Source organism: Salvia miltiorrhiza, chromosome 5 (assembly GCF_028751815.1).
Source record: "Salvia miltiorrhiza cultivar Shanhuang (shh) chromosome 5, IMPLAD_Smil_shh, whole genome shotgun sequence".
Taxonomy (NCBI): Eukaryota; Viridiplantae; Streptophyta; class Magnoliopsida; order Lamiales; family Lamiaceae; genus Salvia; species Salvia miltiorrhiza.
In genome coordinates, this window is record NC_080391.1 from 47,695,454 (window position 1) to 47,839,632 (window position 144,179).

Below are 144,179 nucleotides of genomic sequence, written 5' to 3' on the forward strand. Positions count from 1 at the left end.
TCACTAAAAATTTCGGCATGACCTATTCATACATAATGTCAGCCACGAGATTTCAACGCGTGAATCTCACTACGTGAACTCGTCTCTCGACTTAAAACTTAACATCTTGACAGCTCATCAACGTAAACCAACAATTCAAAAATCAACAAAGACTCTTTATCAGTCATCTATCATTTATACTCGAAACCAATTGTTCGAGTGTCAGATACCAACATTTATGTGCGTTAATCATAACTCTCACACTCACTCCATTTAGACACATAATCGATATCAAACTCTAATAATATATTATATCTTAGCAATTTATCATGCTCATAATTCTCAATTAAATCTTCAACTTAGTAATTAAATACTAAATTCCAACTTTAATTAATTAACATACTTCTCTAATTTATTTCTCATTGAAACACAATATATCTAATTCATGCTATCTTCTCATACTTGGTCATTTTATATGCATTTCTCATGCAACTCAAAAAGCTCAATAACTTACTAATCATGCTCATCTCATAAATACTCAAATAATTCATATAGTCTTACTAACACAGCATTAACTCATATGCAGTGCTAGTTCACTTACATGACTTCACATACTCCACATATCTCAACTTAATAAATCATCGAATAATTAGAAATTTGTATTTAATGGAAACAAATTCCCAAAATTTAAATACAAATATTTTTAATTATTCTAAACACATTGGCATGCTCAAATTAACTCAATTAAAATCGAGCATCGCTCGTCTCTGGCTTTATGACTCGCGGCCTTCATCAAATTTGAACCTCGGTATTCAAATTAATCTAAGTAAATTATACGTGCAATATTTAATAAATATAAACACATATATAAACTCAAATGATTCAAATAAAAATGAAATATTCACATCCGGGCATCAAACCATTCGGTCCTCATGCTTCTCGTTTCTAACATTTCTCGAAAATTCCCAAATTAATCTAGCATGCTCATGTGATATCGTAGAACACATATACGCAATAATATTCATTATGCAACGTCCCAAACTTCACAGATTTAAATAATCATGCTCTAAAAACTCATACAATTTTTTTGCTTGGAAAAATACGAATTTAATATATAACGATCCTAGCATACCCTTAAACACAAATATCAAGTCAAAACGATCAAACAAAAATCGAAAGACGAGCTAACGGACGAAATGACGGGCTGACCTTGTGGGTTTCATAGCTACGGTTCATTCTGTTCTTACTCTCTTCATTAAACATGCTCAACTATATGCTAGGAACAATATATTAAAAATTCACGACGATCCGACATCGTTTCAAAATAAAGTTGAGAAATCGACGTTTTTCGACGTCGACTAAACTCAAAAATCTAACCATCAAAATGAAGGTAGTGATGTCACCTACCTAGATACGTGTTCGAAAAGATGATCGGGGCTCGTCTCGGCACTCAAATCGGAGCTTAAAAGCTCCAACACCAATGAAAGGGTGTTAACGTGAAGTGTGTGTGTGTTTCTAATGTGTTTTAGTGTGTGTGCAGCACAAATTAGTGTGTGTGTGTTGTGTGCAGCATGAGTTAAAGAGAGATAGAGGGATAGTGGGCGGTTGAGGGGTGGTTAGGGGTAGGGTAGGTTTAGATATTTTAGGATATTAACCCGTTAGTCGTTAAATATCTCGTCTCGTCTCGTTTTAACGACTAACAACCCATACTTTTCGTTACTTGCCCTCTCAACTCCTACTCACTTTCATTACACTCGTAATTCTATATAAATATAGAAAACGCAAGCTCGTTCTCGAAATTCTGATAAACGAGCTTGGTTCGTTTATCGAGAAATCTCGGTTTACTATTCACTCATCGTCCAAAAATAAAAACTTTCGTCAGTGGACTCGTATCGAAAAACTAAGAATATTTCTCGACGACGTGCACGTAAGATTTTGAAAGTCGACAAAAAGACGAAATACCAGTATTTTAGTATTCATCGTCAAAAAAATCAAAAATTTCAAAAATGTTTTAACGGACTCAGATCTCACTTCCGAGTTCATCGTTCTTATTCAACTAATTATCTCGAATTATTCAAATACTCAAACTCAATTACGGATATAAAATCCCACATCATCCTCACATCATCAAAAGAACATCTCAACATCTTTAAAATATAACAAGAAAACTTCATATAACTCATCATCACTATACAAAGTAATCAAACAAGGGATCTATACCCTAATTACTCAAACTCAAGCAATTACATGCAGCCAGAACAGAGCTAAGCTCGCGCCAGAGCAGAGCTGAATCCCGCGACAGACAAGAGGTAAGCTCGCGCCAGAGCAGAGCTAAATCCCGCGCCAGACCAGAGCCAAGCTCGCTAGAGCTGAAGTCGTTGTGCCAGAGCAGAGGAGGTCTTCAGAGCAGAGCAAACGTTCCAGAGCAGAGCAGAACAAGATTCCAGTACAGAGCTGGCTGAAGTCCAGAGCAGAGCTAAGTCCAGAGCTGGAGTTTAGCGGAGCTGGAGTTTTTCAGAGCTGGAGTTTTTCAGAGCTGGAGTTTTCCAGAGCTGGCGTTTTCCAGAGCGGGCGTTTCCAGAGCGGGCGTTTTCCAGAGAGGGCGTTTTCCAGAGCTGGCGTTTCCAGAGCTAGCGTTTCTCAGAGAAGGCGTTTTCCAGAGCTGGCGTTTCCAGAGCGGGCGTTTTTCAGAGAAGGCATTTTCCAGAGCTGGCGTTCTCGCCAGCCTTGTCTAAACTTGCTGAACAAGTTTTTCTTTTGTTTCCTTGTTTTTAAGTTTCCTTGTTTATACGTTGTTTCCTTCATTAGATTAGGGTTTAGTTTTGCCTATATATATGGCTGTTTTTGTTGGACGAATTTTTTTGAACCTACTTTGATATATGAAAATTGTGAGTATTCTCTCTTGAGTTTATCGAATTCTTCTTGATTGTGCCAAGAACGAATTCATTTATCGACGTAACGGCGAGTTCACCATCCCTCGTCGCGTGTCATTCATCGTCCCCGAGTGGCTGCATCAACTACACGTTGGGGTTTAGGGATTCGTTCGCCTAGATCATTTCGTGGGTTAGGTTCAGATATTTTGGGATATTCCATCCTTTTACCTATCCTTTTATTTTAATTCTCATTTCAAGTCTTCCGTGCAGCGTGGTTCTTGAACAGTCCGGCTGAGTTTAGCTCTGCACCGGCGAAGTTCATATCATCTGGTATCATTTGTCCGGGTAGACGTTTTCTAGGGTTTTCTGTTGGGTTCTATTCATAATTTCAGTCCGTTCTTGAGACTGTATCTGGGCAGCACGTTTTTGGAGTTTGGAGTCAGTTTTGATTGGAATGTTCTGTCCTACTAATCAGTTTTTTTTCTCGTGTTTTAGGGTTTTGTCTTTTCTGTTTGGGTCATTACGTTCTTGAGATAGTATGAGTGTGAGTTCAGCAAATCACGGCCATCCGGAAGTTTTTGATGGTTGCAATCGAGATACGAAGTGTCGTACATGTCAGGGATTCGGATCCAATGAGAGCGAGCAGTGGGAGAATCTGTTTCACACGAGATTTCTTGTCCAAGACAAGTTGTGCAGTGTGATCATTGATGGCGAAAGTTGCACGTATGTGGCAAGTAGGTACATGGTGACGAGATTGGGGCTGACCGAGGTGCAACACCCCAAGCCGTATCATTTGCAATGGCTGAATGAGACCAGCGTCGTCGAGGTTACCAAGCAAGTGAAAGTGCCTTTTCGCTTTAGGAGGTATGACGACGAGGTTTTGTGCGATGTTATTCCCATGCAGGCGACCCATATTTTGTTGGGTAGACCATGGCAGTTTGATAGACGAGCTACTCATAATGCAATCACCAACAAGTACTACTTTGAGTATCAGCAAAAGAAGGTGGCACTTGTTCCCCTTAGCCCTGAACAAGTTTACGAGGATCACGTGTAACTGCAGCAACTGCAAAAGGAGACGGATGAGGTGAAGTCTAGGGAGCAGCCGGTAGAGAAAAAGGAGATGCAGGTTGAGGTGGAAATTGATAGAGAGGTTGTTGCTATCAAAGATGATGAGACCGATCCCGAAATGCCAAAATTGGAGGAGACCGATGAAGAAGTGGCAGTTGTGGTGGAAGTCGATAGAGAGGTTGTTGCTGTCCAAGATGAGGAGTCTAATCTTACGTTGCTGAAATTGAAGGATTCACGTGATGCAGTGCGTGAGGACTCTACTCCATCCACGTTGGTGAAAGAATATTAAATTGAATTAACGATCCGCTTTGCCCGACGATCGTTTCTTGGTTATTATTAATTTATCATACAACGATTAATCCTAACATGCTCCTATGAATTTAATAGCTGCACATAGGTGTTAGGAATTACTTACTTGTAAAGCAGATGCAGAGGCTGTTGATGATCGTGTCGAAAGACTCCAGTTCTGATCTTCTGAACTGTATCCCGCTCAACTTTCACCGTTGGATGGACAACGAGCTGTGAAAGTTCCCAAGCTAGAAATTAATCCCTACACGTTTCCTGCGCCTCCTCAGCTCTCAAAAACTCTAATAATTATCAGTGTGTGTTTCCTGAGAGCTGACAGCTGTATTTAAAGAGAAATACAGAGAGGGGGCGCCAACTCTGGTGTGTGGGGCGATTTCTAGCCCTTTCTGGGCTAGGAGACAGTGGGCCAGTCCAGGGACCAGATACAAGGAATAAAGATGGGCCTCAAATAAATTAATTTATCTATGGTCAGCCCAGACCATAATTAATTTATAAATATTAGTTCATTCCACTAGAGAACCGATATTGACTTACCCCTTTATTGCCGGCATTTGAGTCGGGGCTTGTATTTAGACTTATTAAATCCTCGTATTTAAAATATCTGACATCCATTAATTAATTAGAGCTCTGACAGTCTTAATTAATTAATTTCTTGTAATCCTTAAGCAGTACCACTCAAACCTTATTATTGCGCCTGAACTTAATCAACCTGCAGGGTTTAACGCAATAAACATTATTGAGCTCCTTAAGGGGATGTCATTATCCTATACCGGATACGAGTACTAATACAGATAATCAAATATCATATATTAACCGCTATCACCCAAGATACAGAGTACTCAAGTTACTATATAACTCTCGCTCATAGTAAATCAAAGTGATAAACGAATCAACATATATATCTGAAATCTTATTAGTATTAAGATCTTATAAGTCACCGAGATCTTGATTCTTCACTTAAGTCAGATAGAAGAATACATCTCACTGTGGTCCTATCAATACGTAATGACGTACCAGTATAGATAAGTAGTCAAGACAAACTACTTCCATCTATACCGCAACCTAAACCAATAACTTGTCCTAGAGTTATTTCGGCTGTGATTATATTATATCTCTTAAGGTTATTCCAATTATACGGTCTTCTGTGATCTACAACACACCATATAATCTACTTTTATAGAGATAAAGAACATACATATGCAATCATGAACACAATCAAATAGGAGATAAAACAGTGAACACATGAATCATTGTATACAAGCATAAAACGTTCTTGCTTTCAGTATACAAATCCAACAATCTCCCACTTATACTAAAGCAAAACTTTTAGTATACAATGTATCTAAATACTAGCTATTACAACAAACACCTTCACTTCTTCTCCCACTTATACTGAAAGTTTTTCTCTAAGTGGGTGGCATCAACCGCAATCCCATCCCTCGAGCATGCTTCTCGTAGGCCTTTTGCGGCAAGCTCTTTGTGAAAGGGTCAGCTAAGTTCTCCAATGTATCAATCTTCTCAACTAGCACATCTCCTCTGCTTACGATTTCTCGTATGATGTGGTACTTTCTCTCTATGTGTTTGGTCGCCTTGTGGCTCCTGGGTTCCTTAGAATTTGCCACTGCATCCGAGTTATCACAATAAATTGTGATACTCTTAGGCAAATTAGGGACCACTCCTAGATCCAAGAGGTAGTTCCGAAACCATACAGCCTCTTTAGCAGCTTCAGAAGCAGCTACATACTCGGCTTCCATGGTGGAGTCCGCAATGCACTTCTGCTTTGCACTCCGCCATGATACGGCTCCACCTCCCAAGGTAAACACATAACCAGAGGTAGATCTCTTCTCATCCTGGTCAGCCTGGAAATCCGAATCGGTGTAACCCAAAGGAATTAGACTGTCTGACTGGTAAACTAGCCTATAATCTCGAGTCCTTTTCAGGTACTTGAGAATGTGCTTTACCGTAGTCCAGTGTCCTGGTCCAGGGTTCGACTGATATCTAGCAACCATGCCAACGACATAGCAAATATCAGGTCTCGTGCAAAGCATTGCATACATGAGGCTACCTACAGCGGAAGCATAGGGTATCTTCCTCATTTCCTCAACCTCACTAGGCGTCTTAGGACACATGTCCTTAGACAGATGAATGCCATGTCTGAAAGGTAGCAAGCCTTTCTTGGCAGTTTGCATGCTAAAACGAGCAATCACAGTATCAATGTAGGACGCTTGAGATAAGCTCAACATCCTTTTCTGGAGATCACGAACAACCTTGATCCCCAGGATATACGCTGCATCTCCTAAGTCCTTCATTTGAAACTGTTCGGATAACCACTTCTTTATGTCCGATAATAGCTCGACATTGTTGCCAATGAGGAGGATATCATCTACATAAAGTGCAAGGAAAACCACGTCACCATCGGCATCTAAACGGTACACGCAACTTTCGTTTTCACAACGAGTAAATCCATAGGATTTAATGACCTCATCAAAACGCTTGTTCCATGACCTCGAAGCTTGCTTAAGTCCATAAATGGACTTCTTCAGCTTCCACACAAGTTGCTCTTCGCCCTTCTTCACAAACCCTTCGGGTTGCTGCATATAGATGTCCCTCCCTTCTTCAAGGAAACCGTTTAGAAAAGCGGTTTTGACATCCATTTGCCAAACCTCAAGGTTCATGTGAGCTGCTATGGCAAGGAGTATTCGGATAGATGGCAACCGGCGAAAAGGTCTCATCATAATCTATACCCTGTTCCTGGGTATAACCTTTCGCCACCAGTCTAGCTTTAAAAGCTGTGACTTCGCCATCCGAATCTCGCTTTCTCTTGTATACCCATCTACTACCTATAGCTAAGAAGCCATCTGGTAGTTCGGTTTTCTCGTATACATCCATAGCAGTCATGGATTCTATTTCAGAAACCATGGCGTCGTACCAAGAATCTGCATCTACATCTTTCATCGCTTGTCTAAAGTTATCAGGGTCGATATCCTTTTGTTCATCACCAGGGAGAAGATCCGAAGATTCTCCCAAGAACATAAATCGATCGGGTTGAACGATAACCCTCCCACTACGACGAAGCGATGGTGGTACAGCTGTGACAATGGTTTGTGCAGTGTCCTGTGGTGCATTCACTTGCACACTTGGCTGGGTTGATGGAATCGCCTGTCCATTGCCTTCGATTTCTTGAAGGACAATCTCGGACTTTGACTTGTGTTTATTTATATAATCCTGTTCCAAGAATCGTGCGTTGGTGCTAACAACCACTTTCTGATCCTTAGGATTATAAAAATAACCACCTTTCGTTTCCTTTGGATAGCCGACAAACAGCATTACTTCACATCTAGGCTCCAATTTCTTTGCCTCTTTGTCAAGCACGTATGCAGGACAACCCCATACCTTTATATGATGCAAGCTGGGCTTCCGCCCTGTCCATAACTCGGTAGGCATCTTAGGCACAGACTTGGATGGTACTAGATTTAGCAAGTAAGCTGCTGTTTCCAAGGCATATCCCCATAACGAAATAGGCAACGATGCATAACTCATCATTGATCGTACCATTTCCAAAAGAGTCCTATTTCTTCTCTCCGCTACACCATTCTGTTGGGGCGTACCTGGTGCAGTCAATTGGGATGTAATCCCGGAATCTGACAAGTATTGCTTAAACTCGTTTCCAAGGTATTCGCCACCGCGATCAGACCGCAATGACTTGATAGATTTACCCAATCTCTTCTCCACAACCGCCTTGAATTCTTTGAATTTCTCAAAGCATTCAGACTTGTGTTGAAGTAAGTAAATATACCCATATCTTGAGTAATCGTCAATGAAAGTGACGAAATACTCATATCCTCCACGAGCTTTTGTGGACATCGGTCCACACAAGTCAGAATGAATCAATTCTAACACATGCGAGGCCCTATTCCCCTTTGCCTTAAAAGGCCTTGCCGTCATCTTTCCCTCTATACAGGATTCACAGGTTCTAAATGGAATAGCTTGAAAGTCATTCAAGATTCCATTCGTCACGAGCCTTTGGATCCTATTTAGATTGATGTGGCCTGCCCTTAGATGCCAAACATGTGTATATTGTTCATGAGAGAAGTATTTCCTTTTATTTGGATTTAGACAGATTTGTGATGTAGATGCAACATGGACAGAGTTATTAATAGGACATGTAATAGTATAGAGAGAATTGTTCAAAATTCCGGAACAAATAATCTTGTTATTTTTCATGATAGAGACACCTCTATCAAAAGTAACAAAAAATCCATCCATAAACAATTTTGAAACAGAATTAATGTTCCGCTGAAACTCCGGCACATATAAAACATCTCTCAAAACTAAAATGTCATCACCAAAACATAAAGATAACTCTCCAATAGCAACAGCTGTGACCTTCGACGCATTGCCCATGGAGATGGTGATCTCATCACTTCCCAGCTCCCTTGTCGGCTTGAAGCCCTGCAAGGTGTAACAAAGATGATCAGTTGCCCCCGTATCCACTACCCACGAATGAGTAGAAAACGAAGCTAAACATGTCTCAATTACTAGAACTTATGACGTACCTTGTCCCTTTGCCTTGAGCATCGGATAATCTTTCTTCCAATGCCCAGTCTTGTTACACTTGAAGCACTTTCCCTTTGCCGTTGGCTTCTTCACGCCTCCGGTAGGGCCGTTCACTTTGGCTTTGCCACTCCCACTAGCTTCGTTGTCATTCTTGCCCTTTAGACCTTTCCACTTCTTTTTCCCGCATTTCGACGAAGAAGTAGATCCCTTGGCAGCGACAAGAATCTCTTTCCCTTTCCGCGTGCCCATGACTCCCTCCGCCGTAACTAGAGCATATAACAACTCATTAAGAGTATAGTTAGCCTTGCTCATAACGACATTGAGACGGAAGTTCTCATAAGATTTGGGGAGAGTGTTGAGGATGATATCGACTTTGGCTTCGCCTTCGATACCCCCTCCTAGCAGATCAAGCATGTCAAACAAATTTATCATATGCATGACATGATCGTGCACAAAACTGCCGTCGCTCATCTTACATGCCAAGATTTCTCTCATCATGTTAAAGCGGGCAGATCTTTCGGACTCCCCATAAACCTCAGAGAGATTTAACATGATCGTAGTCGCATCGTCCATGCCCTGATGCTGGAGTTGCAAAGTTTGCGACATAGTCATCATAATTTAGCACTTGGCCATATTATTCGACTTGTGCCACCTCCTATGCGCCTCACGTTCCGCATCAGTTGACTGATCAGTTAAGGCCGCGGGACGTGGAGTGGTAAGCACGAAACTGTGCTCATCAGCATCAAGAATATACATTATGTGGCGTTTCCATTCGGTATAGTTAGGACCGGTGAGAGGATTGTTGGCTAGAATATTAATTATCGGAGACATAGACATATCTGAAAGTAAACAATTAAACACGTAAGAACATGAAGCACATAATTCGTAACAATAATATTGTAACATTTTGATAAAACAATATTAATGAAACCTCCAACTGCCCAAGGAATCTCACGGGTAAGCCACGATCGTGTGGACGTTTACACATGAACCCCTCAACCAGACTATTTACCTAGTCGTTTAATTTCCATCCATGTCAACTTAACCTTTTGACAAAGGAAATTAATAGTTGGACCTTAACTAGACCATATCATATTTAAGAAGGGACTCCGATGGGGAGTTGTACATTGTACTTGAAATGATATCTAAGCAGCGACCACAATTTAACCTCGATAGTTAAATTCTCGAAATTAGCATACTCACGAGGACCATACCGCTTTCAATTTAACCTCTTGGTTATCTTATTTAAAGTCCATCCTCTAAAGTACTTATGAAAATCATGCGAGTAAGCCACGATCGTGTGGACGTTTACCGCATAACTCTCACTACTTAAATGGATTTAAGTACTTTTAATAGAAACCTCAACTTAACAAACTTGTGAAATTGAATATGAAGTAAGCCACGATCGTGTGGACGTTTACTCACATCCTCAATCACTTTGTCTTGAGGCCGCATGTGGAGGTCTATATAAAATTAAGAATAAATTTTTTTAAACAATTACCACAAACTAACTTTGAAATTAAATTCTCGAATCTTGACATACACACGAGGACCATGTCGCATTCAATTTAATTTCTTAGTTATCTTATTTAATTCCATTTTCTAAAGTACTTGTGAAAAATTATACGAGTAAGCCACGATCGTGTGGACGTTTACCGCATAACTCCCACTACTTCAATGGATTTAGAAATCTCAACTCAACAAACTTGTGAAATCGAATGTGAAGTAAGCCACGATCGTGTGGACGTTTACTCACATCTCAATCACTTTGTCTTGAGATCGTTTGTGGTGGTCTAAATAATTTTTAATCATCTATAAAATTATGAAAAAGCTTAGTCTTTTTCTTTCAAAAGGTTTGAACATGCTCAACACATAATCCTAAACATGCTCATCTAGAACGCAACATGTAAAACATGCTTACAGAATTCTAAAACATGCTTAAGAAAACGATAAACCTACTATCATGCTTGTCTAAGCGCAGTTAATAAAGCATATTAACAAGCAGAGACGAACAAAAGCAGGTAAAGAGCATAAGGGATAAACACCACGACATGCAAAGAACATAATAAAAGAATTAAATTCTTCGTGACCCATTCGTGGAATCCCAAAAACTAATCTATTACATTTAAAATAGAAAAGAAAACACAAAAACTGAACTCGGCCCGTCGTTGGAATTAGGGTTTGGGCCCCCTAGGGTTTGAGACACGCAGCTAGGGTTTGGAAACCCTAGCCGCCGCCACCACCTCACAAGGGCAGCACGCACGGCGCCATTGCAGCAGCCCAGCAGCGGTCCGGCGCGCGCACCAGCTCAGCGCGGCATCCTCCAGCGCGAGCAGCACCAGCAGCACTTCTCGGCGCCTCCAGCAGCAGCGGTGCTCGGCGACAGCAGGCGACAACAACAGCGGCAGCGCGCAGGCGCGGCCCCGGGCGCGCACCGCCCCTGCCAGCTGCTTCCCCGTCGCTCGCCCAGCCCTTGCCCGCCTCGCCTCGCCACCAGCGCACGTCCAGAACCGAGAGCAGCAGTGGCCGCGCGGCGCCTGCCTGGGCGCGCTGCGCACGGCGTGCTAGCACTCGCGCGCGCGCAGCTTCATGTGCCCGGTCCCGTACGCCGTCCGCACGTCTCCTCCTTTCACCGTTCATCGTTGTTGATTCGTCGTCGTTCTTGTCCCGTTCTCAGTTTTACAGATTACACAGGAAAAAACAAATACAATTGAAATCCTAATCTAACCACGGATTTTCTCGTGGTGAAAAACGATTACAACGTCAAACGACGTATCCCACGAATCAACAAGCCACGAAGAACAACAACAGTAAAAATAACGCACATTATTAATCGTACATAAATTAATAATAGAGCCAAGAAATTGATCCTGGGCTCTGATACCAATTGAAGGAATATTAAATTGAATTAACGTTCCGCTTTGCCCGACGATCGTTTCTTGGTTATTATTAATTTATCATACAACGATTAATCCTAACATGCTCCTATGAATTTAATAGCTGCACATAGGTGTTAGGAATTACTTACTTGTAAAGCGGATGCAGAGGCTGTTGATGATCGTGTTGAAAGACTCCAGTTCTGATCTTCTGAACTGTATCCCGCTTAGCTTTCACCGTTGGATGGACAACGAGCTGTGAAAGTTCCCAAGCTAGAAATCCCTACACGTTTCCTGCACCTCCTCAGCTCTCAAAAACCCTAATAATTGTCAGTGTGTGTTTCCTGAGAGCTGACAGCTGTATTTAAAGAGAAATACAGAGAGGGGGCGCCAACTCTGGTGTGTGGGGCGATTTCTAGCCCTTTCTGGGCTAGGAGACAGTGGGCCAGTCCAGGGACCAGATACAAGGAATAAAGACGGGCCTCAAATAAATTAATTTATCTATGGTCAGCCCAGACCATAATTAATTTATAAATATCAGTTCATTCCACTAGAGAACTGATATTGACTTACCCCTTTATTGCCGGCATTTAAGTCGGGGCTTGTATTTAGACTTATTAAATCCTCGTATTTAAAATATCCGACATCCATTAATTAATTAGAGCTCTGACAGCCTTAATTAATTAATTTCTTGTAATCCTTAAGCAGTACCACTCAAACCTTATTATTGCGCCTGAACTTAATCAACCTACAGGGTTTAACGCAATAAACATTATTGAGCTCCTTAAAGGGATGTCATTATCCTATACCGGATACGAGTACTAATACAGATAATCAAATATCATATATTAACCGCTATCACCCAAGATAAAGAGTACTCAAGTTACTATATAACTCTCGCTCATAGTAAATCAAAGTGATAAACGAATCAACATATATATCTGAAATCTTATTAGTATTAAGATCTTATAAGTCACCGAGATCTTGATTCTTCACTTAAGTCAGATAGAAGAATACATCTCACTGTGGTCCTATCAATACATAATGACGTACCAGTATAGATAAGTAGTCAAGACAAACTACTTCCATCTATACCGCAACCTAAACCAATAACTTGTCCTAGAGTTATTTCGGCTGTGATTATATTATATCTCTTAAGGTTATTCCAATTATACGGTCTTCTGTGATCTACAACACACCATATAATCTACTTTTATAGAGATAAAGAACATACATATGCAATCATGAACACAATCAGATAGGAGATAAAACAGTGAACACATGAATCATTGTATACAAGCATAAAACGTTCTTGCTTTCAGTATAAAAATCCAACAGTTGGAAGCAAAGGCTTTGACGCATGGTAAGGGTGTTAAAAAGGAGCAGCGCTGTGATGTTGTAAATAAGTTCGAACTGACCTTGTTCCAACAACCTACGCTGCCATGGAAGAATGATATTGGAGATACCAAGTTGATGAAGTTGGTGAAGGTTCCGTTCCACATCGACAAGTATGAATGGGAAATCTTACGTGTTGAAGCGCCGATGCAAGTTACATGGCTGTTCGGAATAGAAGGGAAGCATGACGATATTTTCAACGACAATTTCTTCATGTTCAAGGTTTAAGAAAAATCAGAGTTAGAACCGAAGCATCTGGTTTTTGATCCCGGCAAGACGAATGATGGACAAGAGAGAAAAGCTATGGTTCAACTATCGTTGCTTGCAACAAACGAAGATTTAATTTTTAATCCAGGCATTTACATTAACGACTTGGATTTGAGGACAAATCCTCTTCAAGAAGAGGGGAATGATGCAGCCAGAACAGAGCTAAGCTCGCGCCAGAGCAGAGATGAATCCCGCGCCAGACCAGAGCTAAGCTCGCGCCAGAGCAGAGCTGAATCCTGCACCAGACCAGAGCAAAGCTTGCCAGAGCTAAAGTCGTTGTGCCAGAGCAGAGGAGGTCTTCAGAGCAGAGCAAACGTTCCAGAGTAGAGCAGAACAAGCTTCCAGTACAGAGCTGGCTAAAGTCCAGAGCAGAGCTAAGTCCAGAGCTGGAGTTTAGCGGAGCTGGAGTTTTTCGGAGCTGGAGTTTTCCAGAGCTGGAGTTTTTCAGAGCTGGAGTTTTCCAGAGCTGGAGTTTTCAAGAACTGGCATTTTCCAGAGCTGGCGTTTTCCAGAGCGGGCGTTTCCAGAGAGGGCGTTTTTTAGATAAGGCATTTTCCAGAGCTGGCGTTTTCCAGAGCTGGCGTTTCCAGAGCAGGCATTTTTCAGAGAAGGCATTTTCCAGAGTTGGCGTTCTCGTCAGCCTTGTCTAAACTTGCTGAACAAGTTTTTCTTTTGTTTCCTTGTTTTTAAGTTTCCTTGTTTTTACGTTATTTCCTTCATTATATTATGGTTTAGTTATGCCTATATATATGGCTGTTTTTGTTGGACGAATTTTTTGAACCTACTTTGATATATGAAAATTGTGAGTATTCTATCTTGAGTTTATCGAATTCTTCTTGATTGTGCCAAGAACAAATTCATTTATAGACGTAACGACGAGTTTACCATCCCTCGTCGCGTGTCATTCATCTTCCCCGAGTGGCTGCATCAACTACACATTGGGGTTTAGGGATTCGTTCGCCTAGATCATTTCGTGGGTTAGGTTCAGATATTTTGAGATATTCCATCCTTTTACCTATCCTTTTATTTTAGTTCTCATTTTAAGTCTTCTGTGCAGCGTGGTTCTTGAACAGTCCGGTCGAGTTTAGCTCTGCACCGGCGAAGTTCATATCAACTCCAGCTCCGGAGCTTAGCTCCGCCCTGGACTAGAGTCAGCTCTGGAGCGCAGCTCTGCTCTGGACTTCAGTCAGTTCTGGAGTTGAGCTCTGCTCTGGAGGCGTATTCTGCTCTGCTCTGTATGTAACAAGATTCACCACTCTTGAACTCTGCTCGCTCACTTCACTATCTCCAATCGGCTTTCTCAACTCTTGTCTCCAGATCTCTTCCACGAAGACCATTAAGTTAGCCTTGAACGTCTTGGTTCTAGCTCTCCTTACCGGACCAACGGGAACATGCACCGGATCTCTGCTCTGGGCTGCATCCGGAGCTCTGTTCTGGGCTGCATTCGGAGCTCTGCTCTGGGCTGCATGATTCCCCTCCTCTTGAAGAGGATTTGTCCTCAAATCCACCGCATCGCCTACATCAAAAGGGCTCAAATCAGTCACATTAAAGGTAGCACTCACATTATACTCACCTGGTAAGTCCAACTTGTAGGCATTGTCATTGATGCGTTCCAAAACTTGAAATGGCCCATCTCCCCTAGGAAGTAACTTGGAATGCCACTGCTCTGGAAACCGTTCCTTGCGCATGTGCAGCTAGACCCAATCTCCGGGCTCAAACACCACCTTGCGACGACCCTTGTTAGCCTGCTCCGTGTACTGTTTGGTGCGGCGCTCAATGTTACCTCTGGCCCTCTCATGGATCTGTCGTACGAACTCAGCTCTGTGCTGGCCATCAAGATTAGTATGCTCGCTCACGGGTAAAGGTGATAAATCCAATGGTGTCAATGGGTTAAAGCCATACACAATCTCAAAAGGCGAAAACTTAGTAGCAGAATGAACAGAACGATTGTAAGCAAACTCGACATGAGGTAGACACTCTTCCCAAGACTTAATATTTTTCTTGATAATAGCTCTAAGCAACGTAGACAAAGTCCTATTCACTACCTCGGTTTGACCATCAGTTTGTGGATGATAAGTGATAGAAAACAAAAGTTTTGTACCTAACTTACCCCACATAGTCTTCCAAAAGTAGCTCAAGAACTTCGCATCCCTATTTGAAACAATAGTCCTAGGCATGCCATGCAATCTAACAACTTTTCTAAAGAACAAATCAACTACATGTGATGCATCATCAGATTTATGACATGGGATGAAATGTGCCATCTTAGAGAAACGATCAACCACAACAAAAATAGAATCTCGACCATGCTTAGTCCTAGGCAGACCTAACACGAAATCCATGGAGAGATCAATCCAAGGTGTAGTAGGGATAGGCAAAGGCGTGTACAAACCATGAGAACTCACCCTAGACTTTGCTTGCTTACATGTAATGCATCTACCACATATGCGTTCCACATCTCGTTTCATGTGAGGCCAAAAAAAATGCTCATGTAAAACAACTAAGGTCTTAGCAATGCCAAAGTGTCCCATTAAACCCCCACCATGAGACTCAAGCAATAACAGATCACGTAGAGAACACTTAGGAACACACAACTTATTCTTCCTAAAAAGATAGTCATCATGTCTAAAGTACTCTCCACTAGCAAATCGTTCACAAGCTCTATAAATCTCGCCAAAATCCTCATCATGCGCATATACAATCTTGATGCACTCGAACCCAAGCAACTTAGCATCTAAGGTAGAGATCAAGGCATACCTCCGAGAGAGTGCGTCGGCCACCACATTCTCCTTACCTTGCTTGTATTTGATGACGTATGGAAATGTCTCGATGAACTCCATCCACCTTGCATGTCGCTCGTTCAGCTTGTGTTGTCCCTTTAAGTGCTTCAACGACTCATGATCGGTGTGAATTACGAACTCGTTGGGCCACAAGTAGTTCTGCCACGTCTGTAGAGCTCGCACCAAAGCATAGAGCTCCTTATCGTACGTAGGATAGCTCAACATCGCTCCGCTTAGCTTCTCGCTGAAGTATGCGATGGGTCGTCGCTCTTGCATCAACACTGCACCAATCCCAACACCGGAAACATCACATTCAATCTCAAAAGTTTTTGAGAAGTTAGGAAGAGATAGTACCGGGGCATGGGTCAGCTTGTACTTCAACAGCGTAAAGGCCTCTTCTTACGCCTTGCCCCACTTGAACTCCATGTTCTTTTTGATAACCTCGGTGAGCAGCGCTGCCACGCTGCTAAAGTGAGGTACGAACCACCTGTAGAAGCTAGCAAGGCCGTGAAAACTTCGAACCTCGCCAAGGCTCTTGGGTGTCGGCCACTCTTGAATAGCTCGGATCTTCTCCTCATCAACCTGTACACCCTGCGCACTAACAACAAATCCAAGAAACACAAGCCTGTCCGTACAGAACATGCACTTCTTAAGATTAGCAAACAACTTCTCTTTTCTAAGTACCTCCATAACAGACTTCAAGTGTTCTATATGGTCATCATGATGCTTGCTATAAATAAGGAAATCATCAAAATAGACTACGACAAATCTGCCAATAAAAGCACGCAAAACATGATTCATAAGACGCATAAACGTACTAGGAGCATTAGTTAAACCAAATGGCATAACTAACCACTCATACAAACCAAGTTTTGCTTTAAAAGCAGTCTTCCATACATCGCCTTCCTTAATCCTTATTTGATGGTACCCACTACGCAAATCAATTTTAGAAAACACACAAGCACCATGCAATTCATCAAGCATATCATCTAAATGAGGGATGGGATGTCGATACTTTACCGTGATGTTATTAATGGCTCGGCAATCGCAGCACATCCTCATTGTCGAGTCCTTCTTGGGTATGAAAAGAACAGGTACCGCACAAGGGCTCAAGCTCTCCCTTACATGCCCCTCAGCTAAAAGCTCACCGATTTGCCTTTCCAACTCTTTCGTCTCTTCCGAATTGGTTCGGTAGGCTGGTCGGTTCGGTAGTGTAGCTCCGGGCACAAAGTCAATTTGATGTTCAATCCCTCGAATTGGTGGTAAACCATGCGGTGTTTCATCGGGAAAGACATCAACGAAGTCCTGCAAAACCGATTGAATAGAGTGGGGTAGAGAAGAGAGATCGTTAGTAATAACCAAATTCTCTCAAAACCGCAGTAGGACTATCGGCCTTTCCTCCCTCATGCACCACTTCACATAACACGGTCTAGCAAGAAATGACTTATGTGTCACTCCAATCGCCTTTGACCCCACCGGCTGCTACTTGCTTTTTACCTTCTCCGCCTCCTTTTGTAATTTCACTTGATCTTCAGAAACTTGTTTAGGGCTAAGAGGAACAAGTGACACTCTCTTTTGCTTAAACTCAAAGGAGTACTTGTTGGTAAATCCATTATGAGTAACCCGTCTGTCAAATTGACATGGTCTACCCAACAAGATGTGGCACGCCTGCATAGGAATAACGTCACAAAAAACCTCGTCCTCATACCTGCCAAGGCGAATGGGCACGCTGACCTGCTTTGTAACCTTGACGACGCCGGTTTCATTCAGCCATTGTAAGCGATACGGTCTTGGGTGTTTCACCTCGGTCAGCCCCAATTTTTTGACCATGTTACTTGCCACATTCGTGCAACTCCCTCCGTCGATGATCACACTGCACAACTTGTCGTGGACAAGGCACCTCGTGTGAAAGAGGTTCTCCTGCTGCTCTAGCTCATCTAGTTATGGTTGCACACTCAAAGCTCGCTGGGCTACTAAAAAGTTTCCCGTGAATGCGTCGATCTCTTCCAGCGCTGCCTCGTCGGGGTCTTCTAATTCAGGCATCTATGGATCTGTTTTTTCCCCGTCAGTGATGACATCACCGTCGTCTTGGATGAGCATGATTCGTCTGTTTGGGCACTCGTTCATGATGTGGCCAAACCCTTGACACTTGAAACACTTCCTGTCTCAGTTTCTTCCCTCGAAAACGACGGCAGTACCCTGATTGGCGGCCTTCGGTCCTCCGTTGCGCTCGCTCTATCGCTGGCTGTTGCCAGAGCTGAACGAGCTCTAACCCTGGCTCTGGTTGCCGCCAGAGCTGAACGAGCTCTGTCTCTGGTTCTGGCTGCCGCTAGCGCTGGGAGTACTCTGACTCTGTCTCTGAGTGCTGCCAGGGCTGAAAATGCCCCACTGGTTGCCGCCATAAGCTTTTCAATGACCGATTGTAAAGCCTCCATTGTGAAGTTCATGTTTGGAGTTATGGCAGCTGGATTCTCTCCATGCGAACCCTGTTCAACTTTTTTTGACATTGTGACACTGAAACAAGAAAAGGTTAGTAGCAATAATAAAAGAAAACCTCACCGCCTCACAGCACTCGTGTATAACACACAAATATGAATCGCTCAACACTCGTGTACCACACAAATCGCGGCTTTTTCCCTCTAATGATCTCACCACTCTAGCCTTTTTCCTCTCAATTTCTCTATCAAGAAAATCAAACTCCCTCAATCTACCACTTGAATTCAAAGTACCAACTGCACAAATGAGAACACAAGCGCACTCAACGAGAGCACTCAATGAAACGCCCCACAAAGAACTACAGCAAACACACAGATTGTATAAAACTCAACAAAAACGAAAGACTCACTAGACGCAGATTGGAACCCAAAACTAGTGCCGCGCAGAAAATAAGTCACAACTCTCTATACTACCCAACGAAACAACGGAACAAAGAAATATGGCTAAGGAACAAAAAATTTCAAAAATTTCGATACTTGGTGATTTCTTCTTTGTTTTTTTTTTAACTTATGTAATACGTACTTCTGATGAATTTAACGATGGTAATGATAAACAGATGGAAATATGTAGTATGAACTGGTGGAATATGGAATAGATGTGAATGATGTAAATATGGATTATGGAAACGGAGTATATGTAGAGCAAAAACCCTAGCCAACGTTTACCCTTGACGAAACCTGGATGATGATACCAAATGATGTGAACTTCATCGGTGCAGAGCTGAACTCGACCGAACAGTTTAAAACCCACGCTGTGCGGAAAACTTGAGATACGCAGATAAGTAAAGACTGGAACGATAGAGATGGAATATCCCAAAATATTTGAAACTAACCACGAAATGATCTAGGCGAACGAATCCCTAAACCCCAACGTGTAGTTGATGCAGCCACTCGGGGACGCTGAATGACACGCGACGAGGGATGGTGAACTCACCGTTACGTCGATAAATGAATTCGTTCTTGGCACAATCAAGAAGAATTCGATGAACTCAAGAGAGAATAACTCACAATTATCATATATAAAAAATTAGGTAAACCCTCGTACAACAAGTAGTAGCCATATTTATAGGCAAAACTAAACCTAATCTAAAGAAGAAAACAAACGTAAACACAAGGAAAATTAAAACAAGGAAACAACGAAAACTTGTTCAGCAAGTTTAGACAAAAGCTAGCGCGAAAGCCAACTCCGAAAAATGCCAGGTCTGGAAAACGCCAGCTCTGGAAACACCAGCTCTGGAAACGCCAGGTCTGGAAACTCCAGCTCTGAAAAACTCCAGCTCTGGAAAACTCCAGCTCTGGAGCTTAACACTGCCCTAGACTAGAGTCAGCTCTGGAGCCCAGCTCTGCTCTGGACTTCAGTCAGTTCTGGAGTTGAGCTCTACTATGCTCTGTACGTAACAAGATTCACCACTCTTGAACTCTGCTCGCTCACTCCACTATCTCCAATCGGCTTTCTCAACTCTTGTCTCCAGATCTCTTCCACCAAGACCATTAAGTTAGCCTTGAACATCTTGGTTCTAGCTCTCGTTACCGGACCAACAGGAACATGCACCGGATCTCTGCTCTGGGCTGCATCTGGAGCTCTGCTCTGGGCTGCATTCGAAGCTCTACTCTAGGCTGCATCACGAAACCCCCAGCGATCCGGGCTAGCCAGAAAAGTCATAATCTTAAATACAATAAAAAGTTTTAGTCTAGCCCAATGGCATAGACCTAAACTATGGGAATCTAAGAGTGCACATACACCCGAGGCAAAAAAGAAAATAATCTTAAGGCACGAATGTCTGATTACACATCAAATATCAAGGGCACATACGCCCAACCGAATCAGAAATAAGGAAAGTGACAACATCAATCGTCGCTCTCAACGTTGGCCACCCCGGAAAGTTTGTCCTGATATGCTTTCCACTATCGAATGTTCTCAGCATTGTCCCAAGTCTTGTAAGACCCATCCAAGACTTGCTGACTCATATCAGCCCGGGACTTGAGCACAACCTCATGGCAAGCATCGAAAAGCTCTAGCTCCCGATTCACCTCCATCTCCGCCAGTTCAGCCTTCAGAGGGCTGATTTCCTCATCTTTCGAAACTAACTGAGCCTGAAGGGATACTTCCAAAGACTCCAGGTCCGCCTGGCCCTGCTTGACCAACTTCTGAGCTTCCACAAGCTCATTCTCTATCCTAGCCTTAGCTGCACGAACATCCTGCAATTGCCGTTTGTGCTCAAGCCTAGCCTGCTTCATAAAGATAGCATGCTGATAGTGCTACAAGAAGAAATTAAAGTACCACAAGTTAGTCAATAAGAATAACATGTCAAAGGAAAAATGAAAGCGGAAGACAAGTTTTATTACCGCGAAGGCCGAAGAGGCGAACACATCATAGGCTTCATCTCCCCCATAGTTGTTCAAAACAGCTCGGTCCTCCTCAAGTAATAACTTCTCGAGCTGCCCCGATAATGCGTTATACTCGGTATGAGCCGAGGCGCCAGCGGGCAGAACCACACAAACAGAACCATCGGATAAGCAATCATCCTCAGGCATGGGAGTCCGTTTCCGTGAGGAGCGACCGGAAGGAACGTCAGGTCGCGGAGCGTCAGTCGGGATAGGCTACTCTATAGGCACACTCGAGCTTGATGCCTGTTTCTTCTTCTTTCTCTTCAGTTGTCTTTCAACGAAGGCGTCAGTATCAACCTTATTCGGATTATAGTGGAATTTCAATTCAGCCATCCAATCATCTGCATATACTCGTTGCTCCGGGGTCAGTTCAGTCAAATTTTTATAATCTTGTTTCACTCGCAAAATTTCCAAAGAACGGAGACCTACCACGACACTAGTTTCAGCAAGAGTTTTAGGGATGAATGTACCTTCCGGAGGAGCAGGGACTTGAGCCCAAATCGACGACTGCTTAATGTTCAGATCGTGAAGAATAACCCTCCAACTCCGATATGGAGAAGGGTATTGAAGAAACCGGTTGTTCCTTTCTACCAAATTCAACACCACATGAATAGTTTTCAAACAACCTGCACACAAAGATAATCAAAGTGTTAGAAAAAATAGTGGAAAGAAGAGAATGAGAAGCATGAAAGACTACATCAATTCTAACACTCACTAGGATTAGACCAAACAGAAGGAACTCTCTTCCTTTCTGGAATACACAAAGTACTGTATTCAACGAAAAACTATTTACTTTTCCAAACCCTTTCACTATCATCCATGTCCGTAATCAAAGGCTCACAACCTTTCTTCCTACATAACTTGTAACAACCTTTGTCCTTTGGAACATTTAGAAGATCATAAGTGATCTTTACATTGGCGATGGAGATGTCGAAGCTATGTAACTCACTGAACACCTGTAAACTTAATAACAACCGCCAAGAATTTGGCGTAAGTTGCCCGGGTGATAAACAATGATAATGGCAAAAATCAACAACCAAGCGGGGTAGAGGAAGCCGCATTCCCTGTTCAAACGGTGCTTGATACAAGCACACCTATCCTGGAGCATGAAAATTTGCTCGCATTTGCCTACCCGGAGCATGAAGAGCGATATGATTCAGAATGTTGTAGGACTTCCGAAGGATGTGTAGTTGCCGCGTGTCTTTGAAAAATAACTCGGGATTACCATTAGTAAGGAACGCTATCATAGGCACCGCCCCCGTGATAAGCCCTTCACTATGAACTCCAAAACCACCACCATCACCATAACTATCGTGATTGCCTTGCCAAACTTCTATCTCTTAATCCGTGATGTCCGCGTGTTCATCAACACAATAATCTATATCATCAGACAGATACTGAATCCTACTCGATGAACCAACTGAACCTCCCCGATTACCCAACATAGCATGTGGATATCCTAGAAAAGGATAAATTCTAAAAGTTCAAATAAACGTATTACCCCGATCACCCGACGACATAGTTGCAAAAAAAATCAATAATATAAAATTCAACAGGCCGACTCACCCGATCACGAGTTACCCATTTAGCTCTATGCATATTGAAACAATTTACGACGCCCATAACACCACGAAGATACGAAGGAATTACATAAACACTCCAAGGAACATCATCTACGCACTAAGTGTTCAACCGTATCAACCCGGAGCACCCACATAAGCAAGCTCTACACTATCAATTATACTTAGAAAAATTTTCTACACGAGTCTACAAACATCAAAAATGCGTGTAAAATTGCTTGCATGGATCAAACACTATTTCTACAAACGAATAATCGAAGTCATTCAAAAGCACAATACGACAAAAATTATAAGTATCCATGCTTAGAATAAGTAAAGAACATTCGAAGAAGGTAGAGAGAAAAGAACCAACCTCTAAAGCTCTCCAAATATCTTCTCTCTACTTCCTTTTTTCCAAAGACTCCAAAATTCCAATGCTCCCAAAGCTCTAAACTATTTGGTGTAGGAGAATGGGGGACAAGCTTCCCACTATATAGGAGAGTAAAAATCTGAAGGTAGGGTGGATCTCAAGATGGGGCGGACTTCAAACTTTCGCTACACTATAGATAATAAAAAACACATGTCCACAAAAGTACAAAAATCGTCACTCTTCATAATGGTTCACCATAAAAGCTGTAGGGGATGAATCCGACAAATAAGGAAGCGACGTTAGTCACGTCTGGATCGACGGGCACTAGCAACTTGAGAGCACAAGCAACGTTAGAGCCCTCCGAAGAGCACCGGTGGGGGTGTCGAAGGAAGGGCCTCCGACGCTCAAGTCAGTGAACTGATATATGTTTTAAACGTAAGATCGTAATGAAAATAAATAGATGATAAAGAAAAAACAGTAGTAAATGGAGTATCCAGAAGATCGGGGTGTCCCGGAAGTTGAATCAAAGCTGATGAGCGATGTGGAATAAGGGGCGACGAACGTCCGGGCTAGCGGGGCTAGTCGAGCAATCGGAACCCTTCAGAGTTGTGAGCGTGGAAGCGGAACGGAAGAGTGGGGAGAGCGGGAGAATGATAGATCGTGTGTGATTGCAAGAGTGAATGCCCGTGACTGCGGATGCCCCGATTGCGTTGGTGAATTAGTATATATAGGTTACGGGCCTGTAGGGAGGTGGCTAGGGTTAGGTTTTGCTGGAATGCTCCTTGAAGCCCTAGCGGTTCCAACTTCTTAGGAAACCATCTCCGTGACTTTCGCTTGACCTAGTCAGTCATTCACTTGTTGAGTTTAGGGTTTTACTTAGTGGGTTCACGTATTACGCACATGGGCCTACATTGGACCTTATATTACAAATGTGGTATGGATCGCTTTATCGGGCTGGTTTCGACTTATACACATTTCACCCATTAGAATGGCAGGATGCGACAGTCGAGCGCTGCCGGGCAGAGCTGCCCTAGTCAGTTGAGCGCTGCATTGTAGAGCTAAACTGGGCAATCGAGCGCTGCCAGGCAGGGCTGCGCTGGTCAGTCGAGCGCTGCATTGCAGGGCTGATCTAACAAGTCGAGCACTGCCGGGCAAAGCTAAGCTGGGCAGTCGAGCACTGCCAGGCAGGGCTGCACTGGTCAGTCGAGCACTGCAGGGCAGAGCTAAGTGGTCAGTTGAGCGCTGCCGGGCAGGGCTGCGCTGGATAGTCGAGCGCTGCCAGGCAGGGCTGCGCTGGTCAGTCGAGCACTATCGGCAGAGCTGAGTTGGTTAGTCGAGCGCTGCCGGGCAGAGCTGAGCTGGGCTGGCTCGTTGGGCCGTATAGTTTCGGCTTTATACGAATTTTATCCACTACAGTTTTTCCCCCACTCTTTAGTTATAATGTATGTATATTTTTTCAGTATAACTAAAGAGTTGTTGTTCAGGAGAGTTACAGGGTGCTCGGGGCGTTCGGTGCCTTTGTGCTTTGCGATCCTTCATTATCTTTTTGTGGGGGCCACTGAAATAGGATGATGTAGGTGTGCCGCATAATTGGCTGGGGTGCAGGGAATGCATAGCAAGTATAGCGGGCATGGCGTACGTGGCGTAAAAAAATGCGACTGGGGCCACCCCAAGAAGGATGATGTAGGTGTGCCGCATGATTGGTTGGAGTGTAGGGTGTGCATAGTGAGCATAGCGTAGGAGGATGCGGTCCTTCTTACTTTTTCACCAACTGTATGTAGATATATCTATGACTTAAGGAGCAATGCTCCCGCTTGTGAATGGTGTGCAGGGCATTGCTGTTTTCTTTCAAAAAAAGAGAGAAGCTGGTGGGTTCTAATGGTGCAGGGTGTGCGGGGCCGCGCTGTTTTCTTTCAACAAAGAGAGACATTGTTGGGTCCGATGGTCAGGGTGTGCAGGGCTGCACTGTTTTCTTTCAACAAAGAGAGACATTGTGGGTCCGATGGTGCAGGGTGTGCAGGGCTGCGCTGTTTTCTTTCAACAAAGAAGACATTGGTGGGTCCGATGGTGCAGGGTGTGCAGGGTTGCGCTGCTTTGCTTGTACGAAATATAAGAAGTGAGTCTCTCATATCAAATTGTGGCGGATGTGAGGTTTTCTTATTGCGTTGTACCTCAACATATATTGTCTTTTGGAGTCCGTCCCCTTCTTCTATAAAATGGGGAGCTTGTCTCCTCATTCCCTACACAAAAAATTCGGAGCATTTGGAGCATTTGGAGCTTGGAGAGGGAGTAGAGAGAAGATTTTGGGAGAGCTTTAGAGGTTGGTTTTTTCTCTCCACTTTCTTCGAAGGTTCTTCAAGTGTTCTTCGAATATCCTAAGCATGACTAGTTGTAGTTTTGTCGTATTGTGCTCTTGTATAACTTTGATTCTTTGTTTGTAGAAGTACTGTTTGATCCGTGATTACTTTAGTTTGAGAATTTTATTTGTTTGTAGAAGTATGTAGAGATTTTTTCTAAGTCTAAATGATGGTGTAGAGCTGGCTCATGCGGGTGCTTCGGGGTGATACGGTTGAATGTTTAGTAGACGATATTCCCTTGAATATTTACGCAATTCATTCGTGTCTTCGTGGTGTTACGGGTGTTGCTCTTTGCCTATATTGCTCCAATATATACATAACTAAATGGGTAACTTGCGATTGGGGTATCAACATGTTGAATTCATGTCTTTCTTCCTATCTTGTGATCATGAGGTTGGGTGATCGGGGTGACTCGTTTGATTGAACTTAGTATTTTTCTTGACTTAGGTGATTTTCTCATTATGTCGGGCAACCAGGGTGGTTCAATCAGTTCGTCAAGTAAGTCTATGTGCTTACGTGATGAGAATGAAGATAGTTGTGTCGATGATCTTACGGGTGTAACGGGGTACGAAATAAAAATGCGACAAGGGAGTGACGATTGCCCCGATTGTCCTGAGGGTTTTGGGGTTCATAGCTTTGGTTCGCTTCAGGGGGCTATGCCTATACCGGGGATGCTTACGAACAAACCTAATCCCAAGTCTACTCTCGTAGATCCGAGACAAATGTGGGGTATTCGGAAGAAGTATAACATACCTAGTCAATTTGCTCTTCACGCTCTGGGGGGTCACTTGAGGGCCAATTTTTATGCCCCGGGCTGGGTATGCATGTATCAAGCTCCTTTTGATCAGGGGCTACGACTTCCGTTGCCACATTTGATCGTGGATTTTTGCCATTATCATGGTATTTCTACTGAGTCTGCAGGTCTTTAGCGAATTCTATAATTTTGATGTTTCTATTGCTGATATCAAAAGCAATTATGACTTGTTTAGTGTTCCGAAGGATGAGGGTCGCTACATGCTCCTCAGGAAGAGGGATGTAGAACCTTTAGTTACCAATATAGGAGATGGTGAGAGAAAATGGAAGGATAAATTCTTTTTCATAGAGTACGCTGCTCTGGGTGTTCCGGATGGGAAACACGTTCCTTCTGCTTGGTGTAACGCTTGTGAGTGTTGGGATATGATTACTCTTTTGTCATTCATTTCTTATATTTATACTTTCTAACACGTATGTTGTACAGGTCGTTTGAAAACTATTCCAGTGCAGTTGGATCTTGCTGGGAGGAACAACAGGTTCTTGAGTATTCCTCCTGGGTATCGCACTACTACAAAAATGCACATACATAACACCTCATACATAACGGTTTTTTTAAAAAACCATTATGTATGAGCGCATTTTAGGAAAAGATAACGGTTTTGACAAAAAACCGTTATCTATGTAGTGTTGTCCATAAGCTTAGATAACGGTTTGAGTTAATCCGTTATGTTTGTGTGTTATCTATTAGTTACATACATAACGGTATTACAAAACTGTTAAGCCGACCGTTATCTATGAACATCTTTTTATAACGGTTGTTTTAACCGTTATATATGAGCGTCTCAAAACTGTTATGTATTATTTTTTATATTTATTTTTAAATTTAATAATATTATAAAAAATCAAAACCCTTAACCCCCACAAAATTTTCCCCAAATCGGACCTAGCCTCTTTCTATCTTCTCCATCACGCTCAACACCACAATCCTCTCTCTGTCCGCCTTCCCACCGGCTCCGGCGAGGCCGTGTCTGGCCGAGGGCGCCGCTCCTTGACTACTTCTTCCCATCATCCATTCTTCTCTCTCAGAAATCACGGATGAAGACAAAAGGGGAGCCCTAATTTCCTCCCCAAATCAGGAATCGCCGCCGCCTGAGCCGAAATCCGACAACGCAGCGCCCTTCTCTCCGGCGTTGTCGATTCCTCCACGCCAGAGGCTTTCTTCTCCCCTTTCCTTTCCGATTTTTAACCCTAGCTTTCATAGAAAGAAATGTCGTTGCCGCTGCAATTGGAAGACTAGTGAATGGTCGGGCGAGTGGTTGTCACCTCCGCTCTCTCGTTACCTCTCTCACTCACTCTCAAGAACAGATCTCCCTCACACACAAAGAGAATAGAAACCGAGTCCTAGCTCTCTCTCGACTCTTTCCCTATCTCTCGCTGCTGTTACATTTCTCCGCCGAGCAGGTGAAGGCCTGCAGGCTGCCGCCTCCGTCGATCCTCCGGAGCTGTCGTGCGTCGAAAGTTCGTCGTCGTGCCGCTCTCCTTGGTTACAAAGTAGGGTAGCCGCAATTCTCCCCTTTCGAAGCTAAGTTTCCTGTCCCATCCATAAAATCGAGCCCTAATTATATTTCTTACTTTTTATTCTTGCTGAATTCGGCAAATTGATGTTTGAGTTTGTACTTGTGAGTTAGAGTTACTCATTATTGCTGCGTTAAGCTGAATAATGGGCAAAGATGGCTTAATTTAACGAATTTATGTATTTGGCTAATTTGTTGAACGAAGTTGGTTATGAATGTGTGGTGTGATGCTATCCTTAATTCCTTACTATCAGTGTAATATGTATGTGGTGATGTTTCTCCTATACGTTTTAAGAATTTTATCAAGAGAAATCTAATAATAGATGAGGCACTTTCAATATTCATATATCCTATTTGTTCGTTGAAGTTTATGCAATTGCAGAAATTGAGATTTTAGATTTTGGTACGTGGAAAGGAATCAGTAGGATTATTTTTTATTTGATGTCTTGCTGGGATCTGATTCATGTGAATATGATCGACAGGGAACAGAGCAAAATGATGAGGTTGCAAACCTATGGAGGGATTAGTTTAATAGCTTGATCTAGCTTCACATATTCACGACTTTGATATTGGAAGAAGAGAATGATTTTCATCATATCTTTTACAATTCAGATTATATACTCTTTCTTTTCTTTTTTTACTTCATGCAAATTATATATCGTTTCATTTCTTCTTGAATTGTAGGTCTTTGGTGGTGGTGTTAATGATGGAAACCCAAATATTAACAAAACTGATATGCAAGATAATGAGTACACTTTGCCATAAGTTGGCCTACTTTAGCATATTAGAATACTTTTCCAAATATTTGGTGCATCTATTCTTCATATTTTTTCCTTGTTTGTTTTGCGTGTCATACCCCTCTAGAACATAACAAATATTGCTATCCTTCTTATAAGTCTTGATTTAAGATGGGTGAATTCCTTAATTGGTTCATTATATACTTTTGATCTGCCATGTAATTGCACTAAGTGATAGAACTTCTCTTTTCATTCGCTGTTGTCATTACCTTTCTATGAGGTAAATGATGAGAGCTATATAGCAGGAATTTACCTTTGAACTAAAATAAATTACAAGAATGATGTGCTTATTCGTATGACAGTCTATTTATTTTAAATCAAATTATAATTTTGACAGTATCAACTTTTGTTTGGGTGAAATTAATGAATCTTAGTCAATGTACTTATGCTTTGCTTCTTGGTCTTTTGCCTAATGCAATTATCTGCTTTGTTGGCAGTGAGCTTGTTTGTGTGAAGTTCAAAGAGATTGTTGCTTATGATCCATGGTGAGATCTATGTTTTAGTTGTCAAATATTGCATAGAAAGGGTTGTTAGGATTAAAACTAATTTATATCGGCATATTCTATATTGGCATTCACATTTATGATATAATGCCTCAGTTATACCAATATGTTTTATGTTTTTACTAGTTTGACCATGGTCCTAAAATTGTGTTGTCGGTAACAACTTATGAAGCTCTCGTAGTGACTGTGACTAACAGGAGGGCGGAGGTGTCGAATACAATTCTTGTGGCATCTCTGACACATTAAATTTGTCAAAAATACATTATTTTTGTTCCTAGTATCCATTTTTTATTTAAGAATTATTTATCCATTTTTTCCTGAGTTTTCTGTGTCTGGCAGACTTGCTCTTGCAATTGATCCGGGACTGTGTAAGCTTGTTAAATCAGAAAGTAGGCAGTGGGGTTTGGGTTGGGTGCAGGGATTGACCACTCACAAGTCACAAGTATGGTTAATTTTAGTTTGCTTTCTTAATTGATGCAATGTTTCTTCTACATGAGCTTTTCTCATATATTATCTAAATAGTATTTTCTGAATATTAGGATGCCAAGAAGGTTAGTGGCTCATACAGTAAACTTCTTCACATTAGGGGTGGGATTTGAACGAGTGCTTCCACAAGATTTAATTGCTTTTGCTAAATCTCCTTGTACTTGCTCCAAATCTCTTTTATGAATGCTATTTATTTAGTTGTTCAACTAGAGCATTTATATGGTTTATTTTCTGTTAGGTGTTGAGTATCTTATGATATTTACTCTGAGTTTGGTATAATTTGTTAGGGGCTGAGAGTTGTGCCTCTATGGGATGAGAGCAGCAGTCAGTTAGCAGGAATGTTAATTGTTTCAGATTTTATTTTGATTTTGTTTCAGGTAATGCATCTCTTATAACTATTCATCAACCCTTTCCTACTTGGCAACTGTCCTCAATTATAGGCATTAAGTAGAATATGTCATAAAGTGGAATGTGGTTTGATAAAAGCAATCTGTAGGGGGTTTTTTGGTGAGCTTATAAGTTATAAGTTCTATTTTACGAGTCATATTTGCTATCATGCTACTTATCTTGCCTATATCTGGTGCATTAACTTATCTGTTTTCAATCTTTACTGGGAATTCCTAAAATTGAGCCCAAAAGTTATCTGCAATATATAGTGGAGGTGATCACCAGTCTCTAGTTATGTGCTATATTTACAATCTTACCTTTTATGTTTGGTGAATTGGATATGACTGAAGGCAATTCCTTTTCAATGTTTGTTGTTTTACATGGTTCTTGGGGGCGGGGGCAGGGGCTGCGACCACGGCCGCAGCAGCAGCAGCAGTACTTGTGTTGTTTTGCATTTCCAATCTGCACGTGTCATAAGATTTAGGATCATAGTGATTAATTATGTTTATATAATATGTTAACTGAATAAAATGTGCATATATTAAGTTAGAGTGAGCTAGAGGAATTATAATTAGTCGTTGAAAGTTGGAGATGAGAGGGGGTTGATGCTAAGACGTCTTCTGCTCATTATTTTATTTTTTGAAATACTATTATCTACTTTGCTGTTGTTGATGTGAATATTGTCACTATAATTTGAAGTGGTATGTGAGTTTTTAACTTTAGTTAGAATTTCAACTTTAGTTTCTGCAGTCTGTTGTTTTAATTAAACAAATTATTTGTCAAGGCATGTGTTAAAACCCCATATATTATCAAGTTAGGTATAGGTATAGGCTACCTTATTATTGCTCAATGAAATTATCTTTTTTAACTTAATTTTTTTTAGTATACTTATTATCTAATAGTATACTTTTTAGATATGTATCTTTTTTAGACATGAGCAATCTTTGATGGGTGCTTTTCTTTTATTCCACACAATTTGTTTGGAGTATTTAGTGCCTAGTAACTTAATAGGTTTTGTCCTTCGTTGGATCATTTTACCAATCACTTTAATATGCTTTTTAAGTGTTAATCATGATGCTCTACATTGTGATTCTTGGTTGGCTCTTTGTATGATTTTGTGGCAGGTTTGTGGTGGATTAAATGAGACGTACGTTGAGGTGAAGAGGCTTGTGAATTCACAAGAAAAGTTGTACCAGATGGCTAGCTAGTTGCATATATATTTAATATGTTTAGTATTTTTGTAAGGCATAATAGTATAGATAGAGCAGTTGTTGAATTTTGACTATATTCAAATCTTGTATGAATTCTTTTTTATGATAATAATATAAAATTGAATATTTTGGATGATATATAATATTGTTATTGTTGGTTTTATCATTATACTGTTATGTATAAATTAATAGATAACGGAGACATAGAAATCTAATTACGGTAAAAAATGCTATGTAACACTTATACATAACGGATTACCAAACGTTATTAATATCAAAAAACCGTTATGTATAGGTGTATACATAACAGTGAATATTAAACTTTCATGACGGTTTAAAACGTTATGTATAATACTATAGATAACGGATATAATCCGTTACTTATATATAAACAATCGTTATGTATATATGTATACATAACAGTGAAGTTTAACTTTCATGACGGGTTGAAACCGTTATGTATAATTATTTAGATAACAGATTATCAAGCGTTATATATTTGTGGAAAACCGTTATGTATAATAGAATAGATAACACTTAAATCTCTGTTATGTATGAAATTCACATACATTACACCACTATATATTACGGAAGTTTTTGCACATAGATAACGGATAAAATCCGTTATGTATGAGCGAATCTGGTGTAGTGTCGCGATTGGGAGTTTCTTTTAGACGAGAAGCACATCAGGCAAACGTCTATTTGGGCTGCAGTACATGCTCTCCCGCAAGGTACCTATATCCCTGAATCTTCTGCTGCATCTAGTGTTGTGTTAGGTCTTAGGGTTTTAGAAATCTTAGGGAGAATCGTACACTACCCGTCTGGATAAACTGACCCCTGAGCAACGAGTGTATGCAGACACTTGGATGGCGGAGCTTAAGTTTCGCTACGACCCGTCGGAAATGAATCGTGATGCTTATTTTGAAATGAAACAAAAGAAGAAAAAGAAGAAGTAGGGTGGAGGATCGGGTGAACCGGGTAGTCAGGCTATCGTGACTGATCACCCCGTGGAAATTCCTTCAAGTCGTTCTAGGGGCAAGAGGGCTGCCGAGCTTGACGAGGCTTTCTTGACCGACGGCTCTGTTACTGTGGCTTTACCTCCTGGTGCTTTAGCCTTAACTGGCTATAAGCAGTTGTCCGGGCAGCTTGAGAAGCTATTGCTTGAGGAGGACAGGGCTGTTATGGTCGACTATGGAACTCCCAAGGCCTTTGACATGGCCGCCTCTACTGCCTTTGCGGTAATATTCTTTGTCTATCTTTTTAGTTTTGCATATTGCTATCATTGGTTAACTCTTTCTTGTTTTCGTGTGTGCAGGGCTACCAAACATGTTGTTTATCTAAAACAACTCATGGTTGAGCGCGAGAAAGTGTTGGAGTCTCTTCGTGCCGAAAGGGTTGAACTGAGGAAGGATCTCCAACATGCTAAGAAGGATGTTCTGTGACATGTTTCATGTGTATTGTTTGAAGAAAATTAGTGGGGGAAATAAAGAGAATAGATAAAAACTTACAATGAATGACTCATGTTGAACAAAATCCATTGCCCAAGCTTGCTATGAAGAGGTACATGATTATTAATGTTTGTCCAATTGAAATAGTGCATATTTGAATTATATGTTGTTAACATTAACATGTTTACGATATTAGCGTGATCTTGAAACTGGCGAGGAGCTTACTCTCGTACACCCGCATGGAGAAAAAGTCAATGCAACAATGAGAAAAAAGAATGGGTTGATGAAGCTTCTAAAGAAGTTTATGTGAGTGCATATTTCTGTTTATGTGTACATACATATGTATGAAGTACAAATTCTAATATATATTGTTATGTTCAGGAAAAGCTTATTATGTGTCAAAGTATACCAGAAGACGGTGGAGAACCTATGACCGAGGATGAAGCATTCATAAAAGTTCTTGGAAAAGAAAAATCTAGCAGATTACGTGGATGTGGAGATAGGATCAAGCCAACTTCTAAAAGAGGAGAAAGGATAAATCTTGATCTTCAAAATGAGAATGAAGAATTAAGAAAACAAAATCAAGAATTGGCAGCTCGATTTGAGTCCTTAGAAGCTCAAGTTAGTAACAATGAAGTCAACCTAGAGACTCAAGTCGAAGCTATTATGACAATGCGGCTCCCACGTCTCATGCAAAGCTTGAGTCAAAATAGTGAAACTCCAAATTTCAATTAATGTCGTTTATGTGTCTTTTAATGTATTTATTTCCAAACAATGTGATCTGACGTTGAATGTGTTTTATGAAATATATTATTTTGATTTAATTTTTTCAATTTTGTTTTGATATATATTTCATATTTTTAATGAAAAAAGAATTGATAATATTGTATATTAACTAGCAAATTAGATAAAAATATTAAATATGATGAATAATTTAAATTTAGTGACAAATTGTATAATTGACATTATATTAATATTGTGACAACCTTCAAAATTATTTTTCATCAATAAATTATTATCAATTTGTGACATTAATTATAGTGATAATAATTTATGTCACTATAGAATTTCTTTTAGTCACTATATTAATTTGTTTCAGTGTTGAAATAGATTTGTCACTAAAATAACATTGTTATAATGACAATAAAAAATATATATTTTGTGACAATTATACTGCATGACATTATTACGGAATAGTAGTGACGATTGTATCTAATCACTAAATCGAGTCGTTTTAGTGACGGTAACCACATGCGACTATATACAAATTGTTTTGGTGACAACTATAGAATGTGACTAATTTATGTGCTTCTAGTGACGATAAAGACATGCGACTACATACCAAATTATATAGTGACAGTAAATAGACGTGACTAATTGATGGAGTTGTAGTGACGATAAAAAAATGTGACTATATATCGAGTAATTTAGTGACAATTAAAATGTGTGACTACATAAGTGATTTATTGTGACAAATAATTCATGTCACTGAAACAATGAACTATAATGACGATCATTGTACGTGGCTATAAAAGTTCAATATTGCGATGACTAATTATTATCACAACATCATCATCTTCAGTGACAAGATCATCTGTCACTATACTTCAATATGCAATGACGTTATTTTTGCCGTTGTCACTAATACTTTTAGTGTCGGTGCATACAGTCTCGACTCAACGACGAACACAAAAATCGTCACTAAGCACTTATAGTGACAATTTTGGTACATACAGTGACAAGAAGTGTCGCCGCTAAAAACTATTTTTTTTTTGTAGTGAAGATCAAGATTGTTGCACATCAATGGAGATCCTTTATTGAGACTCCTTAATTTCTTGAGATTTCTCTGGTCCGCCGCCTTCTGACACCATTCAGACAGCTTCTTGTGAACATATGACATCCTTCTTGATGCACTATCAAGTGGATATTCTCCTGGTGATACATACTCGTTGATGAGCATTTCCCTCCATGGACTCGGAAATTTTGTGAAAAAGAGGTCCTTGGCTGTCTGATCATCAACTAACCCCATATGGACATATAGGGCATATATGCGCAAGAATTCATCAAGAGCTTTTGGCTCCAGCACTACCAATCTTAGATTGTAAAGTGCTTGTCGATAATTTTTGCGCTTCTCTTCTCTTGATGCTTCAAAGAAACTCATTCCAAGAAAATGGATTTTAATTTGGTGGGCGGCATTTTCAAAGATTTCCAGAGTTGATTCTTTGGTGAACAACTCATTCTTAGCCTCCGTTGATACCTTATCCCAAAATTGTTTTGCCATTCCAGCAAAACTTGCCTCGAAGATTTTGATAAATTCATTTCTATCATATTCTATCGTGGCAATCACGACCTTCATAGCTGAAGCCCAGTCATCGATGAGAACTTCCCAATATTTAAAGCTGGCTTCATCGAGGTTGAGAATCAATCCGTATGGTGGATTGGTTCAAGTGTGGCTTTTCCTACAGGAGTGTCCTGCATCTTGGGCCGTCGTCTTCTGGTTCGTTGATAATGGCTCGATTCTTCACGAGCCCCACCTCTCCTGGACGATTCTTCTTGTGGGTGCTCTGCTTTGGGCATCTCACCTTCTTGGTTCATCTTTAGATCCACCATTCTTAGGTTAGCAAATGATTCTGCTAACTCTTGTAGATCCTCTAATCCGATTTGATCAGGGTTATTCATGGTTTTTCCCTTTCACGATTCGAATTATGTCCTCCGGCTGCAGTTCTTTGGGGGCTGCATTAAGTGGTAGCGGATAAGTTGGGTCTTTGGACCATGTATTCCAAATTTTTTTGGAGCATGGTTTTCTCCTTTCTATATCCTCCACCTTTTCCTGAATATCACGCAAGAGTTTTAGGATTTCCTCTTGTTTGAGTGATATTTGGCTCATCTCCATCGGTAGATCATATAGCTTCTTTCCATAATATTCCACCGTTCTCTGAATCTCCCGCAAGTTGACATCGTCGGAAGAGTTTGGCTCAATCTTTTGATAAGCTGGATAGGTTGTTCCAGCTTTGTCATTATGCTCCATTAGTCGTGTGACTGATGGGCTCCATCTTTTGTTCGTTCAATCACCGTTCTGGTCTCGGTGATTCCTATAAGGCGTTCATGGTAGAACTGAATACTCGTGATGATATCATGAATAATTTCTCTATCTTCTCCTCGACGGATGTTCGTTACGAGGGCTCGATTATTCCAGTTGAGGTCGTCTAATAGACGAGTAGTTTCTCTCTCCAAAATTTGAAGAGAATTCATGTATACAATACATCTCGAACACTCGTTCGGATCCATAATTTTTAATGGAGTCTCCTCCCACATAGATTAATTATAAAATAAATTAAATATATTATAATTCCTCAATAAACCCGGCCCCTATGATACCATTTTAGGCACGGATCTATAATTAAAAGAAAACATCATAAGGAAATATAATTCCACTACGCCAAAAACGCACATACATAACGCTTCATACATAACGGATATTTAAAATATCCGTTATGTATGTGCGCCTTTTTGCATAGATAACGGATATTTCAAAAATCCGTTATGAGGAAACTGTTATCTATGATATTTTATAACGCTTTTGAGTCTTACGTTATCTATTAGTGTTATTTATGTTCATTTTTAATAACGCATTTTTAATACTGTTATGCTTTATGTTATGTGTGTACACGATTTAATAACGGTAAATATTAGCGTTATTAATTCTGTTATGTATTAATTTTTATTTTTATTTTAAATTAAATTAATGTATGTACACAATCACACGAATTCTCTTCAAAAAAACACAATCACACGAATTCATTCGTGAAAGCTAATATTCCGTCCTCCTCCAACTATTCCTTTCTTCTCCGCGCTGCCGTTCGTCCGCCCACCGTTGTTCATCCGCCCGCCGTCGTTTCTCCGCCGCCGGCATCCTTTTCTTCGCGCACGGCGGTGAAGCCCTAAAATCCCTAAATCCCCAAATTCTTCCTCCCACCTAAAATCCCTAAAATTGAAATCCCCAAATCGATGAAGATTTTCCTGAGGTTTGGCCAGTCCGCCATGCCTTACCCCAGTCCGCCGCGTCTTCCGGCATTCCGCTGCGCTCCGACTTTGGCTCGTCGAAGGGCGACGAATTGTTTCTGTCACTCTTCATTTTAGCTTCAGCCGGAGCTTCTGCTGTTTTGAGAAAAATCGGTAATGGCTACCGCTTGATTTCCATTCAGGAGAACTCTCTGCCTCAGTCCTTCCATCTCCTCGACAAAGCCTTCCAATCCGGAATCAATTTCTTCGACTCCGCCGAAATGTACAGTTCCCGAAGGGGCTGCGCCGTCGTTACTTCTTCGATTCGACGGAAGAATCACCGCCCGTGCCAAACCGGCAACAGAACGACAGCAATCTGCTGCCGCCGCCCTAGTGGTAAGGCTGCCATCTGTCTTCCCCCTTCTCTCAACTCTGAGTTCGACTCGGTTTCAAGCCAAGCCCTAATGGTTCGGTCCTAAGCACAGCATGAAGGTATAACTCCACCCTTCTGCAATTGTACTAGTTTGTGAATATGGGATTTTAGTATTGTTTATTTCTGAGTTGCCTGAGCGAATTTTGGTCATTCATAGTCATTTTTATGTGATTTTCTTGGTGGAGTTTACGTTTATGTGATTCCTTATTGGTTAAATAAATATGTTGTTGATTTGATTTGTGTGTTTTGTTGCTTTGTTCTCGATTTTAAGTTATGTTGTGACTGGGTTTCGATTATTAAGTTTCGATTTTGTTGTGACAGGTTGGCACAATCAATTTATCAAGATTGATGTTCCTCTTAGGTCACCTTGTTTCTTATACTTGGATTGCAGGAGTGTTTCGTTTTAGAAATTAGAACTTTAACGTGCTCCGCTCTCTAATAATTGTTTAATTCTACCCCTTGTTAATATTTCTTGGCAGACTTCCTTAGCTTCTTAGATAACTATCATGTCTGAAATCAACAACTGCTAGAATTTGTCTGTCAATTGGAACGATGTTTATAAATGTATCATTTCATTCCATTATCTCAGTGTCTTTGTTGATTTATGGGTAATATTTGTTGTGCTTCATAGTGGTGTTTGTGTCCTAATTTGCTAAGCAGCTGAGTGCAGGGAATAAGAATCAAAGATAATTGGATTATCAGTGGAGTGTTGGGATGAAAAAGTTGCATGTTAGAAATATAATTCTTTAATTTATGAAGGCGATATCAATATGGCAACAAAAGGAATATGTTTGATTTTCCGCTTTAGTATAATGATATATTTTATTATTACAGGTGGGGCTGATACTCCAATGTTCCTTTCGGCTTATTTCACATTTTCTATTTAAATACTACTAATCTCGAATCAATTTTTGGATTTGTTAATTCACACAATTGATAAATCGATTTTAAGAGGAACATCTATCTATAGAAATAATTTATACTTTTTTAATTTTCATTTTCTTATGATTATGCAGACCTGTGGTTTCACTGCTGTGTCCTCTGTAAGTTGTTCTTCTCAATCTTTTTATTTCTGTGGTTTAATCTTTTGTGAAGAGTGGTTTATTTCCCACTATGGTGATCAATTTATGGGGTTTGAGCTCTTTATCAACTATGCACGGGTGCCATCTTCATTTCTTCATCTTCCTTTTATTATTTAATAATTATTATTAATATGGCTGTTACTATGAACTATTATTGAAGAATTAATTGATACTCATAGGTTGTACATTTGGGATGTAAGTTCTCCAAAAAAGTGTTAGTTGCATTGATTGTTACACTTGATTTCTCAATGGATTTATATTATCATCCAGCGAATGAAAGAGTTGCAAGCTGAAGAGTCCAGTAAGAAGTTGCTGCGCTTGAGCATAGAAGCTGGTGGTTGCTCTGGGTTTCAGTATAACTTTTCACTTGATGATAAGACCAATAATGATGACAGGTTATTGTATTTCATTTTATTTTTAAGATTTTGCTTGTGGCTGTTGCTGCCCAGTTTAGAGCAAATGAAATGAAACTTAATTTTGATGCTTTGTTGGTCCAGGATCTTTGAGCAGGATGGAGTTAAATTGGTGGGTGATAATATTTCATTTGACTTTGTGAAAGGGGCAACTGTTTATTATGTTGACGAGCTTATCCGCTTTGCCTTTTAGGTCTGTTTGTGGTAGCTGCTTAACTGTGATAGGGATACACACATAAGTTTGAGATTGCAGAGACATGTTTTGGAGAGATGGGGAGCCATTTAGGATAATTGGAGGAGACTTACATTATTTTCGAGTGCATCTTGAGGTATGTAAGGTCACTATTATGTTGGTATTTTTTTTACCTTGGACCAAAAATCATATGCTTGTTCTTGCATCAATTTTGGGTACTTTTAGTGCTTAGTAATATTTCCTAAAAAATGTGAAATGGAGAAGTTTTTAGTGCTTAGTAACTTGATAGGTTTTGTCCATTTTACCAATCACTTTGATATGCTTTTTAAGTGTTTATCATGATGCTCTATATTGTGATTCTTGGTTGGCTCTTTGTATGATTTTGTGGCAGGTTTGTGGTGGATTAAATGAGTCGTACGTTGAGCTGAAGAGGCTTGTGAATTCACAAGAAAAGTTGTACCATATGGCTAGCTAGTTGCATATTTAATATGTTTAGTATTTTTGTAAGGCATAATAGTATAGATAGAGCAGTTGTTGAATTTTGACTATATTCAAATCTTGTATGAATTCTTTTTTATGATAATAATATAAAATTAAATATTTTGGATGATATATAATATTATTATTGTTGGTTTTATCATTTATACTGTTATGTATAAATTAATAGATAACGGAGAAATAGAAATCTAATTACGGTCAAAAACGTTATACATAACGGATTACCAAACGTTATTAATATCAAAAAACCGTTATGTATAGGTGTGTACATAACAGTGAATATTAAACTTTCATGACGGTTTGAAACGTTATGTATAATACTATAGATAACGGATATAATCCGTTACGTATATATAAACAATCGTTATGTATAATAGAATAGATAACGGATATAATACTATAGATAACGGATATAATCCGTTATGTATAATAGAATAGATAACGCTTAAATCTCCGTTATGTATGAAATCCACATACATTACACCATTATATATTACGGATGTTTTCGCACATAGATAACGGATAAAATCCGTTATCTATGAGCGAATCTGGCGTAGTGTTCTTTGGTTTAGAATATCCCAAATTATAATATAAGTGGGTATTTATGTAATTAGTTTCAAAAAGGAGTAGTTTTTTGAATTTTTAAGAATTGAGCCGTGTTAAATTTGGACAACAATGAAAGTTGGTGTATTAAATTGGAAAATCCTAAGTTTGCGTTAAATTTGAATTTTGATCAAAGTTGGTGTTTTTTCATGCAATTATCCCTATTTTTAATGATCATAATTGCTGACTAACACTGTCTATATAGGAATCAAAAGTGGGATACCCTATTGATAAACATGCATTTTTACCTCTTGGTGTGTCATTTTTGATGCTTAGTTGTGAGGATTTTGTGTGTTTGATGGTCTATTTGAGCTTATATTCGTTTATGGTCAAGAGCATGTTACTTGCTTGTTTTTGAACGAATTTTCAGAAATAATGAAGCAGAATTTGGAAGAATTGGCTGAAATACAAGTTGTAGTTCGTCTCGATAGGAGTTCGTGAGCGCAAACGGTTCGTAAATCGGAGTTCGGACGAGGGAGAACGAGCCAAAACAATATCTCTGCGCAAAGCTGTCAGGAGTTCTGTTTCGTCACGCGGGCCGGCCATGCGGCCGCGCGACGTGGCCGCGCGAGTCGCCGTATTTCCGCCCAAAATTCGTTTTTTTAGCGATTTTGGGTATTTTTGAGAGCTACAAGACCTAGGGCATATAAATACTCCCCAAGAATTTATTCTGTGCACCTTTTATCATCTTATATCATATTTTACTTTTCCTGAGAGCTGAGAGAGACGGAGAACGGAGCGAGAGCAAGAACTGAAGATTCTCGAATTTTACTACGGTTTTTCTTGTTGGATGTTTATTTGTTTTATTGAGAATTGTATTCTAGTTCATATGTCTATGCGTGGCTAGAATCCCTTTTTCCCAGGGTTTAGGGGTAGACATGATTTGAATTTCTAACTGTTTGATTCAATTATTTGAGACTGTTTTCCTTTCTATGTTCTTGTTATAATTGTTTGCTTTATTGATTGGCCACCAATTTAGCATAATCATAGGTTTTAATTTGAGATCGGGAGATGATAATTATTACCTGAACTAAGAACATAGAACACATATATTTAATTCTAAAGGGAATTGATATTTGTGAGGGCGTTAATCCTATGATCTTTTAGGAGTTATATGTTAGAAGTGCGATCCAGGGATGGTAGCCTTGCATGTAATCAACGGTTTGTATGCCACGGGAGTGGGTATGGACTTGCTTAGAGATTGCCTTAGGAATCGTCTTATTAATTGAATTGAACATGTTAGCTAGGAGAATCTGTTGAAACCTTTGCCTTGGGAAATCTTGTCTTATCTGTTTCTCTGTTTCACAGCTTGATTTATTTTCTTTCCAGTGTTTATTTATTTATTTAGTTTAAAAAACAAAATTCTCAATTTCGTTTGTCCAAATAGAGTAGAATAATTTAGGATAGGAATTGATAATAATTAGTCTCTGTGGAATACGACCTTGCTTGCTACTGTACACAATTGCACCCGTACACTTGCAGCGTGTCAAATAAAATAGCGAACACCTATACGGTGAAACGACTGCAACAAAAGTTCTCTGCTACTTTGGATTTTGAGGTGAGTCAGGTGACCGTGATAGGGAAAGCCGGTTGTAACGAGTATGTGACTCATCCAAAGCTAAATGTGGTCAAGGAGGTCATCATTTGGTTCTCTGCTGCAATGGAGCTCATGAACTCTACCAATCCATACTCGGGCACTATCAAGTCCATTGATGACATCGTGATGTTCGTGTAGTGCAGGTACCCTTAGCAATGATTTAAGTTAATTAGCACAATTTGTTAACAACTTCCCACCGCCCTCAGGGCTGGTCCTGAGAAAAATGAGGCCCTAGGCAAAATTATAAAAATGGGCCCTCAATATATTAGTGCATCAATATATTGAAAAATAAAATTTTCCATTACTTATAAAAAATGACTTCATCTAGCATTTTTTACTCATCTACGATATCGTTCAAATTTATGTTATCTAAAATCTCCTAATCTCTTTTTCGATACATAACTAGTATTACTCCCGTGCGATGCACGGTAAAAAAAATTATATTTTTTAGAATATTATATTTAGAAAATAAAATTATATAAGTTACTTATATTATTATATAAAATAGCTCTAATAAAGATAATAGAATTAAAATGAAGATAAAACCATCTTATAATTGGAGGATATAAAATGAATGACCAAGATCTTGACAAAACCTTTTTAACTAACGATTATTATTATCTATTTAAAAAATTTCCACCAAAATATCTAGGTATTTTTCTTTCAAATTTTCTATTAGTTTTGAAAGGGTTTTTGGAACTTTTAATTACTTTTTACTGATTTGCATTCCATAATATATTTTTTTGAGGTGTTAATTAATTGTATATCCACAAACAATTATTGAATTTTTCTATTTTTTCAACTATATAAAGTTGCAATATAAAATACATAAACTTTAGCTCATTCATGAATTTGCCCTGAATTTTAATTTCGTTCATACATGACAAAATTAAAAATGATATAATATATGCACATTATATTAAAATAACTTGTACAAAATTTCTACTGAAATATACACAATACTATATATATAATGAATATATAGTTTAATTTTAAAATTTGTATTTTGATAAAATTAACAAATACAACCTAGCAAAGATGAAATTCAAAATTTGTTGTGATAAAGAATCATAACATTTTAAAATTTGTTTATTTTAGGGTAAATATCACTTTAAACCCCAAACTATTTTCGCACTATTAATTATATCCTGAACTATTGAAAATAATTTTTTAAACCTTGAACTATCAATTTTGTATTAATTGTACCCTCTATTCATTTTTCATCCTTTGAATATTTAATGAGTAATGTATATAATCACGTCGTTTTATATAATATAGGTCAAAAAATGAATGATTCTAAATACATTGTAGTATCCGGTAAGCCACGTCAAATTTTTGAAGCTAAAAAAAATGAACGAATGGTATAATTGATATAAAATTGATAGTTCAAAGTTTAAAAAATTATTTTCGATAGTTCAGAATATAATTGATAGTGCGAAAATAATTTGGGGTTTAAAGTGATATTTACCCTTTATTTTATTCTATTTTTTTTATATTTTAACTCTATGGTATTATTTTTATATTTATATTTTTTATTATAACAATTTAATGCAGTTACTAAGATTAAACTTATATTTTTTCATTTTAGAACTCTTTAGCTTAAAATATAAATTTGTAGATATATATATATATATATATATATATATATATATATATATATATATAGGGAGAGGTTCAAATAAGAACCACTAACAAAATAAGAACGGAGAACCATTTTAAGCCATTCGATCATCAAGATCTACGGTGGATGCATCATCTTGGTGGATGGATGCAGGTGCTGGGTTCGAATCCTGAAAGGAGAAAAAAATTATTTTTTTCGGATGCATTAAATTTAATAGCGGATGCATTAATTTGTATAAGAGATGCAGTAATTTTATTGGTTCTTATGTTCTCACGATAATTGTGGTTCTCACTATAATCGCACCCTATATATATATATATATATATATATATATATATATATATTCCCTCCGTCCCACTCCAAATATCTCCTTTCTTTTGGGCACGGAGATTAAAAAATGTATATAAAGTAGATAAAATGGGTATAAAGTAGATAAAGTGAGTTGGTGGAAATTGTTTAAATATTAAGTATACAGAGAGAGTGTGTTGCCAAAAAAGGAAATGAGACATTTAGAGTGGGACAACCCAAAATAGAAAATGGGACATTTGAAGTGGGACAGAGGGAGTATATCTTAAAAATAGAATTTCTAATATGATTTACATTTATTAAATTTTTAGTACGCTTTTGTATGAATTTTATATTATTATTATTTTCTAGAGTAGATTGATAAAAAAAATTAGAATGAAAAAATTATTTTCAAAAATAGTAAGGTGATTTTTGGCAGGAAAACATAACTTACTATTTTTGAAAGTGATTGAGCTTTTATATATGTATATAGATATTGTCAAATCATTCAATCTCTTTAGGCCATCCACTATGGTTAAAAAAAAGGGTAATTGCTGACATGGAAAGGAGACTACCATAGTGGGCGAATTTATTTGGGGTAGCAAAATGGGAAAGGTAGCAAATTTGCTACCTTGGTAGCAGTCAGGCGGTGGGCCCCCAAGGAGTCAAATGGTACGCGCGTTTGTGGAAGAAACGTTGCCCAGCGCGCACAACTGGAGCGCGTGCATTGCACACGCCCGATGTGCGCCTAGGATTGACGGACTGCGCCTGGCCCACCTCTTTTCTCTCCACTTTTGCTTGTTTTCGTCCATTTTCTTTCTTTTTTTAATTTTTTTTTTCATTTTCCCTGTCCTTTTCCTATTTGTTTCCTTTTCATTTTCCAACTCTTTTCAATCAAACAAATAAATTTGTCAGAGATCGACATATCTATTCATCTATATTTGATGTGATGATACAAAGCTACTACTATATGTGATGTGATGGTACGAAGCTACTACAATTGTAACGTTTCAATTCTCAAACGGCCATATTTAATAAGGGTATTTTTTCCCTATATATATCTTCATGTATCATATGATTCTTACCCCAAAATTACTCTTCATCTATTTATCATATTTAGTGCTTCTCCAAAAAATTTAGAAACATTATGAGTGGATTTTCAAATTGGTTTTATCCATATGGATCAAATTCAATTTCACAAAATTCAAGTTCTCCTTCACAAAATTGTAACGATCCTTCTCAAAATTTCGGCATTCGCCCTCTAAATTTCTCTTGGCCAAATATGTCTAATCCTCAAATATATCCCAACAATCCCATGAGTCAATCAGCCCCTTCATTTCAATTTTCATCCCAAGTGCATCCATCTCAGGGATTTCAACCATACGGATATCCTCAACAATGGTATCCCCCTCCAGGATTTTCCCCACAAGGATATCCTTCACAGGGGTTTATGTTTTCTGACTCTTCTAGGAGGACCAGTGTAGATGGGAGTGGTACTGATGGAGGCACACCATCTTCAGGAAAGGCAGTTCAAGGTTTGGAGAATATAAATCTCTCTGTTGAGCCTTCATCCGACGAGGACGAAGAGAATACCAACATGCGCCGGGTGTTTTATTCAGATGCGGATAGTGAAGTTCTTGCGCAATGTTACATCGATATTAGCATCGATTCAGTTGTTGGAAACGAGCAAAAGATGGACAAAATGTGGAAACGCATTGCGAAAGCCTACATTGAAAATCGCCCCGCCAAGAGCGGTGCAAATGATGCTGATATTATGGAGATGACACAAACAAAATACAAGCAGCATCACGGTACAAAAGGTTTTAAATATGTTGGAGTTTGGAGACATTTGAAAGAAGTTCCCAAGTTTTTCGAGGTGCAAGGAAATGTTCAAGCATCCAAGAGAACCAAAAATACAGAAGGAGGAGCCTACACATCATCTTCTACAGCTGAAGAAACTCCCACGAGTCGCCCAATGGGGCATAAAGCGGCAAAGAGAAAGGAGAAGGGGAAGCGGAAAAAAGATGACCTCGATGCACTGCGTGAAGTTGCAAAAGAGCATGAAACCAAGCAGCAAAATACCTACGTATAATGGAAGAAAATACGCTTATAAAAAAAATGAACAACTTTTAAAAAATGGGGAACAACGTCTGAAGGAGGAGAGGCAACGTCTAAAAGAGTATGAACTCGTAATGAAGGACACATCAGGGATGACAGAAATGCATATTTACTTGCACAAAAAATACTGCGAGAAGATACTGAAAAAATGGGAAGATGATAATTAGTTGTGTTATCTTGTATCCACTAGGATTTGTTTTTAATTCTGTAACTGTGTTGTGTGTAACCGTTAAATTTATCTTTCAATAAAATGTACTTGTTTCAATAATAGTTGATTTCTCGAAGGGTCATATTAATTTCCAAAGTAAATGTTGCCTTCTCGAAGGGTCATATTAATTTAGAAAGTAACCGTTGCCTTCTCCAACGGTCATATTAATTTAGAAAGTAACTGTTGCCTTCTCCAACGGTTACCTCTTAGTTATTATAAATATATGTACCATATACTTCATTCTCATCATCTACGAAGAACAATTCTCTCATATCCAATATATATCTTCATAACATCAAAACAAACGACTTATGTCTTCATCTTCTTCTGAGCGTGATGTTGAAGAAACAGCTACATCTGCAGCTGAAGCTGAAGCCTTTATGGAAGAGTACATGCGCCAATACATGGAGGATGATAGTATCCATCAACATGTGCTGCGAGCAATAGCGTCAAACACACCTCACACGAGAAGATATGTGCAAAGAGATCGGGAAGGAGCACACGAGCGACTCATGCGGGATTATTTTGATGATAATCCAACATGGGGTCCCAATGTATTTCGGCGGCGTTTTCGGATGCGAAAAGAGTTATTCACTCGCATAGTGAATGCTTTGGAAGCCCACAACACATGGTTTCAATAAAGGCCCGATGCCACAGGGAAGAAAGGTTTCACGCCACTACAAAAATGCACGAATGCGATTAGACAGTTGGCATATGGTGGCCCAGCTGATCACTACGATGAGTACTTGCGGGTTTCTGAAACAACATGGTACGAGTGCTTGCGCCACTTCTGCCAAGGTGTTATTGAGGTTTTCGGTTCACACTACTTGAGGCGACCAACCGTTGATGACTATCAGCGCTTGATGGAAATGCACGAGCAGAGGCATGACTTTCCTGGAATGCTCGGGAGTCTTGATTGTATGCACTGGACATGGAAAAATTGCCCAGTAGCATGGAAAGGCCAATTCACCCGTGGTGATCATGGAGTCCCAACAATTATGCTTGAGGCGGTTGCATCTCAAGATTTGTGGATCTGGCATGCTTTTTTTGGAGTTGCAGGGTCAAACAATGATATAAACGTGCTTAATCAATCTACACTATTCAACGACGTTATACAAGGGCAAGCACCTTCCATCCCATTCACAGTAAATGGCACGTAATATGCCCATGGATACTACCTAGCAGACGGTATATATCCTGAGTGGGCAACTTTTGTCAAGAGCTTCCAACATCCTCAAGATCCAAAAAGAAGGAAGTTCAAGGAAATGCAAGAAGCTGCGAGAAAAGATGTTGAACGCGCATTTGGGGTTCTCCAAGCTCGTTGGGCAATGATTAGAGGTCCGAGTCGCCTCTGGTATAAAGAAAATATCAATGACATTATGTATGCTTGCATTATTTTACATAATATGATAATTGAAGATGAAGGGGAAATTGCATGCCAATGGGTCGAAGATGAACCAAGTACGTCGAGCAACAATATTGCAGGAGAAATAAATTCCGGTTCAGTGGGAGGATTCAATGAGTACCTCATGAGAGGTGCTAGAGTTCGTGAAAAAAAATACATCATCAACTTCGATCCAACTTGGTTGAGCACGTGTGGGCACGATTCGGCGATGATTAGTGTCATTATATGTGTGTGTTTGTTTGATATTTAAATTATGTTGTTATGTATTTTTTTTGGAATTTTTAATTTTAGTTGTGTGTTGTAAGAATGTTATTTTCAATAATAAAAATCGTGTTTCAATTTACAATTTTTTTTAAGTATTATTATATTAATTTTAGCATTATATTTTATTAATTAAATAAATTATTTATTCATATAATTATATTAAATTTATTAAAGTAAAATATAAAATAAAAATGAAAATACATAAATAATACTCCCTCCGTCCATGAAAGAACTTCCTAAGAGGGAGTGGCACGAGTTTTAAGAAAAAATATTGTTGAGTGTATTGAGAGTGGATAAAAGGTAGTTGAGTGTATTGGGAGTGGTGAGAAAGTGTTATAATTAATATTGGGAGTTATGAAAAGTGAAAAGTAAGTGGATTATAAGTGGTGGGGTATAGTCTAAATAGGTAGGAAGTTTTTTTGTGGACGTCCCAAAAGGGAAAGATAGGAAGTTCTTTCGTGGACGGAGGGAGTATATATATATATATAGATAAATAATATATATATATATATATATATATATATGTGTGTTGTGGTAAAAGTAATAATGATAGTGGGGTCCATGAATAGTTCAAAAGGAGGTAGTGCTATAGTGGAGAAAATATATGGTAGAGGTAGTTGTTGAGGTGGCACACATGTGGCACCACTATGGGGTAGCACCACAGTGGATGCCCTTAGGGATATTGACGATCTCAAATACGTTTTCAACAATTTTAAATTTGAGAAGCTCATTTTATAATAGTAAGTCAGTAACTGGCATTGTCAGCATAATTTTATATTTCGATTTAAAATTTGAAGTTTTAATATAATATAAAGTTGACAATAAGTTATATTGCCTAATATTTTTCGTATATATAAAGTCTATAATTAATGAGACATATTTAAAATTTTGGGCCCTCAAAATTATGTTACAAAATTATCATCAAATTAATTTGAAATTGATTTTAAATTGAACTTTGAATTTTTGACAATAAATTATGTTATCTAAGTATTTATTTAGTATACATAAAGCCTATAATTAATGGGATATATTAAAAAAATTGGGCCTTCAATTTTTTGGGGCCCTGGGCCGTCGCCCATGCCCGCCCACCCTCAGGGCCGACTCTGACCGCCCTGCCCAGGAAGCGCTGCCCTGTGCAGCCCTACGTCGGAAGCGCTGCTCAGTGCAGCCCTACCCCGAAGCGCTGCTCAGCGCAGCCAGCCCTACCCCGAAGCGCTGCCCAGCGCAGCCCTGCCCCGGAAGCGCTGCTCAGCGCAGCCAGCCCTGCCCCGAAGCGCTGCTCAGCGCAGCCCTGCCCCGGAAGCGTGGCTGCTGTTCCCGTGTGGAGGTTGTGTTGTTCGTCTGTCCCTACCCCAGAAGCGCTGCTCAGCGTAGCCCTGCCTCGAAGCGCTGCTCAGCGCAGTCCGCCCTGCCCCCGGAAGCGTTGCTGTTGTTCCCGTGTGGAGGTTGTGTTGTTCGTCTGTCGTCGGCTTCCGACTTTTTCTCTTGTTTTGGGGGGGGGGCATTGGTTTGGCCAGTGCTTTAGAGGCTGCCTTTCCGTCCCTCCCTGCGTTGTTTTGGTTGTTGTTTTCTCGTTTGCATGTTTTGCTCCCTTTTTGAGAGGGTTTTGATGTTTTTTTTTTCATTTTCTTGAGCTCTCTGTTTGCGCCTGTGCTTTCACGGTTTTTTCAGATCTTCTTTTTCAATAAAATTTCCATTTCAGCAATTAACAACTTCCCACCCTAAAACTCGCACATGTTCCTGTAGGTGTTCTGTAGCTCGCAAACTTTATGGTCGATATAGATTGGCCACGGGCGCACTGTAGAGGCACCTTGGCCTGGTGGAGCATTCTTTTCGTGCTCGTGCTCTCGACCTGATAATTCGCTACCATGGGATGGCGTTGCACTGCATCAACACAGACACTCCTTGTTGTCCTTTTAACTAGAGAGATTCTTGATGGATCTCCACCGAGTTCCTCCACAAGTACGACGAGATTTTGCTTTGGCTGTAACCATGATCTAGGCACATGGTACCTGAAGGCAAGATTGAAGTAGTTAGAAGTCTAAATGCATTTTTTTTTTGTTAAGTAGAAAATTTACCATCGTTGAGTTGGTTGGCCGCAATCAGCTTGACATTTAGGGGATCGGTATGGACCGGTGTAGTGGCAAACTCCGCAGCTTCCATTTGCTACAGCCGTCCAATATCTTCCTATGCTTTGTCCATTGATCCACACTTGACCTTTCCCCATGCTTCCCATGTCCAATGCCAACGGCCCGTCTCCATTTGGCGCCTCACAATACGCCTGCATAGTTCCAATACAAAAACTTTGAGACTCCTCCTATTGAATTGTATGTACATTCTTGCATCTCTACCTTGTACCATCGAAGGGGCTGCTGATTTTGGGCAAGAGCTGCCATAGCCATCCACTCAACAGATGAGACTTGGGCTGGGCTGACCAAATTTAGTTTTTCACCAATTAATCCCACTAATGAGGGGTAAAATATGCATCAGCGCTGTACATAGTGGAAATCCCATCGTTGGCCGGATCACCCGTGTTAATGTCAAGCCTTGTCGGAATCTAGCCTTGCCTAAGTGCAGCGCTACTGGGGACAGCCTTGCCAGAGTGCAGCGTTACCGGAGATCGCCTTACCAGAGTGCAGCGCTACCGGAGACAGCCTTGCCAGAGTGCAGCGCTATCGGAGACAGCCTTGCCAGAGTGCAGCGCTACCGGAGACAACCTTGCCAAGATCTAGCCTTGCTGGGGTTCCAGCGCTACCAGAGCCAGCTTTGCCGAGAGCCAGCTTTGACACCGACTTGGGCTTCATTTCTCTATTTTGGGGGCTTTAGGGTTGGGCCCAACTAGTCATCTATAATTAGGGTTCTTGTACATGGGAAAAGGGGATTGATTCATTTTTCTAGCACTTGACTTGTAAATTGTAAAACTTCTTATAAAATAGTGAAATTATTCGGGTGACTTCCGTGGATGTAGATCTTTAAAGATCGAACCACGTTAAATTCTCATGTTCTCTTATACTTTTATACGTTTTATTCTCGGGTGTTTTTTATTACTTCATCAACTGGCGGCGTCTGTGGGAAATGGACCGAAGCTACGTCGTGAGTTCTGACGAGCTTACATCGAAAAAAAAAAAGATAAAAAATCATGAGGTCCGACTACTGTTCATCGGAGAAAAGAGGGGAGGGTGTTGAAGAAGATGATGAAGCATAAAGGTAAAATCTTATTGATAACTTGGGAAGAAAACTTAAGCAACAAAAGAAAGATTACAGCTATTTATAGCAAATGAAAAATGCAGAGAGCGTGAGCTTCTAACGGCACACATGCCAGCTCAGCCAAAAGATGCTAACGACGTGCATGACAAAAGTTAACGTGCATGTGTTCTAGAAGCATTCTTATTTATATTCTAATACCCCCCCCCCCCCTCAAGATGGAAGGAAGATACTAGTAAAGCCCATCTTGGCCATGATATTATGCAAGGCCGGTGCAGGGAGCGCTTTGGTGAAGACATCTGCTAACTGATGATTATTCTTGATGTGAATTGGCTTGATCTCTCCAGCTAAGAACTTGTTGCGTACTGTATGGCAGTCTATCTCAATGTGCTTAGTGCGCTCGTGGAAGACGGGGTTGTTGCAGATGTACACCGCAGCATTATTATCACAATAGAGTGGTGTAGCTTTCTGAGGAGAAAACCCAAATTCAGACAAGAGATTATGAATCCAAGTTACTTCACAGCTAGCTTGGGCCATGGCTCGGTATTCGGATTCAGCTGAAGACCGTGATAGAGTAGATTGCTTCTTGGATTTTGATCACTAATTTATTAGCAACAAAATACCGCAACTAACACGATGCAATTGTAGCAAAAATTGGTAACCGAGTATCGTATCCACAGGGACTGATAAAAGAAATTACTCTAACTATTCCCTAAACAGACACTGACAGTAGACAGGCAAAGCAAATAATACGGTGAATCAAATACTCAACTTAATAAAATAAAATCTAAACAGCAGAAAAACAATGATAAATAAATCAAATATTAAAAGACTCTGACCTAGGGATGCACTTTTACTAATTAACTACATGCATTTAATCTATTGATTCAATTACCAATTTAATCCAACCCTGATGAGAGATCACAAAACTATTCACAAGCTTCTCTAACGAACACCTATGAAAGTAGATTAATTTACCCCCCTTCACATTCAAGACTCCAAGGAATAAATTAACTCCCAAGCGTACACAAAGAATAGCTCCCTATAGTTTTGTAACACCCCGTACTTTTATGAGTAGTAGTAGTGTCGAGACACTACAGAGAGTACTGCGGTACTGAGATATGAGATTATAAATAAAATGAGATGGAGTAATGCTGATAAATAGAGATATTGAGCATTAGAGTTACATTATGTTGATGAGACGAGTTATTCTTCTAGATAGAGATATGAGTCTGATAGAATCAATGATGAGGATAGAGAGTGAGTAGTTTGAGAAAACGAGTTGAGATAGAGATGCTGATTGAATTGAGAAAAGAGCATAATTTATTTTTCCCGATGACGGATACAGAGGTATCTGTGAGATTAATTGTCCTATTGTTAATAGGAACATCTGATTAAGAATAGAGTTGAGATAAGTGAGTGAGAAACCCTATAGAAGGGAGGGTCGATCTGAGAGATGATCTAATTGAGAGATGATTGCTGATTGCTTTGATGTGAATTGTATCCGTGTTTTATCTGAGATGGTTTGAGTGATTGTCTACGTGACTATTTGTTACGATGATGTGAGTATGTTTTGTTTTGTGTTATGTTAACACGGATTATTTTCGAGATTTTGGAGAACGAGATTATTTTTAAAATCGGGAAATAGCATACAGCTATTATTATTTTGCATATCAGTATTTTATGAGAAATATTTTACTGAGATATATATATATATATATATATATATATATATATATAAGTTTATGATGAGATGAGATATTCCAATAGTTTGAGCTATTGTATTTTTTTTTTCGATGAAGAACTACTGAATGTAATACATTGAGGAAATAAGGATGTATAGAGATAATGGTTGAACGTTGTCAAAGTTAAAAATCTGGCCTTGGAGTTCTGCTATGGCGTGGGAGTTTTGCTCTGGCTTGCGAGCTCTTCTCGGGATGCGAGCTCTGCTATGCCAGAGACGAAGTCAGTCCTCTGCTATGCCAGAGGCGAAGGCATTCGTCTGCCCAGACAGAGGAGAAGTCAGTCCTCTGCTATGCCAGAGGCGAAGGCATTCGTCTGCCCAGACAGAGGGGAGGTCAGTCCTCTGCTATGCCAGAGGCGAAGGCATTCGTCTGCCCAGACAGAGGGGAAGTCAGTCCTCTGCTATGCCAGAGGCGAAGGCATTCGTCTGCCCAGACAGAGGGGAAGTCAGTCCTCTGCTATGCCAGAGGCGAAGGCATTCGTCTGCCCAGACAGAGGGGAAGTCAGTCCTCTGCTATGCCAGAGGCGAAGGCATTTGTCTGCCCAGACAGAGGGGAAGTCATTCCTCTGCCCAGACAGAAGGGAAGTCATTCCTCTGCCCTGACAGAGAATGCATTCCTCTGGCGAGCATTTCTCTGCTCTAGTGCAGAACCTACTTTTGAGAGAGAGGAGTCAAAGCAAGTGGATAAACATTGTTAACGGATAAGATATTTTATGCAAGTGGATAATTAAGCATGTGTTAATTATCCAATACTTGATGGCTAAGTAAATAGGGTTATATAAATAACACCTTTCTCTTTCATCCCCATAACAGACGTCCCTTTCCTCTCTCTCCTCTCTCTTTTCTCTCTCTTTTCTCTCGACTGTCATTATCCAACGCCATTGATGAGCTAGTAAAAAAAAAAACTTTGTAAGCTACTCTTTATCCCATAACCACCGATTAAACCAAGCTGAAAACACTCGTATATCCATAAAACAAAAGCTGGACGAAGGTTTGAGCTAGGAATCAAGAAAGTGGAGTTATACTGTTCGTTATACAGATCGTAAGAGTAAGTCTCTAAACACATGAATCTACTTATATCTAAGCTTTATGAGCATGTATATAGATGATTAGAGTATTAAAACAACTCCTAATTCAAGTTGAAGATCATGAAGAGAGTGAGGATTCGAGTATATAAATGAGCCTTAGAGATTGTAGTTATGAAAGTTGATGGATTAAAATGATTATTAGAAATGAGTGATAACGAATATGAGTTCTTGAGTTGATTTGAAGATTTGAGTGGTTATATGAGTTCTTGAGCATGCTATAAGTGATGGTTTAGATTGATGATTAGAAGTGATGAAATGAGTTTTGGTATGAGTTTGTTGTTGAGAATTATGTTGTTGTATTCAAGATAGAGATGTTTTTGAGATATATGAGTTTTAAGTACAAATTGGAGAAATTTCGTAGGCCTACTGACCTACTGTGATCGATGGTTTGTCGATGTCTAATAGCTTTGAAAATTTTATAGCAAGTCCCTACATGAGTCTTGAGTACCCTTATAAAAGTTTAAGCCATTTCAACTTCGTTTGATATTTCTTTAAAATGCAAAACCTAAACTGCACATTACTACCGAGAATTTCAGAGAACAGGGGAAAGAGTCATTCATTTCAGTAGCTTCCTATGTGATCTAGCTTTCCAAATTTTTATGGTATCAATATTATTGTGTTATCTAGATATCCACTAAGTTTGAGCCCAGTTTGACAACGTTTACTGTTTTTCAAAAATTGTAACTTTCGATTGCTCAAAACTGCCAGAAATGGTAGATCGTGGTAAAAACGTCATATCTCTCAAATCGCTTGGAGTTTTCGACTCTACTTTTTTTTAAATGAAACTAGACTCGAAGATCTTTCTTTCGGTATGAGTCTCGAGTCCAGGAGATGTCGGAGTCAGAACATTTTAAATTTTGAAGTTGAGTCAGTTTAAAAACAGAGCATGTTTTGATGATGTTTGTTGTGATTTCTTATGTGCCTTATGTGATTGTGTTGCCTATGTGTTTGAATGAAGTTAGACGAGTCTTATATGAGAGATAAATCGAGACTTAGAACCATGTTTTTCTTGAAACCTATCCTTGAACTTAAGGATGTGAGATGAGTGGAGAGTTATATAGAGTTGAGTAAGGAAATAGAGTATGAGATAGAGCATGAGTTAAGGCTTGAGAGTTAGCCAATGAGTTTCTAATCGAGATTCATTTTATGACATGAACCTTCGATGATGATGATGATCCCTGAAGACATGAGAAGAGCAAGGAAGTAAGTAACTCCACTTTGACGGGAGATTTTGAGTAAGGTCTTCAGGTGGGCAATATTTTGAGTATATGTTTATCGTATGAGTTTTCTAAAAATGATTTTATGATGTTATGAGATTAACAAATGTTTTGAGATAAATGATATTTGAGAACTGTTTGACTTGCCAATTTTTGATGTTGAGCTTGTGTGTTACCCTCTACTGATGAGACGAATTCGGTCCTGCCTCAAGCGGGATTTTGTGCACAGAGGTGACTGCGAGCCGTCTTCGGGTCGGCCAGTCACGGTACTTGAGAGGGAGGCCTACTTCTCAGTACCTTTGATGATGAGTAGTGGATGTGGTACATACATGATGAATGTTTAAACTGCGCAGTTACTTATTTATGATGTTGATTATGAAAACTGCATGCACAGATTCATTGATGCTAACTTATTTCTGTGTATTGCTGAGATGAGGCAAGCTTCAAATTTATAGCTCTATGAGCAGCTTTGTTTTTCGGCGATATGTCCACTGAGTATTTATGTACTCACGCCCTGCATGTATTTCTAAACGTGCAGGATAAGCGGAGGGGGAGTATGGTGCGGTGCTGGTGGAGAATGTTTCGGGTTGACGTTTTCTTTCTCTATCGTATGTCTGTTTTGTCGATAGAGTTTTGATATGAAGTTATGTTAAATAGAGTTTGATGTTTAAGATACTTAGTTTCCTTTGAAAATCAAGCAATACACTCACGGTTATATGTCTTCATACATATAATCGATTCGCCTTTTGCTGCGATACTCTGCATATTATTCCTCATTATGAAAAATGAGCTATACCCGTTTTGTTTTTGTTCGTGAAATTCCTGATAATTAAAAAGATATAACGGTGTTGACGATTTTACCCTTGGTTTTATTTATGATGATTTTCTTAACACCCTTTTGATGTGAGCTTCCGCTTGATGTTTGACCTATACATCTTGTCTTTTATTCCTTTAAAATAGTCGTATCGATACTCGATCCCCGCTATTACTAGTGTCGGAATCGGGCTGCGACAGAGTGGTATCAGAGCAGGTCGTCTGCTCTGAGTTAAATGCTTGATTGAGTTGAGCTTTTATTTGCTCTTATTTATGAGTTGAGTACTAGTCTAATTTGAGTTCTTAGACTGGTTTGAGAGTCAGTCGAAACAGAACCCCAGCACCCCATCTCCTCCGACTTATCGAGGTAAGAGCTTTTGATGTTTTCTTTTCCGCTTTCATGCTAAGTTTTGAGTTGACCCACTAATGAGTTATGTGATGTTTGATGGCGGAACTATCTGAGCATGATGAGAACCATGAGTTGAGGAATATTTGGGAGTCATGTTGAGGCTAGTATAGCCGTTGCTCCACCGGACCAAATAAGAGAGAGTATGTTGATGATTGTGGTGGAATACCAAGTAAGTTTCGTATCCACTTTTGAGAAACACGATGTTTTTGTTTTCAGAATGCAGCGTATTGTTGAAAAAGCAACGAAACGCTGGTTTAGAGAGTATGAGCCAGATAAGGACAATACGCTAGGAGAGTTTCTAGCGCATTACCATCGACGCAGGTAGAGGGTTATTCCCTACGGAATCGACGGAGCGGAAGCCATCGATCTTCTGATTCCGCGGTTACCACCCACGTGGGGAGTTTGGGCGACAACATTCGTCCCCCTATTCGTGGGCACTACGTGGTTGGGAGGAGTGAGGTATGGTGACATTAGCGGTTTAATCACGACGCTCGGCCTTTGTTTTTGCGTTCGGCGATCCCCCTGCACCGCCGTACGAACTGCCCGATGGGCCAGTCCAGGGTGGAGAGTTAGTGGTTGCACCCCCACTGCCAGATGAGCCTTACCCAGGTGCACCACCACCCCTTAGTGAGCCGATGCCGATTATACCTGAGCAGACTGTTTCAGATCCGATAGTTTTCGAGACGTATTCACCGGTTGTGGAGCACAATCCGTTTTCGTTTTTGGCGATGATCACATATCCTAGCGCCGACTTACCATTATGGGAGTTGACCCCGGTGACGGCGCCTTTACCAGTGCTACCTATTAGGTCAGCACCGCCGATTGGTTTTAGAGAGCCTCAGATTCAGCGAGTATCGGGGCCATCCGATTCGAGAGTTGCCCCAGTACTAGATTCCGACATTTTGGCTTTACAGCCTTACACGCACCAACTCCACTATCCACCTTATCGAGGCGCCCAAGAGGGAGGATCTCGACCTGCACGGTCAGACAGCGATGAGGAGGATCCGGATGAGGAAACTCCGGATATGACAGTTGAACGCGGGCGAACCCAGCCTTTTTTTTGCATCAGGTTGCGGACGACGGCACCGAGACATGGGTTTCTATTCCCAAGGTGCCGGTTCACTATCTGATGTATGACACGGATGTCGAGGATGAGCCGAGCGACGATAGCAAGTATCGGGTCATAGACGAGTGTGAGGAGGAAGAGTCTGAGCCGAGTGAGGATGCTCCGACTGATGATGATAGGAGTAGGATATCAGGTGATGACGAGATGGGAGATTGATAGATGACGACCGAGACTATCTAGAGATGTATATGTATATATATATAGTAATGCATAGCTGATGTACATAGCTAGAAGCATAGTATAGAACATATATGACGCTTAGCCCTATGATGCTTGCATAGCGAGAGCATCATCATAGTATAGGGCGTTTTGTACACAGAGAACCTTCGTTTTTGTGTAAGACCTCAAAAGAGAGGCAATTCTTCCTATGATATAGAGATGACATTGATGACTAGAAAGCTTTATGTCACATCATAGTTTTGAGATTGATAATTTAATGCATGATGTTAGATGAACGATAGAGATAACAAGAACTATGAGAATTCTATATGAGAAATATAGAATTGAGTTGAGATATAGAGAACTGAGATGAGAATTTAGAGATTTTCATCGCGATTTATAGACACAACCCTAATAGGGCGAACGTATTATGGAGACCTCATGGGATGCATAGATACTATTGACCAATTGTACTTCGTAATAGAGGTACTTTCACCGGGACCACGTTTAACATCGCTAAGAGTAATTATGAGAGTATACTTATTGAGTTCCTATCCCGCTTGGTCATTTTTAAATTTTTCTGCATCCATTTGAACTCCTACATGAGATGAACTATTTGCTATTGAGAAATTTTTTTCAGATCCACTGTGTTCGAGCCTGAGTCGTTTGTGTTGGAAATCCTTACCCCTTGTATTAACAGTGGACAAGTTATTCATTTTCCACTTAGTGGATTGCGTCTACTTCCAGTATTGATTTACTCCCATCATATCATACCTCAGTTTTTATCTTAGTTTCTGTTCTAGCTTTTGATCTTCCTTTGATTGTAACTTCTTCATTATCCTTGAGATAGCACTGGCTACTATGGAAATATTCCATTACTTGAGCTCGTCTTGTTCAAGATCAGACATTTTTATTCATCACATCCTAGTCCCTACCACATCCGACAAAATTTAGGAATGTCTAGGTAACTAGGATGGCATAACTAGAAGAGTATTTGGTAGAAAACACGAGTTATGGGAGCAGTCGTAGAATATTAGTACGGGACGAGCACAACTGTTCGATTATGGATTTTCATATATTAGCCAAGTCTGTAGAAAGCTAACCATTTCGAGGATGAGAAGAAGTAATGCTAAGCCAGAACAGGCAATAGCAGATATAAGGAGATCGAGATGACAGATTAGAACATATGACTTTTTCCACGATAGTAGACTGAGATGACGACTAATATAGAAGTAGCATCGTCGTCGTAGTACGGGATGTTTTATTTCCGTTATGCCCCGAAATTAGTAAGAGTTCTCGAAAGAGAAGATTTTCTTATATGTCTATACGACGATGATCAGAGAGTCTCTATGTTTGAGTAGAGTTTTGAGCTGATGTTACGATGATAGACATGAGATATGTCTTTGACGTTGAGTTATGAGAATTTAGAAAATAATATGATGTTTAGTAAGAGTCTTATGATTCGTGAGTTATGAGAATTAGTTCTAAGGTTGATACATGTCCCCTTAGGCTTTGCCGAGAAAAAGAAACCGATTGAAGAGAGAAATAGAGTTGATGATAAGAGATAAGGCAATAAAACCGTAGCTGAATACGAACGTCAATTTCGCGACTTGGTTCGGTATGCCACATATCGAGGAGAGATGAACAAGAAGATGTCAGAATTGTTTCGATCAAGTTTGAGATAAGAGGTACGAGACGATTTAACGAGTCGAAGTGCGGTTATGTGTACTGGAGCATTAAATAGAGCATTGGATATAGAACTGGCAATATAGCCAGAGGAAACGATTTAAGCTCCAGCACCCCAAAACGGTTATGAGCATTCGAACATTCAATCTATCTTTTTCTGGACGAGGGCAAGAAGGAAAGAGAAAATGGGACAGAATACCTGCTACACCTGCGGAAGGATCGGACAACACTCCAATCAGTGTCCAAATCGTCAGCAAAGTGGATGCGGAGGAAGGCTGAATCAGTACCAACCGCAGCTCAAAGCGATGGAAGGAGCCCTACCGCTACCGCCCCCACAGCGACAACAGCCAGCCTATCGACCACGTCAGTCAGGAAGGCAGCCGCCAGGAATGGAAACATGCTCTATAGCAGCAGAAATATGAGGGATGCTAAAATCCTCCTTTGGAGTAGAGGGCTCATCAACTGCTATTTTCTCAATCTCCTCATCTTTCTCCTCGACATCCTGCAGCTTGGAATATGACTGATGTTGTGCACGCCTGTCCGATTCTTCGAGCAATCTTTCAAGATCTTCCACTATACGCCTATACTCTGAGGGACACATCAATCAAACATCAGGAGCCATGAAATAAAAAAAATTAAAGAAAAGCCTGAAATAATGCCTAAGTCCTATCAGGAATATTAAAGTAAATTCTACACACTCTCCGGCAACGGCGCCAAAAAGTTGATCACTAATTTATTAGCAACAAAATACCGCAACTAACACGGTGCAATTGTAGCAAAAATTGGTAACCGAGTATCGTATCCACAGGGACTGATAAACGAAATTACTCTAACTATTCCCTAAACAGACACTGACAGTAGACAGGCAAAGCAAATAATACGGTGAATCAAATACTCAACTTAATAAAATAAAATCTAAACAACAAAAAAACAATGATAAATAAATCAAATATTAAAAGACTCTGACCTAGGGATGCACTTTTACTAATTAACTACATGCATTTAATCTATTGATTCAATTACCAATTTAATCCAACCCTGATGAGAGATCACAAAACTATTCACAAGCTTCTCTAACGAACACCTATGAAAGTAGATTAATTTACCCCCCTTCACATTCAAGACTCCAAGGAATAAATTAACTCCCAAGCGTACACAAAGAATAGCTCCCTATAGTTTCACATATCCCATTCAAGTGTCAAGGCTACTACTATAACATGCATTCCTGAATCGGCTGAACAATTATCGCATTCAAGACTCAAACTGAACAGCTAGACATGTAAATTATTGGCCAAATAATTCACAAGAAATTAAGCACCAGGAATCATGAATCACAAGTTGGAGGGCAAATTGATATCAATAAATCATACACACATAATTAATCAGCTATGTACAAACCCTAGGTTCAGATGAAAGAACTAGCTGGACATCATAAAATAAAATAAAAGCATAAATAAAAGAAAGCAATTGAATGAAATAAATAAAATAGATAAAACCCGGAAGAAATTCTGGATGAACAGCTTGAATCTTGAATCTTGCAGGAAAAGAAATCTAATCTATGAAAGCATTAAAATCCTAAGTCTAAAACTGAAAAATATGAAAAGAGGTAAAGAGATGTGAAAAGATGTGTCTAATAGATCAGGGAAAGGACCTATATATAGGCACAGGAGATAAATACAGTGTAGAACTCGAAAATACTGAGAAAATATAAAAAACCCGAAAATTCCCGAAAATTCGGAAATTTCCGTCAACACTATTCACTGTTGTGCGCGACTTTCTTGTTTTGGCCATAACTTTCTTGTCCGAACTCCGATTTACGATCCGTTTGCACTCACGAACTCCTCTTGAGACGAACTACAACTTCTATTTCTGATAAGGTTTCCAAATTCCATCTAAAAAATCCTGTAAAATCTATCAAAGTTCAAGCAAGTAACATAGTTCACAAGATAAAGCAATAAAAGTACAAAACAATCATCGAACACTCAATTCCTTATAAAAATGACATCATATGAACACTAAAAACAATGGAAACATGAGTGTTATCAGATTTCCATGAAATAAGAGAAGATCCAAGGAAAACCGCAAAACCTGTGACAGAGCGTCTAGTGGTTGGACAAGATGCCCAATCTGCATCAGAAAAAACAGAGAGATCAACGCTTGAGTTCTTGTCAAAAAAGAGCCCATGACCAATGGAACCCTTAAGATATTTCAACACTCTTTCGGCAGCTTCCATATGTCCTGTGCAGGGCTTGGCAAGAAACTGACTGAGAGTGTGGACGGCGAAGGTAATGTCTGGTCGCGTCAAACACAGATATAGGAACCTACCAATCAGCCTTCTATATGAAGTGGAGTCTGTCAAGAGAGGTCCTTCGTCTAAAGACAAGTGTTTTCCAGATTCCATGGGGGTAGAAGCAGGACGACAGTTTAAGAGACCTGCATCCTTAAGTAAATCCAACACGTACTTGCGTTGACATAAGTAAATCCCTTTGTTGTTGCGGGCGATCTCAAGACCCAGAAAATAACTAGGTTTACCAAGATCCTTGAACTTGAAATTAGTGCTCAGAAAATTTTTGAGGGAAGTAACCAAACTGTCATCATTGCTTGCGACCAATATATCATCAACATAAACAACTAAACCAAGAAAACGATCTTGATCCTTCATGTAGAAAAAGGAATGATCACAATCCGATTGAGTTAAGCCAAACTTACTGAGAACCTCTGAAAATTTGAGGTACCATTGCCTCGAGGCTTGCTTGAGGCCGTATAAAGATTTCTTTAATTTGCATACAGAACCAGCAGGATACGGCTGCCCCTTTTCATCAAGTAAGCCGGGAGGCAAATCCATGTAAATATCCTCCTCTAGATCACCATAGAGGAAAGCATTGTTAATATCTAAATGAGTAAGGGACCAACCGTGGATGGCTGCAAGAGATAGCATAGTTTTGACTGTGACAAGCTTGGCCACCGGAGAAAAAGTGTGAAAATCAACACCCGCTTGTTGAGTGTAACCTTTGGCCACAAGACGAGCCTTATATCTGTCTAAAGAACCATCAGCAAAGAATTTTGTACGAAACACCCATTTACAGCCAATTGTCAGCTTGTCAGGTGGAAGCAAAGTAATAATCCAAGTATGATTGCGAACAAGAGCTTCGAGCTCCGCATGCATGGCCTGCCTCCATTCAGCATACAAAGATGCTTGATGATAGGACGAGGGTTCAGGAATAGAAGAAAGAGAACACACCAATCTATAGTATGGTGAAGATAACCTAGAATAAGAAATGTAATTATGGAGAGGATAAGGAGAAGAAGAGACTTGATTACAGATGTAATCGGATAAGTGAGCTGGAGGTTTGATGACTCGACCAGCTCGAGTAACAGGACGCGGTGAAGAGGGAGGAAGATCTGGAGGATTAGCAGTATCATTGGAAGATGCAGAGGCACCAGAAGGAGAAGTAATAGGAGGTGTTGACTCTGGAAAGTTAGTATTATCAGTGGGAGCAGGAGGAATAAGACTATCAGTGGGAGTGTGGTCAAGAGGAGGAAAAGTAAATTGTGGAGTAGGAAAAATGGATGGTGATAAGCGTGAAAAAGGAAAAATATGTTCATGAAAGACCACATCTCGGCTAATCTTGACTTGATTAGTGGCAAGATCTAAGACTTTATACTCTTTGTAACCCGGTGGATAGCCCAAGAAAACACATCTAGAAGCCCGAGGGGAGAATTTAGTCCTGTGTCTGTCCAATGTTGAGACAAAACAAAGACAACCGAAGACTTTTAAGTGAGAGTATGTGGGGGATTTCTTGAACAGCATTTCAAATGGAGTGTTGTGGTTAGGTAGGACAGAAGAAGGTATTCTATTGATTAAGTATGAAGCAGTATGAATACACTCACCCCAATAAGATAAAGGAAGATGAGACTGAAACAAGAGACTTCGAGCCACATTGAGGAGATGTTGATGTTTGCGCTCAACTCGAGCATTTTGTTGAGGGGTGGCTACACAAGAATGATGAACTATTGTTCCATATTGTGTGAACAATTCCCCCAAACTAAATTCGGGTCCATTGTCACATCTAAAGATTTTAACTCTTTTCCCAAAATGTGTGAGGACAGTGCTAAAGAATTGAGTGAGCACAGCTTTAGTATCAGATTTGTGCTTCATCAAGAAGGTCCAAACGAACCTAGAGTGGTCATCTACTATGGTCAGGAAGTAGGAGTAACCTTGCACAGTGGGAGTTTGATAGGGGCCCCAGATATCACAGTGAATAAGATCAAACACATCAACTGAAAAATGCTCAGAATTAGGAAAGGATAATTTCTTTTGCTTTGCTAAAGGGCAAATATCACACAGAGAATGTTTACAATTGGAAAGAGATAAAACTCTTGCTAACATTTGAAGTTTGTTTGAAGAAAGATGACCTAGCCTAGAATGCCACAAGTCGGCAGAAATAACAGCTGACACAGCTGGAAACTTATTGACTGTAGAATGGCTGATTTGGTTGAGTGGAGTTGCTTCTAAAACATAGAGGTTTCCAATGCGGCTACCCTTCCCAATCACAGTCCCCGGTGAAGCTCCCTGTATGGTAAAGGTGTCATGTGTAAAGATTACTGAGCATTGGGAAGAGGCAGTAAGAGCACTGACAGAAAGAAAATTATATGAAAAACTAGGAACACATAGGACAGAAGTTAATGTAAGTGTTGGAGTGAGAGTAATGCTTCCAGTACATGTAACTTTGGCATTACTTCCATTGGGAAGATTGACATGTGTATTATCAGTTTTGACAGAGGAATGGAGGATGGATGCAGAGTTACATACATGATGAGTTGCTCCGGTATCAAGCAACCAAAAAGATGAAGTAAAGGATGAACAAATAAGAGGTTCTAAGGAGATTGTACCACTGAATGGAGGAGAGGTCTGTGCAGCAGCAGAGTTATCTCCTGTCTCTTGTCCACATACTGGAACCGATGCAGATACAGAAGACCCCTGCAGTTGAGACTTGAGATAGGCAACTAGCTGAGCCATATCAGATGATGAAATAGAGCCAATTCCATTCTGTCCAGTTGCATTTTAACCTGCACTTGTTTGATTCACAGATCTAGAATTAGAATCATGAGTAAAACCTTGTGATTTTCCTCTACCTCTGCCATATCCTGGAGGATAACCAATGATCTCAAAACATTTATCCACCGTATGATTCGTTTTTCCACAATTGGTGCACAAGAACTTTCCCCTGCCTGGTTTACCTCTAGCATAACCGGCAGCATTTATCAAGGAACCAGAGATATCTCCATTCCCAGAAGTCAAAGGAGTTGGAATGAAATCTATAGATCGTTGCTTTTCCTCTTGCAACACCAAGGCAAAAATCTTAGATAGTGACGGAAAAGGCGTAGTAGATATAATTTGAGATCGGATCTGAGAATAGGATGCATTAAGACCTATTAGAAATTGCATCGAGCACTCTTGCATTTGAAACTCATTCCATTTTCGAGAACTGTTGCAGCGACAATTTTCACAAATACACCAACGTACAGGTTGATAATCACGATATTCATCCCAGAGCACACGTAGTTTGGTAAAATAAGCACCAACATCATCAGAACCTTGCTTAAGAGTGAAGAGTTGTTGTTTGAGCTGACAAATTCTGGCTAAGTTACCTTGTGAGAATCGATCCTTGAGATCATTCCATATGTGAGCTGCATCATCGATGTAGATGATGCTTGAGCTGATTTCAGGATTAACCGAATTGCGGAGCCATGAAACAACCATGCTATTACACCGCATCCATTGAGTGAAAAGCAGATCTGAGTGGTGTGGGCGAGGAAGCGAGCCATCGACGAAGGCGAGCTTATTTTTGGCAATAAGTGCCGTGATCATTGAACGATTCCAGCTTGTATAATTTGCTCCGTTCAGCTGCTGAGTAACCAGTTGGACTCCGGGGCTATCGCTGTTCGGAAGAAAATAAGGATTGGACGGATCGTCATAAGGGGGATTTTTGGCAGGCGTACCAGGCGCCATTGAAGAAGAAGTAAGATCAGCGGAAGACTATTTAGCTCTAGATACCATGTTGAAGAAGATGATGAAGCATAAAGGTAAAATCTTATTGATAACTTGGGAAGAAAACTTAAGCAACAAAAGAAAGATTACAGCTATTTATAGCAAATGAAAAATGCAGAGAGCGTGAGCTTCTAACGGCACACATGCCAGCTCAGCCAAAAGATGCTAACGACGTGCATGACAAAAGTTAACGTGCATGTGTGTTCTAGAAGCTTTCTTATTTATATTCTAATAGAGGGTAATCTCACGGCTATGGGGACAATTCCTAAAGAATTTGGGTCCAAATCCATCCGCACCGGCTTCGATTTGGGGCAAGAATTATCGCTGTTGCTAGCTGCGAAGAATTCAAGGAGGATTTTCCCAAAATCAGAGCTCGATGCATCAATCTCCCTAGATCCAAATCCAGCAGATTCAAGTGTCCAGATTCGAGAGAAGGGGGGTTTCCAGATTCCGACGAGAAGGGGGGTCCGATCCGATCTCTCATGGGCAGGGAAGATCTTGGGGGTTTCCAGATTATTTTGGAGGTTTCCTTTCGGATCTAGTTCCTCATCTTGGCCAATAATGTTTTGGGGTGGGTTTTGGTCTAATGGCTAATCGAAAAAATGGAGGTGCAATTCACATATCAGACTGACTGCATCAAGCGCATAAATATCGGCGACCAATCGCCAAGCTAAATCCTGTCCTCAACTTTGCTAAGGAATTTCCTTCTCCAAGGAGTTCACCGATCTGTCAAACGACGTTGGCGACGAAGATTCCGGCGGCCTCCGCCGCGTCGCCTGAGGGCCTGAAACTCAAGTCACCAATTAATCTCTGCTCAGCTCGGGCCTTTTAGCCGTCGTCGGCGTTGTCATCAATCACAATGTTTACGGATGGAGCTCCTTCTTGAAGCACAACATGGATAAAGTCTCAAGAAGATGGGCTGGAGGAAAGAGCTCGAAAGGGATCGAGACAGGGGCTGGGTCCAGGATCAGAGAGGAGGCACAAATGCGTCAGACGGTCCTGGCCCTCAACGGGCTGACCTTCAACATCCTTTGTTACCAGTATCGACACTAAGAAAATCGAAGAAGAAATCGCAGCCATGGCTCGGCTTAGCTTGAGGAGGGAAGATTTCTCTTTATTGTGGATTTTAGTCTCAATCCTTTAATTTCCATCCATTTTATCTACAGCTTGACTGATTTCATGCAATCTTTTGTGTAAAGGCACACCAATATTAAGAACTCTATGCTGTGTTGCGACAGAAATGATTTACGGTCTGGCAGTGTACAATTGCATTTCTGCAAGGTTCGGACATGGGTCTGGGGTTAATTGTAGATCAGCTTTGGGAACTAAAGCTTGGAGAGCTTCCGGGTCAGCTCTTCCGGGTCAGCTTTTCAGCCCTGCTCGGGTGCATTTTCAGCTCTTCTGGGTCACTTCTCGGCACCAACTTTTTTAGCCCTGTTCGGGTGTCACATTTCCAGCCCCGCTGGGTCACTTCTCGACGCCGGCTTTTCAGCCCTGCTCGGGTGCATTTTCAGCCCTTCCGGGTTTCCTCTCACAGCGGATTTCCAACCCTGCCCGGATCTCCTCACGAAATGGGCTTTTCAGCCCTGCTCGGGTGCATTTTCAATTCTTCCGGGTCACTTCTCGGCACCGGCTTTTCAGCCCTGCTCGGGTGTATTTTCAGCTCTTCCGGGTCACTTCTCGGCACCGGCTTTTCAGCCCTGCTCGGGTGCATTTTCAGCTCTTCTGGGTCACTTCTCGACGCCGGCTTTTCAGCCCTGCTCGGGTGCATTTTCAGCCCTTCCGGGTTTCCTCTCACAGCGGATTTCCAACCCTGCCCGGATCTCCTCACGAAATGGGCTTTCAGCCGTGCTCAGTGCTTCTTCAAGAAATCTTTGACGCTCAGGTACAGGCAACACTGACTAGGGACAATCGAGTACCAGATCATCTCGGTAGGGAATCTACTGTCTTGAGAACATCCTCATCTATATTGCTACTTTTTTACCACTCATTGCTCACCGGGCAAGTGAAGGGAACCAGTTGGTAATTATTGGTTTGATTGGGTTCATGCCAAATCTCAAAGTTAGCTGAGCAGTTTGGAGTATCTGTATCTTGTTCCCGGCACTCACTTGGATGTATTGCCTCGTGGGAGACCAGAAAGATAGGGCAAAGATGTGAGTTCATTGAGAATGTTGCAGCATTGTCTGAACATGATAATATTGTGAAAGATAAAATTGTCAGGCTGTTGGTGTACAGAAATTGGTCATACTCAAAAAACCTATGCTGTTAGAATATTGTATTTGTGCAAAGGGATCACTGAGGAAATTTATTATGTTTAAATTTGAATATATACTCCTTCAGACTTTGAAACTTCTAAATTTTTTGACTATCAAAATAGTTTTGGATTTGTTTATTGGGACTTCTCTGATTTATTCATCGGGTTTTCTTATGTCTTATTTATCGGGTCTTCAACAACCGTGCTTGATGACTCAACCTAAACACTACTCTAGATTGACTCGCAATAGTACGAGATCTATTGTAACGTGTAAGTTAACCCTAAGTTGTCTCATAAGGAAAGTCTTTAAGGGCTTCTAGTAGTTTCGTAAGAAAAAGCAATAAAAGAAAGCAGTAAAGAGTTTGATTATTAAACTAAAACTTAGAATTAAAAACCAAATTTAGAATTACTAGGCGAAATAAATTATTAACCCTAGGCAAGATTAAAGCAACTTAAATTTAATCTAACTTAAGAAAATTAAATACTTATGAATTAAAAACCAACTAATTTAAACGTGAAACTAAAGTGCATAATCGAAATTGCATAATTAAAAAGAAAGCATAAACATAGACGAAAAACATAAACATGATTAAACAAAATAAAAAGAATTGAATTACGAAATACCAAAACGTCACAAGGATGAAATTTGTCACGTGATTACACCTTCGACAAAAACTAAAGAACGAATTCAAAAGGAAACTAGAACTAAAACTCGAAATCTTGAAGAACTACGAAAGCAATAAAATTCCTAAGTCTCGGATGCCAACATATCTCAAGGCGTCTAAAACTAGGGCAAAGGATGATTTTACAATAAAAACTAAACCCTATTTATAGACCTCAAATTCCTCTTGATCACCATGAAAGTTACCATGCAAAGTAGAACTCTAAAGGCAACAAAATCGTGCAAGATAAGGCAACTCCAGCTGGATGCGCGCTCTGGAAAACACTCCTACTCTGGCCAAATTTGCAGCTCTGCCTCGGCAAGGCAGAGCTAAAAACATCAGCTCTGGCGAGAATAACTCTGCTCTGGAAAGGTAGTCAGAGCTGGAAGTCAGCTCTGAAACGGCATGACAGAGCTGAAAAGTCAGCTCTGGCATCGCGCGCTCTGAAAAGTACAGAGCTGAAAAGTCAGCTCTGGCAGTTTACTCTGGCACTTAGCTCTGCTCTTCCGGGTTTACTCTGGTGCGTATTTTAGCTCTGCTCTGTAACACTTGTTCTGCTCTGGAGATGTCGGCTCTGGAAATTTTGGCTCTCGTCTGGATGTTGGCTCTGCTCTGGTACAGAGCTATCTTCGCAGCTCTGCTCTGGCGAGCATCTCTGCTCTGCTCTGCAGTACGGGCTCTCAGCTTTGGTCAGCTCTGGCGACAGAGCTATGCTAAAAACACCATTCTTAACCCCAAAATCTCCAAAATTGCACTCTTCCATCAATAAAACCTAAATCTCCTGCAAAGCATAAAACAACACATAAAATGCACCAATTTTCAGAAGATTATCTTTAAAATAAGCTCATACAAACCCCAAAATTTAGCACAATTAAGCATAAATCAACCCCCCCACACTTAGCCTTTTGCTTGTCCTCAAGCAAAATCCATATTAATCCTAGGAGGAGATTGATTTCAACAATGCTAATTTCCATCCAAATATTCACAAAGTCAATTCAAAATTTTACAATCAACACACATCTCTCGATCATGCAAGTAATTCAAAGTTTAAGAAGTAACAAAACAGTAATGTAAGCAATTCGATCAGACCCAATTCTCCGCTAGAAGTGAATTCCCTAATGTGATCGCCTTTATAATCAATATCACCAATCTCACCATTTGTGTGCTTAAAGTTTCGACAGTTGAGCCATAGTTCGTGAAATAAAAACCATCAATCTAAAGTTTTTTTCACGTGGTTTCCCATGCTCATAGTTAGACTAGAGGAGCAGAGACTCAGAGCTGTCACGTTTCAGAACAGGCCAGATGTTTCAGAGCTGGCAATTTCAGCGCTGGTTTCCAGCATTTTTCACAGATAAAGATATGATCGTAGGCAATCACAATGACAACACTCCTTCTAGCATCTACCGGACAAATCACATTTTACTTACTTACAATCGTGTTGCAACAAAACTCATAATTCATTGCATAAACAAGAAGAATATATTAAGAGTAAAACAAGAATAACCACCATTCATTCACAAACCCGAAATTCACATCGAAAACCATCTCTTCTTCCACAAATTCATAAAAATTCGCACGATTCAAGACCAAAAACTAATCATAGAAAGACTAATCTCGCCCAATTGAAAGTATAAGCACAACAAAACACCCCCCCCCCCACACACTTAAAGCATGCCATGTCCTCAGGGCATAAAAGAAATAAGAAGAGTTTAGAAAAGTTTATTTTGACAAAGCTTCGGCGTGTGTTGTTGAATCGGTTCCCCATACTTAGAGGGTTGATCATTGAGCTTCATTTATAGGCAGATGATGAAGGATAGATCAGTTGGAAGAGATCCCTTCTTCAAATACTGTAGTTTAACTTTGATTTAATTGGTGCTCAGGGTCTTCGTCATTTTTCTCCTTTAAAGTCAAAGTTCTGACTTGGACTTTAATTGTGGCGTGTCTTGGAAGCTATTCACGTGGCTGGAGCAAGACATCCTTCATTTCTTCAGTCAGTCATAGTCTCCAGAGAGGTAGAACTTGTCCTTTGTTGAAGTGCTCGACTGGTGAATTCTTCAAACGTCATATTTCACCTTCCTTCAGTCAGGACTTTAGTTGGATTTGTGACTCTGATAAATTCAGAACTTGTAAGGAGCTTTCAGTAGAACGACTCTTCAATTTTATTTGGTATCTTCAGTTTTCAAGACTTCGGTCTTTGGTTTAGCTACAAGATGAGCATTTGATACCTGAAAGAGAAACTTCTGGCTAGAACACACCTTCTAACAGTTTTGATATCATCAAAATATAAGGGTTGGATATATCATTCATTTCCCAATAATTTCTCCCCTTTTTATGATGCCAAAACTTTAGAGGAAGAATTCTAAGGCACAGATAGAAGATTGCCTGTAATCAGTGCAACTTAATGAAAAGGATAGCAAAGCTCAAGAGGAAACATATTAGATCCCAGACAAGGAGATGTTGTCACCAGGAGAGAGATAGAGAAAAGAAGCATAAGTTATCATTCACAAGACTGAAAAGATATCAGCCTTAGATGGGGAGAATAAAGCATTTGGCAGATAAGTAAAAACGCTGCCTAAGACAAAAACAAATACAACCATAAAAACTTTAAGGTGTGAGATGATAAAGCGGTACAGAGCATTTCTCCGTTGAGCATATAAGTCTGGATCAGATCTTTCAGTGATTCTCCATATCTCACCGATGCTCCACACTTCTCGTTCAATGGTGACAAGGTCAGTGAGACCTCTTTTTCTCGGCGGTGTGATGGCGTTGAGCAGAGGAGGAGGTCATCTTAGCTGCTTTCCTTGCTTGTTCAATCAGTTTGAACTGAGCTTGTTCATTCCAATTTTTCATGAAGTATTTCTATGCATCGAAACCATGCTTCTCCTGGTCGAACTTTGCAGCTAGAAACCATTTGGTGAAGGTTTCCTTCACTCTGACCCACCAGTCGCTTATCTCCCTTGGAACCCAAGTTTCAGGATTCTTCAGTTGATTCCTCTTAATGTGGGAAATCAGAATCCCTGAGTTCCTATAAGCTTGAAGCTCTTGATATGGCTTTGGTGTAAATGGAATGGCCAGCATGCCTAGTTCCAGTCGTCTCCTTGACTGATGCAGATTGTTTCCATCATCATTCCTTGGCCTTTTCTGCGGTAGATCTTGAGATGTTGATTTGTAGGTTGGAGCAGTTTCAATGACTACAAACTTTCCTTTAGCTTTGGCTTTGAGCTTCGTCTGGATGGACTCCATCATGTCTTCAACTTCTTGATTTGCTTGAGTTGGAGGTGCAACGTTTATCCTCTTTTTTCCTTCATATGATCTTTCCCCCTTTTTGGCATCATAAAAAAGATGAGCCTCAGATACTCGTAGTGTGTCAAGATCTCTTCGAGCAGTGTTGGCACCAGTGTGACCAATCACATACTGAAGTTCTGTGACTCTCCTTTCCAGAGATTTAAGTCTCTTATTAAGTCTCTTAAAGAAAAGTAAAATCAAGTACATATGTAAAAGAAATGGCAGAGAAGACTTTTATAAATCTGGGCATCCCACTTTTGCTTTGATGAGAGAAGATATCCCTCTTTGAGATTCCCAAATTTCGCGTAGGCATCGAGCAGTGTCATCAGTAACGGGCGACAGCCATGGTGGTGGAACTGGAACGGTGTACCACACAAGAGATGGCTGCCAAACTTGTGAGAAGATGGAGAAGATGGAGATAAAGAGAGCCACGTAGGAAGCAGTAGAGAGAGAGAAAAAAAAGTGGAAGATCAGGGTTAAAAATTATTAAAAATGAATATAAAATGAATAAATTATGAAAATTTAAAAATATTTTATTTTTTCTTTTTCATTAAAATTTTATAATTTTTTTAATTATACTTTCATATGAAAATATTTATTTATTATGATGCGAAATACTCTAATAATAATGTGTAATGCTAATTTTTATTATCAAGTAGTTTTTAAATTTATCTAATAAAAATAGTTATCATCACGTATTATACAAAGTTAAAAATTTATATTTTGATTTTGTTTAATAATTACATTTATTTAAATATATCGTTTAATTTTAATGTTAGTCGTGCATCGCACGAATGGTCGTATTAGTTGAATTTTAAGTTGGAGTTTTATTGGGCTCAAGCATAAATTTAGATGAACGGGCCACTTAAAAATTTGTATACACATATATATTCAAATAAACATTTATACACACACACACACACACATATATATATATATATATATATATTCAAATAAACATTTATATATATTTATATATTTATACATATATATAGCTAGAAAATTTTAAAATTTTGAGGGGGGCGGTGGCCACTACCAGCCACCCCCCTGTCTCCGTCTCTGGCGAGTGGCGCCTATATCATCATCAGCTGTGCTGGAGCTAGCTAGGAGGTGATTGTTTGAACTTGGAACCTCAACCCAATATTCATATTCAATTTTTAATGTTATCTTCGCATCATTGCTTATATTTCATGATGTTACAATATGATTATTTTACATGAACTATAGCAGAGAATATGGAAAGTGAAAACACATAATATTATACTCCTCTCCACATAAAGGAAGAGATGTCCAAATACAAATGGAACGACCAAGAAAATAGTAAATACAGTACGTACACACCTCATTCAAACAAAACTAAGAAAAGAAGTGCATGGGCTAGCTACACATACTCATAGAGTGGTGCAGCTGCAGCTGACTTATTATATGTATATTCAACTGTATCTGTATCTATATATATGATAAGATATTTAAATATTTAATGGTGGCCGGGCAGCTTCTCCTTCATCTTGTCCATCACTCCCTTCTTCTCATGATGCTCTTGTTCATATCCGACGCCGCCGGGCATGGTAGTGGTGCCGTAGGTCTGCTCAGCTTCTCCTTGATCCCCTTCTTCCTTCTCCCGCCTTGCCCGTCATCCTCCTGAACTCGCAAGCATTAGAATTCATAAACAATAAACTATTTATAATAAAAATGCTATCGAGATCAAACTTCATACCGAGCTGCTGAAACTTCCAGAGCGCCTGTGGCCGCCGCCCTCCGTCATCCCAGTGCCGCCACGACCGCATAAGCTCAGGTGGTCCCCGGAACCCCGGCAGCGTGAGTTCCGAACGCTCCGGTGGTGCCGGTGGCGCCATACTCGTCGGTCTTATATGCGCTGGTGGTCCCTCCGCCGTGAGTGCCATGAGTTGGCCCTCCGCCGGTAGTCCCACAGTCCCCGCCGGTGGTTCCATGCGTAACCTTTCCGGCGTGAGTGCCGGTAACGCCGTGCTGGTCCGTCATGTGAGCAGCGGTGGTGCCGTAGGACTCACCGGTGCCTCCACCAGGGCGTTGGACGGGGTTGCCATACTCATCAACGTTGTGGATGGGGTTGCCGTACTCGTCGATCTGCCTTCCGTATTGACTATTGAGCCATCTTCTCTCTCTCTCACTAAAAACACTATTGTATGTATGTATGTATGATGTTTGTAGCAAATGGTGGAATTGATGATGTTTGCTATATGCAGATAATGAACGTATATATAGAGGGAGGAGATGTAACAGGACAATTTTCCTTAACACGATTAAGATGAGCAAAAGTATACACATAATCATAAATTACAGAACAACGGCGAATTATCATATACATGAAATGAGAATTTAAAGTATTAGTAATAGCACATGCCTATCAGCATGTGATGTTGAGTTTACAGTGCTGTAAAACCTGAATCATTTCCTAAAACCCTCAACTCAAAACTTAACGCGCCTATCCCCACCAATTCATCTCTCCTTGGGATCTAAGAGAACAAAATAAACGCCGCCTAAGAAGAAAGGAAACAAATCACTCAGAATTTACACGCCAAATTTCAATAGAAATTTCTTGTGGTTGCATTCCAACATCTCACTCAAGCTACATTCCACGCCCTTTCGTGTTAGTAGATTTTGCCTCGACTCTAATTTTCCCTTCAAACCATGCCTAAAGAACTCTGGGTACTCAGCAACCTCGTCAATTTGTCTTCCCATTACCTGTTCCAAGAACTTGATTCTTGGTCCCAAGGAGTTACTTGCGCTCTTGATCAGGACTGGAGGATAGCAGCCTACCACTGCCGCTATCTGGCTTGGACTGAACCCACGCGATTCAAGGTACATAACATTAGGTCTCAGTGTTTTGTTGACATCCCGGCATAGAATTTCTGGGAAATTTATTGCTGTTCTTTGGAGCTGAGACTCTGTTAGACCTAGTGATCTCAGAAACTCACAAGTTGGTCCTAGCCGTTTCTCGACACTATAACCCATGATAAACGGATGTTTGACAGAACCTTACCGATCATCCCATCTTTGGACAGACCAAGGCCAGCAAGGAAATCCACCATCTGAGAAAGTTTGGATTCAATGCTGTAACTTATGCTAGGGTTCAACAGGATCATTTTACCAAGTTGTTTTTCAGGAGCACCAAGACCTTCGAAAAATGCAAGAAGGGGGCAGAGCTTCTCTTCCAAACTGTGCACAAGTATATGTGGAAATTTTGTTATGGCAGAAGCTACCTCCTTTGGTTTTGTCTGCAATGTTGCAAGGCACTGGATCATCGGTACAAGTTTGTCGTGCAAGTCAAGAGTAAGAATCTTTGGACACTTTCCAATAACCACGGGAAGTTTCCTCTCTGGTATGCCTATGCTTTTCAAGTACTCCCAAGTTTCTGAGGCCTTTTCCCTATCAACATCATCAAGCCGCTTGCACTTCTTCGCATGAATATATACTTTTATCATCAAAACCTCTGTCTTTGAAGAACCACATAATGCCACTAGCCTGGAACCCTGTGTCCATATTCCTATCGGATTTTCTAAAGCTTCAGAGAAAACACTCTAAAATCAGCTGCAAAACAGCTTAACAGCAAAAATGCAGATAGAACACAAAAGCATTAAACCACGGCAAGCATGTTCTTCTTCATATATGATCTTGCTCACACCATAGTAAAATGCTTTGACTATATAACATTTATGTGGCTTCTTGAAGACAAAAACAGAACAATGTCAACACTCGTGCTCTCCGTTATACCATACACATAATAAAAACAATATACCAGGTCAATGATATGTAGACTGCTCCTGCGAACATGTCAATTTAGGCTTGGTTACTACTTACTCACGGCTTATCCAATTCCGAGTTACTATAGGTTTTTCATGATTTCAGTATGCATTCTACCAAATTTTAAGAAGCAAGAACTGCAGAATCCTACATTAATGATATTAAAAGAAAGAGGAGAAAGAAGGAAGCAAAGCACAAAATGTAGTTCGTGCAATAAATTCAATCAACACCGTAAATTCTAAAAGCTGTAGGCATTTGCAGCACAGTTTGGTTCCTCATAATTATAAACACACCAATAAACACCGTGTATGCTATATACATGGAGCAAACTCCGTTTCATCATAAAACAGACATCAGCAATTACACTTTACTAAGTTTGGAGCAATACGAAATCAAATTCCAGCGATTTTCAGCAAGCACGTCAATAATTTCCAATGTATTTTTTATACATTTTGAAATAGATTAAGCAAAAGTTTCCGAATACAGCAGGCTGTAATACCAACGAATCTCGAGCACTTAATCTCATATACTTATAAAATAAATTAAATTGAATTCAGAATCAATCTCATTTCACGAAAGCGTCGAGAAACTCCAATAGTTTTCAGCAAAAACAAAAAACGAGTTGAATTCCGAAGAGAAAAATTGAACAAATAGGGAACGAAACTGGAAAAGCATAAGGAGATAAGAGACAGGAAAGAAAAGAGAGAAGACGGAGAGAAACATTACCGGAGGTGGCGGAAGCGGCGACGCCAAGGCGAAAGTAATGGTTGTGGATGTGCGCGGTGGGAGGGAGAGTAAGGTTCTCCTCCTTTCCCTATTCTCGACGACTAGTGCGCGCAGCCGTCGAAATTCGACAGGAAATTTTAACTTATTATATAAATTATTTTTAAATTTATTTAATTTAAAATAATATAGTTGAAATTATATTAATTTGAATCATATTCCTCAATTAAATGTTAACCTTTTGTTAGAATAATAAATATTCTTTTTATGTAGATTTTTATTTAATAATATTTTGAAAAATGTATCGATATTGAAAATTTTATTTCATCTGAGCATCATCTCGTCTGAACCTTGTAGGATCATATGATAATCTAAATTTCGGAAGACGACAACTAACGTTTGAACATCAGACTTTTGAGTATCATCTCGTCTAGACCTTAAAATACAAAAAATGAATTTTTATGCGTCAAGTTTTTTTAACATCACTATCTGAAGCTTTAAAAATCAAAGTTGACTTGTGAGATTTTATGATTTGGAGCTTCTAACATCATAACTAACTTGTAAACATCATTTTGTATGGAACTTGAAAAAATCTTGACAAACTTTTATGCATTATTAGTTCTAAATATTATAATTGGGTTCCAAGAATCATCTCGTTTGGAGCTAAAAATAAATAAATTTAACTTGTGAATATCATCTCATTTGAACTTTGAATGACCACAATTAAGTTACAAGAATTATCTTGTGTGTAGCTTTAAAGATCATTATCATCTTTAGCTTGTAAGATCATAACTAACTTCTAAATATCATCTTGTATGCAGCTTGAAAAATCTTGACAATTTTTTGTGCATTATTTCATGTGGAGCTTGAAATATCATAATTGAGTTTCTAGCATCATTTCGTTTGAAATTTGAAAGAATAAAATGGACTCGTGAGCATTAATTATCTTCAAATCTTGAGTTTCGAGCATCATGCCGTCTGAAAATTGAAAGAATAAAATTGACTCGTGAACATTATCTCGTTTGAAGTTTGAAAGACCATAACTAAGTTTTGAAAATCATCTCGTGTGTAGCTTAAGAAAGTTGACACGATATTCAAATTGTATTAATTTGTTTAGTAATTTAATTGATAGATTTTCATAAAAAAATCTATGTTGAGTCCAAATTTTATTTTTAAAATTTTATACAAAATATATTATTTTATAATCAAATTAATTTGAAGAAATAATTTACTTAATAAAACTAATTTAGTTTTTCAAATTAAATTAATTAGACCATGTATTTAATTAAATGAATTTGGTCAAATTAAATTGACAAAACAATTCAAATTGTATTGTCTCAATCATTCCGCCAATTAAATGTAGATTTTTAATTTGGAGAGCAAGAGCTTATTCTTGTATAAGTTTTATTTTGGTGAAATCTTATAAAAATACTCAATGTGAAATGAGGTGATTTATATGCATTCTTCACTCGATTGAGATTATTATAAATTTGATACATGATTAAAGATTTCTAATATATTTTAACATCATATCCTCTATTGTTCTTTATCTAAATACTTCATGTATGCATTACTAATTTCATAATTTATTATTATTATTATTATTATTATTATTATTATTATTATTATTATTATTATTATTATTATTATTATTATTATTATTATTATTATTATTATAATGGACGAACAGAAACAAATAAAGTTTGCATAAATGAAAAATATATTTTTCTTCCCTATATAAATAAAATGTATGGATTTATTTTATAAAAAATAAAAATAAAATTTTAATTATTTTGATAGACATAAAATAAGATTTTGTTTTAAAGTAATCAGTTTATAGAATTTGTGCCTTATTATGCAAACATGTAAATCAATGACCGGACCCGTTTATAATTTACATATACGTGCATGTCTCAATTCAAACTTAATTTAAAATTAATTTGATTGAAAATTAAGAATAGAAATATTATATATATATATATATATATATATATACAATATAATATATTGCAACATTTACATATAATATGTACGCTATTGAGAAATATAAAATTAATAAAAAAATATACATCTAATCACTAACATTCAATTAAAATAATTTATCGTATATAGATTATAGTAATTTTTTTCTTATCAGACATGTAAATCTAATTTTTATCTAGAAAAAATAAATAATAAAATTTATTAATTTAGATTATAAGTAATGTTAATATTATTATATATATACATTTATTATTAATTATATTTATTATGATTAATGAATCTTTATATAGAATGTAATAGTTAATTAATTAATAAATGATGAAGATTATGTATGGTAAATTTTGAAATGGTGAGATTTTAGATATGCCATATAGGTTAAGGCTTAATGCTATTATATAATAGATAGATAGATTACATTATTTTATCCATGTTTACCGTTTAACCCTTTATCCACCACCAACAATATATACGTTTTAAAAACAGTATTTTTATCAAATGTTGCCAATATAAAGAAAAAGAAAACAATATAAATATCAAATACTACTTCATTAAATGTAAATTATTGGATTGGAATAATTAGCACATACTCTCAGGGACTTTTGGTTTGATGTTTGTAATATATAAAATTGATAAGTTTAATTATAATAATAAATAATCACTTAATTAAATTATTACAGTACGGATTTATGATATGCCAAATCATATAAATTAATTATTTTATTAAATTAAAATATTTTATCAATCATGTGCTTATATACAGTTCCAATCTATAAAACAAAATTTAATAAGAATACATTCCCTTATATTTTATTTTATCTTTGTAAATAATTTCACAAGTAAAATCGATCAACAAAAAACAATAAAGAAATATGATCATATATTATTGGGCTCAAGGCCCGAATTTTAGTGGGCCAGGTCCGACCCGAATACGAAACTACCGAATCAAAAAGGCATCATCATTATCCAATATCACGCAATATCCATTTCAAATTTTTGCGGTGTCGCTTCAAAACGTAAAAAGTTGAAACTCACACAGTAGCACTTAAGCTCATGCGCAAGTACTATCTGATCCCTTCAATTCAATTAATCTCTTTTTCTAAATAATTCAGAATAATTTAAATGCTACTGTCAGTCAGCAGTCACTCAATCTCAGTCTTTCCTGCATGCAGCCCTCCGATTACGAGATTATTGATTTATTTTTTGCTAATATTGAAGGCAATTATACCTTTCGCTTTGGGTTTTCTTAATAATTCATTCTGAAAAAAAATTGATGTCAATTGTTGCTTCCGATCGGTCGTCTGCATGCCTGCACAATTTCTTATATTTTTATATATATAATTTCTTGAGTGTATGCGTGCTTTATTTTCATGCATTCTGCAGAAGTTTCTGGTATTGAATCATTTCCTTAATTGGGGTTTTTGTTAACATCTTATGCTAATTTTGTTAATTAGCAGTTCGAAACTAATTTTGTTTGATTTTTTTTGGGTTCATATGTGCAACTTTTGCTGCATGACGTACAGAGATCGGATTAATCAGAACATTTGATGGTTTTTCCCTGGTTATAATTGATTCATCAGCTTCCCCTTTATTTCCCTCCTCAATGTATTCCTTTTTCTATTTTCAGTTATTGCATTTTCATAGCTAGCTTAAACAGTCATGTCTATTTTTTAAGCAAACCTTGTTGCAGAAATCATAGCATGATTAGACATATCAAGTTGCCCTGCATCATTTACTTATACAATTGAGAATTTCCCCTAATTGTTATCGCTCTGTATTGTGAAGTTTGATGTAGAAAATGATAATAAAGAGTATCTTTAGGAGATATGAGAGGTGGAATCCCGTGCATCCAACATCAGGAGCCTTTTGGGGTGTCGGAGTAGGCATTGGTTGTGGCATAGGATGGGGTCCCGGCTTTGGCCCTGAGGTAGTTGGTTATGTTGGAGCTGGCTGCGGTTCTGGCTTTAGTGTTGGGATCACTTTTCTTGGCTTCGGCATTGGCCTTCCGGCTAACTACATTTTACAACTCCCCGCTAGTGGTATATCTCTATGAACTCACATTGTTTTTGCTTGCTCTGCAGCAAATCTCTAGTAATTAAACACAAGTATGATCCTTAATCATGTGATTGGAATTTTTTAGGCTTATGTGGTGTAAAGTTATAGAATAATGTGTAATTCCAAATTTTCTGTTTTAGAGCATGCTTAAACACAGCGGTGACATAATATATGATCCTTATTTATGTGATGGGAATATTTGGTTTGCACCTAACCTTTTAGGCTTATCATGTGGTGTGAAGTTATAGAGCAATGTGTGATTCTGAGTTCTCTGTTTTAGCTGTTAAGGTTACAACGAGGGGTGCGTGGGATGTTGCTCAGGCTGGAGTTGTACTTGGGAAGAAGGGTCTTGAAGGTGATGGTTGGGGCAGGATTAGTTCTAACATCTCTGAAGCACTACAGAACCCGTATCAGTATGTGCCTTTTTTCTCCTTCAAGGCTGAAAATTGGAAGGGGAACATTGTAGATTTTGAGGGCATGAAAACTTCTGTGGCTTCAAATGCTAAGCAGATCACAGATTGCTTTCAAAGAGTCGGGGGGCGCTTCAGTCCTTGGGATGGAGCTGGTACGTACAATAACACGATGCTTGTTAAACATTTCCTTCTTGAACAATGAAACTAGTATTGATCACATATACTATCAACTATGTCATTGTTATTGCTTCGGAGATATTAGACAGTTAAATTTTGTTTCATTTTTCATCTTGAGCTTATATCTAATTAAATGCAAATTAATTTCCAAATTCACAAGTACTAATCTAAAAGAAGTTATATTACGCAGCATCCTGGGAATTTTGCAAGTGTATTTCTTATGCTATGGTAAAATTATTTTCGATATATCTTCTTGTACTACTATAGAGACTGGTAAAGGTTTATATGTCGACTTTCTTGCAGGTTCGAAGAATTTATAACACCGATCAACAACCATCAAAACGTCCCTTGAGATTGGACAGCGACAAATACTTGTAACTATGAGAGAGAAGCTCTTCTTCAAATTTTGTTGCATAAATTGGGACTTTGCCTTTCTAATAATTGTACAATTTTTGAGACTTATCACTAATATTATCTCGTCACTGAAAATTAGAATCAGGTGTGCTGGGTGTGCGGCATAATAGTCGATGCATGAAATTAAAGATTTGACATTCGAATAGTTAATCCATGAAATTAAAAATATGAGATTCGAATTTATCACGTCGTGATCTTTAAATTTACGTGTTAATTTATTAAAAAAAGAAAAGAAAAAGAAAATAGGCATCATGAAATTTTAAGTTTTGACGAGTGATTTGGTATTTTATTGTTTGTTATTGAGGGATTTGATATTTGTGGAAATATAAACTACATAGGCAAAAGGAAAGTAACTGTAGCGGATAAAATAATGGTAAATTCTTTAAATTCTAATCTACTTTCACTTTCACAAAATTTCCTATGTTTGAATAATTATAATAGAATTTTAAAATTGTGTATTAGAAATATCCACTTTTTTTTTATTTTGCTACACTTCATATCCATCTTGATTTTTTAAATATTTGTTTATTGAAAAGACGAATTGATTATACATAAAAGACCGTAATTGTGATTGAAGTTATGGTTAGTACTACAATTCCTCTTCTTTTGTTATATAGTAATGCACGCGTGTAAGTGTCAATGATTTCAAAGGTTTTCGCTTATGAAGTTTATGCTCCACATGTTTCCACCAATTTCTTCATCACACGACTATTTAAATTTCTGTCTATTTCTTCTTTATCATATTAAAATTTTCGTTTCTCCACAAGTTTTCGCTCCACAATCATTTATGTTTGTGTCAGTAGTACTCTCTCCGTCCACGAAATAATTTTCTAGAAGGGAATGGCACGAGCTTTAAGAAAAATGTGTTGAGTGTATTGAGAGTGGAGAAAAGGTTATTGGGTGTATTGAGAATGATGAAAAAGATGTTTTAATTAGCATTAAGAATGATGAAAATGTGAAAAGTAAAGATAAATAAGATATCTATAAGTGGTGGGTATAGTCCAAGAATAGGTAGAAAGTTCTTTTGTGAATGTCCCAAAAAAGAAAAGTAGGAAGCTCTTTCGTGGACGGAGTGAGGATTAAAATTTTTGCTTCTGAAGTTTTCACTCCACAAGTTTCTGCCTCTGTAGTTTCCGCTCCACAAGTTTCTACCTCTGAAGATTTCGCTCTACAATCTTTTATGCTTGTGTCGATAGGGTTGGTGACAAAAACATAAATATACTTTTACTGTACTTGAAAATTTGACACAATTTAATTTTTTTTAATAAGAATTATATTTTAATATTATCGGGCATATAGAGTAGCAATAAATTAAAGTGACAATAGGACGTATCAATTCTTATAAAATTGTGTAGTGTGAAGTAACGCATTTTAAAACTTCAAACAAATAAGAATTATGCTGAAATTCAAAATCCAGTATTTGAAATTGAAAAATGAAGCGTTAAAGTATGAAAAATTAAGTGAAAAGAATAATCTAACGTATAAAATTAAAAACAACATTGTTTTGGTAAGAAAATAAAGGGGTAATTAAATATCATGAAAACCCCTGAAATATATCCGCTTTGTACCAGAGCCTATTCTTTCAAAGAGCAAATTCGTGTGATACCTGACCAAAAATACCATGAAACTTTCAAAATGTTCTCTAAACCCTCAAACTATCATGTTTTTTTTATCAAAATGATCATGGTGATTGTCAATTAAGGATTTTGGGTTTGAAGTAGAACGTCATCCCGATGTATAGACTCGTACTATATAGTTAGTACAATAAGATATTCTTTTTATTACGATGAGGATAGAGAAAATGGAGAAAACAAACTTTAATTCAAAAGATACAAACTTTCAAAATACCATGAAACTTTTAAAATGTTCTCTAAACCCTTAAAGTAATATTTAGCTTAATAAAATAGAGAAAATGGAGAAAATAAACTTTAATTCAAAAGATACAAACATATGAAATATTTGAAAAAGACGAAAATGAAGAAATCTATCAATAAATGGAACTGAAATAAATTTTTAGAAAATTGTTTCAATAACAACCTCAAAATTTAAATGATTATCATTTCTTTCATTTAAAATTCATTTTATGAAATATTCAAAATTTATAAAATTAGTGTACTACAATAACCATAAGTTGTAAATAAATTAAAAATTATCAATGTCACTCTACTCTTCTCGTGATTACAAAATTCACGCATCATGCGACATTCAAATGTTCACGCAATCGCGTGAACTGAAGAAATCCGTATATATTATCACGCGAATTTCCTCACTTCACGCAAATGCGTTAACTTATGAATGTCACTTTACTCTTCGCGTGATTGCAAAATTCACGCATCATACGACATCTATATGTTCATGCAATCGCGCGAATTGAAGAAATCCGCTTACATTATCACGCGGATTTCCTCAGTTCGCGCAAATGCGTTGTAAAATTCATGCATCACGTGACATTCATATGTTCCCACAATCGCGCGAATTGAAGAACTCAACGTATATTATCACGTGGATTTCTTCAGTTCGCGCGAATATGTTAACTTATGAATGTCGCTCTATTGCAAAGTTCACACATCATGCAATATTCATATGTTCACGCAATTGCGCGAACTGAAGAAATCCGTGTATATTGTAGGAATATTAAACTTAATTAATACTCGATTTGCCCGAGGATCGTATCTTGGATTATCTTAATTCACCATACATCTATTAAACCTAGCATGCTCCTATTAATTTAAATACTGTACTGAGGAGTTCAGAAATACCTGAAGAATTCCTAAGAATTCATCAATTCATCGCTGAACAGGTCAGCCAACTCCAACCCTTCGTTTGAAGCCTCAACCGTCCTCCAATCGTATTTTGCCCAGAAATACGACTTCTTCAGATTTGAGAGATCTTTCAGTGGCCGCCTGTTGCGACTTAATCCGAGCTTTGTACAGGAAATTATGGTCATTCTTCGGAGACTGCCAGAACTTGATTTCCTACGAAAAACTGACTTCAGCTCTGATCTTCTGGACTGTATCCCGCTCAATCCCCGACGTCGGATGGACGACGATCATTGAGGATTCCCTGGAGAAATGTAACACCCCGTGTTTTGAGAAGCTATTTGTGCCCTAGCTCGAATTTAAATTGAGTTTTAAATAGTAGCTAGAGGAATTATGCACGTGGGCGAATAAATGAGATAAGAAATTTTTAGAGTTTAATAGGAGGTGATATTATTTTCTCGAGTCTTATAAATTCTCTTATTGAGAAACCTATCTTCGCCCTATATTTTTATTAAAATGTCTATGTGATATAAATATTTTACTTGGTAGAATATTCACATATGATTTATTGATGCATTGTTATTATGATATTAGATATATCATAATAGAGATAATTTTTCCTCACATGAATAAATATATTTTCATGAGATATATTTTTCCCACATACTAAATAAGAGTTATAATTATTCAAGTATATATATATATATATAGATATATATATATATATATATACACACCTATCTCTCTTTCTCTCTCACTCTCTCTATCTCTCTCAATCTCTCTCACTCTTTCTCTCTCACTCTCTCACCCTTACGCAGCACTAGCTCCCTCCCCACTCTCCCACATTATTCTTCTCTTTCCCATCAATGGAAATCACATGCACCATTAAAGAGCCCCTAAAAAGCTAATCTAACTAGCCAACTCATTCCTCCACACTTTAAGCTCACAAGCACATGCACACCTCTCTCTCATCTCCCTCCCTCTCTTATTCTTCTTTATTTTCAGCAGTCCTCCTCCTCCTCCTCACTCCACCACACTTCTTTTTCTTGTTCCACCAAATATAGTAAGAACTAAGGTTTCTTAAAGTGTTCATCTTCAAGCTCAAGCTCCAAGCATACTACGCATCATCTTCTACTCCACCTCCATTGATCTTGTTGGTAGCAACCTCAATCCTCCTCTTATGTTATATATATATTTTCTTGTGGTATAAGCATGTATATTGATGCATAATTGAAGCATGATGAGTTATTAGTGTGAAAATGCATGAGAATGGTGATGAAAGTATAGATCTATGATGATATGTGTATATGTTGTTGTTTCAACCATTTTGAGAAGTTTTCTTACGTTCTGGACTGATCAGTCGACGAGGTTTCCCTCGTCCAAAAATCTTCAAAATTTTACAGAGTGTAGATACATGTGTCTTGAGGACGCTGGTAAAATTTCAAGTCATTTGGACTTCGTTTACTACCTTTTTAAAATATAAATGTTTTACTGCGCATTTCCGCCGGAAATTTAGAAAGGCAGTCCCTAGAGTCACACTTTTCAGTAACTTTCAAAAACATTCAGCCTCCAAAATGTTTATGATAGAAAGATACATGTGTCATACAGACTCATGTAAAATTTCCAACCCTTTAGCCAACGTTTACTATTTTTCAAAAATCCTAGCTTCCAATCGTGCAAAACTGCCGAATCTGGTAGACTGTGGGAAAACACCCATATCTCTTAAACCACTTGGAGTTTTTCACTCTACTTTTTTTTAAATAAAACTAGACCCAGAAAGGTTTTCAACAGTGTAAGTCTCGAATCTAGGAGATTTCTGAGTCAAAACAGTTTATTCGTTAAAGTTGAGGCAGAGCAGAATGATAAACTGTAGGAGTCTGAAAATTTCTACTTTGTAATTGTTTTGAGGATTTTAAAGTTTTGGTGGATTAATACACCATGTTATGTCATGAAAATACTACTAGAAAATTTTATATTTATTTCCAAGCTTACGTGAATATTTGGGAATTTACTTACAAGGAAAAAGATTTCGAGTTCATAGGATTATTTTTTTTAAGTCATTTGACTATTGTGATAAATCGTGAAAATGTATTATGTGGAAATTGATTATTGCAAAGTATGAATGACTATTTGATGTTTATGAACGCTATTTACCTAGGATTGAGAGTCTTTTAATTGGATAAGATATCTAATTAAATTGAGAGGTCCAATTGGGTAAATAGTAGATAGGTTATAAGATGAGATTAAGCATATGATGAAAGCATAAGTATTGAGATATTAGTTAGATGAAATTCTAACTAGAGTTTATTTTGTCACATGACAATCTAAACCACGTGCGCCACCAAAGGTTCGAGTGACGGCCGGCGTTAGTACGACTCTGAGCGTTACGTCATCGACCCCTGAGACAGGTGGGCTTTATTCTAACTCTATTATGGCTAGCTACCATGATAATGAGTTCAAATGCAAATTCTTATGAAAATGAAGCATGTTGAAGCATTATTGATGAATCTTATGAAAATGAAGCATGTTGAAGCATTATTGATGAGTATTATGAAAATTGTCAACTTGCCATATTTATTATTGATGAGAATGAGATATGGTATGTTGCCTCTATGAAAGACATGATTATGATCATGATGCAAGATATCGGCCTTTGACTGATTTATATGACAGTAAAGGTTTTGTGCGCAGAGGTGATCGTGAGCCGTCTCTAGTCGGCCGGTCACGGTGATTTGAAGGAGGCCTCCTTCTCTTCACCTTATATATATATTATATGAGTTCTCATAGTTGGCACATACCGTGAATAATTAATGTCTGCAGACTAATGATATTATTATGATGATGCAAATGAGTTTATGACAGAAAAACATGAACAGGTATTTTTAATCTCAGTTAAATCCTGTTGATGCATTGAAAAGGGCAAGATTGACATATAGCTCTAAGAGCAACATTTCAATTATTTCCGGCATGAGTCCACTGAGTGCTTTTTGGTACTCAGCCCTGCATGTATTTCTAAATGTGCAGGTCTGGCTTGGCGCGAGGATGGGTGAAAGCTGTTGGAATTGTCAGTTGGCTGTGTCTTTCCTATGTCTCATATTTATCTTTATAAGCTTTGACTCTATAAGAATTTGAACTCCCTGCTATATGTCTTCACACATATAGTAACGCATCTCGCTGCATAACTCTGATGAAACTCTTTATTTAATTTGCTTATGTCTGTAATATCCCTTAAGGGAAATACTTCTCAGACCCTTGCTAAGTTTCAATGGCTTAATCATGTTTACCCAAGCTAGTAATTATTTTGGTCTTGAAATCCTTCTTTAAAATGAGTAAAGTTTGCAATTGCTTCCGCTAAAACAAGATGTATTCCTATTTCTTTCACTATTTCTTTTATTAGTCGTACGATACTTGGTATACGCTATCACTGGCTATATCGGGCTGCGACAGAGTGGTATCAGAGCAGCTCGTCTGCTCTGAGTATAATCTCTTATAGAGTCTTTTTTTTTTTGATTGAGTCTAAGCTAGAGTCTTAGACTAAAAGAGCTATGTCACTGATAAGAGCCAACACCCCATCTCCGCCAGCTTGACGAGGTATGCAAGTTAAAGTTTAAAGTTACTTATGAGCATGAGATATGCAATTGATAAGTTGATGATATTTATAAGTTGAGAAAGAAGCATGATTAGTACATGATGCAATATTATTGATATCTGGTTTTGATTGACTGGATAAGTAAGATGGTGGAAAATTTTTATTGGAATCAATATTGATACCGATGCACTACGAGAATCCTAGAGGAACACCGACAAACGAGTATGTTATTGAGTAATAAACGAGTAAGTCATTCTTGACTTAGTAACACGAGTTGTTATTCTAGCATGGCAGACGGATTCGACATAGTACAGGCTTTCTATGACTGTACTTTGGAGCACCACGAGACTATTGGAGAGTTCTTAGCACGCTTCCACCACAGGTGGATTGACGCCGTAGAGCATGGAGTCACGGCCCAGCAGGCCATGCAGATACTACCACATAGGATGCCACCCCACTGGCAGGCTTGGTGTCATTTTATCGCCCCAGACTTCTATAGCCCGTTGGCACCGGGAGGATTTGAGGTGCGATTCCCGGAGTACCTAACCATTCTGTTGAGCCGGTTCGTGATGTATGCAAACCCACCCTACTTTTACCTGACGGAGAGTGACACCCGAGAGGGTGAGGCAGAGAGTCAGCCTCAGGGTCTTTCTGAGACTGAGGATCCTTTTATGGCATTGGGACTAGACCTCCTTAGCTCCCAGCCGATTGATGACCCTATTCCTTCACTTTCTCAGGGCACTCTGCCCGAGGAGGAGATTTCTCCTATTGATATCTTGGTTACCCCTATGACCATAGACACCACTGAGGCCATCGATACCACCGAGCAGCTGATGAGCCCCATCCGTGAGACCCTTCCTGTTCCTCCCCTCCCTACGGTTGGAGAGGGCGAGATTGCTATGGCTGATGTTGATCCATTCGCACCAGGACCTTCACGACCCCAGGGGACAGCTAGAGACATGGAGGACGACACAGGATCAGTCCCGGTTGTTGGGACTCTCATCTCACAGCCCTTGGATCTTCCTAACATGGACCAGGCCTTCGAGACGGACGTCCCTCGAGGAGATCCGATTCGAGAGAGAGCCGCCTTCGACCCTTTTCACCGTGCCGACTCTGACAGTGAGGATGGTGTGCCGTATGTGCCCCGATTGGGTGACGCTCGAGCAGATGTCGGTGATGATGCTACGGAGGATGGGAGTGACGATAGTAGCCGGGGTGATGGTAGAGGTCATGGGTGGATATGGTTTTGATATGATGGTATTTGAATAGAGATGTATATATATGGTAGCTTTGTTTAGATAGCCCCTAGATTTGGCTAACAATGGATAGTTCCATCCCAGACCAGGGTTTGTACTTATTTTGTTAGGCCCCCATAGTACACGGGTAACGGATAGTATCTGTACCCAGTTGTAGGGCTGCTTGTACATAGAGGCAATATTGATGCAGTAGCTAGGTCTTTAGCAGAGTAGTACTTTGTACTGACCTATAGCAGTTTATAGATCATAGTATACATTTTGTACAAAAGAAGTCCTCGCTGAGGCAATTTTCACGGTATATACATGATGGGCCAAAGTGGCCATTTTTGACTAAATGAGAAATGTGATTACTTGTTTTGATGCATTGTTATGATGTAGTTGTCAATTTGTATACATTGATTGAGAACCGAGTACTTGATGCATTGAGTATACTCTATGTGATAATGTATGTATATACATATATATATATATATAAGACGCATGGTATGTTGTGAATTACTCAGCCATAAGACTAGAGTAAGATGATCCTTGTCACATAGAGGAACTTATCTTTTGACCCAAACTTGTAGATTGTCATAATGCCTCCACGAAGAGTGAACAGAGATACACCCGAGAATGAGGAAGAACCCAGAGAACCTACACCGCCGCCTCCACCTCAAGATAGGAGAGTGGAAGAACTTTTCCTAAGACAGAACCCACCGACTTTCGCAGGCACGGGAGACCCTGCTGAAACGGAAGAATGGATTCGTGCTATGGAACGAATCTTTCGATTTTTGAGATGCAACGACGCACAACGTCTTATGTGCGTGTCTTACCAGCTGAAAGGAACCGCCGACTATTGGTGGGAAGCAAAGCAGAAAACTATGACCCCGGAGCAGTTAGATGAACTCACTTGGGAGCTTTTTAAGACTGCTCTGTGTGAGAAGTTCATACCCAGAAGCTATAGGAAAAAGAAGGAGATGGAGTTTACCACCTTAAAGCAAGGGAATAAAACTGTAGTGGAGTACGATCGACTATTCTGCGATCTGGCCCGATATGCACCGTATAGAGTGGATACGGATGAGAAGATGTCCGAGTTATTTTGCGCTGGACTGCGACAAGAGATAAGAGTTGTATTGGCAAGTCAAACGGCACTTTCCTACGCCGAGGCCTTGAACAGAGCTCTAGATATGGAGCTAGCAATGCAACCAGAGAAAACAACACACACACCAACGCCTCCATCAGCTCAATATACGCAAGTATCAAACACTCCCTACTCTAACCAAGGACAGAAAGGAAAACGCAAATGGGAAAATCGTGGAAATGAGGGTAAAAAGCCATGGCAAGGTCAGAATGTCCAGGCTCCATTCGTGAAAGGCGATAAATTATTTTATGGTGGACCAGCGACCTCACACCCCGGACACCAAGGGATACCCCCTTGTCCTAAGTGCAACAAGTTACACACAGGAGTGTGCAGAGCTGGAAACCCAAATTGTTTCACTTGTGGGAAACCAGGGCATTACTCGAGCCAGTGCCCCAACCGACAGCAAGGGATGAGTGGAGGAAGACCCAATCAGTTTCCAACCCCACAACTCAGAGCAATGGAAGGAATTCTTCCTCTACCTCAACCACTACAGCAACAACCTTTTCGCCGTCCAAACCAGCCTCATAAGCAGCTACCTGCACCGCAAGCAGGAATACCACCGCAATATCAAAGGATGTATGCTATCAATAAGAAGAATCAGGATAAGAACCAAGGAAACTTAACAGGTATTGGGGAACTGAAAGGTGTACCCATTGTTATTCTCTTTGATACTGGAGCATCACATTCTTTCATCTCATATACTTGTGTGGATACGTTAGAGCTGAATGTAGAACCAGCCCAGCTACACTTAAGGGTAGCCACTCCCTTAGGGAAGATCACCACCGTGACACATGTGTGTCCTAACTTAGAATTTGAATTAGGACCTCTTAAGCTTAAGGCTAAGACGTTGAGACTTCTGCGCATGTGGACCACAGACATCATTTTGGGAATGGACTGGTTAGCAGAACACCATGCGGTGATACAATGCGAGCAGAGACGGATATCATTCCAGCCACCTGGCCTGGAACCTACATGTTTTTATGCCATCAATAGGAAATGGAAGAAGACACCTATCATCTCTGCAGTGCAAGCGAACAAGATACTAAAAGAAAAGGGCGCGACAGCATATTTAGTATACTTGAGCCAAGAAGAGGAAGCACAAATAAAGATTGAAGATGTACCTATAGTGCGGGAGTATCAAGACGTTTTCCCTGATATTCTACCAGGTCTACCCCCGAACCGACAATTGGAATTCACAATCGACTTGGAACCTGGAGCAGCACCAATATCCAAAGCACCATATAGGATGGCACCAGCAGAATTGCAAGAACTGAAGTTGCAACTACAAGAATTGTTGGACATGGGATTCATTCGACCCAGTGTTTCGCCTTGGGGAGCACCGGTCCTGTTTGTCAAAAAGAAAGACGGAAGTTTAAGATTGTGTATCGATTACCGGGAATTAAACAAGGTGACCCTAAAGAATAAGTATCCTTTGCCACGTATAGACGATTTGTTTGATCAACTTCGAGGAGCACGCGCTTTCTCAAAGATAGATTTAAGGACAGGGTATCACCAATTGAGGATACGACCTGAGGATATTCCAAAGACAGCATTCCGCACGAGATACGGACACTATGAGTTCATAGTGATGCCTTTTGGATTAACAAATGCCCCCGCCGTATTCATGGATCTCATGAATCGAGTGTTTCACGAATATTTGGATCAATTCGTGTTGGTATTCATAGACGACATCTTGATTTACTCGAAGAATGAGAAGGATCATGAAGAGCACCTTAGAACTGTGCTAGAGAAGCTAAGAGCTGAAAAGCTTTATGCTAAGTATAGCAAATGTGAGTTTTGGCTACGAGAAGTCAATTTCTTAGGCCACATCATTTCAGCTGCAGGAATCAAAGTGGACCCTGCCAAGGTTCAAGCAGTGCAAGAATGGAGATCACCAACGACACCTCACGAGATTCGTAGCTTCCTAGGATTAGCAGGCTACTACCGTCGTTTTATACAAGATTTCTCCAAAATAGCCAAGCCTATAACTCATCTGCTCAAGAAAGAAGTCAAATTCTTGTGGACAGACGAATGCGAACAAAGCTTTCAAGAATTGAAGAAGAGGTTGACCACCGCCCCAGTACTAGCCGTTCCAGAAGCAAACAAGGAATATACCATATATACAGACGCATCAAAGAAAGGACTAGGTTGTGTACTGATGCAAGAGGGAAAGGTAATAGCTTATGCCTCGCGACAGCTTAGGCCACATGAAGCAAATTACCCGACACATGACCTAGAGCTAGCAGCAATAGTGCACGCATTGAAAATTTGGAGACACCACCTTTATGGAGTAAGATGTGAAATTTACACCGACCATAAGAGTCTCAAATATTTCTTTGAACAGAAGGATCTGAATATGAGACAAAGAAGATGGCTAGAATTGGTCAAGGACTACGATTGTGGAATCAATTATCATCCAGGCAAAGCCAACGTCGTGGCAGATGCCTTGAGCAGAATGGAACGAGCCAAGTTAGGATGTATCCTAACCAAGGAGAATGACTTGGTTAGGGAATTCGAAAGGTTAAGGTTGGAAGTGGTATTTCCACCGCAAACCACAGATTTGATCATGGCGACACTCAGTGTTACCCCCGACCTAAGATCAAGGATTGTTAGTATGCAAAGAGAGGATGAGAAATTGGAAAGATTGCGAGTGAAAATCCGTACCGAGAAGCTTGAGTCATACCAAGAAGCAGCAGATAATGCATTGATGTTTGAGGGAAGAATCTGTGTACCCAATGATGAGAAATTAAGAAATGAAATCATGAGCGAAGCTCATGACACGCCTTACGCAGCACATCCGGGAGGTACGAAGATGTACCAAGATTTAAAAGCAAGATTTTGGTGGGAAGGCATGAAGCGAGACATAGCTTCGTTTGTAGAACGATGTTTAGCTTGTCAGCAAGTGAAGGCATTACACCAACGACCTTATGGCAAATTACAACCGTTAGAAATCCCAGAGTGGAAATGGGACCACATTGCCATGGACTTTGTCACTGCCTTGCCAAAGTCGAATAGAGGGAATACCGCCGTTTGGGTGATCATAGATAGATTGACGAAAAGTGCTCACTTCATACCGATTCCTGTCACAAGTGGTTCTGAAAAGTTAGCTCAAATATACATTCGTGAGATAGTACGTTTACACGGAGTTCCAATGACGATTACCTCCGATAGAGATACAAAATTCACCTCACGTTTTTGGATGAGCTTACACAGGGAATTGGGTACTAAGTTGAATTTTAGCACAGCTTTTCATCCACAGACGGATGGACAGTCTGAAAGAACTATACAAGTTTTGGAAGATATGATTCGGACTGTAGTGTTAGATAGAGGAGCTCAATGGGAACAAGTGTTACCCCTGATTGAATTTGCCTACAATAATAGTTTCCAAACGACTATTAACATGGCACCATATGAAGCCCTCTATGGAAGAAAATGTAGATCTCCGCTTTATTGGGATGAAGTAGGAGAAAGAAAAGTGTTAGGTCCTGACGCAGTGGAAGAAATGATCACAACTGTGAGACAAATTCGGCAACGAATTAAAGAAGCTCAAGATCGCCAAAAATCTTATGCCGACACTAGACGCACAGAGATTCAGTTTGAAGTGGGAAGTAAAGTCTTTTTGAAAGTTTCCCCTTCTCGAGGGATTCACCGATTTGGTATAAAAGGAAAGCTCAAGCCTAGATTTATAGGCCCATACGACATATTGGAAAAAGTAGGCCCTGTTGCCTATAGACTCGCGTTACCTCCAAATTTCGTGAATGTTCACAATGTCTTTCACGTGTCGCAGTTGAGAAAATACGTGTTTGACCCGAAGCATGTTATTCATCGAGAGGATATATCTCTTGAACCAGACCTGAAATATGAAGAAAGACCCGAAGCTGTGTTGGATAGAAAGATCCAACAATTGAGAAATAAGTCACTTGCCTTAGTCAAAATACAATGGAGACATCACGGGCAAGAAGAAGCAACTTGGGAATTGGAGGATAAAATGAAGGAAAAATATCCAGAATTGTTTCCCGAAGGTGAGATTTCAAATTTCGGGACGAATTTTTTTTTAAGGGGGTAAGGATGTAACACCCCGTGTTTTGAGAAGCTATTTGTGCCCTAGCTCGAATTTAAATTGAGTTTTAAATAGTAGCTAGAGGAATTATGCACGTGGGCGAATAAATGAGATAAGAAATTTTTAGAGTTTAATAGGAGGTGATATTATTTTCTCGAGTCTTATAAATTCTCTTATTGAGAAACCTATCTTCGCCCTATATTTTTATTAAAATGTCTATGTGATATAAATATTTTACTTGGTAGAATATTCACATATGATTTATTGATGCATTGTTATTATGATATTAGATATATCATAATAGAGATAATTTTTCCTCACATGAATAAATATATTTTCATGAGATATATTTTTCCCACATACTAAATAAGAGTTATAATTATTCAAGTATATATATATATATAGATATATATATATATATACACACCTATCTCTCTTTCTCTCTCACTCTCTCTATCTCTCTCAATCTCTCTCACTCTTTCTCTCTCACTCTCTCACCCTTACGCAGCACTAGCTCCCTCCCCACTCTCCCACATTATTCTTCTCTTTCCCATCAATGGAAATCACATGCACCATTAAAGAGCCCCTAAAAAGCTAATCTAACTAGCCAACTCATTCCTCCACACTTTAAGCTCACAAGCACATGCACACCTCTCTCTCATCTCCCTCCCTCTCTTATTCTTCTTTATTTTCAGCAGTCCTCCTCCTCCTCCTCACTCCACCACACTTCTTTTTCTTGTTCCACCAAATATAGTAAGAACTAAGGTTTCTTAAAGTGTTCATCTTCAAGCTCAAGCTCCAAGCATACTACGCATCATCTTCTACTCCACCTCCATTGATCTTGTTGGTAGCAACCTCAATCCTCCTCTTATGTTATATATATATTTTCTTGTGGTATAAGCATGTATATTGATGCATAATTGAAGCATGATGAGTTATTAGTGTGAAAATGCATGAGAATGGTGATGAAAGTATAGATCTATGATGATATGTGTATATGTTGTTGTTTCAACCATTTTGAGAAGTTTTCTTACGTTCTGGACTGATCAGTCGACGAGGTTTCCCTCGTCCAAAAATCTTCAAAATTTTACAGAGTGTAGATACATGTGTCTTGAGGACACTGGTAAAATTTCAAGTCATTTGGACTTCGTTTACTACCTTTTTAAAATATAAATGTTTTACTGCGCATTTCCGCCGGAAATTTAGAAAGGCAGTCCCTAGAGTCACACTTTTCAGTAACTTTCAAAAACATTCAGCCTCCAAAATGTTTATGATAGAAAGATACATGTGTCATACAGACTCATGTAAAATTTCCAACCCTTTAGCCAACGTTTACTATTTTTCAAAAATCCTAGCTTCCAATCGTGCAAAACTGCCGAATCTGGTAGACTGTGGGAAAACACCCATATCTCTTAAACCACTTGGAGTTTTTCACTCTACTTTTTTTTAAATAAAACTAGACCCAGAAAGGTTTTCAACAGTGTAAGTCTCGAATCTAGGAGATTTCTGAGTCAAAACAGTTTATTCGTTAAAGTTGAGGCAGAGCAGAATGATAAACTGTAGGAGTCTGAAAATTTCTACTTTGTAATTGTTTTGAGGATTTTAAAGTTTTGGTGGATTAATACACCATGTTATGTCATGAAAATACTACTAGAAAATTTTATATTTATTTCCAAGCTTACGTGAATATTTGGGAATTTACTTACAAGGAAAAAGATTTCGAGTTCATAGGATTATTTTTTTTAAGTCATTTGACTATTGTGATAAATCGTGAAAATGTATTATGTGGAAATTGATTATTGCAAAGTATGAATGACTATTTGATGTTTATGAACGCTATTTACCTAGGATTGAGAGTCTTTTAATTGGATAAGATATCTAATTAAATTGAGAGGTCCAATTGGGTAAATAGTAGATAGGTTATAAGATGAGATTAAGCATATGATGAAAGCATAAGTATTGAGATATTAGTTAGATGAAATTCTAACTAGAGTTTATTTTGTCACATGACAATCTAAACCACGTGCGCCACCAAAGGTTCGAGTGACGGCCGGCGTTAGTACGACTCTGAGCGTTACGTCATCGACCCCTGAGACAGGTGGGCTTTATTCTAACTCTATTATGGCTAGCTACCATGATAATGAGTTCAAATGCAAATTCTTATGAAAATGAAGCATGTTGAAGCATTATTGATGAATCTTATGAAAATGAAGCATGTTGAAGCATTATTGATGAGTATTATGAAAATTGTCAACTTGCCATATTTATTATTGATGAGAATGAGATATGGTATGTTGCCTCTATGAAAGACATGATTATGATCATGATGCAAGATATCGGCCTTTGACTGATTTATATGACAGTAAAGGTTTTGTGCGCAGAGGTGATCGTGAGCCGTCTCTAGTCGGCCGGTCACGGTGATTTGAAGGAGGCCTCCTTCTCTTCACCTTATATATATATTATATGAGTTCTCATAGTTGGCACATACCGTGAATAATTAATGTCTGCAGACTAATGATATTATTATGATGATGCAAATGAGTTTATGACAGAAAAACATGAACAGGTATTTTTAATCTCAGTTAAATCCTGTTGATGCATTGAAAAGGGCAAGATTGACATATAGCTCTAAGAGCAACATTTCAATTATTTCCGGCATGAGTCCACTGAGTGCTTTTTGGTACTCAGCCCTGCATGTATTTCTAAATGTGCAGGTCTGGCTTGGCGCGAGGATGGGTGAAAGCTGTTGGAATTGTCAGTTGGCTGTGTCTTTCCTATGTCTCATATTTATCTTTATAAGCTTTGACTCTATAAGAATTTGAACTCCCTGCTATATGTCTTCACACATATAGTAACGCATCTCGCTGCATAACTCTGATGAAACTCTTTATTTAATTTGCTTATGTCTGTAATATCCCTTAAGGGAAATACTTCTCAGACCCTTGCTAAGTTTCAATGGCTTAATCATGTTTACCCAAGCTAGTAATTATTTTGGTCTTGAAATCCTTCTTTAAAATGAGTAAAGTTTGCAATTGCTTCCGCTAAAACAAGATGTATTCCTATTTCTTTCACTATTTCTTTTATTAGTCGTACGATACTTGGTATACGCTATCACTGGCTATATCGGGCTGCGACAAGAAAACAACCACCCAACAAGCGTCACTCAACTCTCACAGAAAATCTAATTTCTGTAATATGAAATTACGTAAATCTTATTTTTGTTCTGAGAGTTGTTGTGTATTTATAATTATAAATACAGGATATGGGCCAGACTTATGAGTTGGACTATTTTTCTCTTTCTGGGCTCAGGAGTCTTTAGGCCAACCCAGGGATCAAACAAAAGGAATAAAGATGAGCCTCAAATGAATTAATTCTTCTTATCAGCCCATGTCACAATTAATTCATAAATATTAATTAATTCCACTATAGAATCAATATTGGCTTACCCCTTTATTGCCGATAATGAGTCGGGGCTTGTATTTAGACTTATCGAACCCCCATATTTAAGATATCCAATATCCATTAATTAATTAAAACTTCTGACAACATCCATTAATTAAGAAATCCGCGTATATTATCACGCGGATTTCCTCACTTCGCATGAATGCGTTGCAAAATTCACGCATCATGCGACATTTATATATTCACGCAATCGCGCGAACTGAAGAAATTCGTGTATATTATCCCGCAAATTTTTTCAATTCGCGCGAATGTGTTAACTTATGAATGTCGCTCTAATCTTCGCGTGATAGCAAAATTCACGCATCATGCGACATTCATATATGTTGGATTTGTATACTGAAAGCAAGAACATTTTATGCTTGTATACAATTATTCCTGTGTTCACTATTTTATCTCCTATCTGATTGTGTTCATGATTGCATATGTATGTCCTTTATCTCTATATAAGTTGATTATATGGTGATTAACGGATCACAGAAGGTCATATAATTGGAATAAACTTAAGAGATATAAATAGATCACAACTGAGATGACTCTAGGACGAGTCGTTGGTCTAGGCTGCAATATAGATGGAAATAGTTTGTCTTGACTATTTGTCTATACTGGTATGTCGTAACGTATTGATAGGATCACAGTGAGATGTATTCTTCTATCTGACATAAGTGAAGAATCAAGATCTCGGTGACTTAATAAAATCTTAATACTAATAAGGTTTCAGATATATATGTTGATTCGTGTATCACTTTGATTTACTATGGGTGAGAGTTATATACTAACTTGAGTACTCTGTATCTTGGGTGATATCGGTTAATATATGATATTTTGTTATCTGTATTAGCACCCGTATCCAGTATATGATAATCATCCCCTTAAGGAGCTCAATAAGGTTTATTGCGTTAAACCCTGCAGGTTGATTAAGTTCAGGCGCAATAATAAGGTTTGAGTGGTACTGCTTAAGGATTACAAAGAGATTAATTAATTTAAGCTTTCAGAGGTCTAATTAATTAATGGATGTCGGATATTTTAAATACGGAGATTTAATAAGTCTAAATATAAGCCCCGACTCATCACCGGTAATAAAGGGGTAAGTCAGTATTTATTCTCTAGTGAAATGAATTAATATTTATCAATTAATTATGATCTGGGTTGATCATAAAAATTAATTCATTAGAGGCCCATCTTTATTCCTTGTATCTGATCCCTAGACTAGCCCAAAGTCTCCTAAGCCCAATAGGAGTAAAATTCGCCCACTACAGTTATTGGAGCCCTAGGTCTGTGTTTTGTCTATAAATACAGCTATCTGCTATCAGGATAAGACACACAAAATCAAGGTTTTAGAAAGAGTAGTAGGGGGCGCCGTTTGTAGGTGGTCGAATTCTCCAAGGGAGATCTCATGGTTCGTTGTCCATCCAACGTTGAGAATTGAGCGGGATATAGTTCAGAAGGTCAGAACTGGAGTCATTCGATTCAACCGTTAACAACCTCTGCATCCAATTCACAAGTAAGTGATTCTAACTCCAATGTGCAGCACTTAAATTCATAGGAGCATGTTAGGAATTAATCGTTGTATGGTGAATTATGATATCCGAAAAACGATCCTCGTGGGGCTAAATCCTTCAATATATTCACGCAATCACGTGAACTGGAGAAATCGACATATATTATCACGCGAATTTCCTCAGTTCGCACGAATGCGTTGTAAAATTCATGCATCATGCGACATTCATGTGTTCACGCAGTCGCGCGAACTGAAGAAATTAGCGTATATTATCATGCGGATTTTCTCAGTTCGCGCGAATACTTTAACTTATGAATGTCGCTGTATTGCAAAATTTACGCATCATGTGATATTCATATGTTCACGCAATCGCGCGAACTGAAGAAATCTGCGTATATTACCACGTGGATTTCCTCAATTCTCGCGAATGCGTTAACTTATGAAGCTATAGCCAGAAATGCATACTTGAAGACAAACTTTCTTTATATCAAAATTTACACAATAGAGTCATATTCCTAAATATACACAATAGAGTTTGGGCTGCTTAGCATAGGATCATAGTGCAGGCTCGTAACTCAGGGTTCACAAATAGTTATGTATTGAACTAACTAATGTCTAAGACCACTAAGCAGGTAATACATAGATTTAATGTCATCAATGTCCACAAGAACTTTTTACTACCCTAACATGCAGATTCTGCAGCTGATTCCTACCTTTGGTAAAATGGCATATAGCCGAATAGTGCACAAATGGAACTATAGCCAGAAATGCATACATGATGGTTACTGATTCAATTTTTATTTCATGTACAATAAGATAGTGCAGAACAAGTTTCTCTGGAGACAAATTTTCCAATTCCAATAACGCGTGAACATGTGAGATGCCAAAATTGAGAGAATTTTTCATTTGCAACTAAAATTGCAAAAGACGAATAATAAGATCCAACTGTAATTAGTCAAATTTTTGTTTGTGCTTTGTCCATCTCAATATTCATGAGAAGCAAAAGCAGCAGCTGTAAATAGAAACATAACAAAATCAAAAGTAAAACTTAAAGGGAAAAGGTCAACTACACTCTTGATACTTCCTCCAATGTTCAAATATACATTTCGAGTATTTTTAGGTACAAGTAGAACCTATTGTCTGTCGATACTCGATACCAACATTGTGCCCCTCTCAAGTCTCTACTTGAACAATATTTTGTAGCTTACCTAGCCATTAGGTTAAGTTATATATTGTGGGACCCTAAGTGGTGTTTATTTACTACTAATAAGCTATATAGACTTTCATAAAAAAACTTCGCAACCTAGAAAAATAATTAGAACTCATAAAAAATTAAATATTTTTTCTATTGATTTTTCTGTTTATTTTTTGTTTATAAGAAAAAATCTGAGAAGAAGTCTCCTGAATCCGCTTTCGTTTCTGCATTGTTGATTTAAGATATGTAAAAGTTTAGTAAATATATTTTATCAAATGGCACACTTGATGAAAAACTATCTTTAAAACATATGAAGAAAATACCTGAGAAGAAGTCCCCTGAATCCGCTTTCATTTTGGCATTGATGGTTTAAGGTATGTAAAAGTTCAATAAAGGTATTTGATCAAAAGGCACACTTGAAGAAAAACTTTCTTTATATCAAAATTTTCACAATAGAGATTCAAACTAAGAATATGCCTACATATTTTCTACTTCAGAATTCCAACTAAAATTGTAACACCCCGATAATTTAGATTTGTTTTATAAGTTTAATTAATAGTATTTTCTTGTATAACTTATTTTTTTAAATAATTACATGATACATATAGATATGCACCATTAATTTTATTTAGACTATTATTATTATTATTATTATTATTATTATTATTATTATTATTATTATTATTATTATTATTATTATTATTATTATTATTATTATTATTATTATTATTAGAACTAGAACTCTTTAAAAAACTAGTATAAATAGAGACACAATTATTTACCCTAGTAGACACGCACACAAATTCTGATTTATGAAAAAAAGACAGTCGAGTGTCTCTTCCAAGATTTTTTGTTGAAGTCCTTCTCCTCTGATCACCGGTAGGTTTGTACAGCATAACTTATAAGCATAACTATACGGTATCATATTGTTTCGCAGAGGTTTCATATCGGGTTTCCTTAAGAACAGTAACTCGCCGAAATCTTTCCCACCGAAAGCTCGTTACTTTCGGTCTGCTTTCCAACCTTCTCCGACGAAGGTCGGCGTGCCGTTTCCGTTCACGTCTGCTCTAGATCGGCAACAAGCACGACTCGGCCGCTGAATGATCTGCCAGCTCTGGTCTCGCACCAGCTCCTACAAATTCCCGTCGATCACTCCCTCTCTCGTGACCGTCTTCTCCGGCTAGCTCAGCTCCAGTCCGGACGGCAGACTGTCTTCATCAGCCGGTGCCCCCCGGTGTGCACGAGCGTCTCCTTCCAGGTGTCTATCCGGCGGCGTTGCAAAAGAGCGCATCTCCATCGCCGCCGCTCGGACCGCTCCGCCTCCTCCGGAAGCACGCTGCTAGCCTTCATCAGTTCGGCTATCCGCCATTTAAGGTCAGCCCAGCCCGCAACAGCAGGCAGCAGGTTTGAAGACAGATCTGTGAAAATTGGAAACACTGTAGATGGTTGACTTGTATCGGCCATTGTCCAGAATCCGTTCCGGTCTTCCAGCCGGCGCCGCATCTCTACGATCCGTCAACCGCCTGTAGCCAGCGCCTCTCTCATTCCGATCATGTCCTCCGGTGATTTTTCCTCGATCGACAGGGGTGGTCTTAATCTGCCCCAAGTGTCGAACAACTTCACCAAAGCCTCTACTGACGTTGCTGGCCCAGCTTTACCAACCTCCAAGGATAACACTTGTTTGCCGAGTGTTTCAGCGCAGAAGAATCAGCAGCCGCTGCTTGGTTCTTCCTCTTCTACCGCGAAAGCTGTTGGAATGGTGTCCTCTTATGCTCATGTCACGGCCCCCCAAAGGGTCAGGAAGCCGGACTTACCGGCACATAAATTCCACGCGCTTCAACCCTTTGCTCAAGGAGGACATGGCGTGCTCAAAGTTCCTCGAGAAATCCAGAATTTTCAAGCATCAAAATTCCAACACGCGCTTATTGGTCGTTTCATGATGAATAAGGGTGAAAAACCTAGGACCACTAGAGAACTCAAGGCGGAATTACAATCGTTGTGGGCGATTAAATCTCCTTGGTTTCTCATGCCGATGGGAAGAGGATTCTATACTTTAAAGTTCCTAGATAAGGAAGATAAGGCTACCGCTAAACGACATGTGATCTGGGATCTTCATGCAGGTTCGATACGTCTTCGTGATTGGGCTCGCTGTTTTAACCCCTATAAAGAATCGTCCTCCTTGGCTCAAGTTTGGGTGAGAGTCTATTACCTGCCGGTGGAGTTCTGGCATCCGGAGGTTCTTTCGGGCATTGGTCGATGGTTGGGACAACCGTTGAAGATTGATGGTACGTCTATTGATGATGAAGTAGCTCACTTTGCTCGTATTTTAGTGGAAATTGATCTCTCTCAACCTCTCCCGGAATTCATGACTATCGATGGAGGCGAGTATTTTTTTAACATTGAATTCAGTTATGAATATATTCCTTTATATTGCACTAAATGTAAGATAACTGGACACTCACCGGACAAGTGTCGGCGAGGAAAAGCAGGGAAAAATGTTGAACCTGAGGCGAAGATCATTAGAGGCCCGGAATGGCAGGCTGTTGTGAAGGCCAAGAGTAAGCAGCCTCTCGATGGAGAGGTAGCATCTGACTCGGAGTCGGAAGATGGAGCTAAGGAAGCGAGTGTTACTTCGCCCAAGGAGTTTACAGGGCCGGATATTTTGGAAATTTTGTGTAACAGGAGTTCGGAGTCTAAGCACAATCAACTGGGGTCCCAGGATGGTAACAGATTCGTAATCCTCGAAAATTCCTCGATTCAAGAGGATTTGGTGACTAACAAGCAGGATACCATTCTTAAGAACACAGAGGGGGACATCGACTTGAACACTGCTTCGGATGAAAATAATTATAATCAAGGAATGGGATCTCAACAACAAGAGAAGGGTTGGGAATTTGCTGCCACTAAACATATTTCTCTGGAGCATAGCATAGAACAGATGGGACATGCTACTGATAAGAGGGAATCTCAACAGCCTCTTTCGGTGGAACTTTTCACCAAACAGCTAGGGGGCGTCAATTTAATGACGGCAGAAGGATCTATTTTGCAGGTTGATGGGGAACAACGGATAGAACAGTTGGGGGACGTCTCGAAAAAGGTGTCAGCAGTCTCGCACCAAGCTTCTCTTCAGGTGGAGCAAATGAACGAACCATGGGGGGACGTTACGGAGAATGTGGCAGCAGGCTTGATTCAGGTTTCTCTTCAAGAGGAGAGACATGGGAGGGATCGCGAAACCATTACTCAGCAGACTGCGCAGAGCACTCTTGCTCATTTTTCGGCTGACCAAACAAGCAAGGAAAAGAAAATTCTTGCTATAGAAAATGATATTAAAGTGGAGAGGTTAAAGAATGAGGTCTCAGGATCAAGCTTATCTAAACGTGGCAGAGGGCGTCCTCCCAAGATTGATCAGAATGCGCGCAATCATAATAAGGTTCTTCTTCTTCAGCAAGAAAGTATCAAAAATCGTCTCCGGAAGGCAGCTGATGCTGGGCATCAACCACTTGATTATATTGTTGATTATCAAGAGTCGGAGAGTTTGCAGGCTATGGACAACGTAGCAAACAAACGGTGGGATAAGGAAGCGGAGCTGGGGTCTTCTCAGCCCAGAATCAATCAATAATTCTTATGAATTTTTTGGTTTGGAATGTCCGAGGCTTTTCGGACGATTCTAAATCTCTTCTTAAGGAGCATTGTCGTTCCTTTTTGCCTTTACTTGTAGGCATTATTGAGCCTAAGAAAAGTCTTCAGAAAGTTCGCCAGAGCTATTGGAGATCGATTAATTTGGTCCCTCGACATCAAAATTTTCGACAGCCTCGGAGACCGAACATCTGGTTGCTCACTAGTCCGGATGTCCAGACCACGATTCTGCTCTCCTCGGATCAAGTCATTATTGCTGATTGTGTTTGGCAAACATACTTTTTTAGAGTTGCTGTTGTGCATGGTGCGAATTACCACGTTACTAGACGTGCATTGTGGGCTGACCTTCTTTCTTTTGTTGATGGGAACACGGTGTTTATTGGGGACTTCAACGCCGTTAAGGGAGCGCATGAGCGACGTAGTTTGGCGGCGCCTTTGAGAAGTTCTTGCAGCGAGTTTTGCGACTTCATCGAGGCTTCAGATATGATTGAATCTTCTTCTTCTGGCATTCGCTTTACATGGTCTGGTCGGATTTTACTTCCTCGGCATGTGGAATCTAGATTGGACAGGGCGTTTTTCTCTCCTGGTTTTGCGAATTTGTGGGCTTCGATTAACACCCATGCGCTCCCAAGACTTACCTCTGATCACTCTTCCTTGATTTTCCAATGCAGCGATGAGATGGGTAAGGGGAGACGATTCAAATTCTTGAATATGTGGACTTCACACCCTAACTTTCTTGAGCGAGTAGCGTCTTCTTGGGATGCTGCGACTGACATTCGCTGTCCTATTTTTAAAATCATGTTCAAGCTCCGTCGTCTCAGAAATGACCTCAGGGCGTGGAATAAAGATGTGTTTGGGCAGGTGGATATGCAGATTAATTCTGAGCAAGTCTCGTTGCTCGACGTGCAGAACAGGATTTCTGACCATGGTTACACAGACATTCTTTTTGAGGAGGAGGTCAGTCATCAAGCTCGGTTGTCTTCTTTCCTGGCCAGGAAGAACAGTCTTTTACAACAAAAAAGTCGCGCGCACTGGCTTTCTGACGGAGATCGTAATACTTCTTTTTTCCATCGTGCTATTCGCTTTCGAAAGCAAAGTCACAGGATTGAGCACTTGAAGATTGCCGATGTTGTCTCGTATGATAGGGGGAATATTCAACAGCATATTATTGATTTCTTTTCCTATCTTTTTAAAGATGAAAGCCCCAGTAATGTGAACTGGGATATGCTGGAAGGTATTATTGATCAATTTGTGTCTGAGGATCAGAATGGGAAGCTCACGCATATACCTGATGATGAGGAGATTATGGCTGCGGTTTTTAGCTTGGATGCGAATAGCTCGCCGGGTCCGGATGGGTATTCTGGGAAGTTTTTTCAGAGCTGTTGGAGCATTATACGACTGGATATTCTTTCTGCGGTGCGTGCTTTCTTCCTTAATTCTTATCTGCCTGCAGGCTGTAATGCTAGCATCTTAATTTTGATCCCAAAAAAGGATGTGGTGGAGACGGTGGCTGATTTGAGACCTATCATTCTGTCAAATTTCTTCTTTAAAATTATTTCCAAAATCCTCGCTTCCAGATTGGGGGAAGTGGCGGCTGTTGGGGTGTCACCAAACCAATTTGGGTTTATTGGAGGTCGTTCGATTCATGACTGTATCATGCTTGGCTCTGAAGGTTTTAGCTGCATGAATCGCACGGGCAAACGATCGAATATGGCGTGCAAAGTGGATATTCGCAAAGCCTTTGATACTATGCACTGGGACTTTATTCTGAACGTGCTCAGGGTTAACGGTTTCCATGGAAAGTTCATTGAATGGATTTCCATTATTTTCAGCTCCGCCCGGATTTCCATTCTTTACAACGGGCAGCTGAGTGGCTACTTCGCTTGTTCTAGGGGAGTTAGGCAGGGTGATCCACTCTCTCCTATTCTTTTTGGAATTGCTGAGGATGTTTTGAGTCACTTATTTCTCAGTTGTGTGACTTCTCGTCACATTACTTCCATGGATTTCAGCAGAAAGGCCTCTTTTCCAACTCATTTGTTTTATGCTGATGACATCTTGATTTTCTGTAAGGCGTCGATGAAAAACGCTCGCAAAATCAAAAAAATCTTGGATTTCTATGGTGATATTTCGGGACAAATTTGTAACCCTACTAAGTCTCACGTTTTCTTCGGGAGGGGCGTTTCTTCCATTATGAAGAATCGTGTGATTAGTGAGCTTGGCTTTGCAACGGGATCTTTGCCGGTTACTTACTTGGGAGTCCCGATTTTCGCTGGGCGCATGCGTGCTTCTTACTTGATTGGTATTTATGATAAGATTGTCAATAAGTTTTCAAGTTGGAAGGGGCTACACTTATCTATGGCTGGCAGAATTTGCTTGGTTCGTTCTGTGATACAAAGTTCGGTTACGCACTCTATGATGATATATAGATGGCCTAAATCCCTCATCTATAAACTGGATAGAAAGTGCCGCAACTTTATTTGGTCGGGACATGTAAACAAAAAGCCTTCGTGCCCGGTGAGCTGGTCTAGGGTGTGCGCTTCTCGCTCGGAGGGTGGCCTCGGGGTTAGGTCTTTCTCGGCCATGAATAGAAGCTTCTTGATGAAGATGGCCTGGAAGCTTGTGCAAGGCCGAGAATTCGCCCCTGCGATCATGGCGACTCGCTACTTGTCGAATTTTGGGTATGCTAAGATGTTCTGGCTTCTTCGCCATTCTGGACTGGCGTGAGGGAGCATGTGAACTCCTTGGTGATGGATTCTTATTCCTATATTGGCACTGGAGAACACATTTATTTCTGGCATGACGATTGGCTGGGTTACAAGTTGGCGGACAAGCTTCATATTCCGCCTTTTATGAGAGACTTCCTGCAGCAAGCTGTGAGTGATTACTTCTATGATGGTGTTTGGCATTTCACTCCGGATTTTATTATTCAGTTTCCTGATCTTGTGGTGGATATTTTGTTGCTTCCAATTGGGGAGGAGAGTGACACTCGCTTCTGGAAACCTTCTGTTAGTGGAGAGGTTTCGGCCTCTCTTGCCTATGTTTCGCAGTCTCCGCATTTTCCCAAAGTTCTTTGGGGCACTTGGATTTGGGAGCGTTTTATTCCTGATAGAAGATCTCTTATCACATGGCGGATTCTGCATTTGAAGATGCCGACTCTGGATGGTCTAATCAAAAGGGGCATGCACGGCCCCAACAGATGTGTGATGTGTGGGTTGGCTGAGGAGTCTATTGACCACTTGTTCTGGAATTGCAGTGTTATTCGGCAGACTTGGGTGGTTTTCTTTGATTGGTTTGCCAAGTCGCAAATGCTGGACTGCTTGGATATTCATACCATGTTGGCTGCTGCATGGAACACGGATTTCAGTCCGTTGGTTCGGTCCTACTGGAAAGCTGGAGTGATTACTTTTATTTGGAAAATTTGGGACTGCCGCAATCAAGTGACTTTTAATGAGGCCAGTTTACATCCAAAATTGATTCTTGGGTTCCTGAAAGTTGTGTTTAAGGAGATGGATTCCAATTTCCCTAAGCTTGGGCGTTCTCATAACTCTTGGCAGGATTATTTGGTGCTTAGGCGAATTGGGGTTGCCATGCGCGCTTTTGCGCCCCCTTTGATGATTGAGGTTCACTGGTGGCCACCGGCGGGGCAGTGGATTAAAGTCAATACTGACGGTTCGACGCTTGGGAAACCTGGAAGCATTGCCGCGGGCGGTGTATTCCGCGATAACTGGGGTGCGGTTCGCGGTTGTTATCACTATAAAGGGGGTTCGGGGTTCGCTTTTGAAGCGGAGCTTTTCGCGATCATGCATGCCGTTCGAATTGCGAATTTTCGTGGTTGGCACTGGCTTTGGATTGAAGCAGACTCGTCTTATGTTGTCCAGCTTCTGCATTCTCGCTCTTTGAATGTTCCTTGGCGATTTCTCCCGCTATGGAAACAGACTTTAAATTGGCTTTCAAATTTTCGACTTCAGATCTCGCATATTTTTAGAGAAGGAAATAGTGTGGTGGATATTATGGCTAATCATGCCCGGATCGAAGGGTGGTGACCCTTTGCTATTGAGGATATAAAGATTGCGGTGTCTTTAGATATGGCGACTCATAGTCGCGTTCGTTTGAAGAATTGATTACATGGGGCTGTTTTGGATTGGTCTATTGGAGTGGTTGATGCTCGGTTGGTTTACTACAGCGTCTTACCGACTGAGGTTCACCTATTTTTTCTTTTTCTTGGATGACGGCGACGGGCTCTCACCGGCCATCATCTTTGTTGCTTTGCGTGTTCTTATTTCGGTTGTGACTTTTTGAGCCGGGATTGTTTTGGGACGATGGTTAGGCCGGAGTTTCAGAAACTTTCCTTTCCGCTCTTCTGGTCGTGGTCTTTGTCTTTTGACGAGAACTCTTTTTCCTTTTCTGGTTTTTCCCACGGGGTTTTCCATGAAAAGGTTTTAATGAGGCTCGGCCCTTAGTCTGCTTTTTTGTGCTTTCAAGGGTTTCTTTGTTCTTTTTCCCCTTTTCCCATTTATAATAAAATCGCATTTTAATAATAATCATATTGTTTTTAGAGGATTAGTTTGTAGTGAATTATTTAAACGTTGCATAAAGTGGCAGAACTATTCCATATTCATTGTACAATAGATGCCAATTCTTTAAAGAAAGTTATTTAGTTTTTCTATAATTTATTTTATTAATTAAGATAGTGGACGAAAATTTTTAGTATAGTTAATGCTTTTGTTCCATATAATTATAATCCTTTTTGGCTTTGACAATATTTTTGGATGGAGTTTAAAACTTTTTTTTTCAAGTAGTAGTATGGTGAAGATTTATTTGGTTACATTATTGTTTAAGTTTCAAAACTCTAATGAATTCATAAAATGGCGTTTTATTTTTATTGAGTTAATCAAATCTGGAATTTCGAAAAATCTTTCTTTTTATGTAGTTAATTGATTTAAGTTAAATCAGTTTTTCTATAATTAAAATAGTTGACGGTAATTGTTAGTATAGGAGTGTTTATTTTTTTAAAACTTATTAAATTTCTTTAATTCTAAATAATTTAGTTTAATTCCAAAAGGTTTATATTTTTAATCCTTAAGTATATATATTTAATTATATAAGATTTAATTACAGAATTCTAGTTTAAGTTATAGTTAGGATTCATATTGAAACGTTTTATGTGATTAGGTGCGGCGCTATTAAGACCTTCTTTCCGGATTTTAGTTAATTGCCTTCGACTTTAAGGTGAGGGATTATATGCTTGTGGTTATATTCATGTATGTTTTTATATGCTCTTATTTCATATTTGATTATACTTGCTCAGCCATGTAGAATTACATGTTCAGAATATCAGCCATGTTGAAATACATGTTCAGCCATGTAGAAATACATGTTCAGAAAATCAGCCATGTTGAAATACATGTTCAGCCATGTAGAAATACATGTTCAGAAATTTAGCCATGTTGAAATAAATGTTCAGGGGCTTTCAGTTCGCCCATCAGATTATCAGTATATGTGTATGACAATGTGAATTATTTGCATGTTCAAGCGTATGTGAATATGTGCATGGTTCCTCACTGAGTATATTTTCAATATGCTCACCCCTTATCTTTTCAGTTTTGCAGTTACAGAGTCGAGGTGGCCATGGAAGTGGAGAATGACTAGGGATAGAGATTTTGCATTGAACTTTTTAGTTGAACTTGCTAAGTTTTATGTTATTTTATTTTTACTTTTATTTTTATTTTATGATACTACCTTAGTTTTGGCAAGTTGACTTTGAAATTAGTTTAAATTTTCTTTATAAATCAAGAAATTATTAGTTTACTATCTTTTGTTCTCTAAATTTTTAAATAGTAAAGTTTATGAAAATTGAGGTGTTACAAAAATACAAAAGCCATAATTCTTCCTAGATTTGAGCAATCTAAGCATGCAATTACGAAATTATTAACAAAATGGAACACTTGCAGTGATAGATTCGTAGATTGGAATCGAAATTGTAGACTCTTACCACGGGTACCCCGGATGAAGATCCTTTCGAATGTCTTCCATTTCTTTCGTTCTCCATTTTATCGTTTCTTTTGATCTCAATGTTAACGAAGAAAATGAAGCTAATGGATGGACATCATACCTTGACTGATTGAAGGTGAAGGTGGGAGACGGCAACCATTGACGAGTCGGCAATTTGTTATAAAAATGATGAGTGTTATAACGAAAAAAGTAAAAACGGTTTTTATTATAATTTCTTTCATTTAAAATTCATTTTATGAAATATTCAAATTTTATAAAATTAGTGTACTACAATAACCATAAGTTGTAAATAAATTAAAAATTATCAATGTCGTTCTACTCTTCTCGTGATTGCAAAATTCACACATCATGTGACATTCATATGTCCACGCAATCACGCGAACTGAAGAAATTCGCGTATATTATCACGTGGATTTCCTCAGTTCGCGCAAATGCGTTGTAAAATTGAAGAAATCAACTTATGAATGTTCACGCATCATGCAACATTTATTTGTTCACGCAATTGCGCAAATTGAAGAAATCCATGTATATTATCTCACCGATTTCCTTACTTCGCGCGAATGCGTTAACTTATGAATGCCGCTCTACTCTTCACGTGATTGCAAAATTCACGCATCATGCGACATTCATATGGTCACGCAATCGCGCGAACTAAAGAAATCCGCTGTATATTATCACGCGAATTTCCTCAGTTCGCGCGAATACGTTAACTTATGAATGTCGCTTTATTGCAAAATTCACGCATAATGCGATATTCATATGTTCACGCAATTGCGCGAACTGAAGAAAGGATTTCCTCAGTTCCCGCGAATGCGTGAACTTATGAATGTCGGTCTACTCTTCTCGTGATTAGGGGTGTCTAAACGGGATGAGTCGGGTACCCGACCCCGGATTTTGCTCAAGTAATAGTCCCGATACCCGCCCCGCCATACACGTCGGGTACCCTAATACCCGACGCGGGTATTAGGGTACCCGCATACCCAGTCGATTTTCAATTTTTCCTTTTTTTTCTCTATCTCTCTCTCTCTCTCTTTGTTTTTCCATCAATTAATTCAATCCTCACCTAATTCCCACTATTTAATTTCAACTCTACTTTATCATTGGTTAATCAATTAATAAATGGTCATGGATATTGGATAGTTTCTTCTACTTTCTAGTTTCTACGAATTAATAGCAGATTAATTGAAAAAGATTGCATATTTGCTTGCATTTGCAATTTTGCACGATCTTTAAAATTTTCACAAATCAACATTCTGTGAGTGCCAATGATTCCATAGACCCCATATTACATTTTTTGACTTTTAGTCTCTAAACGCCATTAGCGTTTAGCAACATGATATGATAGAAATTTTCACGTCTGTTTGTAAGTTCAGTACAATAGTGATTTAGGGTAAAAATTTTAGTTTTACAAATTACTAATTATTAAAATTAATAAAAATATAAAATTTATATTATATTAATATATTGATGCGGGTATCCGGGTATACCCGGTACCCGCCGGGTATACCCGATACCCGCGAAATTTCACCTTCTAATTCCCGACCCCGACCCGGTTCCTGTTTATTGCGGGTATCAGGTACCCGGTACCCGGTCGGGTATCGGGTTCGGGACGGGTAACCCGATACGACATCATACGACATTCATATGCTCACGCAATTGCGCGAACTGAAGAAATTCGGGTGTATTATCACGCGGATTTCCTTATTTCGGCATCAGATGTCAAACACACGAGTATTTATAAAGACGATTTGTGTTATAACAAAAAAAGTACAGTTCTAAAGCTGTTTTCGTTTTCGAATATTGGCCTATTTTTGTAAACTGCCATAAGATATTGGCCTTAAATAAAATAACATTCTCCATTAAACCATAGTTCTAAAGTTGTCTTCATTTTCGAATTCCCGTGTATTTCATCCTTACAAAAATAGAAAACAATATAAAGACCTAAAGCAAAACTGAATCTCAACAGCGGTTCCATCTTTCTTTCTTTTCCGTCTTTCTTCTCTTAGTTTGATTACTCGGAAAATATGGATGAATCTAATCAGATCATATGGGGAAGAGTTGAAATGACTTGCCAATACGATGACGAAACAAGACTTGGCGTAGTATTGCGGCCAGAAGTTCCAGTTTTTGTGGACGTGAGGAATGATAAAGCGCTACCTGTTAGTGATCAAGAAATGGCTGCACTTTCTCGTGACCTCTCCGTAACTCTAGATCATGAAAATATTCTTGCTTCTGTAGTCACCCATAACTTGAGTTTTAGTTCATGTAGGACACTGTGTGATTATGAGTATTGGCTTAGGGATTATGTTATAACTAATTGGCCACTTGTAGCTACATTCACCACCATTCCAGCTGCCCAAATTTATCCTCCACCTTATTATTATATTCCAGATAGATTTCGTGTGATAATAAAAGGAGCCATAGATGCTATATTTTACCTCCATCAAAACCGTCTTTCATTGGCATCTTTAACTCTAGATGACAATTTTGTTGTAAAAAATGACAAAGTTAAACTTTGTTGTTTAAACTTTATTCCATGGTCGAATCAAGCGGATCAAAATAATCAAGATGCACGGAATGATTTTGTTAAATTGGATAATGTATAATTGGTTGAGTTGTTTGGAGGATGGAATGCGATGCAGGAGGATGTTCGCGATCTAGCTAAATGCATGTATAACTATGACCACATGTACTTATACATATTTTTTAATTATTTAATCTATATATTGTTTTTGTTTAATTTTAAATTTTTATTGTACTTTTTTTATAGGAAGGGAGACAATGTTTTGTTATCAAACCATTTAGCAGTTATGATAGAAAACATGCTAATTATGATTATAAACTTCTTTAAGAAAGAAGATTGCGTACGTATACAGTCGCTGGCTGCTGCTTATTCCAACATACAGGGTGTTTACGCCAACATATATGTTGCGATGAATTGTACGAACTGGATGTCCGAGTTTGACAACAACAATGCTGCACTTAGGGTTGCCTTATACATTTATCGCCATAAAAAATGGCGGAACCACGACCCTAGGTTTGCTTACCTCATCTATCGCCAAAGTTATTGGAATGAGAGCACTATCAAGCTAGCTAGACATATGGTCACTCAGCTATCAGAGCATATAAAGGTATTTTTCTTGTTTATAATTCAGTTTATATACTATAAATTATCAATCAAACTTATTTAATTATTTAATTTTTTGGTGTAGCGTCACCCACCGCAGCTTAACTAGCAGCAGAGTGAAATCGATTTGACCATTATGTCCATATTTTCGGATCAGTTGTTGTCGTTCTAGAAAGCAGCACATGATCACCAAATTTTAATATTGATACTCTAGATAATATTTTAGAAAGCAGCACATGATCACCATTATGTCCATATTTTCGAATCAGTTGTTGTCGTTCTAGAAAGCAGCACATGATCACCAAATTTTAATATTGATACTCTAGCTAATATTTTAGAAAGCAGCACATGATCACCATTATGTCCATATTTTCGGCATTTATAGGTCACATTTTGACCAAAAAAATATGGCTTAAAATAGCCTGATTGGGTTCAAATGAGGCTCACTAATACCAAAAACTAAAATAATTGATCAATTTTTCCAAGTTCGTAAAATATTGGCCTATTTTTGCAAACCGCCATAAGATAGTGGCCTTAAATATAATAACCTTCTTCATTAAACCACAGTTATAAAGTTGTCTTCATTTTTGAATTCTCATGTATTTCATCCTTACAAAAATAGAAAACAGCACAAAGACCTAAAGCAAAATTGAATCTCAAGTACGACTTCCGTCTTTCTTCTCTTAGCTTGCTTACTCAAAAAATATGGATGAATCTAATAAGCTCATATGGCGAAGAGTTGAAATGACTTACCAATACGATGACGAAACAAGACGTGGCGTAGTACTGCGGCCACAAGTTCCAGTTTTCGTGGACGTGAGGAATGATGAAGCGCTACCTGTTAGTGATCAAGAAAGGGCTACACTTTCTCGCGACCTCTCCGTAAATCTAGATCATGAAAATATTCATGCTTCTATAGTCACTCATAACTTAAGTTTTAGCTCATGTAGAACACTGTACTGTGATTATGAGTATCGGCTTATGGATTATGTTATAATATTGGCAACTTGTAGCTACATTCACCACCATTCCAGCTGCCCAAATTTATTCAAAATGTTCTCTAAACTCTCAAACTATCAAGTTTTTATCAAATACTCCTTTCGTCCCAACAAAAGCGGTGCATATTTCTTTTTGAGCCGTCCCAATAAAAGTGGTGCATTTCCTTTTTTTGGTAATAATTTTACACTACGAACAATATGGCCTCACACACCTTTACACACTTTTACACTACAATCTTATTCTCCTTATATCTCGTGCCGAAAAGAAGCGCACCACTTTCGTTGGGACGGAAGGAATATATCCTGCATCTATTTTTCGGTCACCAGAAACATGATGTGGCTCGCCGAATGCCACAATATAATTTATATTCTATTTTTTTAAATGTAATGGCAAAAACGACGTCGTTTCGTACCATATTATTTAATAAGAATTCACTCTGAAATTTAAAATTCACATCTATCGTGTTTGAAATTCACGCTAATAACTTAGAATTAGAAATAAACACGATAGAAGAATAACTTCTATCCTTTTATCGTGAATTTCAAACACGATAGAAGTGAATTTTAAATTCCATAGTGATTTTTTTTAATGATATGGTACGAAACAAAGTCGTTTTTATCATGTCATTTAAAAAAGATAGTATATAAATTATTGTTGGGAACCCCATGGAATATCGTGTCTTGTTTTGATGATACCAAAATCCTTAGGTTTAATATGTAATAGACTAGAACATTTTTGAACTCAAGTGTTAGAGTTCGTTTCTAGTTTAGTTTGCAGTTCTGAAGACTGAAGACTGAAGAACGGAGGACTGAAGACTGAAGACTGAAGAACGGAGGACTGAAGACTGAAGTTACCAACTGAAGTATCAGTTGAAGAATCAGTTCGGAACTGATTACTTAATGCGTGCCCCGTGGACTCAGCGGACTGATATTAAAGTCAAGTATCAGTTAAACATTCTTCCTCGGTCTGATCTTCCAAAGTTCAAAAGGAAGCCACGTACTCACATAGTACAGCCGCATTAAATGCAGAGATCTCAGGATCATCCCTCTCTGCAAAGGTCATTCCTATTTGGTGGCTACTTTATCAGAGACGTCGCATCTCCTGCTCCTCAACATAGCCGTTCCCACCAAACAAGGAACCTCGAAGATTGAAGCCTCAGCCCAAATTCAAAAAGCTCTCCAACGGAAGAAATCTTGAAGACGTTCTCCACCAACGGATCTATTCAAGATCTCTCCTATAAGTAGTGTTCGAGGATCACTTCAATCATCACCGATTCAACGACATAAGCTGAAGCTCTGCCAAAATTGCTACTCAGCCCAAAGTTTAACCTCCCCAAAGCTTGAATCGAAAAAGAGAATTCCAAAGCCAAAATCAGTCACTGCTGATTACACACATTCTCTTAGACCTTAGGCAAATATCTGTTTACCCAGAAGCCTAGGTCAAACTTGCTCCAAAGAACTTGTTCTTTGAAGTTTAGTTGGCAAGTTTTCAAACCTCCTTTCGAGAGATAGAATCGAGTGTTTGAGTGGTAAAAGAGTTCAGGAAGGTACTCTGACTCCGTGAGATCCTAGTGCAAGGTCGTGCTAGGAGTGAGAAATCCAACGCGAGTGAAGTGTTGGTACTGAAGAGTGTAATCTTCAGTGGAACGGTTGTGTGCACCCGGCAAGCACACGGCTCGGTTTGCAGTGCACCAGTTAATCACTTGCGGAGTGGATTGTTGGTCTGATCAACCGACCGTGGATGTAGGAAAGTATTTTCCGAACCACGTAAAAGTTTCTGTGTTATTTACAGCTTTCAGTTTTACATTTTTACTTGTGCTCTTACTTTTGATAAACTAAATTCTAATTAACTGCGAAGAGAAACCTAAGACTAACAACGTGCTCAACCGAGGCTATTACGAAACAGAGTTATTTCCACTGCGTATGATATCAGTCTGACTGGCCTATCCTCTGATAGTCAGGAAGATTTATATCATCTCTGTTTTAGCAAACTCGACTGAAGTCTTTACGTGCATTAGTTAAGTTCCAGTAACTTAACTGATAACTCCTTACTGAAGAGTCTTTCAGTATCAGTCGTCAACCCTGTTTGGTCAAAACTCCTTTTAGTTAATAGGTGTCTTAGTTTGCTTGTAAAGTTTCATTTTGATCTCTATCTTGAGATCCCTCTGTTTTTAGAGGAAAGAAAAATAGCCCATAGGTGTATCCCCCCCATACACCTATTCGAGACCCTCCGCACCTAACAATTGGTATCAGAGCAGGTTGTTCGCAAGAACACTCTGTTTCTGATTAGGTTCTAATTGAACTAGATCATTTTTCACAAAGGTCTCGAAAAAATTTCTCTTTCAAAAAAAAGTGCTTGTGATTTGCTCTATCTGCTGTTACTATTTTTATGGAGACTAACCACATCAGATTATCTTCTCTACCTATGTTTAGTATTGAAAAATACGACATATGAAAGTTTCGGCTTGAAAGCTTCCTCACTGCTCAACATTACCGAATGTGGGAAGTCATCACCGAAGTTGTCAAAAGGATTCCCATTGATCTTGCTCGGGATCCATTCGAAGACGTCCAGATCAAGTAGAAGGCAGACTTCACCACTGAAGAAAGGAAGCAAGATGAGCTTGACAATCTCGCCAAAAGTATCATCTCCAGCACAGTACCAGACAAGCACGTCACCAAGATCATCAAGTGCAGAAGTGCAAAGGAGATGTGGGACATTTTTGAAAGAATGTGCGTAGGCTCCGAAGAAATCAAGGAGAACAAGCTATCTATAGCGTACCAGAAGTTCGACTCCTTCCTCATGCTCAAGAATGAATCTATCGACGAGATGGAACTTAGATTCAATCAAATCTTGCATGAAGTTCAATCCATTTCTAAAGACAAATACACTCAACGAGAAATCAACCTGAAGATTCTTCGAGCACTGCCACGAGGAGAATGGCAGATCTACTCAGTCGCTCATCAGCATAAGCCTGGATTCAGTCAGCTCCCGACAAACAAGCTTTTCTCCGATCTCATGGCAAATGAGTTCGACCTTCTGAGAAATCTTGGAATCAAGAAGGCTGGAGGATCAGACGAAGATGGTCCTTCAACCTCAAGAGGAGCAGCACTGAAAGCTTCAGCGAGATAGAGCAAGAAGTAAACGAAGGAACCAGCGGAACTCAAGCCCGAGGACTTCTTCAATCAATATGCTTTGTTGACTGAAAGATTCAACAAGATGGAGTCCAAATTCCGCAAGTATAGAAGGTTCCACAAGCAGCACTACAAAGGAAAGAAAAGAGAAAGCAACTCCAGACATTCCACTGATCGAAGTGGAGAAAGAAAGTCAGCCGCTTACGACATCAAAGATATGGAATGCTTTGGATGCAGAAAGAAAGGGCACTTTCGAAATGAATGCACTGAACTGACTCAATTTGAGCGCAAAGAGCTGAAAGCCAAGAAGGATCGCAGTTATGCGAAGAAGAAAGCGATGGTTGCTGACGATGCTGAATCTTCCGAAGACACATCAGAATCATCCGACTTCGACTCTACCAGCTCAGATGATGAGAGCCAAGCCCTGATGGCCAACGAAACTGAAAGCGTGGCTGACAACAACTACGACAATGGAATGAATGGCTCAGAGGTAAACTCTCACTCAAACACTCCTTATACTGATAATTCCCTGGTGTATTCAGGAGATCATTCAGAATCTGGAGAAAGCTCAACCAATGAAGCTGACGAGCTCGATCAGCTCATGACTGATCACTGTCAGTTGAGGAAAATGTTCGAAGATCTCCTCAAGCAGATGCAGATAATGGAAAAGGAGATTAGTGATGAACGAGCCAAGAATCAGACAGTCATCTACTTTTCAGATGAAACTTGTCTTGATCAACTGATCATGGAGAACAATCGACTGGAAGAAAAGCTCAAAATCTCAAATTCAGAATGTGATAGAGCATCTCATGAAATCAAGAGGCTAAATCACAAACTGGAAGAAACAGTCAAGGACTGCATGATGAAGTCTTCCATGATGAGCAACTTTCCATCAAAATGCCTTATTGAAAACATTGGAGGAAAGGTTGCAGTTGATAAAGGAAAGAGTATCATGATCAACGAGTCGACTGATGCTCCTGAAGACAGCACTTCAGAGGAGTCAAGAGATCATGATATGGAAGAACTTCGGAAACGTAAACTGATGGCAAGGATGAATGTTCCTCCTCCACAAAGCTACAGACGAGCTAAGGAGGCCCCCAACCAGATCATCCTACTGAGAAGACTGGAAAGCAGATTTCAGTCAAAGATCGGGGAAGGAACTTCAGGAATCAAGAAGACTCTTCCTCATCAGTCCAGGGGGAAGACCGACAACATCAGTCAGTAACTGAAACCAGTTCAATTCCGAAGAGAAGAATATCCATGGAGACAAAGCTGTAACAAATCCAGACGAGGCAAACGTCAACAACAACAGCATGCGACTGGATATCCAAAGACTTATGCTGCTCAACATAAGTCAAGTCTCCATCAGTCGAGAATGTCTCAAGTATCACAAGGAAGATACTTTGTAGAGCAAAGAAGACCTCAACCTCTCATCAGACAGAACTCCTACAAGAGTGAGGCCTTCAGAAGAAAAGCTCAACAGAAGAATGCTCATGTGCCAACCGAAGCAACGACTACTTCAGTCAGATGACCAGCAAAGCGCAAGAGATCAGCAAGACCAGTTCTGAAGCAGATATAGGTTCCAAAGGGAACTTGAGCTAACATTGAAGGACCCAAATCTTGATTGGGTACCTAAATTGACTCTTCCTTGCAGGTCAAATGCAGAAAATCTAAAAAGAAGGAAGAAGTCAAGGCGTTAATCAGAATGTGGTATCTTGTTAGCGGCTGTTCGAAGCACATGACGAGCTACAAAGAATATCTAACTTAGTATGTTGAGAAAGCTGGATCCAAAGTTTCATTTGGAGACAACTCAATCGGAGAAACAAAAGGCTATGGTGTGCTCGACATGGGTAACGCCAGTATCAGTAATGTTAGCGTTGTTTCTGGTCTTAAGCATAATATATTGTCTGTGAGTTAATTTTGTGACAGCGGTTTCACAGTGAAGATCAAAAAGGATGAATTCACTGTTAGAAACAATCAAAGGGAGGTGGTTCTGAAAGGATTCAGACAAGGAAGTCTCTACGTCGTCTCATGGGAAGACAGCCCTCTAGAAACATGTCTCATCAGCAAGAGCAGCTCAGAGCTCAACTGGCTGTAGCACAGGAGACTCAACCATCTCAATTTCAAGACGATCAACAAGCTTGCTAAACATCAACTGGTAGAAGGTCTGCCTTCTATTGTATTCCAGAAGAAGCAAGAATGTGAAACATGTCAAAGAGGAAAGCAGACAAGGACATCATTCAAGTCAAAGTCAGGACACTCCTCTGGAAGGATTCTTCAACTGCTTCACATGGATCTGTTTGGCCCAATCTCTCCCAGAAGCTACAATGGCAGGAAGTACACCTTAGTTGTCGTGGATAATTTCTCACGATATACTTGGGTCATCTTTCTATACAGCAAGAAGGAGACACTAATGGAATTACCAAAGCTGCTGAGAAAACTAAGTGTTGAAAAGGAAGTCAACATCATCAGCATCGGATCAGATCGTGGGACTGAATTCCTCAATACTGTCATCCGTGAGTATTGTGAGGAACATGGAATCAGTCATCAAACTTCTGCAGCAAGGACTCCTCAACAGAACGGAGTTGCAGAAAGAAGAAACAGGTCTTTGAAGGAAGCAGCAAGGACGATGCTAGCCGAATCAAAACTCCCCTTGAAGTTTTGGGCCGAAGCAGTCAACAATGCATGCTACACGCAAAATCGCTCATTCTCACTCAAAGACATGGAAAAACTCCATACGAGCTATGGAAGAACAAAAAGCCTTCAATCTCTTATTTTCATGCTTTCGGTTCTAAGTGTTTCATTCACAACAATGATAAGAGGAGATTAAACACATTTGATAGCAAGGCTGATCCAGGAATCTTTCTTGGATATTCTGGAACTGAACGATCCAGCAAAGCCTATCGAGTGTTTAATTCTCAAACTCTCTGTGTTGAAGAAACACCTCATGTTGTCTTTGATGAGTCTGCTGATGAATTCAGGAAACAGGAAATAGAGAATGCTGAAGTTTCCAGAACTGAAAAGCAGGACACCGAACCTTCTACAGTCTTGGTGTGGGGACCCTAGAAAGATGAAGATACTGAAAAGCTTCAATATCAGAAGATCAGTCAAAGGTCAGAAGTTCAGACTGTAGCCAATGCAGATGGCATCAGTCAATGGGGAACTCCAGCTGTTGAGGAAAGAGCTGAACCAGCCGAAGAAGATCCAACTCAACTCTCCCCGGTTCAGAACAATGCTCAACATCTCAGAATCATTCTGACTGAAGAACTTCCTCCATCACTAGAAGAGATCGAGAAGTATAGAAGATGGTTTGAACTCCATTCAAAGGAGAACATCATTGGAGAACCGTCAGACGGTGTCAAGACTCGAAGATCAATGTGCAACCTCGTCTTTGATATCAACGAAGATAAGAATTTCAGTTGTTTCTTATCATCCACAGAGCCCAAGGATATTGAAGAAGCTCTGAAGTCCACTGAATGGTCATTGCAATGCAAGAAAAGCTCAATGAATTCAATCGGAATTCAGTTTGGGAGCTTGCGGATCGACCAGATGATGCAAAGGTGATTGGTTTGAAATGGATTTTCAAAAATAAGAAAGACGAAGAAGGTCACGTTGTGAGAAACAAAGCAAGGCTAGTTGCAAAACGGTACAGTCAAGAAGAAGGAATCGACTACGATGAAACTTTTGCACTGGTGGCCAGATTGGAAGCAGTCAGGCCCTTCTTAGCCTTTGCAACTCACAAGGGATTCAAGGTACATCAAATGGACATGAAGTGCGCATTTCTCAATGGAGTGCTTACAGATGAAGTCTACGTTGAACAACATCCAGGGTTTGAGGTTACAGGTCCAGAAAAGGTGTACAAGCTGAAGAAAGCGCTCTATGGACTGAAGCAAGCTCCAAGAGCATGGTATGATACTCTCTCTGAGTATCTTATTGAACAAGGGTTCAAGAAAGGATCAGTGGACAGAACATTTTTCACTCTCAAAGAATGAGAAGATCTCCTACTTGTTCAGATCTATGTCGATGACATAATTTTCAGATCCAAATCCGAACGCATGTGCAAGAAGTTCGCTGACATCATTACCAATAAGTTCCAGATGTCCATGATGGGAGAAATGAATTTCTTTCTAGGATTGAAAGTCAAGCAGACTAGCGAAGAAATACTGATCAATCAGTCCAAGTACGCTAAGGAACTGATCGCCAAGTTCGGTATTCAACACATGAAATCAGTCAAGATCCCAATGAATACAAACTGGAAAGTTGATCCAGGATCAGAAGGGAAATCTGTATCGTCAACCAAATACAAAGAAATCATTGGATCATTGCTGTATTTGACTGCGAGCAGACCAAATATTACGTTTGCAGTCGGGGTTTGTGCGAGATATCAGTCAGATCCAAAGGAAGCTCACACGGATGCAGCAAAGCGAATCTTGAGATATCTTAAAGGCACACCCAATTTAGGATTGTGGTACCCAGCTGACGACGACTTCAAGCTCACCGGATATTCAGACTCAGATTTTGCGGGATGCAAAATTGATCGCAAATCAACATCCGGAACCTGTCAATTCCTAGGCAACAAGCTCATCTCATGGTTTTCAAAGAAGACTTCAGTCGCCACCTCCACAACTGAAGCTGAATATGTTACTGCGGGAAGTTGCTGTTCACAACTCCTTTGGTTAGTCCAACAGTTGAAGGACTATGGGATCGAAGAAAATGAAGTCCCAATCTATTGCGACAGCTCCAGTGCTATTGCAATATCCCAGAATCCAGTACATCACACCAGAGTCAAGCATATTGCTATTCGACATCTGTCGCGGCCGCGCCTACTAAGGATAGCAAACTCGGGGAACCCGCGACGAGGGGAGGGGATTTAGGAGCGGGATTAGAAACAATGGAAATAACTAAACATTTACGAGGGCCACAGGGGGGCGTATTAAGCTTCTTGATGACTCGACTATATATAAAGGAAATAAACGGAATGACTAGATATTAATCAAGGGCCGAAAGGGGGCCGTACATAATTATCCAAGAGGGTACTTGAAGAGTTTGAAAACATTGTTGAATAGTACATATTGTTTGATAAATGACATGATAACTTAGCAAAATCAGTGTACGCAGAGGAAAAAAAAAACAACAACTCGAGTATATGTATGAAGACATATACTCCTGCTCTGAGGTTCTCGTCCTAGCTTGACAAAAGCTCCGCTTGCACACCACATCCCTGATCACAGCTCAACCTGCACATTTAGAAATACATGCAGGGCTAAGTACGGAAGTACTTAGTGGACACTTGCCGAAATATACATACATACATAACATTTTATTGTCAAGCCTTTCATAGGTAGTAAGATACGAGGGTTTTCCTTTAAAGACTCGTATTTACTACAAACTAAATATCATTTCTTTCATAAATATCTCGAGCCGGCATTTTAATATCATTAATCACCATATCAGTAACTCGTGCCGAGAGGTAGGCCTCCCTCTGCGGACACTATGATCGGCCAACCCGCTAGATGACTCACGATCACAAGGGTGTACACTAATTCCGAAGGGATTTGCGGTCCCATCCAGAATCCGAATTCGATTAGCATCAGATAGGCAATTAATAACAAAACATAAAGCATTTAGGCATTGACAATATCATTCAAATCATAAGCATAAAGTTGTAACAATTCTATAATATGGTTTTAGTTTTCGTAAGAAAGCCCACCTGGTAGTGGTGACTCACGACTAAGCCTTAGACTCTTGCGTTCAACCTTGATTCGGAAAGAAAAATAACGTAAGGTCTTAGTCCGCGGGAATTCTAACATAAATGAGGATGGGTAATGCAATTATGCATGGCTCATATTCCTTTTTATTAACCAATTAACCCAACTAGGTTCCGTCCCATGGAGTCAAGTGATTAACTACATTGATTCGTTCTCATTAGGGCGTTCTAAACTGTCAGTGAAGCATAATTATCCCTCTTTGTGTAAGCAAGGGAAGAAAATAACAAAGATTTGAAACACCCTAGGTTCTCTTCTCTCTCTCGCGGTCCGCTCTGCTTCTTCGCTCTCTGCTCTGGAGGTCAGCCCTGGCCTCTAAGTCAGCTCTGGCTGAGTTAGCTCTGCGGCGAAGTGATTCCTCGGGGCGGAACGATTTCTCTGATGAAAGTGATTTCTCTGGCGATGAATGATTCCTCTGGTGAAGTGATTCCTCTGACGAGGTGATTCCTCTGGCGGTGTGATTCCTCTGGCGAAGCGATTCCTCTGGCGAGGCGATTTCTCTGGCGAAGCGATTCCTCTGGCGACGCGATTCCTCTGGCGAAGCGATTTCTCTGGCGACGCGATTCCTCTGGCGAGGCGATTCCTCTGGCGACGCGATTTCTCTGGCGAGGCAATTCCTCTGGCGACGCGATTCCTCTGGTGAGGCGATTTCTCTGGCGACGCGATTCCTCTGGCGACGCGATTCCTCTGGCGAGGCGATTCCTCTAGCGACGCGATTCCTCTGGCGAGGCGATTTCTCTGGTGACGCGATTCCTCTGGCGAGGCGATTTCTCTGGCGCCTTGACTCCTCTGGCGCCTCGTCTCCTCTGGCGCCTCGACTCCCCTGGTCTGGCCATTCCTCCGGCCATTCCTCTGGCCATTTCTCTGCTCTGGGAAGAGCGACTGGGGACTCCAGTTTTCCAAAACCAGAATTCTCCGTCCTTATCTCGCCCCTATTCTCACTCGTATACAAACCTTAAACTCTACCTATGTGAGCATGCTGTGATTTTCTATGTTCGTCTACGTTTAAAGCTAAAGTTCTCGTCGTTCATCAAGGTCTCAAGTTATAGATTCTAACAAGTCGTAACTTAACATGCTTTTTGTTCATTCGTTTACAGTCCATAAAACATGATTTCTGGAGTGTGATGCATGCTGATTGGAGTAGCAACAAGGGTCGAAGATTACCTTGATATAGCGTGCTTTGGTCGGGTAAAGAATGATGGTTTCTCGCTTTTTCGAGCGTTGAGGTGCAAACTGGAAATGAAATGGCTGCTGTTCTTAGGTTGAAAAATAGGTGGAAAGAATCATGGCGAGGGGAGGAAAGATAAGCCGAGTTTTTACCTTGTTCAAGTTGGAAGCAAGAATCTCGATCCACTCCCCTTCGTGCAAGGCGTCGAGAGAGATGAACTTCTTGCTGTTGCTGCTGAAATTTCTAAGTGTTTTGAAATGGAGAAAGGGGTGGCTCAAGGATTGAAGAGTGAATTTATAGGAAGAGCTTGGCTGTGTGCACTTGAGTGCCGAAGGGAGAACATAGGCTGAGATAGGGTGCAGCAGGTGAGGTGGCGTGAGGCCTTTCGATTTCCCAGCCAACGGGAGGAGCTGCTGCTGCAGTCTTCACGTGCGGCTTTTCGGCTGCCCGGCCAATGGGAGGGGAGCTGTTGCTGCTGCAGCTTGCGTGGGAGGCCTTTCGGCTGCCCAGCCAATGGCTGTTGCTGCAGCACCTTATCCACCTTTTCCTTTCTCCCCTTTTTCCTTCTTTTCCTTACATGTGGCGTTAGCTGGTGGCGGATAGGGTGGCGTGGGCGGTGGTGTGATTTAAAAAGGAAAGAACTAAGTATAATCCTTCAGTGTCGGTCTCTCTCAGTATTAGAAATACTGGTTCCGCGTTTCTGCTAAAATCGATACTTGCTAAATTAAATCCGTAGATTTAATTCGTTCGTCATTCTAATACTTAGATTAAATTCGTAGATTTAATTAGCTTCAAAGTCGAAAATAATTCACGACTTAAGTAACAATGTGAACTAAATTCCATCATGATAAATAACACAACTTAGCTAAGTTGGTTATACTCTGAATAACAATTATTCAACAACTCAAGATTCTCATCGCGGTCTTAAACACGCGAAGATAAATAAAGCATACTGTTAGTGTAGTGACTTTGTCTCCAAAAATGCGAAATTCATAAACATAGCTGAAATCATAAAGTGCTTTAATTACTGGCAGATAGATAAATAAACACACAATACTGGAATCAAACACACAAAAACTGGAATTAAACACTGATTAAAAGGACGGGTTGTCACATACTACCCATTTTAACAAAAATTTCATCCCGAAATTTGCATACCTATGTGAAAAGTTCTGGGTATTTTTCTTTCATTTGGTCCTCAAGTTCCCACGTCGCTTCTTCAGGTCCATGGTGTCTCCATAGTATTTTAACTGACGTGATCGATTTATTCCTTAACTCTTGCACCTTTCGGTCTAAGATGGCTTCAGGTCTTTCCTCGTACGTCAAGTCAGGGTTAAGGATCATTTCCTATTGGTGGATCACGTGTTTGGGGTCAAACACGTACCGTCTCAACTGTGATACGTGGAACACATTGTGGACGTTTCCAAAGCTAGGTGGCAGTGCCAACCTGTATACTACGGGACCTATTCTTTCGAGGATCTCATAAGGTCCTACAAAATGGGGTCTTAACTTACCCTTAACACCGAATCTAACGACCCCTTCCGAGGGTGATACTTTAAGGAAAACCTTGTCTCCAATCTGAAATTGTAGTTCGGTTCGTCGGGTATCAGCATAAGACTTCTGTCTGTCCTGGGCCTCCTTAATTCTTGCTCTAATCTGGCGGATGGTATCGATCATCTCGCTTACTGCATCTGGCCCTAGGATTTTTCTTTCACCCACTTCATCCCAGTAAAGTGGTGATCTACACTTCCTTCCATAAAGCGCCTCGTAAGGTGCCATATCAATGGTCGCCTGGTAACTGTTGTTGTAGGCGAATTCGATCAGTGGCAGCACTGATTCCCAACTTCCTCCTCAGTCTAGCACCACTGTCCTTAGCATATCTTCAAGGGTCTGAATTGTCCTTTCCGACTGTCCATCGGTTTGTGGGTGGAATGCGGTGCTAAAGTTTAATCTCGTTCCTAACTCTTTCTGCAAGTTGATCCAAAATCTAGAAGTAAATTTTGAATCTCTATCCGAAGTAATGGATATTGGTATTCCGTGTAGCCGTACAATCTCACGGATGTACAGTTTGGCTAGCTTCTCCGATCCATGGGTAATTGGAATCGGTATAAAATGAGCGCACTTCGTGAGACGGTCTACTATTACCCAAATAGCTGTGTTACCCCTATTCGTCTTGGGTAAACCCGTCACGAAATCCATCGCTATGTGCTCCCATTTCCATTCTGGGATTTCCAAAGGCTGTAATTTCCCATATGGTCGTTGATGTAAAGCTTTCACTTGCTGGCATGCAAGGCAGCGCTCTACAAACGAGGCTATATCTCGCTTCATCAAGTCCCACCAAAACTTCTGTTTCAGATCTTGGTACATTTTGGTACTCCCGGGATGAGCGGTATAGGGCGTGTCATGAGCTTCACTCATGATCTCGTTTCTGAGTTCCTCGTTGTGGGGTACACACAACCTTCCCTAAAAAAGAACGGCGTTATCCGTTGCCTCTTGGTAGCTGATCACTAATTTCTTAGCAACAAAAACTGCAACTAACACAGGCAATTGTAGCAAATAATAAGCAATCGAGTATCGTATCCACAGAGACTGTAAAATCGAAATTACTTTAGCTATTCCCTAAACAGACACTCACAGTAGACAGGCAAAGCAAATAAGACGGTGAATCAAATACTCAACTTAATAAAATAAAATCTAAGCAGCAGAAAAACAATGATAAATAAATCAAATATTAAAAGACTCTGACCCTAGGGATGTACTTTTACTAATTAATTATATGCATTTAATCTATTGATTCAATTACCAATTTAATCCAACCCTGATGAGAGATCACATAACTATTCACAAGCTTCTCTAACGAACACCTATGAAAGTAGATTAATTTACCCCCCTTCACATTCAAGACTCCAAGGAATAAATTAACTCCCAAGCGTACACAAAGAATAGCTCCCTATAGTTTCACCTATCCCATTCAAGTGTCAAAGCTACTTCTATAACATGCATTCATGAATCGGCTGAACAATTATCGCATTCAAGACTCAAACTGAACAGCTAGACATGTAAATTATTGGCCAAATAATTCACAAGAAATTAAGCACCAGGAATCATGAATCACAAGTTGGAGGGCAAATTGATATCAATAAATCATACACACATAATTAATCAGCTATATACAAACCCTAGGTTCAGATTAATGAACTAGCCAGACATACTAAAATAAATCAAAAGCATAAATAAAAAAAGCAATTGAAATAAATAAAATAGATAAAACCCAGAAAGAATTTAGGATGAATAACTGAAATCTTGAATCTTGCAGGAAAATAAATCTAATCTATGAAAGCATTAAAATCGTAAGTCTAAAACTGAAAAATATGAAAAGATGTGTCTAATAGGTCAGGGAAAGGACCTATATATAGGAACAGGAGATAAATATAGTGTAGAACTCGAAAATACTGAGAAAATATAAAAAACCCGAAAATTCGGAAATTTCCGTCAACACTATTCACTGATGTGCGCGACTTTCTTGTTTTGGCCATAACTTTTTCGTCCAAACTCCGATTTATGATCTGTTTGCGTTCACGAACTCATCTTGAGACGAACTACAACTTCTATTTCTGACAATATTTCCAAATTCTATCTCGAAAATCCTGTAAAATCTATCAAAGTTCGAGCAAGAATCATGTTTTACAAGATAAAGCAATTTAAGCACAAAACAATCATCCAACACTCAATTTCCTATAAAATTATCATCAAATGAACAATAAAAACCATGGAAACATGAGTGTTATCAACTCCCCCAAACTTAAGCCATTGTTCGTCCTCGAATAATGAGAAGAACACAATCAATAACACGAATGAGTTAGAAATATAGTTCATCAATGCCTCCAAATAATAAAGAATGATAGAATTCTCAAATCCTCAATAATTAAGCACAAAATTCACCAATAAACACAACCTATAGCAAAATCAACCTTGACATTCCAAACAATTGAATCTCACAAGGTATGTGTATCACTCAACTCTCAATTTGATGGAATATATAGGACGTGTATGCTCTCATCGAATTCTATGCAATGCAGATCACTTACCATAAGCTTGCCAATCGTCTACAATCTCCATCGCTAAAAGTGTGTCAGGACTAAGATCAAAAAGGTCTTTTTCTTTGGGTTATAATGTAGGGACATTGGTTAAGGTAGAGAAATATAGGCTAAGTGATTCAAAATAATTTAAGAACACCAACCTTATAGCTTCACAAATCAAGTGTGGAATAAATTCCATATTCCTTCCCAACTATGCCACCATAATTAACACAACTCAAGGGATTTAATCATCACAAAACAGAACTAAACACTCTTTTATGCTCTCCATTTATTTCCAACAAACAAAGTCGATTTTCTAACCAATTTCTCAATGTACACTCGACTTCACATTTTTTTCTTTTTCTTTTCTTTTTTTCTTTTTTTTTCTCAATAATTATTTTTTTTCTTTTTTTCACAACCTTCTAAAGCTTATAAGAGTAAATAGTAGCTCAATATCATCCCTTCTTTTTCACAACCCACTATGAATATTCACCACACGAAGATCCCCATATACTTCATCACCCCCTATCATCCGGCTAAAGAATAAAAGCTAAATAGGCTCAAAGAGGATAACAAAGGATATTTTTTTTTCAAGGATAGTGTTTGGGAAAAATTGTGGCTAACAAAAGATGGCCTAAAATCATCTCATAATCATGGGCACAACAGCAACCTCAACACAGAAACCATGGCAAGTTCTAGAAGATCACCACACGCAATGACAAAACTCACAACAAAGAATAAACTGTGTATGATAAACAGTTATGGCTCAAAATCTCACAGGTTTATTCAACGTCCAAAAGTCAAGGTCAAAATCACTCTAGAATTATGCAAATTAGTTCCAATTATGCTTAAATCATCAAAGAAAATCAAACTCCAAATTTTTTTTCACAGAAATCATCATTGGCATCTCACCAGAAATCTAATGGAGCATAAATCATCTTAAAAAAAAAACAAAACAAACACACACCACCAACCAAGCAGGATAAAACAATAAAGCCAACAAAAAGATAAAAGTGATACACATATCTACTCTCACCCCCCCTCCCCCAAACTTATTACAGAACATAAGTTCGAAAATAAGTTTGGAGGGATGATGATATGTGTGTCACTACTCACAGAAAACACATGCTCCACAGTGGTAGTATGGACAAGGCGCGAGTTCAACATCTTCCAAGCTCAACACTGCACTAAAACCCCAAAACGAAGAAAACAAAGAAACAAAAAGAAACAAAACGAAACTAAAAGAAAGAAAAACAAAACAAAGAAAAACAGTTGGGTTACCTCTCAACAAGTGCTTAATTTAACGTCTAGAGCTCGACGATACCTCATGACTCATCCTATCCCCACACGCTGGAAAACAAAGAGGGGCATCAAAAGAAGGCAAACCTCTAAATCCCAAAACACCTCTGAAAAGGTAAGCCAAGCAATCACACAAGCAACGATAAAGCAATCGGGATCATTATGCTTCAAAGATATCTCCAAGAACTTGACTATCTTTTCATCTGAATTTGGCTTGGCCAAGCAGCGGGGGATTGGAGCAGCAAGCTTGTACTCGGGCCTGGGAGGAGCAGGAATAGAAACATGCTCTATAGCAGCAGAAATATGAGGGATGCTAAAATCCTCCTTAGGAGTAGGGGGCTCATCAGCTGCTATTTTCTCAATCTCCTCATCTTTCTCCTCTACATCCTGCAGCTTTGAATAAGACTGATGTTGTGCACGCCTGTCCGATTCTTCGAGCAGTCTTTCCAGATCTTCCACTATACGCCTATACTCTGAGGGACACATCAGTCAAAAATCAGGAGCCATGAAATAAAAATAAAAAATAAATAAAAGCCTGAAATAATGCCTAAGTCCTATCAGGAATATTAAAGTAAATTCTACACAGCCCCCGGCAACGGCGCCAAAAAGTTGATCACTAATTTCTAAGCAACAAAAAGTGCAACTAACACAGGCAATTGTAGCAAATAATAAGCAATCGAGTATCGTATCCACAGAGACTGTAAAATCGAAATTACTTTAGCTATTCCCTAAACAGACACTCACAGTAGACAGGCAAAGCAAATAAGACGATGAATCAAATACTCAACTTAATAAAATAAAATCTAAGCAGCAGAAAAACAATGATAAATAAATCAAATATTAAAAGACTCTGACCCTAGGGATGTACTTATACTAATTAATTATATGCATTTAATCTATTGATTCAATTACTAATTTAATCCAACCCTGATGAGAGATCACAGAACTATTCACAAGCTTCTCTAACGAACACCTATGAAAGTAGATTAATTTACCCCCCCTTCACATTCAAGACTCCAAGGAATAAATTAACTCCCAAGCGTACACAAAGAATAGCTCCCTATAGTTTCACCTATCCCATTCAAGTGTCAAAGCTACTTCTATAACATGCATTCCTGAATCGGCTGAACAATTATCGCATTCAAGACTCAAACTGAACAGCTAGACATGTAAATTATTGGCCAAATAATTCACAAGAAATTAAGCACCAGGAATCATGAATCACAAGTTGGAGGGCAAATTGATATCAATAAATCATACACACATAATTAATCAGTTATATACAAACCCTAGGTTCAGATTAATGAACTAGCCAGCCATACTAAAATAAATCAAAAGCATAAATAAAAAAAAAGCAATTGAAATAAATAAAATAGATAAAACCCAGAAAGAATTTAGGATGAACAACTGGAATCTTGAATCTTGCAGGAAAAGAAATCTTATCTATGAAAGCATTAAACTCGTAAGTCTAAAACTGAAAAATATGAAAAGAGGTAAAGAGATGTGAAAAGATGTGTCTAATAGGTCAGGGAAAGGACCTATATATAGGCACAGGAGATAAATACAGTGTAGAACTCGAAAATACTGAGAAAATATAAAAAACCCGAAAATTCCTGAAAATTCGGAAATTTCCGTCAACACTATTCACTGATGTGCGCGACTTTCTTGTTTTGGCCATAACGTTTTCGTCCGAACTCCAATTTACGATCTGTTTGTGCTCACGAACTCCTCTTGAGACGAACTACAATTTCTATTTCTGACAATATTTCCAAATTCCATCTTGAAAATCCTGTAAAATCTATCAAAGTTCGAGCAAGAATCATGTTTTACAAGATAAAGCAATTTAAGCACAAAACAATCATCCAACACTCAATTTCCTATAAAATTATCATCAAATGAACAATAAAAACCATGGAAACATGAGTGTTATCAGTAGCCTCCGGGCGTGCCTGTTCGGATCTTGAGTCGGACTTTTTCCAAGCCCTCGTCCGCTCTCTGGGCACTGATGATCCTTCCCCTGAGGTCTGGGGCGGCTACCAGAGTTGCAATAATTGCTCTTGTCGTTGCTGGTGGCTGAACCACTTCTATCTTCAATCTGTCAAAATCCCTCACAAGCGTGTCCTCTTGAGTGAGAAGAAGTCCTAACTCGGATTGAGTTTTACGACTTAAAGCATCAGCTACTACGTTAGCTTTCCCTGGGTGGTAATTGATACCGCAATCGTAATCCTTCACGAGCTCGAGCCATCTCCTCTGTCTCATGTTCAGGTCTTTCTGCTCGAAAAAGTACTTAAGGCTTTTGTGATCAGTGAAGATTTCACATCTAACTCCGTATAGATGATGTCTCCAAATCTTCAAAGCGTGCACAATTGCTGCCAGTTCTAGGTCATGAGTGGGGTAGTTCAACTCATGTGGCCTTAGTTGTCGCGAGGCGTAGGCGATGACCTTCCCTTCCTGCATTAACACATAACCTAGCCCATTTTTGGACGCGTCTGTAAAGATCACGTAATCTTTATCGGCTGCTGGAACTGCTAGCACTGGTGCAGTTGTCAATTTCCTCTTCAGCTCTTGGAAGCTGGCTTCACACTCCTCGGTCCATTTATACTTGATTTCTTTACGAAGTAATTGCGTCATTGGCCTTGCTATCTTAGAGAATCCTTCGATGAATCTCCGGTAGTATCCCGCCAAACCTAAGAAACTCCGGATTTCATTAGGGGTGGTTGGTGATTTCCACTCGTGCACTGCTTGCACCTTGGCGGGGTCTACCTTGATTCCTTCTGCTGACACGATGTGTCCTAGGAACATTAATTCCTTCAGCCAAAATTCGCACTTGCTGAATTTGGCGAACAACTTCTCCGTCTTTAACGTCTCCAGGACGATTCTCAAATGCTTTTCATGCTCTAGGTCATCTATAAATACTAAGACGAATTTGTCTAAGTATGGATGGAAAACTCGATTCATGAGGTCCATGAATACTGCCGGTGCATTGGTTAGACCAAATGGCATGACAACGAATTCATAGTGACCATATCTTGTGCGGAAAGCGGTCTTGGGTACATCCTCTGGTCTGATCTTCAGCTGGTGGTACCCAGACCTTAAATCTATTTTTGAGAACACACTGGCTCCCTTGAGTTGGTCAAACAAATCATCTATCCTCGGGAGAGGGTATTTGTTTTTAAGCGTCAGTTTGTTCAACTCTCTATAATCAATGCACATTCTCATGTTTCCATCTTTCTTTTTGACAAAGAGTACAGGTGCTCCCCAAGGCGAGACACTGGGCCTGATGAAACCCAAGTCTAAGAGTTCTTGTAGTTGCACCTTCAATTCTTGTAATTCCTTTGGGGCCATCCTGTACGGTGCCTTGGATACTGGGGCTGATCCAGGTTCTAGGTCAATGGTGAAATCTAGTTGCCTGTCTGGGGGTAGTCCTGGCAATGTTTCTGAAAAAACTTTTGGAAAGTCTCGTACTACTGGTACATCTTCTATCCTCTTGTCATCATTAGCTTCCCCGTTTAGGTAGACGAGATAAGCTGTGCTTCCTTCCTTCATCATCTCCTTTCTGGCTTGCAAAGCGGATATCACTGGTACTCTTTTCTTCATACCGATGTCGTGAAATTCTGTCGGTTCTTTTCCGGGTGGTCGAAGGGAAATTTTTCGTTCGTTACAAAGGATAGTGGCGTAATTCTCGGCTAACCAGTCCATTCCTAAGATCATATCTACGTCCCACATGAGTAGAATATTAAGATTGTTCGCTACCATCTTAAGTTCTCCCATTTCAAATTCTACGTTCGAGCAAACATGAGTGGTAGTAGATCTTTCTCCTGAGGGTGTAGTGATTCTTAAGGCACACTTAGCTCGTTCTGATTCGATTTCTAAGGTATCTACGCAAGGGGCAGAAATAAAAGAATGCGAGGCACCAGTATCGAACATAATCATAATGGAAAAACCTTTAAGCTTGCCCATACCTGTCAGGTTTCCCTGGTTTTTCTCGGGCTGGTTTTGGGTGATAGCAAAGGCTCTTGCCTGCTGCGGCAGTTATTGTGGCTGTTTCTGTTGCTGTTGGCGCTGTTGGTGCTGGTGTTGGTGTTGCTGCTGGTGTGGCGGTTGTTGGCGGGGCTGCTGTTGCCCTGGAACTGCTCGTAGGGGCTGGGCATAAGTGGCCCTAATTGCCGCGCCCTGCTGTCTATTGGGGCACTGAGAGGAGTAGTGACCTTTCTGGCCACACGTGTAGCAACCGTCAGTTCCAGCCCTACAAACACCACGATGTGGTTTGTTGCATTTTGGACAAAGGGGTACTTCGTTCTGTCTTTGGTTGCCCCCGGCCGGGGCAGGACCCTGTTGCTTCCCTTGTCCTTGTGGCTGAAACTGTCCAAACGGCGCACTTCCTTGCCATGGCCTCTTGTTAACCTGGTTTTCACTTCCTCCCTGGTCATTCCATTTGCGCTTCCCTTTAAAGTTCTGAGGGCGTGCAGGTGGGTTGACTGGCGCTGAGGTCTGTGGCGGAGCCGACCTTTCCACTGGCATCGCAGCTTCGACGTCCAGTGCCCTGTTCAAGGACTCGGTGTAGGAGAGTCCACCATGACTAGCTAGGGTCATCCTAATCTCGTGCCTCAGACCGGCACAAAATTTCTCCGCCATCTTCTCATCAGTATCCACCTGCTGCGGAGCATAACGTGATAGATCGCAGAATTCTCTGTCGTATTCCGTCACTGTCCTCTTCCCTTGTTTCAGGTTGTAGAACTCAGCCTCCTTCTTCTTCCTATAGCTTTTGGGAATATACTTATCGTATAACCCAGTCTTAAAGTCTTCCCAAGTATAGGCTGCCCATTGCTCGGGAGTCAGTGTCTTTCGGCGGGCTTCCCACCAAAAGTCAGCCGATCCGGCTAGTTGGAAAGACATGCACGAGAGTCGCTCCTCTTCCGTGCAGTGAAGAAAAGTAAAGATGCACTCCAATGCGCGTACCCAAGCCTCAGCTTCGGATGGGTCGCCCATTCTATTAAACTTGGGCGGATTTTGTCGGAGGAAGAGTTCCTCGATCCTCCTTGCAGGGGGTGGAGGGGGTGGGGTAGGTTCCATGTCGTCTCGTGGTTCCTCGGGTATTTCATTTCGATTCCTATCGTTGTTAACATTTTTCCTAGCGGTGCGACCTCGTCTAGGCGGCATACTGCAAACTGCGAAACACCTATTTTAGTACATTCTATACGGAAGTCTCCAAGGCAATTAAACAAAGAACTGCTTGCATGCACAAGTCGCAAAATCATAGATACTACATCCTGAATTGACTTGTGAAGAATAAAACCCGTAGGGTAACATAAAACATATGCGAGATTGTCGCAGAAAGCCCATGCTAGGGTCATAAATGCATATCATGGAAAATTTTGCCTCATCGAGGACTTTTACATCATAAAACAAATCGTTTCCGTACTATCGTTTGCTAACGTCGTCAAAACAAAAATTTAGAGTCATAGGGTTACAAAAACATCGGAACGAATCATCGTCCAGAAAACATCCAAGCTAAGACTATCGGATATGCGAACCCTGGGTCGCGGTACGGCTGCTCCTAGGTGACACTAGGGGGTCCTCCTCCGGATCCTCCTCGGGATCCTTTTCCTCCTCATCGCTGGGCGAGAAGGTCTCTCCCTGACCTTCACCCGCTTCCCACACGATCTGGGCTGTGCGGAAGATATCGTCTGCAATCTCACGGATCGGGTCGTTCCTAGTGCGGATCCTAGCCGTGGCACGAGACTCGGGGCGAGAAATCCTCCTCATCGCACCTTCATCCAGTGACTCCCTCAAGTTGGCTATGACCCTGTCGATGTCCGCCAGGGCCGCCGCAAGCTCTGGGTCTGTCAGGGGTATCGGTGGTGGTGGAGGGGTAGTTACTCGGAGAGCTGAGTCGGGAGGCGACGGGAAAACCCTTCGAGTCCGTGGACGAGAGGGGCCTGCCTCGTCATCGTGCCTACCACGGCGCCCTAGAACCGAGGCACGGGGTGGAGGGTCTTGTGGCAAGGCCATCGGGGGCTCGGGTGCAGCAGCGGGTGTTTCCGCGGGCAGAGGCATCCCTACCCGTACGTAGTCTCCAGGGAGGACGTAGGGCCCTAGAGGGGCGCTGCCCCACAAGGTGAAACAGGCCTGCAGCTCCGCTATGAAGCTAGGGAAGTCTCCCACGAGGTCGTGGTGATCCTCTCGGCGAAAGATGTAATGGGCAGAGATCTGCCTAGCCCATCCCTGCCACTCCGAGGGTAACAGCAAGATCAACCTCTGGATGCCGTCATACCCTGACACTCCGTACACACTCGCCTTGACCCAGTGTCGGTGGAAGCCTGCGAGGAATTGTCCGAGGTTATCCCCGCGACATGGGGCATAAGTGCGGTAGGACCGCTCGACTTCCTCCGGACTAGCCCACGGGGGCAATGGTCGTCGTCGAGTAAAGACAGTCCTCGCCATCTAACGAAAGAAGTTCTATCGTCAACTCAAAGTAAAACGTGACAAGTACTAAAAACGATAAGGCTCCAAACGTCTATACTCGGCAATCAAGAATCGGTTCGAAAATCATAACTCGTAAAATCTAGCCATCACAACATCATCTAAATCTAGTTTTCAAGCACAAAATCATAACTCGTGAATTCTAAACCTCACAAAGTTCTAGTGTTATCGTCTACCGATCTTAAGGCATGTCAAGCGATGATGATGTACTCTTCTATGTTCCATCGTGAGAGTGAGCATGTATCTAACTTAATAGTTCTAAGTTCTCATGATTCAATCAATAATCATAATCATTCATGCTTCATACATTTCAAGAAATTAACTAAATAAAACATGAAAACACTTACCATAACCACCGTTGGTTGAGCGTGTCGAGATGTAGTGCCAAGCCTTTGTCGACTAGTTCATGAGCATGTTGACTTACTAAATCTAGACTCAACTTAGAAAAAATGATTAGTAATCAGAGCAGAAGAAGGTTGCTCTGATACCACTCTGTCGCGGCCGCGCCTGCTAAGGATAGCAAACTCGGGGAACCCGCGACGAGGGGAGGGGATTTAGGAGCGGGATTAGAAATAGGGCATGCTTGGCTTCTTGAAGACTCGACCTTGGATAAGGGGAACAATGGAAATAACTAAACATTTACGAGGGCCACAGGGGGGCGTATTAAGCTTCTTGATGACTCGACTATATATAAAGGAAACAAACGGAATGACTAGATATTAATCAAGGGCCGAAAGGGGGCCGTACATAATTATCCACGAGGGTACTTGAAGAGTTTGAAAACATTGTTGAATAGTACATATTGTTTGATAAATGACATGATAACTTAACAAAATCAGTGTACGCAGCGGAAAAAAAAAAAACAACAACTCGAGTATATGTATGAAGACATATACTCCTGCTCTGAGGTTCTCGTCCTAGCTTGACAAAAGCTCCGCTTGCACACCACATCCCTGATCACAGCTCAACCTGCACATTTAGAAATACAAGCAGGGCTAAGTACGGAAGTACTTAGTGGACATTTGCCGAAATATACATACATACATAACATTTTATTGTCAAGCCTTTCATAGGTAGTAAGATACGAGGGTTTTCCTTTAAAGACTCGTATTTACTACAAACATAATATCATTTCTTTCATAAATATCTCGAGCCGGCATTTTAATATCATTAATCACCATATCAGTAACTCGTGCCGAGAGGTAGGCCTCCCTCTGCGGACACTATGATCGGCCAACCCGCTAGATGACTCACGATCACAAGGGTGTACACTAATTCCGAAGGGATTTGCGGTCCCATCCAGAATCCGAATTCGATTAGCATCAGATAGGCAATTAATAACAAAACATAAAGCATTTAGGCATTGACAATATCATTCAAATCATAAGCATAAAGTTGTAACAATTCTATAATATGGTTTTAGTTTTCGTAAGAAAGCCCACCTGGTAGTGGTGACTCACGACTAAGCCTTAGACTCTTGCGTTCAACCTTGATTCGGAAAGAAAAATAACGTAAGGTCTTAGTCCGCGGGAATTCTAACATAAATGAGGATGCGTAATGCAATTATGCATGGCTCATATTCCTTTTTATTAACCAATTAACCCAACTAGGTTCCATCCCATGGAGTCAAGTGATTAACTACATTGATTCGTTCTCATTAGGGCGTTCTAAACTGTCAGTGAAGCATAATAATCCCTCTTTGTGTAAGCAAGGGAAGAAAATAACAAAGATTTGAAACACCCTAGGTTCTCTTCTCTCTCTCGCGGTCCGCTCTGCTTCTTCGCTCTCTGCTCTAGAGGTCAGCCCTGGCCTCTAAGTCAGCTCTGGCTGAGTTAGCTCTGCGGCGAAGTGATTCCTCGGGGCGGAACGATTTCTCTGATGAAAGTGATTTCTCTGGCGAGGAACGATTCCTCTGGTAAAGTGATTCCTCTGACGAGGTGATTCCTCTGGCGAGGTGATTCCTCTGGCGAAGCGATTCCTCTGGCGAGGCGATTTCTCTGGCGAAGCGATTCCTCTGGCGACGCGATTCCTCTGGCGAAGCGATTTCTCTGGCGACGCGATTCCTCTGGCGACGTGATTCCTCTGGCGAGTCGATTCCTCTGGCGAAGCGATTCCTCTGGCGATGCGATTCCTCTGGCGAGGCGATTCCTCTGGCGACGCGATTCCTCTGGCGAAGCGATTCCTCTGGCGACGCGATTCCTCTGGTGAGGCAATTTCTCTGGTGACGCGATTCCTCTAGCGAGGAGATTCCTCTGGCGACTTGACTCCTCTGGCGCCTCGACTCCCCTGGTCTGGCCATTCCTCCGGCCATTCCTCTGGCCATTTCTCTGCTCTGGGAAGAGCGACGGGGACTCGTATACAAACCTTAAACTCTACCTATGTGAGCATGCTGTGATTTTCTATGTTCGTCTACGTTTAAAGCTAAAGTTCTCGCCGTTCATCAAGGTCTCAAGTTATAGATTCTAACAAGTCGTAACTTAACATGCTTTTTGTTCATTCGTTTACAGCCCATAAAACATGATTTCTGGAGTGTGATGCATGCTGATTGGAGTAGCAACAAGGGTCGAAGATTACCTTGATATAGCGTGCTTTGGTCGGGTAAAGAATGATGGTTTTTCGCTTTTTCGAGCGTCGAGGTGCAAACTGGAAATGAAATGGCTGCTGTTCTTAGGTTGAAAAATAGGTGGAAAGAATCATGGCGAGGGGAGGAAAGATAAGCCGAGTTTTTACCTTGTTCAAGTTGGAAGCAAGAATCTCGATCCACTCCCCTTCGTGCAAGGCGTCGAGAGAGATGAACTTCTTGTTGTTGCTGCTGAAATTTCTAAGTGTTTTGAAATGGAGAAAGGGGTGGCTCAAGGATTGAAGAGTGAATTTATAGGAAGAGCTTGGCTGTGTGCACTTGAGTGCCGAAGGGAGAACATAGGCTGAGATAGGGTGCAGCAGGTAAGGTGGCGTGAGGCCTTTCGATTTTCCGGCCAATGGGAGGAGCTGCTGCCGCAGTCTTGACGTGCGGCTTTTCGGCTGCCCGGCCAATGGGAGGAGAGCTGCTGCTGCTGCAGCTTGCGTGGGAGGCCTTTCGGCTGCCCAGCCAATGGCTGTTGCTGCAGCACCTTATCCACCTTTTCCTTTCTCCCCTTTTTCCTTCTTTTCCTTACATGTGGCGTTAGCAGGTGGCAGATAGGGTGGCATGGGCGGTGGTGTGATTTAAAAAGGAAAGAACTAAGTATAATCCTTCAGTGTCGGTCTCTCTCAATATTAGAAATACTGGTTCCGCGTTTCTGCTAAAATCGATACTTGCTAAATTAAATCTGTAGATTTAATTCGTTCGTCATTCTAATACTTAGATTAAATCCGTAGATTTAATTAGCTTCAAAGTCGGAAATAATTCACGACTTAAGTAACAATGTGAACTAAATTCCATCATGATAAATAACACAACTTAGCTAAGTTGGTTATACTCTGAATAACAATTATTCAACAACTCAAGATTCTCATCGCGGTCTTAAACACGCGAAGATAAATAAAGCATACTGTTAGTGTAGTGACTCTGTCTCCAAAAATGCGAAATTCATAAACATAGCTGAAATCATAAAGTGCTTCAATTACTGGGAGATAGATAAATAAACACACAATACTGGAATCAAACACACAAAAACTGGAATTAAACACTGATTAAAAGGACGGGTTGTCACAACATCACTTCATTCGTGATCACGTCGAAAAGAAGAATATCTCTGTTGAATGGATTCCGACCACAGTTCAGAGAGCAGACTTACTAACCAAAGCTCTTCCAGAAGAAAGGTTCAACGATCTGTGTGGAAGGATCGGCCTCATCAACCCAGAAGAGTGATGCTGTGTTTGAAGATTTATCTCAAACAGTCATGCTGACTGGTGGCCAACCAACTGCTGTTCTACGACCGCTGACGTGGAAAGCAATGAAGAAAACTCATCCTGATGAGTCAACTAGGATCAAGTGGTATCGACTGACTACAATGATCAGTCGATCAGTAAGTATTTTTAAGCTTACCATTTAAAATCAGTTACATCAGTTATGAGCTTTGTGTTTCAAATTCAAAATCTTTCTCTAACTGATCAGTTTCTTTCAAAATCTTTAACTGATTGTTGGAAAATGCAATATCCGAGAAGGACAAATTTTTTCCAAAAAGGGGATCCGTATTTGATTTAACATGTCCTGATCTTTACCTAAAAATATTTCCAACCTTTTTGCCTCTGTAATCAAATTTCTTGAAAATCTCATTGACATGATATTTCTCACCTTTTGAAGCTTCCGTCCCCTGCAGTGACGGCGGGCGTGAATTTTTACTTCAAAAATATTTTAGGCACAGTTTTTGAAAAACTTTTCATCTTCTTATTTGGTAAAATTTGTCTATTTATACCATGATGTCTTCAATAGTCTTCTGCATCAACTAACAAATCTCCACAGCCTTCACTGTGAGAAAATTTTCAAACTCTTTCAAAGATTGCAGAGAAAATTTCTGTTCCGATAAAGGAGAAATTCAATGACTGCAAAGTCATGGAGTAAGAGAATGACGCTCACATACTTGGTCTTCACCGGACCCTTCCACTGGATCTCAACGTCTATCCGACGTCAAAGCTTGCCCTGTTCTCACTTGTATCCATCGACGCGAGCGTCTTCCATCCTCATGCCCGGACCATACGGTTTGAAGTACCTGTCTCAAGAAGACGGACTTCACCTGGCTCTCAGGAAAGCCTCATATTTTTGTGAAGCTTCCGTGTGGTGCAACAACAATGAGCAGGAGCTCGTTGTCAACCGGTGCAACCCACTGCACAAGGTCTTCTTCTCATGGACCAAGTGCTGGGTCATCGACAGTGTCTATCCTCACGATAGTCACTGATTCGATCTTCCTTTCCCACACACTTCTCTCTCCTCCAAAAACCTCTCCTCAGCCCTCTTCGGTTTGCATGATGGCAGCTCTCTTCTCTTCCCATTCTGAGAGCCATGCAAATCAACCCCTGCCCCTTTCTTCGTCTCCCCCATTCTCATCTTCTCCCTCATCTTTCATTTTTTTCTTTTCCTTTCTAAACCTCCTCATTCTCCACCTCCCTTCTACCCTCGGCATCTTTCTGTGGACCATTCTGCGATTCGGTTTCCTCGCATGGTCTTAGCCGTATCCTTCAGTCAATTCTACCTTTTTGATGTTGCCAAAAAGAGGGAAAGTTCTTAGAGACTTATTCTCTAAAGACTGAAGTCGATTAAGCAAAATGATCATGAGGAAGATTAGCCAGAGAGACCTCAAGTCAAAGGAAAACAAGTGAGAGTGGAACAAGCTTAGGAACACGAAGACAGAAGATGAAGATCAAGAAGTTCAAGGCGCAGCCAAGCAGACTGCTGGAGTCCATGGGTTTCCCATGAGTTTTTTTTTTTTTTTTTTACTCCAATGTAAGTTTTGCTCTGTACCTCGACTGATGTCTCATCAGTCAGTTTATTGAAATAAAAAGAACTTCTTTTGACCTCAACCTGAAGACAATAACTTTTTGTCCAGGCTCTGATTAATGTTTTTCTGTCTTTTTCCTCATTCTTGTTTTGAACTGTTGTGTTCTTGACTCTAAGTACAAGTTATTAGATTCTATTGTTAAGGGGGAATAGTATTCACCCTGTTTTAGAACTTGTGCTCTAAGTTCAGTCTTTGTAATGCTTAGAACTGCTGTAAGGTTTTGGCATCATCAAAAAGGGGGAAATTGTTGGGAACTCCATGGAATATCGTGTCTTATTTTGATGATACCAAAATCCTTAGGTTTAATATGTAATAGACTAGAACAGTTTTGAACTCAAGTGTTAGAGTTAGTTTCTAGTTTAGTTTGCGGTTCTAAAGACTGAAGACTGAAGAACGGAGGACTGAAGACTAAAGACTGAAGTTACCAAATGAAGTATCAGTTGAAGAATCAGTTTGGAACTGATTACTTAATGCGTGCCCCGTGGACTCAGCGGACTGATACTAAAGTCAAGTATGAGTTAAACATTCTTCCTCGGACTGATCTTCCAATGTTCAAAAGGAAGCCACGTACTCACATAGTACAGCCGCATTAAATGCAGAGATCTTAGGATCATCCCTCTCTGCAAAGGTCATTCCTATTTGGTGGCTACTTTATTAGAGACGTCGCATCTCCTGCTCATCAACATAGCCGTTCCCACCAAACAAGGAACCTCGAAGATTGAAGCCTCAGCCCAAATTCAAAAAGCTCTCCAACGGAAGAAATCTTGAAGACGTTCTCCGCCAATGGATCTATTCAAGATCTCTCATATAAGTAGTGCTCGAGGATCACTTCAATCTTCACCGATTCAACGACATAAGCTGAAGCTCTGCCAAAATTGCTACTCAGCCCAAAGCTTAACCTCCCCAAAGCTTGAATCGAATAAGAGAATTCCAAAGCCAAAATCAGTCACTGCTGATTACACACATTCTCTTAGACCTTAGGCAAATATCTGTTTACCCAGAAGCCTAGGTCAAACTTGCTCCAAAGAACTTGTTCTTTGAAATTTAGTTGGCAAGTTTTCAAACCTCCTTTCGAGAGATAGAATCGAGTGTTTGAGTGGTAAAGGAGTTCAGGAAGGTACTCTGACTCCGTGAGATCCTAGTGCAAGGTCGTGCTAAGAGTGAGAAATCCAACGCGAGTGAAGTGTTGGTACTGAAGAGTGGAATCTTCAGTGGAACGGTTGTGTGCACCCGGCAAGCACACGGTTCGGTTTGCAGTGCACCAGTTAATCACTTGCGGAGTGGATTGTTGGTCTGATCAACCGACCGTGGATGTAGGAAAGTGTTTTCCGAACCACGTAAAAGTCTTTGTGTTATTTACAGCTTTCAGTTTTACATTCTTACTTGGGCTCTTACTTTTGATAAACTGAATTCTGATTAACTGCAAAGAGAAACCTAAGACTAACAACGTGCTCAACCGAGACTATTACGAAACAAAGTTATTTCCGCTCCGTATGATATCAGTCTGACTGATCTATCCTCTGATAGTCAGGAAGATTTATATCATCTCTGTTTTAGCAAACTCGACTGAAGCCTTTACAGTTAAGTTCCAGTAACTTAACTGATAACTCTTTACTGAAGAGTCTTTCAGTATCAGTCGTCAACCCTGTTTGGTCAAAACTCCTTTCAATTAACAGGTGTCTTAGTTTGCTTGTAAAGTTTCGTTTTGATCTCTATCTTGAGATCCCTCTGTTTTTAGAGGAAAGAAAAATAGCCCATAGGTGTATTCCCCTCGTACACCTATTCGAGACCCTCCGAACCTAACAATTATATTGTGGCATTCGGCGAGTCACATTATATTTCTGGTGATTGAAAAATAGATGCTGGATATATTTGATAAAAATTTTATAATTTGAGAGTTTAAAGAACATTTCAAATGTTTTAGAATATTTTTTATAAAACAAGTATAATTCAAGAGTTTTGATGATATTTATCCAAAATAAAGAGGTCTCTAATCAATTTTTGTTGTGAATTTTGGCAGACGAGTACATTTTTTATTTTTTGACGAAAATGGTGTGAATATATTTTTTGCCAATTCATTTTGGAAACTTGTCTGGAAAACCAATTCATTTTTCTGATGCTAAAACTTAAATTTCAGATATAAAATTGTTCAAAATTTAAAACAATTTCTTAAATCTGTATACTTGTTGAAGACATTTTTGTCATGTTGTGAAAAGGGATATAGTTTGAGATTTTCAGAGAATTTACACCTAAAATAATTCCCGCAGTTGCCATCCACGAGCCACCGCTTTGCACCGCCGCCTCCGCCGCTGCAGATAACTCTTTTTCTCCGTTTCTCTCTTCTGCCGCACTTATTCTCCCCTTCGCCGTCTTACGCTTGTGCAGTTCGTTTTCGTTTTCTTCGATATATTTTATCGGAATTTAACTCAATTTTGCTGAGATGTAAGGCTCGAGATTCATGGTTAATTGTGTTCGAAATGCAAGAAAATTTACTGGAAATCATTGACCTGTTTGCTGAATGCCACTGGAATGATATGTCACATTGCTCCAAATTTGTCTAAACTGTGTGTGATTCACGGGACTGATTGCCTGTATTGAGTTAATTGCACGAATTTTATTCTATGGTTTGCTTCCTTGTTTTTCTCTTCTATATTATTAAAAAATAGTAATGTAGAATTAAAATTGGGACGAAGAAGAAAGTGAGCTTTTGTGTTGTATCTGCATTTTGATGGTTAAAGTTTCAATGTTTTATCTGAAGCTTTACAAAATCCCACAGGAACATGGACACAGGTAGTGGCATTATGTGGTTCTTCAAAGACAGGAGTTTTGATGATAAAAGCATTCATGACATGTTCAACAGGTGCAGACGGCTTGAAGATGTCGATAGGGAAATCGCCTCTGAAACTTGGGGGTACTTGAAAAGCACAGGCATACCAGAGGGGAAGCTTTCCATGGCCATTAGGAAGTGCCCCGAAATTCTCACCCTCGACTTGCACGACAAACTTGTACCGATGATCCAGTGCCTTGGAACATTGGAGTCAAGACCAAAGGAGGTAGCTTCTGCCATAACAAAATTCCCTCACATACTCTTGCACAGTTTGGAAGAGAAGCTCTGCCCACTTCTTGCCTTTTTCGAAGTTCTTGGTGCTCCTGAAAAGCAACTTGGCAAACTGATACTCTTAAACCCCAGAATCATAAGTTATGGCATTGAATCAAGACTTTCTCAGATGGTGGATTTTCTTGCCAGTCTTGGTCTGTCCAAAGATGGGATGATCGGTAGATATGTGGCCAAACATCCATTTATTACGAGGTATAGTATTGAAAAACGGCTTAAACCAACTTGTGTGTTTCTAAGATCACTTGGCCTGACAGAGTCTCAGCTCCAAAGAGCAGCAATGAATTTCCCAGAAGTTCTGTGCAGGGATGTGAACAGAGTTCTGAGACCTAATGTTGTGTACTTGAAATCTTGTGGGTTTAGTTCAAGTCAGTTAGCAGCAGTGGTTGGTGGGTATCCTCTAGTTCTGATCAAAAGTATAAGCAAATCATTGAGACCAAGAATCAAGTTCTTGAAAGAGGTGATGAGGAGAAGAATTGATGAAATTGCTGAGTATCCCGGCTTCTTTAGGCATGGTACGCGAAGATTAGAGTCGAGGCAAAAGCTATTGA

The 144,179-nt window shown here is 39.8% G+C and overlaps 6 protein-coding genes, 3 long non-coding RNA genes and 3 pseudogenes across 21 annotated transcripts in view; 8 read left to right on the top strand and 4 right to left on the bottom strand.

The window, feature by feature from the left end:
- Positions 1-27,978: 27,978 nt before the first annotated feature.
- On the top strand, positions 27,979-29,817 carry LOC130987070 (uncharacterized). Its single transcript, XR_009089563.1, has 3 exons — positions 27,979-28,100; positions 28,832-28,879; positions 29,671-29,817. It is a non-coding gene; the product is annotated as an uncharacterized LOC130987070 (long non-coding RNA).
- Positions 29,818-36,217: 6,400 nt separating this feature from the next.
- Positions 36,218-38,552, top strand: LOC130987071 (iron-sulfur assembly protein IscA-like 2, mitochondrial). Of its 3 annotated transcripts, XM_057910656.1 has the most exons (4): positions 36,218-36,923; positions 37,881-37,907; positions 38,217-38,341; positions 38,444-38,552. In XM_057910656.1, exons 1-4 carry the CDS (start codon positions 36,918-36,920, stop codon positions 38,550-38,552), a joined length of 267 nt encoding a protein of 88 aa, XP_057766639.1. In that variant the 5' UTR covers positions 36,218-36,917. The 3 variants fall into 3 exon arrangements, with proteins under 3 accessions (XP_057766639.1, XP_057766641.1, XP_057766638.1); XM_057910658.1 differs by lacking the exon at positions 37,881-37,907; XM_057910655.1 differs by lacking the exon at positions 36,218-36,923 and having other exon boundaries at positions 36,930-37,907.
- A 5,886-nt stretch (positions 38,553-44,438) lies between these two features.
- LOC131026043 (uncharacterized) lies at positions 44,439-45,248 on the top strand. The gene has a single exon (XM_057955819.1). The coding sequence runs from the start codon at positions 44,439-44,441 to the stop codon at positions 45,246-45,248; it is 810 nt and encodes a 269-aa protein (XP_057811802.1).
- Positions 45,249-45,755: 507 nt separating this feature from the next.
- Positions 45,756-47,233, top strand: LOC130987072 (uncharacterized; annotated as a pseudogene).
- A 1,623-nt stretch (positions 47,234-48,856) lies between these two features.
- Positions 48,857-49,547, bottom strand: LOC131026044 (beta-galactosidase 5-like). Its single transcript, XM_057955820.1, has 3 exons — positions 49,503-49,547; positions 49,230-49,432; positions 48,857-49,163 (listed from the first exon to the last, which is right to left on the bottom strand). Exons 1-3 carry the CDS (start codon positions 49,545-49,547, stop codon positions 48,857-48,859), a joined length of 555 nt encoding a protein of 184 aa, XP_057811803.1.
- A 14,115-nt stretch (positions 49,548-63,662) lies between these two features.
- On the bottom strand, positions 63,663-64,610 carry LOC131026045 (uncharacterized). Its single transcript, XM_057955822.1, has one exon. It carries the CDS (start codon positions 64,608-64,610, stop codon positions 63,663-63,665), a length of 948 nt encoding a protein of 315 aa, XP_057811805.1.
- Positions 64,611-72,106: 7,496 nt separating this feature from the next.
- Positions 72,107-73,157, bottom strand: LOC131026046 (dehydrin DHN1-like; annotated as a pseudogene).
- LOC130987073 (transcription termination factor MTERF6, chloroplastic/mitochondrial-like) lies at positions 73,105-75,457 on the bottom strand (annotated as a pseudogene).
- Positions 75,458-78,310: 2,853 nt separating this feature from the next.
- Positions 78,311-80,473, top strand: LOC130987074 (cadmium-induced protein AS8-like). Of its 10 annotated transcripts, none has more exons than XM_057910663.1 (4): positions 78,311-78,397; positions 79,122-79,375; positions 79,672-79,956; positions 80,285-80,473. In XM_057910663.1, exons 2-4 carry the CDS (start codon positions 79,135-79,137, stop codon positions 80,299-80,301), a joined length of 543 nt encoding a protein of 180 aa, XP_057766646.1. In that variant the 5' UTR covers positions 78,311-78,397; positions 79,122-79,134; the 3' UTR covers positions 80,302-80,473. The 10 variants fall into 10 exon arrangements, with proteins under 10 accessions (XP_057766646.1, XP_057766652.1, XP_057766651.1 ...); XM_057910669.1 differs by having other exon boundaries at positions 78,311-78,352; positions 79,680-79,956; XM_057910668.1 differs by having other exon boundaries at positions 78,313-78,397; positions 79,680-79,956.
- Positions 80,474-84,172: 3,699 nt separating this feature from the next.
- LOC130987076 (uncharacterized) lies at positions 84,173-86,442 on the top strand. The gene is made up of 3 exons (XR_009089564.1): positions 84,173-84,311; positions 85,502-85,562; positions 86,179-86,442. It is a non-coding gene; the product is annotated as an uncharacterized LOC130987076 (long non-coding RNA).
- Positions 86,443-93,890: 7,448 nt separating this feature from the next.
- On the top strand, positions 93,891-96,155 carry LOC130987077 (uncharacterized). The gene is made up of 3 exons (XR_009089565.1): positions 93,891-94,029; positions 95,220-95,280; positions 95,897-96,155. It is a non-coding gene; the product is annotated as an uncharacterized LOC130987077 (long non-coding RNA).
- A 46,453-nt stretch (positions 96,156-142,608) lies between these two features.
- The window catches only part of LOC130987079 (transcription termination factor MTERF6, chloroplastic/mitochondrial-like), a 1,657-nt gene continuing 86 nt past the window's right edge, over positions 142,609-144,179 (top strand). The window contains exons 1-2 of one of the 2 annotated variants that reach the window (XM_057910672.1): positions 142,609-142,955; positions 143,290-144,179. The exon at positions 143,290-144,179 is cut by the window's right edge and continues 86 nt beyond it. In XM_057910672.1, the coding sequence (XP_057766655.1) occupies positions 142,954-142,955; positions 143,290-144,179 (892 nt within the window). In that variant the 5' untranslated portion in view covers positions 142,609-142,953. The remainder of the gene's footprint in view (positions 142,956-143,289) is intronic. The other variant, XM_057910673.1, reaches the window with a different exon arrangement.

What these genes read in the sequence shown, in the direction of transcription:
- LOC130987071 (XM_057910655.1), top strand. Translation starts at nt 37,869, where the DNA reads ATGATTATGCAGACCTGTGGTTTCACTGCTGTGTCCTCT. An exon ending in GTTTCACTGCTGTGTCCTCT is followed by an intron (nt 37,908 to 38,216) that starts GTAAGTTGTTCT and finishes ATTATCATCCAG; the next exon opens with CGAATGAAAGAGTTGCAAGC. An exon ending in AAGACCAATAATGATGACAG is followed by an intron (nt 38,342 to 38,443) that starts GTTATTGTATTT and finishes TTGTTGGTCCAG; the next exon opens with GATCTTTGAGCAGGATGGAG.
- LOC131026044 (XM_057955820.1), bottom strand. Translation starts at nt 49,547, where the DNA reads ATGGCAGCTCTTGCCCAAAATCAGCAGCCCCTTCGATGGTACAAG. An exon ending in AGCCCCTTCGATGGTACAAG is followed by an intron (nt 49,433 to 49,502) that starts GTAGAGATGCAA and finishes GGAACTATGCAG; the next exon opens with GCGTATTGTGAGGCGCCAAA. An exon ending in GGCCAACCAACTCAACGATG is followed by an intron (nt 49,164 to 49,229) that starts GTAAATTTTCTA and finishes TCTTGCCTTCAG; the next exon opens with GTACCATGTGCCTAGATCAT.
- LOC131026043 (XM_057955819.1), top strand. Translation starts at nt 44,439, where the DNA reads ATGTCTAATCCTCAAATATATCCCAACAATCCCATGAGTCAATCAGCC.
- LOC130987074 (XM_057910659.1), top strand. Translation starts at nt 79,135, where the DNA reads ATGATAATAAAGAGTATCTTTAGGAGATATGAGAGGTGGAATCCCGTG. An exon ending in TTTACAACTCCCCGCTAGTG is followed by an intron (nt 79,376 to 79,671) that starts GTATATCTCTAT and finishes TCTCTGTTTTAG; the next exon opens with CTGTTAAGGTTACAACGAGG.
- LOC131026045 (XM_057955822.1), bottom strand. Translation starts at nt 64,610, where the DNA reads ATGGCGCCTGGTACGCCTGCCAAAAATCCCCCTTATGACGATCCGTCC.